Consider the following 144,179-nt stretch of genomic DNA (forward strand, 5'->3'; position numbering starts at 1 on the left):
TGGTCCAGGTGAAGGTGGTTGAGGCTCAGTAGGGTGGGTGGAGTAAGGCTTGGCAGGAGGGTCTGGGTATGAGGGGGTCTGGATGCACGGGGGTTGGGCGGATGTGGGAACAGCTCCCTGTACAGTGATCCCTTCTCCTGCAGCTGAGGAGCGATGGGTGCAGGGGGGGGGAGGGCGGTTGGCAGAGCTTGCAGCCAGGGGAGAAATCTGGGGGTGGGTCTGACACAGATGCTGTGCAGGGGGAAAAGGAAGTCCCATCCTCTCTAGCCCAGTCGGGACTATCAGCCGAGCCCAGTGCAGGGTCAGAGCCACCAGCCGGGTCTTCCCCAGTCCCACCCCCTGTCCACAGTGATTTACCTCTCTGACGGCTGCCCTGGGCACCCAAAACATACTGCTGGGGAGGGTTGCATGACCGCTCTTATGGCTTCCCTTTTCTTCCCCCATCAGAAAGTCATTTTTCTGCAGGGAAGCAAAGAAATCTGTGGGGTACACAAATTCTACGCATGCGCAGTGGCACAGAATTCCCCAGGAGTAGCACATAGAGCTCATTGCAATTTCAGGTTACACAATTCAGAAACCAGAGTTTAATACAACTGTAAACAATGGGGTTATAAATATGCACTATGATTTCATGTAAGAGTCTCCAAAAATAAATGTAATCAAAATAAATGCTTTCATAAGCAGGATGTGCAGTAATTTTTCTTTAAAAAACAATATTTTTGTATTACAAACATAATGGAATAAAAATATGAAGTTGCAATAAATGGAAGAAACATTCTTAATTAGAATATATTATTGTATTTCTGTTCTATTATCAATACTTATTTCCATTGACAATTTATATACAAGTTGTCATCCCAAGTGTAAAAATACAGTTATAATTAGGCTAATTTATTGCATGTACAAAGTAAATTCTTAGTTTTTTTTTTTTTTCAAAATATTGTGCAAAGAAAATAATTGCTCTTACAGGGGCACCATCAATTTAAAAATTACACTGCTTTCTGAACATGGTCTTATCTACTATTGCAACAATTACCACCTAAAATTACTATAATTGAAAAAAAGTAGAGATTTTTTTGTTTATTTTGTCCACTTAACAGCACTTTCAGTTTCCCATTGTTTGTCTGAGTCTTTTACACAGCAACAGGGGAAAGAATTTTTTTTTTAAACGTGTGAAAATGTCATTGCAAAACTACAAAAATAGACAGGGAGATTCAGATGCAGTAACAAACTACTTAACCACATCTTAAAAGCTGTTTAGATTGCAACTTGATATTTGTCCCTTTTGTATAGATTTATAAAACTATGTACAAACTTAGATATGGCAAGAAGCATGTCTAGAAATCAATTACCAGCTGGTGAAAAATGTATTTCACAGCTACTGCTATATCAACAAAAAGCCGTTTCATGAGACCATTGCACAACTGCGTGGTAAATTGTTAAATATCCAAACACCTGTTTTCTAATCTTTACATTTGCTGTAGGTCTCCTCCATCTGCCCCCCCCCATCCTCTACACATCATTCCAGGTGGGATTTCCTTTTCAGAAATAAGTTTTTAATAGTTTCAACAGCTTAGTTTCTGTTGTTAAAATCTTATTTGAGCAGTTAGAGTTTTTTTCTCTAGTAGACATAGGGACATTAACCGCTTTAGCATTTAAAATGTCAGTTTGTAGTATTATTTGAATATAAAGTCCATAGGAGAAGAAAATGATGACAAAGATATACAAGACATCTCAAACTTCTGATGACTTCATAAACCATTGTTATACTTGCCAACATTTGAAATCCACAAACAGGGACATTTGGGAAGAAAAAATAGGTTTACTTTATGGGAAAAAAAAACAGGATTAAAAATTCTGGAGGTAGCCAGTGGTAACCAATTTTTGCAAAATATAGGGACTGTACCTTCTAAACAGGGATAGTTACCATGCACACACAGTCAGACCTGCCAGCAGTCCCATTTTGGGCAGAACTTTTTGCCTGTCCCACATGCTGGGATTCCTCCACACCATCAAGTTCCTGCAGCTGGCCAGCAAAGGAGTTGCTCAGTGGCCATTACTTGCTTCTCTATCTTCTCAGGCCTTTCTGCAACCCATATTGCATTCCACAGAAAGGCAGTATGAGTAGCAGGTCTGTAAGTTGAGCACCCTATCAAAGGCTCCAGTAGATCAAGAAATTTGGATGGTAGTGAGAAGAGATAAAAGAGGGGTGACTGACAGACAAATTCCAGAGGCTGAGAGAACAGCAGGAATAACCAAAAGTAGGGGTAAGGAAGGGAAACATTGGTGTCAGAGTGAGAGGAGGAGGAGGAGGAGACATCGCAAGGAGGAATGGGAAAGGGTAAGATGGGACAGATGGAAGAGGACTGTTCCCCTACAAAGACTGCAGAGGAATCCTGCCCCGGACAACACCAGGTGCAGTAGCAGGCTATATTACCTCTTGTATCTGCAAGAATATAACACTAAGGCATAGTTATGATCTACCCTTGAAAGTTTGGTTACATGGAGGAGGACCATAGGCCCCGGAGGGAGACTTAATTATTTTGGAAAAGTATATAGGTGCAGGAACTTGGGGTGCAGAAGCACCCCTTGGCTTGAAGTAGTAATAACCCAAATACATGGTTTCTGCCTTCAGAACCCCCCACTATAAAAATTGTTCTAGGATGCTTATCCAAATGCTGAATCTTTGGGGGCTTTGAAAATGCATCAGTTGCAACCTCATGAGACAGCACAAAGTGGTAGGTAGGAAAAGGCAGGAGCATATTCACACTAGCCTAACTAACATGCAACAGAATGCACATAGAATCCTGAGGCAGCTGGAGGAACCTAGTAGCTCCCAGATTATCCAGTTTATCTGAAAAAAATGTCCTTAGAAAAATGTTTCAAATCTTAGCAAGTATGGGATACTACGTGACTAGAACCTTTGGAAGTCTGTGTCATCTTCTCTCTCAATTCCTGATGCAGAACGTGTATAGCTGTGGAGCTATTAATAGACTTTTGTTTGGAGTAAGACACAGAGTAAGGTTTACTGTGGGAAAACTATTGCCCTAAGTAGTTAAAAAGTTACTGAAGGAGGCATAAGGCTTGAAGTCTGTGGCTTCAGTCTGTGGTCTCATTTTACCAAAACAATTCTCCATATAAAGCTATAAATCCATTGCAGAGTATGTTTTCTGAAGTTTCAAGTTAATTTTTGCTCCATATTTGCTGTAGCTTCCGCCACACACTGCTAGTGTTTTTTGTGTTTTAGCTCATGTCGCTTTTACCGCCAATACCAGAACTCCAGCAGGGAGAGTAATAAGCATCTTGGATAGATGTACTACTTATAATATTAGGATTAGATTCTGTTTTCACATCATTTCACTTTATTTTTTTTTTTGCATCTTTCTTGCTGACAAGCCTATAAAGCAGCATAAAAGCAAGGAAATGTGTGCCTGAGCCCGAATGGGCAAGTTGTCCCTCTTCTGCCACGGCTGCAGCAGGATCGCTGGCAGAAGAACCCAGGCATTTCTACTGCCTTGGGGGCAGAATTTAGACAGGCCACCCAGTGGGTGCAAACTGATTGGAGAGGAGCAGAGGCCAGCTCTGTGAGGACTCCATGACCTCATGCAAAGTGATCTCCTTGGGGCTGACTGGGGCCAAGAAAATCTCTGCTGTTGGATCCTTCAGTCTTGCATCCCACAGAGTAGTGCTAGGCTGAACATCTGGCCAGTTAACAGAGATTTATGTACGTAAATTCAGTCGTTCTAATACTGGACCATTGGTGTTCTGTGGAGCAGATTCTGTCACAGTGGTGAAACTTCTCTGTCAGCATTCCGGTGACGTGTTTTGTTTGTTGGGAGTCCCATCCACATTAATCTTATGAGTTTCAACTAACTATATAGAAACAGAAGGAAAAAATAAAAAAAAAAAAGAGAGAGAGAGAGAGAAAAGAACACCTCTCTGCACCCTGTGTGGCTTCATCTAGATTAGGAAAAGAGGTCAAGGTAACTAATATGTTAGTTAACTCCAACCTCCCCATGACCTTTTCCCTAGTGTATACCAAGGTCAAGACTTTTTACCTCACTTAGGTAGTTAAGGTTGACCCTTAGGCTCCCACAAGGGTTGACCGAGACCAGCTAAACTGAGGTAAGAGGCATTAATTTGAATCTACTCTGGGGGAAATGTCTGGGTTAGCCAACATATATTAGCTAACCCTGCTGTAACCTCAACTTCTTCTAAGCAAAGGTATGACCAACTAGCTGCAACTAGCCATTAGCTCCCCTGTATCTGCTATAGAGCCCACAGGCTCTAAGACATTTATACTTGCTTACCTCCTGCCCTCCCACATTGGAGTTTTGCCAGGTGGAGCTACATGGCAGCATGTGCTGCCATGGAACACTGTGCTGCAGCATGTGGAATATGGAGTCCCCCTGTGCAGCCTCTGCTCCTTACTTCTGAGCTAGGTAACTATGGTAGCTCCTGCCGCTTTTCACACCTTGAATCCCTGGGGTAAGAGGTGGGATTTGGCTATCAGTAAGCTGCAGGCTGCTTTAATTGCAGCACTGGAAGTTCAGAGTTCTGCAGTAGGGAATGCTGGGGTGAGGAGGACTGGCACTTAATTTTCACCATGAAACTAAATGTTTCTACTGTTGAAACAGTAAACAGAAACAAACACAAAGCTTTTTATTTACCAAATAAATCGGCAGTTGTGACAGATGGGTTGCAAGCTAAACAGAAATTAGTTATGAGTTAGCTAACTTCAATAAATTATCAGATTACCTAAAAATTAAAATAGCCCGTTTAATTATAAGGCCGAAGACTGACAGAAATGATAGTCTACTACATTTTGGACAGAAATAATGGGGCTGCCAAGAAAAATAAGTGCTGACATTATGGCAGACACAATACCCTAGGCAGCTACAGTATTAGGGACAAATTCTGCCAATGGACCTCCTCACCTTCTCCACTGACTTCAAAGGTTGTTGCTTGTACCTATTTGAGGGCAGAATTTGTCATCTACTGTCCAACTCTCACACACTGCAAAAATAATTTGTCATTTATTACTTCTGTGAGAAAAGTAATCAGCAACAGATGAACAAATTTGTTTTTAGAACCAATAATTAGTAATAGAATTACCCAGTTGTGCTTGAATAACTCTGTATGTATATACACAAGCTCACTATGTACTGTACATGTGTAATCACAACCAATGTATAGCAGTTTTGAGTTTTTCTAAAATACAGAACTATTTGAATAAATACAATGGCTATATATTAAATCAGTAGACTTACAGCAAGATTATTCCACAGGTACTAAGAGGGTAGAAAATTCCTATAATAATGCCATTCAGAGATGGCTCAGAGCAAATGTATCAAACCTAACTGGGTTTTTGAGAGAATCCAAACCCTAAATATTCTATTTGCCATCAGGAAGCATGAACTGGTAGATGCTATATTTTTAAGTTTTCCCAGTAGTACATCAGGAAATGACACTGCAGCATTAGCCAATCAATGTTGTCCAATGTCATCATTCCATTCCGAAAGCACTGCTTTCCAGATAAGAAGTCTGGAAATATACTATGATGCAAATTTGTTTGTAGAAATCTTACGACAAAATATCTAACCCAGCAATTTGTATGATCTGAACTAAATCCCACAGAAGATGAGTAATTTTGCATTATTACTGTCCATCGGGATTCCAGGCACTTAACATTACCAATGTCATTTTCATTCTTAACTGGTTTAAAATCATGGGTGAGATCCTGGCTCCACTGAATTCAATGGCAAAACTCCCATTGACTTCAACAGGGCCAGGATTTCATCCTGTGTGTCATTTACTCTCTCTTTCGCTGATACAGGGAGTTCAGGAATTTTAATGTTTGGCAAAATGTACATTTTTAAGCTAGTGTTGGGGTGTTGATAATCAGCTTGATTGAAGTTCAGGGTCAAAGTATGGTATGTTTTCTATTAAAGGGCAGATTAAGGCACAATATTTACAGGTACTGCAACCACTGCAGCATTTAAGTAAGATAGACTAAATAACCATTTTTCAAATTAAACCAGTAAACACTCTTACAATATTCTTTCATAAAACAGCAGATAAGCTTGTGAATTTAGTACTCTTGATTCTGGAACCATCTGTACATGGACATCACTAACATACACCCACTGTCCTGCTGATGCTCCCACAGTTTCCTTTAAACCTGAAATGCAAATGCAAAGAGTTACTATTCACCGGCTTATACCTTTACTATCAAATGACACACTGGTGCTTCACAGAAGAGGTGGGAAAATACCTTTGAACACATCAGTTATTCATGATTTATAAACAAATATTACATATGTTTCTATCTTAAATTTACACTGAATAAGTTGAAGTTTTTTGTTTTGTTTTTTACTTTGTAACCAAATAAATGTGTATTGGAAAAATGTCATAATGGGAGGAGCAGATAAAAGGTAATATTTATATAGAATATGACCATTGTTTTATGCCATTCACAAAAATCGTATTTACACTGGATAACCGTCATATCTTTTTTTTTTTTGCCCTGGCTTTTCTCAAAAAGCAGCTTGTCCTCCGTTGCGGTTTTTCTGAATTACATTGATAATGTCTAGTACACAGGATCAATTCTGAGACGGAAAAAGGAATATTTCAGCAGTTATTTAATAGCAATTTAAAAACACTACAAGGATCCACTGGTCTCCCGTGAACTTTCAAAGAGAACCAAGTGACTAGTGGAGACTTAAGTTTTTTAGATGGGCTTCTAATATAAAATGATCGCTAGCAAGGACTGGCAGTTTTTTTTCTAAAATGAAAAAAGGTACAGACTGACACCCCACACCCCCCATCAGCCCAATTCTCCTACCCAATAATCACTCAGCCATTATTTGGCACAGCTCCTGGCATCTTCTACTTCCCTCCATTATTTCATAGGATGCCACTTCGAACTCCAGTAGAGTAGCCAGGAGAAATTTTCAATCCTCCATAAAATAGTATTTCTTACTTTTCACACTAAACCAGAGTATTTGGTATTTTTTGCATACTGACACTGTGCCTAGCATAGTATAAGACTCAAAATGGAACAGCTTCTGTTTCAAATAACTTTCAATCTAAGAGACACAGAAGAGACAAGAACCCCAGAGAAGGAAATAACTTGTTTTAAAAACTGTTACTGACTCACTTCTTGAAGGCACTGGGAAAGAAGTGAGCCTTTAGGAGAGACTTCAGTGAAGACAGGAAGATGACTTGGTATTCCACAGGTAGAGAGTAGGTGGCATAGAAATTAGTGTTTATATATTGGGTTTACTAAAACAAAAATTAACAACTTGTGTGGCACTGCAAATTATGAGAAGATTCAAGGCCAAAGTGTTTACTCAATATAAGTACAGTGACTGGATGAGTGGTACCAATGATCAATTTTGTTTCCTTACAAAGGGAGAAGTGTTTGTCGGACATACCTTGAACATTTTTATTGCTAGCAATGTGCTCCAATAATTTCTTGGAAGGTATTCTGACTTTCACATATGCTGCATAGTGACCGCCTCGCATTGAGCCACTGTGCTCCACTATTCCATAAAGAGTGTACAGAACTCTTGCTCCATCTGTAACATTCTTATTCACAAAATCACAGAAAATAAAGATGAATTGTATCATTTCATAGTGGATTTTTACAATATATATGTTAACACATTTCAAATATTACAACAATAAAGGGAGCAAATAGGTGATAAGTACTGTAGTTTGTTAAGTATGTTTTGCAATGCTGAAGTAACTTGAGAAAGAAGTGAAGACTATGTTATTCAGAGTTCAATAACTAAATCCAGTTTTGTTGGAAGCACTGATAATTAGCTGTAATGCTACTGTGTTCATTTTAAAACATTAAGTAGGACAGATCCTCCTCAACTGATTTCAATGGAGCTATGCCAGTTTACACCAGTTAAAGAACTGATCCTTGATTACTGCTTGAACACATTCATTTGTAATTTCTTTGGGGGTGAAAATCAGAGTTTAACTTGTATCCATAGCTGCAAAAGTTACACTACAATAAATTAATGCTTTAAAATAAAGACTCTAAAATGTATTCTTAATATACTGTACCTTGCAGGAAGCGGAACAAAATGGTGCTAAGTCTAAAATCAGTGGGAAATCCACATGTCTGTTTACTTTCCGTAGACTCAAACCAGCCTTCAAGAGAAAATAAGAGTATGAAAGAAACATTTTTACATAGCTGCCTTTTAAATCTAACTGTATTGCTTCAGTACTAAAATAACCTAAGACAAAACAGAATACAAAATCTGTAATGAATGTGGATAAAACACATTTTCTATTCATCTCTTCAACATTACATACAAAAAAAAAAAAAAAAAAAACCTATGGTACAGAAACGTTATTTTGGTTTCCTGTGCAACCTGAATTCTGCCCCTTTGTGTGACCATTTTGTGCAATGGAGACAGGGTACCACAGAAAAAGTAGAATGTGAATAAATGGTATTTATTCTTAAACACCATCATACTGCATATACACAAGGGGACAGAATTAAGGTCGCACAGGAAACAATAAATCTGGAATTTCCTAACTTTTAACTGTTAATTTGGTTGCAAAGTCAAGCATTCTATTAACATTTTAATGCAATTTCCTACGTTTTTTATTTTTAAAAGTTAAAAAGAAATAACATTGTATTATATACAATTGTACCAACTCTCTATCACACATCAGCCAGCGTTCAGTTATTTTTGCATATTGCCAAAATTTTCCTGAAGAATGACAATTTTCAAGAATTTCTCTCTCAGCAACACTTGAACAGAATTTCACTGGACGAAGAAAAGGCACTACATTCCCTTGGATCCAGAGCTTTTGAGGTAAAATTTGAAATATGATGGGATGGCAAAAATGTGACATGGGAATATCTAAAGCCAAAAGATTTGGAAGAGCAATGGAAGTATTTGTACATACTAAGGGGAGGAAAGTCAGCTAATGTTTAGATTTAGTTATGATGGGAACAATCTGAATATGAGTACTCTGAACTGTATCTTTTGGAGTTTGGGATTTGATGTAATCACCCTGGATGTGACTAATGAACAAGAATTGGCTAATACTCATGTGGGATGGAATGAGTCAATGGCTCTTAAATTATGAGAATATGGTGTAACGGCAAATCCTTCCATAATGATAAGATTGAGCTGCTTTAGGAAAATTAATGGGGGAATATATTTTCGGGGATATGGTTGTTTATTTATGTTTATTAATCAGATACCAGTAAACAAGATTGCACCAAGAATCAAGGCAGACAAGCACCCATATAGGAGGGGAGAAGTAATCGAAGCCCCAACTATTGTGGATCAAACAATCTGGTTGGAAGGAGCGCAAGTAAACGTAAGTGCACAACATTCGGAGTGTATGCCATATGCCTTGCTTCTATTACAAGTGTGGCAACAACAATAGGGAGACGGGACTATACAAAATGAGAGGTATAGGGGACTATATTGTAGGTAGTATTGGTGCTGGAGCTTTAAAAACTCATTTGATATTGAGACGTTACAAGGGAAAATGTCAGCTTTGAGTAAGATTTTGGGGGTTATACAGACACGACACAAAATTTTGGTGCATTATCAGAACAAGTAATAAGAACTGTGGAACTCCAATTGAAACAAGCCCAAGCCTTGAAAACGTCTCTAAATGTAAATCTGTTTGGTGTGTCTGAGATTGACAATAAAACTGTACTAGCAATACGATGTGTACAGATGCAAACTTATGGGATACAATACATAGAGAGAATGGTTAATCTGTTAAGTAATGGGCAATGGCCTTTTGAGTGGTTCAAAGAGCCTCATATATGGAATCAACGAATTGCAGGATGGAAGAAATATATGGAGTTTAATTGGAATCAAGCTACTCTGAGGGGAGACTGGAAAAGCAGAATGCTGTTACACAACACAGGGAAGCAAAGAAAAGCACCAATGGCCTGGGTGTGGCCAAAAATTATTAATGAAGAGTTATGGTCATCCCGTAGGGAGACCTCTATTGCGAGTCTAATATTTCCGAAACAAAATTTGTGGGATTTGCAAGAGATTTTGATAAAATTTGGTTTTGTTCTAATTTGTAATGAAACCAAATTCCAAAATACCGATACTTCTCAAGAACTGAGAATCCTGAGTTTTGGCCAGCTCTGCCTCCCCTTAACCCAGTTTCCATCTTTCAGACATGGGGCTCCCCCAACATCTCCAACCTGGCTCTTCCTGTGGTCTACTGAGGGAAGTGAGGCATCTCCCAAAACTGTCTCCCCCATTCATTGAATGAACCAACAATATGCCCCAAGTGGGGTCTGAATTAATAGATGCAGTATTAGCAGCTAGTGCTCAAACCCACAGCCCTATGCTGCAGACTGCTGTCTCTCTTCAGCAGTCAACTAACATGGCCAGAATAACATGGCAGTAGCCAGGAGGCTGCTGCCACTGTACCTTCTTTCTTAAAGAAGAGGGAAAAAACCAGCAGTCCTACGAAAAACCCTTAGCATACCCCCGTGTGAAAGCCACTTCTGTACATCTCTACTAGGTACAGACAGTCTGTTACAACAAGTTCTTTCAATGAGTGAATTTTAAAAGAACAGATTTTTTTACTTTTACCTGGTGGAATCTTTTCAGATGGAGAACAAGAATGGCAGGAACCGCAGAAATCAGCAGTTGCTTCCGGGCATTAGTGTATAAGCCATCGGTTTTCTTTTCTGTGCAGCGCATAGTAGAAGAATTATAAAACAATTCAATAATTTATAAATATCAAAGTGATCACACAGAATATTTAAAACTATTGAAAGGCACGTGCACAGAGAGAAATCTAGTTTCTAATGTTCTTTTTTTAAACAGTGAAACATGTTTCACTGTTTACAGCCAGCAAAAATACTTTCTGTATGTGATACTCACTTAGTGAATTTAGGAACATAACACCAAGAAAACAAGTGGAATTTCTGGTGGGAATGGCAGTGAAAGGAAGAACATTTTCTGTTTTGTATTATTTTAATACATGACCTTACCCACTATTATGATCTCTCATCACACAAGTTAGCAAAGAAACACCATTCACCTCTGTTCTATAGATCAGCAATCAATGGCTCAGACACTTGCTCAGAAGAGACACTGACATGTCAGTGGTAAAAGCTGAGCATTTTAATACTGGTCTTGAATTTAGTTCTTATATTCATAAATACTGGTGTTGACAAGACTAAGGTTCTGATTCTACAGCAGGATCAAAATGGTTGGACTCTTATGTGCCTATTCAGCAGGATGCTGGGAGGGACAAAGGTCCACATGTCCAAGTCTAAGTTTATAATCTGAGATACTGTAACCTTCCCTTGATTCATCCCAATCTTCTCACTTGAGAATTACTTAAAACTATTTTACCAGTTCTGAAAGTGTAAATCACACTTAAAATAACAAGCTGTGTGAAGATCCTGTTTGATTACACCAATGTAAAATTCCGGGGTGCAATCCAGAAACAGTGAGAGGTTGTGCAACTACCTGCCCGGTAACCCAGAGTGCCTTAAATGCCCTGTTGCTGTGGTTCACTGCCCAACAGGGTGCTGGAACAATTTGTATAGTGGGGGTGCTGTTAGCCATTGAACCAAACTGTAAACCCTGTATATGATGGAAACTACTTCAAGCAAGGGCTGCAGCAAGACCCCTAGCAACTATGCTGCCCAGACAACAAAAGCCAGCATACAAGCCACACAAGCCAGCACTGAGTGTCTGTGCACTCTGCAGCTCTGGTTCAGTGCTCTGACCCCAGCAGCCTACCTACAGCACAACAGTTTCACCCTGAGCTCCAACACAGCAAGCAGATGGTAACCAAGGGTGGTGGAGACCAGGGTAAAACTGTTGTGCTATAGGCAGGCTGCTGGGGTCAGAGCATTGAACCAGAACTCCATAGCACACAAACACTCAGTGCAGACTTGTACGCTGGCTGTTGGTATCTGGGCAGTGAACCACAACAGCAGACCATTTAAGGCACTCAGGGTTACCGGGCAGGCTGTGACATAACTTCTCTCTGGTCTGGATTGCACCCCAAAATGTCACAGTCTTACATAGAACAGTCCTGTTAATATACCCAGAAAGATATTAGCTTTTTCCTGAACCCCTAGATCCTTTTCAGTAGCAATACTGCCGAGTCAGTTATTCCCCATTTGGTCGTTGTACATTTGTTTTTTTCCCTTCCTAAGTGAAGCATTTTACACTTTTTATTGAATTTTATCTTGTTGATTTCAGACTTCATTCTACAATTTTCAAGGTTGTTTTGAATTCTAATCCTGACCAAAGTGCTAGCAACCCCTCCTCACTTCATGTCATCCACAATTTTATAAGCATACTCTCCACTCCATTATCCAAGTCATTACTGAAAATATTGCATAGTACTGGACCCAGGGCAGACCCCCTGAGCGTGTTAAAGAGAGTTGTTTAAATGAATAACACATATACACAACATTAGCACATTACCTGTGCTGTGAGTTTTCTTTTGATACTTCTGTTTCCTTTCTGTACAATTCTCACATAAAAGCTTGTTGTTCCCCATTAACAGCTCCACAGATGTAAACTGGTAGAGGCAGGATTGAACAGAACATTCTTTAGAGCTAGTTATATAACTTTGAGAAAGAGTCTGAAAAGCATTTTGAGGGCTTTGGGACAAAGGGGACTTTTCCACTGAAAACATGGAATTGTTTGACAAACTTAATGATGGATCCCCACTGATGGGTTCTTCGCTTTCATTGACAATACTGTTGAAGCTGAGCTTGGATATGGCACTGGTGATCATCTCATTATTACTGTCACTTGGTTTGTTGTGTGGCAGTCTAATGTTTACCAAGTGGTTAAGCCCGTCAACGTGTAAACCAGATGCGTTACTGGATCTACCAGTAACTGCTTGCTTAGCAGCACTTTCACCTTCTGAGGCTTCACTGTCTGCATCAACGCTACTTTCTGAACGGCTGACTTCTTTTTCACTGCCTTCAGTCTGACTTCCATTTGCTGTGGATACAGTAGCTGTATTTATGGCCTCAGAATACAAAACTCCAGAACCACCTTCTACTTCAAGCTTTCTTTTTTCATGCATGATAACTGGACTTCTCTCCTCTTCCCCAGAGGAGGATTTCCTGGCAAGACTTCTTTCATGATTTAACTGATTCTGGAAATTGCCACATTATTATTTCAAAGGGGCATGGGAGAGAAACAGAAAAAATATACTAGTGAATCTAAAGACAGTCAGATATCATTAAGTAGCAGTAAATATAACTTATGACACTTTCAAAACAAAATAAAACCCAATATTTTAATTTATCATCTAGCTATGCAATTATTAATTAATTTATTTGTTTGTATTGTGTTAGCACCTAGGAGCCCCATTCATAAATCAGGACCCCACTGTACTAGGCACTGTACAAACACAAAAGAAAACAATAGTCCCCTGCCTCGAAGAACTTATAATGTATAGACTTGATCTCCTAAATTCTTTAGATAATCTGGTTCTTAAATGTAGATCTGTACACTGGGCAGAAAGAGATGTTACATAATTAGTGAGATCAATGCTTCTTGAGACAAATCATATCAAATTTGTGACACTATAGCTTCCGCTGTGGATGGTAAAGATTCTACATTCTGCTTGTAAACTTGGACTGTTAGTTTAGTTGGACTGATTATACATTTTGCTGCTAACAAAGAAATAGCACTCCCAGATCTATAACAAGATTTCTAATCATTGTAATTTTCATGGGACCTAGGCTGTCTTGTTCATACAAGAATTCTGATTTAAGATTTTGAAATATATTGAATTTTTTTTTATAACTGAGAAATACTATTATATTAAAAAAAATCCTTAATAAAAATGAACAAGAAAAAGGTATCAAAAAAGGTCATTTCAACAAACTTTTTATTACTTCAAAATTAGTAAAAAGGATTCACAGACTTTCTCCAGCCAGCACTACTGCATGTACTTCTTCCCTTACTATCGCAACCATGCAGACAACTGTCTCCAACCCAACAACAGAGGTGTGGACTACGCCCTCTCTCATGCGCTTCATATTAATGTAGAGTGAATGGCAATGCCAAAGTTTTTCTATTTTCTTTAATATTCTCTTGCCCTGAAACACCCAGTATAATAATAAATCATTGTGGTAGCTTAGTTTGAATTCTTGTCATTACCCTACTCTCACAATCTTTTGTGGTTGCAAAGGAACGCATGATAGTGGTCACAGGAAGAAATCAGGGCTGATTTTGGTTGAGACAAGTTCCAGTGCTGGGTGTTGCTTGTGCAGGCCTGGGAACTGCTGGAAGTAAGCTGAACTATGTTTTCTAGATGGCGATTTAGGCAATTACAGGGATGGGTGCTGTGGATGGGAGTTCAAGGGGTGGCACTTCGGTTCTTCCAGTCCCACCTGCACCATACTTAGCATGTTTTAAGTACCGAAGTTTGAAAATGTTGCCATCCATTAGATTCACCTTTTCTGTATTGACAACTCTACTACTGCAGCACCATAAATGAATGTAAAGGATGGTCTATGTATCTTTATTATATATTTTTATACCAATTCTACTTTTATATTGACCTTGTATGTATAGTTATATTATCTGTAGTTGGATTATTTCAAATTTAAGAAGAGGAAAACTTGCAATCCCAGAAAAATACTATCATAGATAAAAATCTAATCAAAACTGGCATATGGTTAAGAAATGTCTATTTATATTCTCAGCTCTTTTTTCCTTTCTGTCTACCTCCTTGTAGCTAAGTTTCAATGAAAAACTTCTAGTCCATCTATTTTTATCTTTATACTTAATTTCATTTTCCTTTATATATATATATTCGGGGTGTGTCCAAAGTCCAGTTAAGTCAATGGAAATCCTTTCATTCACTTCAATGGGTTATTGATCAGACTCTAATTTTCCCATTACTATGGATGTCTGTGCTTTTATCTTTCTATCTTTTTGCCTTGTTTCCACTATACCTAGGGCCCTACCAAATTCATGGTCCATTTTGGTCAATTTCACAGTCATAGGATTTCGGCTATTTAAATATGAAATGTCACAGTGTTGTAATTGTAGGGGTCCTGAGCTAAAACGGAGTTGTGGGGGATTGCAAGGTTATTGTAGAAGGGGTTGAGGTACTGCTACCCTTATTTCTGCGCTGCTGCTGGTGGCAGCATTGCCTTCAGAGCTTGGCAGCTGGAGAGCAGCAGCTGCTGGCCGGGAGCCCAGCTTTGAAGGCCAGCAGCAGCGCAGAAGTAAGGATAGCATGCTATGGTACTGCCACCCTTACTTCTGAAGGCAGTGCCTTACTTCTGCACTGCTCCTTGCAGAGCTGGGCCCTCCACTCTCCAGCTACCCAGCTCTGAAGGCAGCACAGAAGGGTGGCAATGCCACAACTCACTTTTGAGTCAGGACCCTCAAGTTGAGAAACACTGCTCTCTCCTGTGAAATCTGTATAGTATAGGGTAAATGCACACAAAAGACCACATTTCATGGGGGGAGATAATATTTCACGGTCTGTGATGCATTTTTTATGGCCGTGAGTTTGGTAGGGCCCTAACTATACCACTCTTCTCACTAGTTTTGTCTCATGTGTCTTCTTTGGTCCTTCTCCACTGCTCTTCTTTTCATTCTAAATGTTCATTTTCTGTGTTTACGCCCTGATTTACCAGAACCCTTAAGCATGTGCTGAAGGCTCCAATTCAGGAAAACATTCCTGCTCCGGAAGGGTGTTTAAGCACGTGTTCAATTTTAAGCACATGCTTAAGTCCCATTGAAGTCAATGAAACTTAAACATGTTCCTAAATGTTTTATTTCATAGGGATGGACTTGTGTTTTCATAATTCGGGGCCTCAGACTGGAAAGTCATGGTGCAATTTAGCAAAGAAGAAATAAAAATTACAAAGACAAAACAACCACAAGTGAGAAAAACGTCTTGCCCCACTGAGGTTTGTTTAATTTCTACAAGTTGTTAAAAGGAACTAATTCACTATTGTTACTAATTCCTACTAGAATTCAGGATACAGTATTATGAAAACAGAGCTCATTAAGTCCTTAACACTAGGAAGTTTAGTTTGCTGAATAAAAGCATTAGGACTGGCAACTAGTGCTTGGATGTCTTCCTGCTGAAAGTGGATTTTTTCCAAGTGCCCTTGGAGCTCCAGATATAGGCTTCTCAAATCCTGCGCTAGAGAGACAGAATACAAACAGACTTGGAATTGGCAATTGCCTGTTAGATAGATTCAGTGCAGAGAAAGGATATTTAACATCTCTTAATCAAGTTATTCAGAAAGACAAAGTGATGTATGGTCCAAAAGGGAAAAAAAGCACAAGGATTTTTGAATCACGGAACCACACAAATTAGAGATGGGACAGATTTATTCGGTTATTTTGTGTATACCTGGGAAAACAAAGTTGCTTCCTATAATCTATTAGAGGGTTTTGTCTAGACTTGGAATACTAATTTTAAATGAATCCTGTATTTAAAAAAGGTTTTAAAAATCAGATTTATAGTTTGATTCATAATTCACTGACTGAAACTACCTACAGAGTTTTATGCTTCTGTCAATATTATTAGTAGTTTCATATACATTCAGGAATTGTTTAAGTCATTCAGCATTGGTATTCTGACATATTCTAATATTCTGCTGGATGCTACATACAATAAGGAGACTTACAAAAAGGATATTCTAAATAGAGAACATGAATACCAAACCAAAGCCTCTGTCACACATTATTAGCAATAATGCATATACAGAACATGGATTACAGATTTCCTTTCCTCTGCAGAGCTCTGACATGTTTAAAAAGAAAATGCTTTCTTGTGAAATACTATAGAACAGAGCATGACAAAGGAAGGAGCTTCAGTGTTAATGAACATTTTTGTTAGTTTGGCAGGTCTTCAGAATGTTGTGCCACCATCAAGAAGGACCATGTTAAGGGGCTGAACTGTGACTCCCAAGCCTTTGGGCAACTGGAGGCTGAGTGCATCATAGAAGCCATATTCTCAGTCTCCAGGGGGACTGTGTTGGCTGTACTACTCTTGTAGCACACCCTGCCAACTGATCCACCAAATGGCACTAATGCTGACTTGCCTGCTCTCTTTGCCAGCATTACCACGCCTGTGATTTCAGCCAGAAGCAAACTTGGAGGATAGCACGAGGCGGGAGGCCAACAAAACGAAGTCATATGAATTAAAAACTAAATCTAGAGAAAAGATTTCACTTTTACAAACGAAGCCATAATTTTCAAACCACATGGCATCCCAGTCACTGATTTTTTCATGCATATAATGTTCTCTATATTTTTATAAATCTGTAATTTAGCTATTTAAAAATATGAACTTCAAAAATTCCAACATCTATAAATCTAGAAGTAAATATGCAGCAGATCAATTTGAAGTTGATTTTTTTAAGCCTCCCATTCATTGCACACTAGAATTCTACTTTGTTACCTGAAACATTCTAACAGGGTTTGAATATAAAGTTGGCCAGCAATGCTATTACATTCTAACCTTATCTTTTGTTAAAGAGTGTCTCCTGGTGATTTTTGGTTGTTGATTATTTGGCGCAGTAATAGCAGAGCAGTTGAACTGACCAAGATCTGCTTCTTGTATGTTTTTACATTTACTTGTCCTTCCCAAAGGCATGGGTTTTGAGACCTGAGAAATAAAATATTGTGATTTAAGAAAGAAATTATATAAAATCCCATTTTCCTTGTATCCATAAAATAACTAAATGCAGTTTGCAGTGCATAGCCATGTTGGTCCCATGAAACTGAGAGAGATCTCATATCTTAGTTGCACTTTTATTTAGTACTAGTCTAAATAAAGCCACATTCTTTGGTTAACTGGCCTCTGACTTGTGATACACAACTGCTTTCTAAGTTTATAGAACATAACCTGCTATACCTGGGAAAACTGCATTGACACCCAAGGGTCTGCAGATATAAAAATGGGAACTTCCATTCCCAGGAAAACAATATGATCAAAGAGGCACCAATTCCACTCATTCTCAATAATCCTCAAACACAAGTTAAAACTGCCTTTCCCTAATAGAACCACTGGGGAAGAGTGGTGGTGAAAAAACTGCCTGTCTTTCCCCCAGAGAGAATTCTCTTGGAAGACCACTTACTCCACAGATGCAGAAGGGTGAAATTTGCAACAACAAGGATCAAACAAACAAATAAATAATTGTGTTCCAGCCTCCAACCATCAGTTCCTTTTTTACGTAAGTTATTAAATGCTCTCCTCAGCCTACATGTGAATCTACAGTGGAGCTGCTAAGAAGGATACTTAAAACAAAAACAAAAACCCAAGACTTTCTTCCAATTAATGAAGAGAGCTTATAAAACTCTGTGCTAATCATTACATTCAAAATAATGTTCTAAAATAAATTGGAACAATGATATTCACAGTGAACCAATTTTTACATTACCTCATCACTTGTTAGCCTTCAGTGAGAGTTGCAGGTAAATCTCTGAGCATTTAAATACTACTTTAGTCATTTCTTTAGATACAGAAAGCAACAGATTAGGAATTGACTTTTCAAAAGCTTCTAAGTACCCTGAAATTGGTTTGCATTTAGACTAATTTAACAATAATCCGTTTGAACGTGTATGGGTATATGTACACAAAGTATTATAAAACTAAACATATGACTATTTATGAATTGTTCTACATTTAGGCTAATTTAATATACAGATACAGACACTGTACATATTTTTTGTATATACATATACAAATTACATAATATATTACATACATACACACACTAAGGTTATTAAAGCAAAACAATGTGTATCTATACATTTCTATACACACATTTTTATACAGATGTGTAAAAAACATACTCCAGCAGAAGCTGTGATTATTTATTAAATATTTGATTGGTTTCTTACCCTCTCCTCTATTATAGGGAGTGAAAGATCAATGAAAGGTTCCTTTACTGTGGAAATCTTGGAGGAAAAGACAATTAAATACAAAGAACTGTATTAGAGTTCTAGCATGAAGTCTCCATGTTTCTATTATAGTAGGAAAAAAACTATACAAAAGCTAATTGTCAGGTGCAAGATCTTTCTAATTAGAATGAAGAACTTTCTACAATCCTTGTACTAAATATTTACTTAAAGTTAACTGTGATTTTATTTTGGGTCAGTAAGTATTGGAGAATGCAATGTCAAATTTCAGTGTATAAAAACACTGGACAAGGTCATATATATCCCTGTGATCCATACACAGAAGAGACCTTCCCTTCCCACTCAAAGAGTGTCATAAGAACGGCCCTACTGCGTCAGCCCAATGGTCCATCTAACCCAAGCCACTATCTTCTGACAGTGGCTGGTGCCAGATGCTCCAGAGGGAATGAACAGAACAGGGCAATTATCAAGTGATCCATCTCGTCGTCCAGTCCTACAGGCTTAGGGATACCCAGAGCATGGGGTTGCATCCTTGACCATCCTGGCTAATAGCCATTGATGGACCTATCCTCCATGTCAGTTGCCACTAAGTATTCCCTTACCTGCACAGGCTCTCTAAGGGTGTAGCAATACATGAGAGGACAGGAGGTAAGCAGGGGAGCTGCATACTGTCCCCATCCCAGAACCTAGAGCAAACTAAAAAGATAGGGAAACCCTTTGAAAGGGAAGTCCCAGAGACAGATGCTGGATGGGGAGTCACTGGCAGCATGGCTTGAACAGCAACATGGCACAAGGGAACAGGCAGTGAGCCACAGGAATCACGTGATAGCTGGCGGATCTCAGATCTATGCAGATGTTGGAGGACGTGGTGTTTGTGGTTGGATTACCAATTTCTTCTGCAGGCAGAGGGTGCAAACCCAATGGAAAACTGCAGAGTAAACGTTGAAGGGAAACTTGGAATCTTTGACCCTATGCAGAAATGTTTGAGCTTTTGCACTGCTCATGAATACAATTATTGATATAATTGTCATTTACTCAACAAGTGGGTAAAATGACAGGATTCTGCCTAGTCATATCTGAAGTGATGTACCCCAAAATGGGTTAAATCATGAAACTGGTTCATTCGCTAAAGCTAAAAAGCTATTATATGAATTTCTTGGGTCACACATCTACATTTAGAGTAGCACTAGTAGTTAAATTAAAGCCAATCTATGGAAAAAGTTTATAGGGTGTTTAAAAATACCCTAATTTATTCCAAAATTATGTTTTGCTTCCTGAAAACCATAATAAAAAGGTATGCTAGAATTAGAGAGAGTTGGACTTTATCTACATATGCAGTGTAGTTGTAGCTGTATCAGTCCCAGGATATTAGAGAGACAAGGTAGTTTAGGTAATATCTTTTACTGGACCAACTTCTGTTGGTGAAAGAGACAAGCTTTCAAGCTACACAGAGCTCTTCTTCAGGCTCTGTGTAGTTCAAAAGCTTGTCTCTCTCACCAACAGAAGTTGATCCAATAAAAGATATTACGTCACCCACCTTTATCTACATTTTCTCTCACATTTTCTCTTCGTGCCCTCTTCCATGCTGACCTTATGCCCGAAATATCCTGCCAAAACCTGTTTACTAAGCTTCCTTTCTCGCCACATTCAAATCCCTTCTAAAAAAAATTTTGCCACCTTGCTTATGAGAAGTTAGTGGAAGGTAAACAAACAAAAAATACCAAGATGTATATACAACCCAGTGACTAACCATGTTTTCTTATTACTGTCATCCTTGCCATTCTTTTCCCCTTGTATGTTTATGACCCTCACTTGTGGGTATTATGTTAAATTTAGCTAGGAAAACATTTTTACTTGTTTTGTGATGCATCCAACATATCATTGGATGCTAGAAAAATAAATAATCAGGATTAGCGCTCCGTGTTTAAATTTAAGTGGTGTTTGTTTGTTTGTGTGTTTATTTTTTGGGGTCAGCAGGATTTCGGCAAGGCTTCTGTGGAGAGGGATTTTGCAAGAACCAGTGCTAGAAAAAAAATCCCTACCAACGCTGATAAAGGAAACTGAACTGGAACCTTGTTTTAAAGTGGTTGTAGCCAGCAAATTCCTGATTCCTGTGCAGACTAAGCAACAGTAATATGGTACATATAACTTCTAACCTTTCTAAGTTGTATGCAGATAAAGTTCTTCATTGATACCAGTGACATATTAAAATTATATTCTGCACTTTACACAAGGGGAAGATTACCTGGCACTGCAGAACTGTGATTAATTATTCAGACTGAAAGGGTTTATTATATGTCTATAATATGAAATATAATATTGTAAACCAAATATACATGCAACATTCAATAATTCATGAAAATTGATCAAAATAATAAGCTTTTCATCCTTGTGACTCTAAAGGAAATTCTAACGATTATGGAAATTACTTATTTTTGATAAAATGTTGATCAATACTAAGTTACTAAAGTTATATATTGTTTAATAAAAATATCAAGTTAACTACTAAAAGTATTTCAAGAAGAGACCATTTCGATCAATATCAATTCCATAATCTGATTAAATATATTTTTCCCACTCCCTTTAATCAAATCAAAATTTCCCAAAGTGTGGTCCATGTCCCAAAGGACTACCCATGGGGGCAAGAAAAATGGATACATTAAGATAGGGAGGACTTTAACAACACATGACAGAGTTGCAGGGGCAGGGAGGGTGGACTGGTTTCATTTTCCCAAAGCGGGGCTCAGTTTTCAAAAATCTGGGAAATGCTGCATTAAATACATGATCAGTATTTCCCAAACTATTGTAGAATTTGGAACCTCCAGCCCAAGATCAGCTAGACACAAACAAATTAAAGCATCTAAATCTTTTCCGAGTCACATGACTCCTTTGTATGAGTGGAAAGGATAATATTTTAAGGACAAAATAGTCCTTTTTAATAAGCAGCCTTCAATAAAATCTTTTTACAAATAAATAGTATAAAATTGACAATACATTTCTATTCCACATCGAGCTGAATTCCAAAATACCTACATTTTCACATTCCTCACACATGACAGTGCTAGTCAATTCACCAACAAAGATCCTATCTATGAAGTTCATCTTCACACCCTCTCTTCCATATGCTGAAAAAACATTACCTTTTTTAATGTGAAAAAAACAGATCCAATGCCACTATATAAGTACAATGTAATTCTTTCTATGATTTATTCGGAACACATATAGTACAATGTAGGAATATGCTCAAAATATTTCCTACCACTAAAGAAATTAATTCAATAAAAGATATCATTTACTTTAATATTTGTCAATGCTTAGAAATACAGAATTCAGTTTCTCCCTCCCCCTCCTCCTTCAGTAACAGAATAATGCTGCATCTCCTTTTAAGAAAGGTTTTTTATTTTAATACACAATGCAAGTCATAAGTCCTATTGATATAATATTCTATTGCACTGTAGCAGGCATTTAGGCAGGAGACCTGCTGGTTGATTTTCTAAATGACAAATAGCTTCTAAAAAACTGTACAACTCAAAACCAAAACCTGTTCAATAGATTTGTAATACATTATCAAGATCAAATTACTACAGGTTTGGCAAGGATTAACTTAATTTTTCAGAACAATTACAATACCATTGGAATTTTAATTAAGCTTTAAGTATTATGCAAATAAAAGACTGAGGTTTAGAAAATACTGCCCTGATTCAAATAATTCATCTTATTTTTGTGTTGTTATTCTCAACACACTTATGTCGTCAGCAACCTTGTGGCAATTTAATCAATAACGCATTTAAGGTGGTCTCTTTATGAGTGATGCAATAGTTGTGGCCTTAATGAAAGATCTGAAGATGCAGCAGAATACTTAAGTAAAAGTAAAACTAAGTTTTACACGCCTATATGACAGTAATTAACAAAAGAAAGCCTTTATTCTAGATACTGGAAACAGATTAGTACATAACACTTCGATACTTTACATGTGCACTAGATGGCACCAGAATAACACATAATAAAAGTCTTATAAAACCATCTGCAATACTTCAAGGCAGTCAATTTTGAAAATTGTATTTTAAAACTTGTACATTTATTTATTTTTTTAAATAGTGATTGATTCATTTGCTAAAAAGAACTTAAAAATAAATCACTATAAATAACAAGACAATATTGTATTAAAGAATAACATACCTTTAACTTTTCTTTTAGTTTCCTCATCTGCAGTTTTAGTTGTTGGATTGTTGAATGCTTTTAAGATACCAGCTTGTATACGCTATAAATATAAACACAAATATTTAATAAGTATTTTCAGTGGGTGATAGGCACTCTAAAAACACTGACAGACTGTTAGAAACAATTTTTGGTTATTTCCAGAAAACTACACAAAAGTTTATATAACTCTAGCTTTAACTACATCAAGCATTTTTCCTCACAAAAAGGGCAAATTTTAGGTAGGTCGTGAATTTATCAAGAAATTGTGGATTATGAAGTGAACATTGCTAGGAAAGGAAATAATAAATTGCTTTGTAGTGCAGTGACTGGCTGGAATATAAATGTGTAAAATTTGCTAAATATCTTTAACCATGCTTCAATTACTCTATTTAGAGAGTAATAGGTTTAAATTTTATTTGCTAGTCAATACAACCTTTAGTCACACATCAATGTGTGTACAGAAAACTCCCATTAACCCATATAAGGATTATCTGAATGTACTGAAGAGAATGTAGAACCCTACAAATATATTTTTGGAGGAGGCGAACTGCATCTAAATAGCATCCAACAGAATTATATTACCTGTACCTATAGCTTGCACATAAAAATAGCAAGTTTTGCCCACTTCTCAGCAAAAAATTAACAGCAGTTACCATAGTGAGGTCCCATATTAATAAGGCTTCAATATTTCTACAGAATATATAACTAACTTTTCCCCAGTATGCTGTGGAATAGCATAAATAATTAAACTAAACGATACTCTCAAATACAGGACCAGAGTACATTTTTGAATGCATTATCCATATGTCCCTGTTTTTATTTTCCTCCCTTTTTAAAAGTACTTATTCACAGTCTTCAGTAATGTGTAATGGGTTTCCATTTCATTAGTGAAAAGTAGCGAAGTTCTACTGTATTACTATATTTGTTAAATGGCACATGGAAGTCACAAACAGAAATGAGCTGTGATGCTACAAAAGTCTTGTATGTAGTCCATAGCAGCCCTACTAACAAATAATCATCACTTTTACAACATAGTTCTAAAGTATAAAATATATATTAAAATTTGAGATGGTTATAAGTTGTCATGTCATGTCATGTTCCACTCAAACCATATGTACTGGGAAATGCTATGATGAAGGATAGCTTTCGAGGTTCGATTTCCAGTTCATCTATCTACCCACAGATTAGTCATACTTCTACCTTATGAGTATGTGACCTGGCTTGTGAATTAAGTCCGGACGCCCCAAGCTCTGCTTTGTTCATCTTAAAGCCAACAATATACTAAAAGGTCTAATCAATACGTAATTCACCAAGTTGAATACCATAAATGGGTTTAGGGCCATAAGCAACCCCTTTTGTTGGGATTAGTGCGTTGAACCATTTATTTAGGTCAAAGAAAGACATAGTCTTTGAATGGTCAGGGTGCTACTAACAATGGCAGCAGACATTAATCAATTAGCAGCAGGGTTCAGCTACTTCAAACCCTGGTGTGAAACAATCTCCAGCACACATCGCTGGAAACAGCAGACAGTGTGTAATTTGGATTGTGGTATTGACAGACTTATTTTAAAGGTCCACTTTTATAGATTAATGTATTTTCAGAAGGATGCAGAAAAAAATAAAAACAGGATTCCAAATAATGCAATATTGTTTCAGAAAGCCCAGAAATTGGAGACAAAACCTCAAGGCACTGTAGAAGAACTGTTTTATAGGCTGTAAAAACAAATTAAGAGCATAGTGAAACGGTAATTTATGTAGCGCTATAAAAGCATTTTGAGATTGCACTCACCTATTGGAATACAGTAGATATACTTTAAAGGACCAAATAGCTTTGATTGAAAAAATTAATCAGAATTTGTAAGAGAAGTGCCAATTAGACTGCTCAACTAAACAGAAGGTTTATCACAGGTACACTGAAGTGGTTAGCTGCTATTTTATCAGGGCTGTTACCGAAACTTTACACTCAAAAGCAAACATTTAAAAGCAGCATGAAAGAGGAAGGTTAGTGGCTATAATCATTTCTAAAGGATTCTGGTGGCAGACATATTGCTGTAGGCTTTCTTCAATCAAAAAACACATGGTAGTGACACTCCATAACAATAGCACGATTAACAGCTGTGCAGTTCCCATGACAGACAATGCTGCTACTGCTTGTATCTGACTGGCACAACTGTCATTGCTCACAAGATTGAATAGATCCACAGATCTGACATTCTCAGTTTGTCATACCATTTATAGACCCGAAAAAGAAAGGGGGAGAAAAAAAGAGCTTTTACTAGTAATGTCCCTTACTGCACAGCCTGAGGTGATAAAGTCACTGTTAATAGTAATGCACCATTATGGCAAAACAGGGGTTTAAGTGCTGTAAAAGGTGGGACCAACCTTCACTTACCCAATGACAGAGATGGCAGAAATACTGTACAACCTAATGTATAAAGAAAATATTCCTCAACATGTTCTATTATGGTGATAACAGCAGCCACCATTGCTCTCTAATGAAACTATTAATAGGACAAATAAAAAATACACGCTAAGACCTAATGACGCTGCCATGTTCACTGATGGCACTGGAGTTTATGCTGTCATTTGTGTTAATCTGTTCATTATGGGGAGAGGGAGGAGTGTCAGAATATTAGTTTAAGTAAGCATTCCCTTGCTTTTACTGTTAAACCTATATTCTTATAGGTTGTACAGTAAATAGGGTTTAAACCACTCTACCCCATTAAAGTCAACAAGAACAGCACAGTAGTGCCATCACTACAACATTCTGAAAACTCTTTTTCCCCCTTAAATTAAAAGAAATAAAAACAGCTATCCTTATACTTTTGCTCAATGGGTCATTTTATGACATTATAATGTCAGGACTGAGAAAAGCTTCTCCATAGTTCACTATTTTTATGATGCAGCCTATTGTTTACATGAACTAAGTTTTCAGGTTTGCAAAAAGGAGCTTCTTATTATTAAACTGGGTTTGAGTTGCATGTTAGCAATGCATTTCCACAATTCATGCTAACCACTTTTGCAGCTTATTTATAGATACTGTCACTGCATAATCTTGTTGTACATTACAAGCTATAATAGTAATGTCTATAGACTTTATTCAGTCAATTAAAATATGGACTGACTGATGACCAGATGTGCCATTTGTCAAAAAAATAGTTCCATGAAGTCCAAAATACATAAAAATACTGCATCATAGAGCTGTTATGTGGCGATGGCTCAATGGCTCTATTGTGCCAGAGACCCGGGTACAGGAGTGGCTTCAGATCTCATGTCCATGATAATTCAGTATAGGTACATTACAGATACTAGACAAGTAAACTTTGCTTGGGATGGAAGAAGGGCTATATTGAATGATCACTACTACAGTAAAGTGCCTCCTTTGGGAAAAGGCTATTTTCTATTACACCTGAAGAAAGACCTTTTCCTCTGAGTCAGAAAGAGGCAAAACAGTGATGAACCTGAGATGTCAAACAAATCAGATCAGGTGTATTATGGTTCAAAACTGCACTTCTGGAAACAGGGAAGTAAGGGGCAGAAATGAAGAAAATAAATACTAAATGTGTATAGATATCTTTTTTATATAAAAAGCTTTCTTTATGTATATATATTTAGTACTTGATCTAGATTTGTTAAGTAATGGGAAGTACAATTTCATCTGTAAAACAAGCAATTTTTCTTCATTTAGAACATTGCTAAAAGACATTAGAAACTTGGATAATATTTTTGCTTTAATTTTTTTCCAGTCAAATTGGTTTTAGTGAAGTTTTATAACAAACTAATTGCTCCCTGGATGTGGGGCAGTATATGAAGTTTTATCCTGAAGCAGATTTTACCAAATGAGTTAGGGACATGACTTTTACCCTACCACTTAAAAAGTATATTTTTTAATAACTACAGATGAATCGGTCTCCTAAAATGGTGCTTCCAAAGTCACTGGAAAATTATAACAACCACCATTTATGATATCCCCTTCAACAGTCAACTGAAATCTGTATCCAGATCAACAAATTTAAAATACCAAAATGAAAATGTAATCAAGTTGCTTTTTTGAAAAATAGTGGAAACAAGCCTTAGTAGTCATTTCATTATTTTAAACAGAGAAAACAAAGTGTGTGAAAAGGTGACATCTGATCTACAGTCAATTCGAGCTAGTTCACTGAAAATATACAAAGATTTTACCTTTGTTTCTTCTATTCTCATTGCATCCAACAAATAGTGGAGAAGCTCTTGGCTATCCTGCTGTTGAAACCCTTTAAACCGAGGGGCCCTATAGAAGAAGCGAGAAAGAAGTTCAGAATAACTCCTATGGCTTCCACTTAGGATCTCTGGGGAAGCATTTTCAAAACACTATGCCCCCTCCCCCTACCGTGCCCCTCCTCTACCCTTCCAAAATAATAATAAATCATCATCATCATCATAAAAAAGACAAAAACCTCAGGCTGACGTATAGAATACAAGACTCAGTGTTATAATACGTACAATATTTGGAAAAAATATATTTAGAGACTGAAGGAACATCTTGAGTCTTGGACCAAATGGTAACATACTCCAGGTCAGAAAGAACTGTACACAAGTACAGTTACTTAGAAAGTAACAGTAAAATAAGAACTCATCCTCATTTATATTTCAATAATCTACCTATGACAGCTTCAAGCCTACTTGCTCAACCTTTTGATCTGTAACTTACTGAATGTAGTGAAAGGCATCTGAATGGGTAAGATGGTGAATATATTAAAAAAATAAATGCCATGCACCATATGAATTTTAGTTTTTACTGGGGTAGGGGTTCTCAAACTTGGTTCACGGCTTGTTCAGGGTAAGCCCCCGGCGGGCTGCGAGACGCTTTGTTTACCTGAGTGTTCGGAGGTACGGCCGCTCGTGTTTCCCGCAGTTCCCATTGGCTGGGAACAGCGAACCGCGGCCACTGGGAGCTGCGAGTGGCAGTACCCGTGGACGCTCAGATAAACAAAGTGTCTCGCAGCCCGCCAGGGGCGTACCCTGAACAAGCCGTGAACCAAGTTTGGGAACAAATTCTCTCATGCTTTGCTGATGTACATAATTTCTACTAAACCCCAGTACTCTTTTATTTATGCAAAATTTCTTTAAATCATGCTGTTACTAATAGAGATGGGTGTTCTTAAATAAACATTCCCATTCTGGAAAACCAGGTAATCTTCTTAAACACTAATATGAGTCAAATAATTTTTGGTTATATAATCAGTTATTCAGTGTTATATAATGAATAACAGTGATTAATCGCAGTTAACTCATGCAATTAAATTTTAAAAATTTTTAATTAAAAACATTAATCGCATAAATCACAGTTTTAACCGCACTGTTAAACAATAGAATACCAATTGACATTTTAAAAATATTTTTGGAAGTTTTTCTACATTTTCAAATATATTGATTTCAATTACAACACAGAATACAAAGTGCTCCGTTTATATTTCTTTTGATTACAAATATTTGCATTGTAAAAACGACAAACAAAAGAAATAGTTTCCCTCCCCCACAGCCACGCCGGCAGCACTCAGGGCCGCGGGGTTGTGCGCTCCTGCCAAGCAGCGCGGCAGCATGTCTGGCTCCGACTGGGCAGCACAGTGACCGGACATGCTGCTCTGAGCAGCATGGTAAGGGGGCTGGGGCTGGGGGGGGTTGCATAAGGGGTGGGAGGTCCCAAGGGACAGGGAGCGGTTGGATGGGGTGGAGGTTCTGGGGGGCAATCAAGGGACGGGGGGTGGGGTTGGATAAGCATGGGAGCAGGGCTGGCTCTAGGCACCAGCAAAACAAGCTGGTACTTGGGGCGGCACATTTTTAGGGGCGGCATGGCCGGCGCCAGAATGCTGCCTCTAAAGAGGTGCCCCGGCCACCCTAGCTCACCTCCGCTGTTGCTGCCATGGCGCACGAAACAGCTGATTCGCGCGCCGCTACTCGCCCTCCCTCCCAGGCTCTCAAACAGCTGTTTCGCGCACCGCGGCGGCTCGGGGTCTCCCCCTCCCTCCCAGGCTCTCAAACCTGGGAGGGAGGGGGAGATCCCGAGCGGCCGTTTCGCGCGCCGCTGCTCCCCCTCCCTCCCAGACTTGAGAGCCTGGGAGGGAGTGGGAGAAGCGGCGCCCGCGCCGCGGCCTCTCAGAGTCTCCCTCTCCCTCCCAGGCTCTCAAACCTGGGAGGGGGGGAGTCTCCAGGTGGCCGCGGCGCGGCGCCGCGCCGCTTCTCCCCCTCCCTCCCTCCTAGGCTTGAGAGCCTGGGGGGGAGGAGGCAGGGCTGGGGATTTGGGGAAGGGGCGGAGTTGAGGCGGGGCCAGGAGTGGGGTAATTAAATAAGGGGGGGGGGGGGCGGCCAAAATTGTTTTTGCTTTGGGCGGCAAAAATCCTAGAGCCGACCCTGCATGGGAGTCCCGGGGGGCCTGTCAAGGGGTGAGGGTGTGGATAGGGGTCAGGGCAGTCAGGGGACAGGGAGCAGAGGGGTTTGTCTAGGGGGTGGGATTCCAGGTGACATTGTAAACAAGCAGGCAGCATTATCTCCTGCAAATGTAAACAAATTTGTTTGTCTGAGCGATTGGCTGAACAAGAAGTAGGACTGAGTGGACTTGTAGGCTCTAAAGTTTTACATTGTTTTATGTTTCAATGCATTTATTTTTTTGTACATAATTCTACATTTGTAAGTTCAACTTTCATGATAAAAATATTGCATTACAGTATTTGTATTAGGTGAATTGAAAAATACTATCTTTTGTTTTTTATTGTGCAAATATTTGTAATCAAAAATATAAAGTGAGCACTGTACACATTGAAATTAACATATTTGAAAATGTAGAAAACATCCAAAAATATTTTTAAAAATGGTATTCTATTAACAGCGCGATTAATCGCGATTAATTTTTTTCATCACGCGATTAATCACAATTAATTTTTTTCAATCACTTGACAGGCCTAATAATCATACAATATTAACTCTTGTCATCTCTTTAATAGGCAGCAGGTTTAAAAAACAAAAACAAAAGGAAGTATATCTTCACACAGTGTGCAGTCAATCTGTGGAACCCAAGACTATAACAGTGTTCAAAAAAGAACTAGATAAGTTCATGAAGGATAAGCCCATCAATGGCTATTAGCCAGGATGGACAGGGACACAAAACCATGCTCTGAAGTGTCCCTAGCCTCTGTTTGGCAGAAGCTGTGAATGGGAGACAGGGGATGGATCACTTGATGATTACCTGTTCTGCTCATTCCCTCTGAAGCACCTGGCATTGGCCATTGTTGAAAGACAGGATACTGGACCACTGGTCTGACCCAGTATGGCCGTTCTTAGGTTCTCTTCGTATACAGTTTTACAAGGCCATGTGCAGCACCATGAATTCCCAACTCACAGCACACCCACGTCTGACTTTGTTCTTAAATTTAGCGAACTACAATACCTTATTCCACTTCTGAAAAATATTAATGCTATATTACTGCAAGCCAAAAGGATTCTTTCATTTCTAGAATACATAAAAAGCCTCAGACTGACAACAAAATATTTTAAGCATCTTTTTGACCTAGCCAATCCACTCCATAAAGCTAGGTCTCGAACAGCAGGGTAATAAGTTGGTGTATGTGACCGCTGACATTTTTCGAAGTGGCCTAGGGGATTTGGATGCCCAATTGTAGTTTTGAAAAATCACAGCTGAAGGAGCCAGCTCATGTCTCACTGTAGTAATTCAAGTAACTCCATCCTCAGTTATATAAAATATTATGATCCCACAGCATGGCTAAATACCAAAAGTTACACATTCCATCTTGTGTGTGGCTACTGAATATAGCAATAAGTTATCTAGATATGTCATCAAAATCCAAGGAGGATCACATAAAATTATTCATTCATATCAAAGGCGATTTTGATCTTGCTGTGTTCTACAGCATGTTCGGCTCATCCGACTAAATCACCTAGGCTGTATCAAAAAGGGTCTTGATATAAATGGCACCTTTTCTAATTCTGATCATATCATCAAGAAATCTGGTGGGGAGGGGGGGAAGGGAGGTAACAGAATTCCAAGAGTCAGACACTTCTATACCCAAAAAAGCATTGTGTTAGTCCTATCAAGCTTAGCTAATGCTATGCTTAGCACAGTAGATCCAGTCTCCTCAGAAATTTTTACCCACTACATGGCCCAAGGTACACAAAGCAATGTATGAATACTTGGTAACATTCTTTGCTGTTACCTGGTAGCAAGAGAATACAAAGAAACCTCAGTAGTAATAGATAATTCTTGATAAAATAGTTTAACACCCAAAAGTTATTCACCACAGATTTTTATCTGCTATCATAACTTGCAAATCATTTTGGAAATCTTTCCCAATTCCACTAGTAACTCCTGACATGTAATAGTATTTGATGAGTTTTCAACCAAAAAACAAAAAAAGGCATCTAACTATTGGAGGAATGATTTTGCTGGTCCTCTGCTTCAACACCCATTCCAGAATGTATTGAACTTAAAAACAACAAACATGAAACTGCACAAGCTCTAGGTATACTCTGATCAAGAAAAATATTGTCTTCCAAATATAGAAAAGATAATTTGTGTGTTTAAGCAACAGGCAAAATGCTGATTCTAGGTCAGTTTCTGCCATGAGTTGAGCTGTTATTGCAAGTCCTAATTATCTGTATCACTTGATCAAAAGCAGCATATAATACTGAGCACAGCAAAGGGTCTATATAATCATTAACTGATTGCCTTCTGGATGGAACAAATTATGTACAAGTCTAAAGTTGCCAAGAGCTTTCTTCCTGACCACTGCCAGAAGGAAAATCTGTATATGCCTAAATAGCATATTCTTAAATGGCCCTGCCATCCTTCCTCATGCTAATTCTTTTAACCACTTATTACACCCTCTGGCATCAAAACTATAACTACAGAATATGTCTGAAGCATAGAGATTGTCTAATTGTTTTTCAGAAAAACAGTATTTTCCTCCTCTCCTCCTGCATGCTCATGGCTACACAGGGAGTTACTCTGCCACACACAAATAACTGTTCTACTGCAAACATTTACCTCTATAAGCATTGTAACCATGATCTGAGAACAGCGTGTAAAAGGAGCAGGAATTCAGCTCCAGGACCCTTTCCCCAAGGAAAGCTCCAACCGGCATCTCTTTAGAATTATCTCCCACCCAAAACAAACAAACAAACAAAAACAATGAGAAAATCAGGCAGAAACTAAAGTACATCTCTACCCTGATATAACACAACCCGATATAACAGGAATTCTGATATAACGCAGTAAAGAGGTGCTCCAGGGGGGCAGGGCTGCGCATTCCAGCGGATCAAAGCAAGTTCGATATAACACGGTTTCACCTATAACGCAGTAAGATTTTTTGGCTCCCGAGGACAGTGTTATATTGGGGTAGAGGTGTAGTTAAATATAAGGAGAAAAAAGAAAAGTCATCAGTTAATTCCAGGATTTTATTGGACCTATTCTGCATGGCTCACTGTACCTCATGTCTGTGCCTAGAATCAGTCTCTAAAGCCCTCAGTTTGCCTGGTCACTCCATCTATGGGAAAACTTTCTGCAATGCATCCTGATACCTAAGCCAACACAAATTTCTTTTTAGTGCCCTTTAGCCTGTTACCCAAAATTCTTCAAACTGGCAACCATCTTTGCTTTATTATTATTTATATTTTTTAAGGGCTGACCCTATGACTGACCTATACAAGACACAAAACTCCATCCCAAAAGAGTTTACAGTGTAAGGGCCAGATTCTAATATCCTTACCCAGGCTCAATAGTACCAGCATAAGGATATCAGAATCTGGTCCTTCTAGATTAAGACAGGATGACCTGAGAAGCCCTGAAAACAATTATAACTCAAAGTTAATCTTCTTTGTTCCCTTCTTGTATGCATATACTAGATGCAAATGCTTTCCATGGGAGAGAAAGCTGCATTCTACTTGTCATCCTAGTTCCCTTTAATAACCTTCCATCTCCACAACTGGCAAGGAGGAAGGAAGATTTGGTCTTATCAATGCAAACTGATGATGTGTGGAAAGACCAATTTTTCATGGGCAGCTGGACTCACCCTGCAGCCACCCTGAGCTCGCCAAGTGATAAGACAAAATGCAACTGGAAATTACGCCACCTCCAGTTAGAACTCAAATCAGGATTGGCTTCTACAGAGAAAGTAAGATCAAAATCTTCCTTTCTGTGAGAGAACCTCCTGCTTAGCAGTACCTATCTTGACACCAAGCAGGCTAGCTATGGAGGAAAGCAGGGAATACCATCTAAGACCCTGGCTCCCAGAATTCCAAAGACTGCACGTGCAGACATTCTTACAGTCACTCTGTAATGATAAGTAAAGGGACGAATCAAGCTTTACACTGATACCGCGCTGATCTCATCCACCAAAGCAGACTCCCTTGTCAGCACAAGAGGAAGCCATCCTCTAAGAAGAGTGGGCCTTACAATATCCAGAGTATGCCTAAAGGCCTCCCTTGGACAGACAGAAAGGAGGATAATGATCTGATTCCTGTGAATTAGATTTGGGAACAAAACAGGGTACTGTAATGTTCTATGCCCTTATGAAAAACTGAAAAAAGGTATTTACAGGAAAAGGCATCAATTTACCAATGTTTTCGGCAGAGGTAAATACCTTTAAACAGGCTACTTCCACGGACAGTCAGAAGGGAGGGAAAAGACAATGGCTGAAAGTTTACACAGAGAAAAGTGGCGTCTGAGGAGTTCTAATCTGGAATTTGGCAGAGCTTTAATCACCCTTAATAATCCATAACACTAGAGGATGAGACCCTACCTGGAACCCTTATAAGGCTTCCTGATTGCTCCCAATAATGAAGCTTGACCATTTAGAGTGTGAAAGGCTCCCGTACTTGTACAATGGAATAGAATTATGTAACAAAGGTATATGTAAACAATCTTACAAGACCTAGAAACAAAAAACAAACCACACAAAATGACAGTAAAATTAAAAGACAAACAGATGGATCCAGAATAGTCTTTGAATTCCTAAATGCTTCATGGAAGCGGTGTTATTTTCATCTAGAAAGACAGAAGTAGCCAAGTAGTGTTTGAAAGGAGAAGGAGAAGTTAATAATAGTGGTGATTGGTACAATAACAGCCTCCTATGAATGTAGTTGGCATTATGGTAAAAAAGAATGGTAGAGACCCAGGATTCTAAAAAATATATAGATGCTGAATTTAAAATTGTTAGATTATCTACACTTTAAGATATAGAAATACACAGTTCAGACACCCAAACAACCTTAACTCTGCCCTGTAATATCTTGAGAGGTGTGAAAAAAAAATCATGAGTCTTTAAAAGCCAATCTATTCTGGGACCAAAAACAGTAAAATGCCTTCATTATAATCATCCAGTTTTTGCATGGTGCCACTGCAGAGCACAGTTAAAGTTGTTTGTACATTTCCATATCTTAACATGTTTGGATTTCTTTTAAGTTTAACCTTAACTCTGAATTTCCTAGGTTTGTAATGCTTGCTTTTGGTATAATTACAATATCCCTGTAATCATTAATCTATTACTGATATGTATTATCTACCATAACTCCATCTTAGTTTTTGTTTGCAAATTTAAAAAAAAATCCGTAAAAATTTCATACATGAACACTAAAAAGAAGCCCAAAGAGAATGCTACCATATGATATCTTTAACGGTTGTACAGAAATGTTGATACGTAATATCAATCTTAAATTATTTTAACTTTTAAGGCCAGTTTCACCAGTCTTCTCTGGTAGCTTTATGACACCCTGGAAGAGCACAAAGCATACAGAATATATTGGCCAGTTAAGCTAGATTTACAGCTGCATTGCATCATCAGAGCAGCACAAAGCAGTCAGAGTACACTATCCTATTTTTCCTTTCCTGCCTGTCCTCCATATTCCCTTATACATATAGGCCCCAAGTTCCCCATTTCTCCGGTCTTCTGTCCTCTGCATTTTGCCATGCACACACAATAGTTTCCCTTGCATCCAGCCCTCCACCTCTACATCCTCCTACACCACTCCGTTCAGTATATCTGGTGCAAAGTAAAGAAATGAGTTTCTAAAAATAAATTTAGAGTTAATGGTAGGGATGGGGGTTTGCTGTTATTTTTCATAACTAAAAGTTTCTCCGTCTGCAGAGGCTGAAGAACAAAACCAGCTTCCTCAGAGAAACTCACTGAGAATTGCCTTCTTTTGAAATTGCTACCACCTTCCTTGGTTCCCAATAGGAGTGAAGCCAAGCTGCCCTCAGAGAAAATAATAACCCCCTTAGCCCCCTATGCAGTCAGAAGACAGAGAGGAACACAATGAGGAGCAGGGGAATGGAAGCAGTGCCCATATTAACTTGAAGGAAGTTTGTGGTCTCAGTCCCAATGAGAACAATAAAAGATGGCAGCAATTTTGAGATCAGTTCTTCAAGGAATTTGCTACAGAACATTTTTCCTCAGCCTCTACTGAAGAAGAAATTTTCTGTGATGAAAAATAATAGCAAAGACAGAATTTCACTGTCGAGAAAACAGGGGTTTTCTCAGTGCTCCAAACAACATCTATTCTTATTTACAGCTATTTTTTGGTAGATTATTTTATTTAGCATCTTACTATCAAGTGATATGGAGTATGCATGCATGGATAGGCAAAAAGCCAAAAATGAGTAAGGAAGGAAAATTTTACTCAAACCGTGTACATGAATTCCCCAAGTCAACAAAATAACTGTCACATGGTCTGTCGCATCCAATACCATCTTCTGCAATTAATACCAGCCAGGAGAACTCAGAATTTCTGGAATATATGCACTTGGACAAACACATATCCTGTCACACTGTTAGAGGGAAAGCTGGGGAATATGAATTCCAAATGCCCCAATGAATATAGATATAGAATTGAATGCTATTTGGAGAGCACTGAATCTACAATGAAGTTCTTTGAAAGCACTGCAAAGGGAAAGAGATTATCTAACTGCATGCTGAACATTTTCAAGTACATGGGAGAGAAAACAGGAAGTTGTTGAAATAAATAAATGGGGGAGTTTTAATCAGCCAAAATTCACTATTCTTGCTCCTATGAGGCTCCTCGTCCACAGGAAGTTATTTTTTTTAATGCATCCATGATACTAGATACAAGAACAGGGCTAGGGGAGTAACAAGAGGTAAATGAGTAAAAAACACAAACTCAGTGTGTCACATTTTCAATGAGGTATACACACACACACACACACACACACACACACTCATTTTGTATGCTTCATTTGGGAACAACAAACAGGAGAATATGCCAAAAAAATCCAGTATCTTTTAGATGTGCAATATCAAATGCTTGCTTACAATTCCTAGTATACACTTCCCTCCCTACCACTACCACACCTAAATACTTCCCACATTAAACAATGATCTAAACTACCACGTTTCAGAAACACCATAATTATTGTAGTCTATTCCTACAAAATTTCTGGTCCCTATGAATTAGAAATCTGTCAAACAAGGAATCCAAACATATGTCTGGTGTTGTCCTTGTCCTCTCACAGTGCGTCCTTCGAGCTGTCCTCTTTTATGGTGTCTGGCATCAGCAGCAAAAGAAACGAGCCAGCTTGGGAGTCAGGGCAAGGACACAGAAGGAACACTGGCAGTTGCTGATTTTACAGTTATTACCCAAGACAAATGAAAAAAAACTGAAATGACCACTAGCAAAATTATTATTTGAAGAGAGAGTCAGAGGCCTCTCAAACCCAAATGAAGCAAAATTATTTCAGGCTGGGCCAACAGTTTCTACAAATGACATGTTTGTAAGCTACATGGGTAGCTATCTATTTATAAAACAAACACTGTATTGCATGGTAGACAGATGATAGCCTAAATCATGGCTCCCATCAAAACCCTGTGAGTCCCCTTTATACTAACAGTCCAATATAACATATAATCCATACTTTAACAAATATTCATCAAGCAAAAATTAATTTCTAATGCAAAGTTAAGTAAAGATCTCTATGAATATTTTCATACATCCTTTGGTGCCAGGAGTGTAGAATCCTTGTTAGACAACTTTTCACAGTACTACACAGATCTATAGTTTTGGTGTCTCCAAACTTATAATCTAAATGAGACTATATTTAAGTATTTATTCTTAACATAATTTTACTGTACATTGAAGATGCTTATAGATAGATACCATCCCCTCTGTCACAATATTGTATGCCCTGTTTTCCAGAACAAGCTGCTGATCTGACTTCAATTAAAATCCCGGGCCAATGCATCTAACCTGAGATTTAAACGGAAGTTTCCTTGTAAATGTCACCATACAGTAGGTATAACTCCTACTGCACTTTGGGAACAGCACATGCATAGTTAGCCACATTCACCCTCCCCAAAATGTAGCATGGGGCAAAACTGGTTGAGCAGAGCCCAAGTAAAAATTTCATCAAACTAGCAGACTTGCCGGAAAAAAAACTTTCTTCCACTGCTCAGTTATATTTAAAATTAAATCAACGCAAGAGGGAGAATTTTCATTTTCAGGCTCAGGTTACATACTCTGGCTAGTCATGCATTTACTTTTAAATGCATGTCATCACCTTGTCCAGTACACAGTAATTTCACTTGTCCAGACAAGGTCTTGAGCTATAAGACAATATGATTTTTTCTAGTCTTGTAACAAAACTGGTCAGCTTTGCTTTGGAAATATCATACCAATAGCCTGTGAGAGGAACACTGAAGGGATGTGAAATATGGGGCTCCTAGATGCTACAACAAAAATAATAAATAATAATGAGCATTAATAATTACACAAATGCACAGTATATGTGCAGATCAAACACTCATATTTGTAAATATAGTACCTTATAATTTGCATTCTGTGCCTGTTTGTCATACACTACGGAGGTCTTCTAGGTTAACATAGGGCAAGAGAAGTGACATCTATAAAGTCATTCTTCACTCTGAAATTTATTTAAGTAACAAGCTGTAAAATCAACTCACTTTTGGAAAAACAAGTTAGTTGGAGAACTGCTGGGTTTCACCACATATATGTGACTTTCAGTATTACTGTATATATCTTGCTGTTTTAAAACACCCAAAATTTGTCAATATATTCAACAGATATCATCCCATATCTGTACATACATAACTCCCACACCTGGGAGAGAAATGGGGGAGGGAGGGAGAACTGATGAGGATGAAACCTGACATTTTCTAGAGTCAAAACAATGAGCAAGGATATAAAGTCCTTTTTTATACAGGATAAGTACAACTCACTTAAACCTAGGGTGACCAGATGTCCCGATTTTATAGGGACAGTCCCGATTTTTGGGTCTTTTCCTTATATAGGCTCCTATTACCCCCCACCCCCGTCCCGATTTTTCACACTTGCTGTCTGGTCACCCTACTTAAACCAGAGACAGATTAGTAATGCAATTCAAGGAAATTGCATACATCTTTCATTATCATTAATGGATGTATAGTATAGTTTCCCATTAATTAACAATATATACTATTATTCAGAATTAATTTAGTAAAAAAATTCCAAGGGAGAACATTTTCATTTGATATTCTACATATTAACTTTATTGTCTTAAATGGGAAAGGACACGTATGACCGACAAGATGTGGTAGTTCCGATTAAACAGAAATCATTAAGACACCTTTTGTTTTAGAGTTTTATTGTAGCATGAGGGGCATTTAACAGGGCTAGAAGTGGTTGTTTTTAAAAATTTTCTTTAGACTTTGCTCTATTTTTAAGACCTTCACTATAGCTAAAATGGATTAACTGAAAGAACTAACAATTATCACATGCTATTATATGGAATGAAATGAGGATTGGAGTATAACAATTAAAATTTTAAAGGTGAAGTGACAGGAAAACGTTTTTTAAAAGATGGTAAGTAAGGTTTGGCTGGTTCACTTTGACTGACAAGTGATGTCATTGTTAACACACTGATTAATATATGAACAATTGGGCACCCATGCCTGTAACGTGCTATATAATGCCACAGTTAATTCTAAATCTCTACAATGCTGTGGAAAAATGTTCAGGATTAGTGGGTCTGCTTTTTGTTTATGTTGGGAGGATGTGGGGGGAGAAGAATATAAAAAGGTGAACCAGTACAATGCAGGGTAATTACAGGAAGATTCCTGTCCTTATTAACAAAAAATTGAGAGTAAAAGAATTAATCAACACTGATTCATAGAAATCTGACAACTAAAAGATGTGCTCTGGTCTCCTTGAAAATATGCTTCAAGCAAGATCCTTGGCAAAAGTGGAGGACTCTAAGATGGTTGGTTGAGTTGACCGCTCACAGATGTGCCGACATATGGAAGCCAGTGCCAATGCGCTACAACCTGTTGTACAGTGTCAGCAGTATAATGACAGAACAGGTTGAACTCCTGTTAATGGTCATAAGAAGTGAAGGACAACTGTGACAGCCATGTACTTATTACTTAAGCCTATCATTTCATTGCTGATCGTGGGGTCAAGCATTTATATCTTGTACATCAACTAAAAAGATGTTTCTAATCATTATCTACCAGTTAGAATGTAGCTATTTTTACAATGAAAATTATGCAGTACTAATTAAATATGCGCACCACAAATACTATTTTTGTTAAAGTAACCCAGTTCTTTTAAAGTATAATACTCTTCATATGTATTCTACATTAAGTCACCCTTTATTTTTCAGAATTAAGCAACACACTAAAAAAAATTCACAATTGTAATAAAGTAGTCACAAAGGCAATACATTATCCTGATTTTTAAAAAATAAAATAAAATAAAATAAATAAAAAACCTTCTCTCCTGTGCTTTCTTCACAGGTCATGGGAAAATTAATGACAAAATACTTAAAGATCCTCTCCTCATATGGAAGTGTGTCTGTGCCTCTAAATATTTGTTGTTGCCTCTCTCTGGATCCTTTCTATTTTTGCTGTATCTTCCACCCTCCCCCCCCCCGCCGCCGCCCATATGCAGTGTTGTTGTGGTCCTGTCAGTCCCAGGATACTAGAGAGGCAAGTGGGTGAGGTAATATCTTATACACAGAGTTCTTCTTCAGGTCTGGGAAATGTACTCGGAGTGTCACAGTTAAACACTAGGTGGAACAAATTAAATTACTGATCATAACTTTGCTAGACACTAAAAATCATTGACTGAATAGAGACACTGGATTTACAGTTTATTACAAAAATCAATAACTCACTGACAAACCTCACCCAGGTGCCTCTCCCCCACCCTCTGCTTCCTTTCCCCCCTATGACTGGAAGGGTGTTATCAGGTCACTTCACCTTGAATGGTCCCTTGAAATATGTATTAATTACTTATACTAAACAATCTGTTGCATCTTTTATTTAGCTGTGACATTCTGAATAGGTTTCCCAGACCTGAAGATCTCCGTGTAGCTTGAAAGCTTGTCTCTCTCACCCATAGAAGTTGGTCCAATAAAAGACATTATCTCACCCACCTTGCCTCTCTAGTATCTTTTTTGAGACAGACTGTCCAGAACTGAACGGTATTCCAGGTTAGAGCATTTATATTATGGCATTAAAATATTTTCAGTATTATTTTCTATCCTGGTCTTTATACATCTGAATAAACATTCTGTTTGCTTTGTTTACCACCTCTACAGACAAAGCAAATATTTTCACTGAGCTGTTCAAAATGATGTACAGGTCTTCCTTCCGAGTGGTTATAGTTAATTTAGAATCCAGGAACATATACGAGTAGTACAAATTATTCCAGACATCGTGCAACACCTTGCACTTGCCAGCAATTAATTTCATCCAAGTTTGTGCTGCCATTCACCTAGCTTTGTTAGGTTTTTCTGAAGTTCCTTACAGTGTTCTTTAGTCTAATTTAAAGAACGGTGTGTCACCAACTTATTTTTGCAGTGATGGAAAGGGGTCCACAACACCAACATATGTGGTTTTATGTCAGCAGCACAAGAGGGAAAGGTCAGCCTGATAGGTCCACTTTTCTCTGCTACAGAGCTACAGAAGTGGAGCAAGTACATTTATGCGAGTCACAGAGACCCTCATAAAAATTCTCTATGGTCACTCAGGAAAGAAGCATCCCTTACAGTCTGATGCTGGGGGAGGGGTTTTGTTTGTTTTAATGAAGTAAGGTGTGCAGTGAAACCTGGGAACTTTTTCAATTAAAAAACAAAGAAAATTGTGGAAAATCCTCAATCCTCCTTCTACAAAAACGTGTCCTAGCAAACTAACAAATAAAGAAAAATGATTTCTCTTGCCTTCATTCCATGAATCACCTGTAGCATTATCTCAACTTTCCATAAACATTATTTCTCTCAGCAGCCATGATGATGGTGGAATGTTCCAAGCATTCTGTAAGATGTCTCTCCAAAAAGCTCAGTACACATAAGTGCTTGTAACCTCAATTCACTATATCCCCAGTGAATCCTTCCCTATGCTTTACAATACATCAGGAAAGAGAGAGAGAAAGAGAGATCTCTTCTTCACCAGAAGTAACTTGTTCCACGTCATCCTGGAGACCAGCAATAAAATCTTATTTAGCAACATTCATGCAGCAAAACAATTAGTTGTATTATGGGGGAAGTACAGAGCAGTTTTTCTGATACCTGAAAATACACTCATTGACACTAACCACTCAAGTACGGTAATATTAACTCGGTGCACAAATCTAAAAAAAGTAACTGAAGTTTCTTCCACTGATAAAATTATTCAGCCATAACAAATATAGGAAATATTTAGGTCCTCTTAATACATAAATGTTGTGTCAGTCACTAAGTCTCTAGATAAGTCAAAAGTCTGCAGTCCTAATATTCAGAATAGTGGAAAACAAACAGAAGGGCCCTGTAGCTATGCACACAATCTGTCCTAGCAAAACGTCTGACAGCTGCAACACTAACAAAATTAACAGTGGATGAATTAGTACCAGACGCTAAACAGTTGCTATGGAAAGAATCATCCATTTCTTTCTTTTCCCCCCCTTCCTCAACTGATCGACCCACCACCACCATTCCCCCCAAATTAACGCTATTGTTTTACATTGTTTTATTATAAATGATCACAAATTACCCCTTTATACACTTAATATACATAAAAGGGTGAAGGTATTCAATAGCCCATCTAGAACTTTAAGACAGGGCTCATAGTTTTGAAGGGTCACGCCCCAATTTTTTTTTAACCTTTAGTCAGCCAATTTGCACCTCCCCTTCAGGTTCCTTTCACTCCTGGCTTCCTGGATAACATTTAGCTTTATTTTTAGAATCAGGGCTTCTTGCCATGGACTGGTAAATGGTACCAGCTCTTTATTTCATCTCTCTACATGTCCTGTTTCCATCCTCACCTGTGTATTCCTGACTCTTCTCCCCCTCAACTCCTTCCTTATTGTTCTTCTTTCCCCCTTAGCCTCTTGAATTCTCTTTCACTAAACACTTCTAGCCTTAGATGGTAGCAAGAGTTCAGAAGTGTTATTTTCAAACAGTTAAGGTATCTAGCTCTGTATTTGGGTATTTAAAGTGGCACTTGGCATTTAAGCAAGTATTTGGTTGCCTCACATCCTACAGGAACATGAAAAAAGCAAAACTAAGCATTCACGTTTGAAAACTGAGTCTCTAGTACCAAACTCTAAAAGGACTGCTAGCATCAGATGTTCAATTATAGCAATGCCGCTCACATCTTACACTAATAGTGTTGTTAATTCTCCCAGATAAGAGTGTATCACACACTCTTCTAGAGTATAAAAATTACATTAATACCAATTTTATCCAGATCTACACTTCCCATATGACCTATATCAACACTAAGGAAGAATATCTATTTTTGAAGAACCAACCTTACATCACACATGAAAACAATATTATTAGGAGTACAGCATGTTTTCTAGTCAAAAAAGTAGCAGACTTGTATTATTCCTGCCAAGCAGGTGCTGTAGCTGTAAACATGAAGAATAAGGAAAATGTATCATGCGTTGCGGAAAGCTTCAGTATTTCACCAACTTAGACTTAAAAATTGCCATTTCACCATACATTCATAGATTCCAAGGCTGCAGGGAACAATGTGATCATCTAATCTGACCTCCTGTATAACACAGACCAAAATAATTCCTGGAGCACATCTTTTAGAAAAATATCCTATCTTGTTTTAAAGTTACCAGTGATAAAGAATCCACTACAACCCTTGGTAAATTGTTCCAGTGGTTTGTAAATGACCATTATGTAAAGTATATTTACATTCTGGAGGGTCATGACAAACAGATCACAACTCCCCACCTTCACAATCATCATGCAACTCAGAAGGAACTAGTCAAGTGAAATCCAGTTAGGGTCATCACTGTAGGCACAGTATGCTTCTCTTACTGAAGAAAGATCCATTACTAGACCAACAAATTGTGGACTGAGACACTGGCCTCCGGTGCAGGGACAGGGACAGGGGACATCACATTTAAAAATCTTTGCTGAAGCACTCCAAGTCCTCATACTCCTATATATGCATCCATATAAGAACTAACAGGTAATCTCATCCCACACAGCTACAAGACTATACCTCCTGTGGCTGTAATTCTTCTCTTACTTCCCGAGAGGAGAATGCACTGGGTTCACCAGACCACAAACCCAGAGTAATTTTTCAATGTAGTGTTTCTTCTTCTTCTTGTCCCCCCCCCCGCCCACTAGAAGTTATTCGGACTTTTACCTTCTTGAAACCGTTCACGTTTCAGCTACTTCAAATTCAACAAACTTTCTTTTCCCAAATTAAAGATGAATAGATCTACTCTTCTTTCTAATTTGCAGTTACTGACGGGGGGAAAAGGGATTTCAAAATAAAGAAAGCTTCTGAAATCGATTTAGCAATCCATACATAACAGAATAGAGTATGTTAGGTTGTTTATTTTCAGTAAAAAATATTTTGTGGATGATTCCATCTGTTTTTCTTATAGATGAGGTAAAATTATCTAAAAGGAAAAACTGCATTTTTGTTAATTCATCCTGTTTTAAGTTATTTCAAGTAGCATTGGCTATAAATTTAAAACAAATCTTCACAATAGTTAGTTTCAATTACAGCTTCTTCTTCCATTCTCGTACGCTGACTAATATTTCAGAGCACCAGCCAGTTAATACTAGCTTCAAAATACTGTTACCATGCTCCAAATAAAGTAGGCTGACATCTGGTTTCCAGTTTATAGCCAGCCATTCTCTAACCAGGCAATCTGATCTAGAACGAACTAGTAGGCCACTAATTAGCTTTGGCAAATCACTACTGCTATATTTCCAGTGTTTTAAAGTAGACTTCAATAAACAAGCCTACCACCATTTGATGTAGTGACATCTTACAACATTAAAAACAAAATGTATGGTCTTAATAAAAATCCAATATTTTCTTCTTTATAAATTTTTGCTAACAGACTCAGGGAGCAAATTTTTAGTAGGTTAACAATTTTTTTCTATTAAAAGTAACTGTTGAGCCCCAAAAAGTGTATAATTAAAAAATATCTTACAGATTATATATTTTTAGAAATATCAGGGCTTTCTTTTTTCTTTGTTGGAGGTCCTTAGTAATAATTTTGGAGGACCTACAGAGTGATGTCACACACAAGGTTGTCAAATTTGCTTTCTAAATGCAACTTTACCTCCATCAAACTGAGGGAGGGGGGATGATGATTCTATAACAATCTTAGCTGAATCCTACACTAAGAGAGAATTTAGCTTCCTCTTCATCTCAGTTTTGTGGTAGGGGAGAGATTAAGCTCAAATAATAACCATTTCTATTCAGACCTTCTTTTGCCAAGGACCTCCAGCTGAGAGGAAGTGAGGACTGGATAGTCTTCATATTTCAAAATGTAAAAAAACAAACAAAAAAGGAGAACTTCTTAAAGAAAGAAAGCTTGAAGACCCATTCATATATAATAAAGGAGCAAAAAAAGGACAAAATCCAACATTTTGTTTTAGCTTCATAACTTTCCTTTAATATACTGTAAAATATAACAAAGAGTAAGGGCTCTTTGATATTAATTACATTTAATGAAACATTAAAATATATTAGTAATTTCTGAAATGTAAATTACTAAAAATGTTCTAAATTCCAAATACTAAGCATATTAACAATCTTTTCAGAAAGAATTAACTGATTCTAGTTCTAATTAAGAGTTATACCAAAATTAAGGTATAATTAGAACCTGAAACATAATTCAATTTTTTAAAAAATAACCTGCAATATTTCTCAGCCCATAAATTAAATGGATTTGTTTTAATTGCAAGTCAAAAGAATGCAAAAAATAAAAAAAAGTGTGGCCATTTGGAGCCAGCATAGTTGAGTGGTAAAGCAATGTGTTATCTTGTGGGGTCTGAGTGTTTGGAATGAATTCCTTCGTGCCTGGGTAAACATGGGCTGATGTTCTGAAAAAAGCATATTCCACTTTTGAGCCAAAGTATCACCCTACACTTATCTCTAATGATATTTTCCAGATGGGGCCCAAAGGAGGCATATGTTCATCATCTTCATTACAGAAGCAAGAGGAGTAAGGACGATGGAAATAAGACTCCATACCGATTTACAAAAGGTACAAATGGGAGTGTACTTTTCTTATGCACTACTATACAACCTCCAAGCCAACTTTGAAAAAGTAATTCCAGGCCTTTAATTTATACTGTGATTTAAGCTTCTTTTATTATTGTGGTCTAATATTGACTGCTGCCCACTAACTTTTTTCATAAGATTTTTGCTGCCCGTTGACATTGAAGTTGAGAAGCTCCATTGTGCAGAGTGAAATTAAACATAATGTTATATAACAGACAGAAACCGCTCCCAAGCCATTCTTATTTATTAGCTTAATAAGAGTGCCTTTCATTCATTTGGCTATCCTTTTATCCTTTTAAAACTTCAGAAATCAAATAGTTTATTTTGCCAACATCACATTTTCTGACCTTGATTGTTTTTAATCATTTTCAGTAAATATTACTAGATAATTTTAATCACTAGCTATAGAACGTTGCCATATAATGAGATAATTTCCTAGCTAACTATTAAAATGTCTCTCTGATGAAGGTTCAATATCTCAATGAGATCAAAGAATCAGCTTATTGGTAGACCTGTGACAATAATCTCTACTAAACTGACAGTAGTCAGGTTACTAAAACTAAAAGACTGCACTGTTCAGACTATTTTATTGACATTATTTGAAGTGGGCGTGGTATATAAAAATCACTGCACCTTCTGTTGGTCAGATAGATATACCCAGTCAACCCCAGTTTTAAATGGCTTTCTAAAATATAAGAATTTGAAGAGGGGACTGAACTGTTGTTGTAACACATCAATGATGATAGCTTACTGTATTAAGCAATTTCTGTGTTTTTTGATCAGTCTTAACTAGGAATGCTATGATCTTGTTCACTAAAATCTTTTAACGAAGCAAAGCATTATCTTTAATAATAATGCCTGTATGAGACTAAGCTCTTATTCTATGTTTGCAATATAGATGTTCGGTTTTCTAAAATGTAGGACACTTTTGTTCTAGAGCAGGAACTGCAGAATTACACTAAATAAATTAATGTACATTCATCTGAATCAAATGAAGTAGACTTTTTTTAGTTGGAGAATTTATTCCAGTTTATCTAGAATTTAACCTGTGAGGACCAGACAATAGTAATGCAACATATTTGTGGATACAAGGCTCTATTACTCCAATTCCCTCTTTGCCAGGCTCATAAGTAGCTAGATGTCTATTTCGTAGCTTACTGAGAATGTGCAGCAACAAGGAATTCTCACTGGTTAGGGCCATCACAATCACATAAATAAATAAAAATGCTAGGGTGGAACTCAGTGTTTATACTTTTAAAACAGAACAATTTTTTTATGGAACCATTTAAACAAAATAAATATTTTTTTCTAGGTTCCAGACTTGCAAACTCAGTTGAGTTTGCTGAATGTCAGCCTGTTTTCTTTCTGGCTCATGCATCACCATCAGTAACAAAGGATTCTGCAAGCCAAATGCTGCCCTCTGTTATACCTGTGCAGCCGTCTGTTGACTTCAGTGGGGTTGCACAAGTGTAACTGAACACACAATTTCCTGCTAATGGGGACTTGGCTAACAGTTCTAGTATTGATGCATGAGCCAGAAAAGAATCAGAATCTCTCTTGGAGCTGTGTTTGTTCTACAGGGCAACAGGTGTAAAAAGTAGTGATAAGAGTAAGATTTTACTAAAGTCAGCAGCTATAATTCTAAATAACAAAAAGCTGATCAGGTGATTAAGGTAACATTTTTACACAATCACTGTAAAGTGCAGGCCTGATCTAAAATTCAGCACTGCTGGTTTTAACATTTTTTAACACTATTGGATGTGTTACACTGCTTAAAGCCTTGAATTATCCGTTATCTGTGTGCGCGCGCACACGCGCACACACACAAGCTGTCATTTAAGAATACCTCCATCTTGTCTGAAGTTCACAGGTGATCATACTTTTGCTGAGGCAGGCCCCACAATATGAAATTTGCTTCCTCCAAAATGTTCTATTTCATCCCTCACCACTTTATAAAAGCATGCTATTGTTTCCCTCTCACCCCTCAGATATATACAGAATAGTTGTTGGCCCCATATTTAGTAATTTTCCTTCCAATCCCTTTGCTGAAAAAAAAAAAAAAAAAATAATAATAATCCTCTTCTGTTTCCAGAAATTTCTGTGAAGTGTTGTATTTTTATATTATTATATCACATTTTGTTTTTATAAAGTGGGAAAGTATCCCTTATGCTTTTTAGAGGGTAAAGAATGCTATATACGCAAGATGGTTGTTTTTCTTTAAATCCAGTAAATATGCATTTGATATTCTCTTCTACAGTACAAACACGAAATGAAAATCAAGTACAATAAAAAGTGCACCAGGCACCTTTGCTGGCAAATTTTGAGAGCAAAATAATGCCCGGCGAGGGGGGGGGGAGAGAGAGAGAGAGAAAGAACAGGAAAATAATGCAGGGCTGCTTACCTGAAATGGTCAATACTGCTTCAGTTTAAAAGCTACGTGTGGCTGTACAAGATACTAGAAGTTTAGGGCAAAGTGAGCCACTCACCATGGTCAACTGTATGTCACTACCCAAAAGAGTTTTTTTAGCTCACAACTATTTCATACCAGTGCTGGTTTCTGATCAAAATAAAAAGCTTTGGGGTACTAGAGGATTTCACAGAGTTCTTTTTTTGTGCACGGGTGCAAGCAAGAACTGTAGAGGGCTCTTTACAACTTGTTACTATAATAATAGGTGTTCCCACACAAAGGCATTGAGTGGTGTACAATAATTTCACAGCAAATAAAATTACCACCACATTATAATATTTCATACTTTTTAAAACGTGAATTGCAACTATATTGCTCTACACTGCTCTATCATAACCTACAGATTATTTTACTTACAGTGCAGTCCTTTAAACATTTAATTTTTAAATATTTGATCCAGTTATAGCACTTCTACAGGTGTTTTAAAAAATAAATTTGTCTGTCCACAATTAAACACACCCATAAAGCAACACTGGGAACATTTTCCACCTTAAGAAACATGCATTTCTTTAGGGCTTGCAAGTTCTTCTCAATCTGGAGCCATATGCCATCTCAATAGTGCTTCAAGTCCTTGCTTGCTAGGCCCTTTTAGTTTTGGATCAAAGCCAAAGCAAAACATCATAGCACAGGATTCACATTTAAAAGCTTAAACACTTAAAAAAAAACAAAAAAACCCACACATACATACATTTGACACAGGGTAGCCACTATCCATGTATTTTATTCCTATCATATTACCTTCCCAGAAGCCTGAAAATAAAATCTTTTTAATGACTTTTTTCTTAGCTTCTACCCACCACCTGTTCTTTAAAAAGCCCATTGCAATTAATTAGAGTTCAAGCCAAAATACTGAATGTATAAGGATAAATGCCAACTAAGTGTGTAAGTTATGCACAAATAGTTTAAGTGTTTTAACATCCAGGAAGGAAAGTAATTGTTTAGAGTGGTCAAAAGAGGTTTAACTAGAATGAATGGGATTAAATTTAACAAAGAAAAATTGTGCTAAATATTAGAAAAATGTCCAAAGTGTGAAATCTATTAGATTGTAAGGGGCAAAGTCACACAGACAGATGCAACTCCCACTGGCTTCAATATGAGTGATACACCTAAATGAGGGATACCACCATCCAAGTGTCTCCCAAGTAGCAACAGTCCCATCACTTGAGTTATTTAAAACTGCGTGGAGAATATACTACTGCACTGAAAGGAAGGAGTAGTGACTTAGCATATCTTGAAATATTATTAATAATGTCAGATTATGGGCTTATATTTTAGTCTGACCCACATTAATCAATAAATTAATATTTTTTAAATACTAGAGATTGCACCCTTTGTAACTTCATTAAAAACAAAACTATTGATTCCACTTACTTTTGACAGAGCTGGCTGAACAAAACTTTGGGAGAAAGAGGGCCTTTGCCAGCTTCCCTCATACTGTGAAGGAACAAGAACATGGCTGAAGTCAATGGTCCAGGGCTTGAGAGGTTCACCACCAAAGGATCCTTTGGAACAAAAGTTGAATTATGTATCAGTAACATGGATGCCATTAGCTGATATAACCGATGCACAAGACTTGTTTTGTAATTAATACATTTACACTAAAGATCAACGTAACTGATAGTAAGGCTTAAAAAATTTAACTCAATGGTTAGTAATTTATACATTAATTTCAGAAGTTTAGTTTATCCTGATTGAATCTAAGGCCTGGTCTACACTAACCCCCCAATTCAAACTAAGGTACGCAACTTCAGCTACGTAAATAACGTAGCTGAAGTTCGAAGTACCTTAGTTAGAACTTACCTCGGTCCAGACGCGGCAGGCAGGCTCCCCTGTCGACTTCGCGGTACTCCTCTCGCCAAGCTAGAGTACCCCAGTCGACAGCAAGCACTTCCGGGTTCGACTTATCTCGTCCAGACAAGACGCGATAAGTCGAACCCAGAAGTTCGATTTGCCTGCCGCCGAACTACCGGGTAGTGTAGACCTACCCTTAGTCAAAGAAAAAATCCCATATACACCTTTGTTTCTTAAAAGAATAGCTTCAGAATCAAGCATCTTTTCATACGGACATATAAATTGATGGTTAGTATTAATTCGGGAGGGTGGGAGGAGGAAGTGGCTTACTAACTGAAGACTGAAGTGAAATTTAATATAACCTAGTGAAACATATAGTAATGAATTCATTAGCTTGGTTTTCACATACAGATATATTCCTCATTAAATGTTTAGAAGGTCTAGATCTGTCCCATTTTATTTTTTCTCTTTTTTATGTCAATTGCATTTATAGGGTGGGTTTGTAATGTTGGAATAATCCTGTCAGGTACTTTAGCACCTCAAGTATTGTCAGCACAGCATCTATGCACATTTCTCACTTCTTTCATCTAAGACTGGCTTCCCAAATTCAAATCTTGAGTAAGAAACCACACGAAGATGAAGTCAAAGGAAGCAAACAATATAGCTCAGTTCTAATTTCTCTTCCCTGGGTTTTGTACATTCTTGTGCTATAGTATTTCAGTAGACATCAGATTTTGTAATTTGTAATTTTTCCTCACCTTCTGTCTCCTATTTGCAAAGCAATAGCTATTAAGAAGGAAGGGAAGTAATCTAAAATTATATGACCACCCACCAAACACATTACTGTAACAGATGAATTATTTGGTAGCAGTACAATTAACTATATCTTTCCTATAAAATTAACTATTTCCTTTATTTTAGACTTCTGGAACATCAAAGTTGGCTATTACGGGCCCCTCCCCATTTTCACCAAAACTAGTTGTCAAGCATATACGAGTCTTCTTCTAGCCTTAGTCTCATTTTTATCGGGTTAGCTCTTGGAGTTCTCCTTCTCCATTCCAGTCTGTCTTGAAACAGTCCCTCAGAAACTCCACAGCTAATCAAATCCTTTTGTATGACATCCATCCATCCATCCATCCATCCAACTGGGGTCTTCTTTGACCCTTCACTTAGAAGTTTAACACCCGGTTTTCTATGCATTCTTCCAGTCTTCTTTTCACATGTCGAAACCATCTAGGACTGGATTCCCTCCACTTTCCTATAATGGGTATCATCTTTATTCTTTCCCTAATTTGTTTGTTCCAAACATGGTTCATCCTTGTAACTCCAAGGATCCATCTTAACATTTTCATTTCCACTATATTCAAGATATGCGCCAGTCTCTTCCTCAGTGCCCAGCAGTCAGATCCATTCAAAAGTACAGGCATAATTACCATCTTGTAGAACTTAGGAGAATGTCTGTCAAATTGAAAACTATCACAGATCACTCTGCTCATTTCTCTCCATTTAGACAATGCCTTTTCTGTTCTTAAAAGTTAATAAATGCATAAATAAATGCAAAGTAATGCACATCAGAAAGCATAATCCATCTATACATACAAAAAGATGAGCTCTAAATTAGCTGTTACCACTCAAGAAAGAGTGCTTGGAGTCACTGTGGATAGTTCTCTGAAAACAAATGTTCAATGTACAGCAGCAGTCAAAAAAAAGCTAACAATGTTAGGAATCACTAGGAAAGGGACAGATAATAAAACAGTAAATATCATAATGCCACTATATAAATCCATGGTACATACACACCTTGAATTCTGCATGCAGTTCTGGTTGCCCCATCTCAAAAAAAGATATATTAGAATTGAAAAAGACAGAGAGACGGGCAACAAAAATTATTAAAGCTATGAAACAGCTTCCATATGAAAAGAGATTAAAAAGACTGGGACTTTTCAGCTTGGAAGAGAGACATTTAAGAGGGGATATGATAGAGGTCTATAAAATCATGAATGGTGTAGAGAAAGCAGATAAGGACGTGTTATTTACTCCTTCGTGTAACACAAGAATGAAAATCTCAAACCAATGAAATTAATAGACAGATTTAAAACAAACAAAAGGAAATACTTCTTCACACAATAGACAGTCAACCTGTGGAACTCACTGCCTTGGGATGCTGTGAAGGCCAAAAGTATAACTGGGTTAAAAAAAGAATTAGATAAATTCATGGAGGATAAGTCCATCAATGAGTGTTAGCCAAGATGGTCAGGGATGCAATCCCATGCTCCGGGTGTCCCCAGCCTCTGAACGCCAGAAGCTGGGAGTGGATCACAGAGGATGGATCACTCAATAATTGTCCTTTTCTGTTCATTCCCTCTGAAGAACCTGGCATTGGCCCCGTCAGAAGACAGGATACTGGGCTAGATGGAGCATTGATCTGACCCAGTATGGCCGCTCTTATGTTGTTGAGTTCACTATTATCTTATATTATTGCATCTAGGTCCTTAAATTCTGTACCTTTGGTAGTGGCTGGCCTTCAGACTTACAGTCTTGTTATCTTTCTGCAAGGTATCATAGAATCTATAGACCATACATTCTTATGGTCTTGCTCAGGAAGGACAGACAGGGAAAAAAGGGAGGAGGTGTTGCCTTATATATTAAAAATGTATACACTTGGACTGAGGTTGAGATGGAAATAGGAGATAGACTTGTTGAACATGTCTGGGTAAGGATAAAAGGGGTAAAAAACAAGGGTGATGTCATGGTAGGGGTCTACTATAGACCACCGAACAAGGAAGAAGAGGTCGATGAGGCTTTTTTTTTAAAAACAACTAACATCATCCAAAGCACAGGACTTGGTGATGATAGGGGAAGGAATGCCAGTGAAAATGAGGTAGGATCAGAGGCTGAAATAGGGAAAGAACAAGTTAAAAATTACTTAGACAAGTTAGATGTCTTCAAGTCAAGAATGCCTAATGAAATACGTCCTAGAATACTCAAGGAGTTGACTGAGGAGATATATGAGCCATAAATTAAATAAATTAATGGAGATATCCTATCTCCTAGAACTGGAAGAGACCTTGAAAGGTCATCGAGTCCAGCCCCCTGCCTTCACTAGCAGGTCCAAGTACTGATTTTGCCCCAGATCCCTAAGTTGCCCCCTCAAGGATTGAACTCATAACCCTGGGTTTAGCAGGCCAATGCTCAAATCACTGAGCTATCCCTCCCCCCCATTAGTGATTATCTTTGAAAAGTCATGGAAGACAGGAGAGATTCCAGAAGACTGGAAAAGGGCAAATATAGTGCCAATAGGAAAATGAGGACAACCCAGGGAATTACAGACCAATCAGCTTAATTTCTGTACCTGGAAAGATAATGGAGCAATTAATTAAGCAATCAATTTACAACCATCTAGACGATAATAAGGTGATAAGTAAATCCATGCTGACTGTTGTGAAGAACAAATCATGTCAAACCAAACTGATAGCTTTCTTTGACAGGGTAACAAGCCTTGTGAATAGGGTGGAAGTGGTAGATGTGGTATATCTTGACTTTAGCAAAGCTTTGAATACTGTCTCAGATGACCTTCTCATTAAAAAAAAAACAAAAAAACAGAGAAATGCAACCTAGATGGAGCTACCATAAGGTGGGTGCATAACTGGTTGGAAAATCATTCCCAGAGAGTAGTTATCAGTGGTCCACAGTCATGCTGGAAGGGCGTAACAAGTGGGGTCCCGCAGGGATCAGTTTTGGGTCTGGTTCTGTTCAATATCTTCATCAATATCTTTAGATAATGGCATAGAAAGTACACTTATAAAATCTGCGGACAATACCATGCTGGGAGGGGTTGCAAGTGCTTTGGAGGATAGGATTATAACTCAAAATGATCTGGACAAACTGGAGAAATGGTCTGAAGTAAATAGGATGAAATTCAATAAAGACAAATGCAAAGTACTCCACTTAGAAAGGACCAATCAGTTGCACACATACACAATGGGAAATGACTGCCTAGGAAGGAGTACTGCGGAAAGAGATCTGGGGGTCATGGTGGACAACAAGCTAAATGAGAGTCAACAGTGTAACACTGTTGCCAAAAAAAAAAGCAAATATCATTCTGGGATGTATTAGCAGGAGTGTTGTAAGCAAGACACAAGAAGTAATTCTTCCTCTCTACTCTGCACTGATTAGGCCTCAACTGGAGTATTCTGTCCAGTTCTGGGTGCCACATTTCAGGAAAGATGTGGACAAATCGTAGAAAGTCCAGAGAAGAGCAACAAAAATGATTAAAAGTCTAGAAAATATGCAGCAGCAGAGGCAGGCAATGGAGTAGGAGTGTTCCAAAGCAGAGAAGCAATGTGTACGGTAGAATAAAGTCCCAACACCAACCCCACCCTTCTCCCACCAACCAGGAGGCAGCCGGGGTGGCATAGGGAAGAGGAGAGAATGTTTCCACTCTGTTCCAATGCATGCAGCAAATGGATTGAGAAAAACGGTTGTCAAATTTATTAGATATCCACTAACCAGAGATGGGAGACCCTAAAAAAGGTCCAGGAATAGCAGCCCAATAAAAACCTCAGCAACTTGAGGAACAGGAGTTTGATTTTTGACTTGGGGGCTGCCCTGAGTAGTGGGGCCCCTTATACTGGTTTAGTGCTTTGGCTATTCAGTGTTTGGTAAATTTCACAAATTTTACACAAAGGGCTGGGGTAGATTGGAATGAATTTTTTTACACATTTAATGAAGCACAAACATACTGTTTCTTGTATTGTGCATGTTAAAAACCAGATTTAATGAGAACTGAAAAAAAATCCACTACATCACACTCCTTTCTTTCGCTCCTTCTTCAGGTCAGGCATTATTTGCATTCACTTATGCTCCTTCTTTAGTTCAGCAGAATGTTAGATGGTGATCATTCTTCCTCTTTTAATGTTGATTTTACAACATTAACTCTACAAAGTAAGTGAGGTCATATGTATTGTAGACTAACTGAGAACTAAAAGACAAAAGAAATTTTAGGCCAAAGGCGTGATCATCATCCTACTCTCAGCCTACTTTATCTTTTATAGACGTTATTCTGACCGAGTTTCTCCCATTGCACATTTCACACAAACTGGACCTCTTACTACACACCTACCAATTGTGCATCTTCAGCTTGACTGATTTTTAACTTTATTCCCTTTTCCTTCATCTCATACATTAGTTCATTTAACATGTGAGTCTGTGCCAGATTCTTAAAGAGACAAAAAAAAAAAAAAAAAAGTTAGACACACTGATCTCAACTAGAACATAACTTCTTCAGACACAAATTCTAACCGTTGGCATATACAAAAATATATTTAACGGAAAGACTGCAGTGGGTATTGAATCAGGCCCCAGGAAAAAAGTATCTCCTATAGGAAATAGGTCTCACTGTTATAAAAGGTGTAGTTATTGCTGGTAGGTCTCCAAATAAAAATAACAGAAGTAGTTGGAACAGCAATAACACTCTCTCGGTGACTGATTTGTTTATTATTTTCATTGTAGAACAAATAATTTATTATTTTTAACTTTGAGTTTTCCTGTTTGTCTAAGGCCTGGTCTACACTTAAAAGTTAGGTCAACATAGAAAAATTAGTCAGGGGAGTGGAAAATCCATACCACTGACCAACGTAGCTATGCCAACCTAACCCCCAGTGTAGACACAGCTATGCTGATGGAAGAATGCTTCTGTTGATGTAGCTACTGACGTTCAGAGGAGGTGTTCCTATATTGATGGGAAAACCCCTTTCATAGGTATAGCAACGTAGCTATGACAGTATAGACTCTGTAGTGTTAACATATGCTTCAGAGGGCACTGTGACTTAGCGTAACAGCTTTTGGTCATATCCCTGAAAAATATAAATAAATAAATAAATAAATAAATGAAAAAAAGTAATTAATAATTCAACATACCTGACCTTTACTAAAAATATAGTCAGAGAAACAATGTTGGGTTAATGTGACTCGGGCTATTCTACACATAGATTTTTGTACTGGTATAACTATTTCCACTAGAGGTGTACTGTTTTTCAAAATGAATTAGGCCTGGTCTACACATAAATGTTAGGTAAACATAGCTATATCGGGGGGGGAGGGAGGGCGAACACATCCTTGATCAACATAGCTATGCTGACACCCAATGGAGACACAGCTGTGTTGACAGAAGAATGTGTCTGTCAACATAGCTACTGTCGTTCAGGGAGGTAGCGTTCCCACACCGATAGAAAAACCCCTTCCGCTGGTATAGGCTGCATCTACACTATAGGGTTATGCCAGCATAGCTATGTCACAATAGCTATGCCAGCGTAGTCTCCGTAGTATAGCCAAACGCTTAGTTATTCCAGTACAACTCTAGTGTGGATGCAATGATATTGGTATAAAAGTGCGTATGCCAGTATAGCTCATGCAGTATAGCTCTTCCCATTAGGGAAGAAACTATATCAATTACTATAAGTACTTTTATACCGGAATACATGTATTCATGCTGGGACGGGGGAGGTTATAGTAAAAGCAATACAATTCTTATGTGTAGACAATGCCTAGGTGCTCAATATCCTAACTCACGCGTAAAACACCCTTTTCACTCCTGCAGGTAGGACAAGTTCAGTGCATTACTCATGGCTACCTAATATGGAATTGCAAAGATCACACACTGAATTGCAACTGAATACAGCTACAACCCACACACAAACATGATGTGTAACACCTGACATTTTCTTCTGTCTCATTCATTTGTAAAGCACTGCTGACATAGGGTTTGTTACTGAAGAAAATATTTTGGGGGGGAAGGGGAGGCAAGGAAGAAGAAGGAAAGGGTTGGGAAAAAGTTATTAGAATGAAATGTCAAAAAGCAATAATTGAAGTGATAACATACAAATATCCTTTATAAAATTCACATTTGTAATGATTAAATGAAATATTTCTAAAATGCTATCAACAAGGAAAGCGGGTGTCATTTTTGCATCTTACCTGCATGACAGCATTAAAAAAACATGTATTTCCTAAATTATTTATTCCCTTAACTGGAATTGAAGCGCCATTTGCAGAACTTTTTCCTTTCAATATTTCACTTCCTTCATTATTTTCTTCGCGAAGTCGTATAATTTTTGACGATGAACCTATAAATAAAACTATAGATTAACATTAAGTGACCAAAAGATCAGATTTTATGATTCGGATATTTAGCATGAAATATTGATTCCCTTTACTTAAAAGTGATACCAGTTTGCTTGATTGAACAGTTGGATTTAAAGTTATTAGAGGGAAAAAAAGGAAAGGTTGCAAACAAGCTAGTTTTTACATAAAAGCTATTTCCAGTACCCAATACGAGATTGTTAAATATGTCTGATATGGAATATTATATTCAATTGCTGAGATGTCTACTTACCAAAAATAATAGCTTAACATTATAGATTATGAGTTCTTTAGGGCAGGATCTGTCTTTTTTACTATACGAATGCACCATGCCTACCACAGAAAGTACTGATACTCACACAGAAAGTACTGATACAGGCCCTAATCCTGAAAACTTTTACAGACATGGTTCACTTAATGCAGAAGAAGTAGTTCCATCGACTTTAGTGCTTAACTAAAGCTAGCATGTGCGTTTAAGTGTTTGCAGAAATGGGATCTTACTTATACCCTGTTTTTCCCAGTTCACTCTTTCCACTGATTTATTTATTTATTGCAACGTATAACATATAAAATCTTTGCTACTGTGGGTACTTTTGACTTTCTTTAAAATAACAATACAACAAAAACAAAATCAGCAGTAAATCTCCCAGACAAATTCTACCACCAACACAACCAATAGGTGATACTTTTTCCACCAAACTTCTATCCACCATAAAAAGACAAAGAAAAAAAAAACCACCCCACGCATCCCCAGGCTCCACCCTCTTCTACCATCCACACAAAGAGATGGGTCTTGCAGCATGCCCTTTTAGTCACTAAGAACAGTTAAGACTTCAGATTTATGTGCACTATACACATACTAGAAAGACCAGGCAGTAGTTATTACTTTACTTTTAGGTGCTGTTGAAGGGAGGTGTGCAAAAGCTCCCACCTGAGTACAGTGAATCTCTCTCAATTACTGTACTTTGTTCAATTTGGCTTGCACAACCCATTCAACAGCTGGATACGAACTGTCATCTGTTTTCCCAGATGACACATTTACTTCTCCTGCCCCTTGTCACTGGCACTGGATCTGTTAAGCTACACCCAGCTGCATAAGATACTGCTATTTGTTTAAAATTTAACAAAAAACAGATTTAATAAGCTTCAATAGAATGTACTACCAGTAGTTTCCTTGTATTTTCCTATTTGCCTTATTACTTAAATAGACAAGGGGCAGTGAAGTTAGGCAGTCATTAACTTGTAGCCTAGAGGTAATGTAAAGACTTGAGATACACTATTTAGCCTAGAATTCTACTAGCAACTTTCATATTGTCATGATTGCTCTACTAAATATGAACATTACTGACATCTACAGCGTTTTAAGTATTGATTAATAATGCATGTCAATGTAAACGAGTTATGGACTTAATGGATGCCAAGCACTGTGATGCTGCAATCTACATCATGACATATGAATTCATATATTTGTTCTAATGAGTTACACAGTGAAGTCTCATTAAAGTGTTCTTGAGAAATAACTAACAGACCTATTTACGTTAATGAAATGCTCATGACAAAAGGTTATTTTATGTATACTCCTAGGTACTTACTTCCTTAGAATATGGAAAAATATAATTAAATGCAGAAAAAAAAGTAGATGCAATTTAAAAATATCTATTGTGGCTGACAACAAACCTTTGATGCAATTTGCATGCACTCCTTAAGGATACCAAGGCATAATTATTTTTCAAGTTACGTATTTTTCAAGTTTGTCAAAATGCAGTTAGAAGCACTTGCCATTTAATTTTTTTTTTTTTAATGCTCTCAATGACACAGGCTACGCAGCTTACAAATATTCTCTATTCCACTGGTGTGGAAACTGAAGACAGTACAAGGACACAGCAAGAGAGTAAATTCTCTTTGAAAAAGTAGACACAGCAAATGACAAACAGCTTGGGAACCCTTCATAATTTAAATAGGCTCCCACAAACTAGGATACATGCAGTAATATCCTTTCACTGACATGCTTACAAGCTGCATGCTACAGTGTCTTGCAGCAGCGCCATCACATAAAACTCCTAAGGCGACAAAAGTGAGAGAGCTTGGGGGGGGGAGGAGAAAAATCTCCAAATATCTGCCACCTGAAGGTACTGTTCAGCACTGGAAAATAAATAAAAATCACTCCCCTCCCCCCGTCACACACACTAAAACAGTTCTGTATGTGGAGAAAATTGATGGTTAAACAAAAAAAGCCAAAACTGTGTAAATAATTTGTGTATTGGTATACCACAGTTGTTGCATTTATCCATCGGCATCCAAAAACATCTGGGACAGCATCTTAAAGTAAACAATGTTCACAAGGCCATCTGGACAAAACTGCGGGCAAAAATTAAAGCATAAGCATATGGAAAAGCAGATTTTTCTCTTCCCTTTAGCAGTACAGGATGACAAATGTCAAACCTAGATCTGTCTACGCTTCACTGTGCTATGCTTTGCAGCACCACCTGGCTCTCCTTGCACAGCCACCAAATATGGACAGCACTGCCACAGCAGACCATATCTGCAGGGCAAACTCAATAAAAGCATTTCACTTCATGGTTAAATGGCAGCTTCACACAAGTAGCAAGGTTCCATTTGCTAAGTCTCATATGTAAATAATTTAAGAAAAAAACAAAATCAAAACAACGATGACCAATTTTGTTATTAGACCTGAATGCTCATGTAATTACAAAACACAGTAAACCAGAATTATAGATCTGACTGTCACGTTAGCTAGATAAAACTTATAAGGATAAAAAATAGAACTAAATAAACAAAAGCTGTATACATTTTATTAGTGATTCCTAGGAACCTTCTTTCCTCCACAGAGATTTTAAATATTGCCTTCCCCCCCCCACCCCCCACCCATCTTTAATAGTTTTTCCCAAATGACATTTTCCAAGAAGAATAGGTATTTTTGTCTGGAAAAACTCTAAACAGACACTGCTGTAAACTGGTCCCAGTACAGACATTATTGCGTAACTAGTTCATTTTGTACAGTGACTTGTAAGCACATTTATACATCTACAGGATCTCTAATTCAAAAGGTACAGCATCTATTGATTCCATACTGGAAAGCCCTAAGTTCAGTGATAAATGGCAGTTGGGCCTTGGGCTGGTAAGGCTGAATATGTTTGGTGGGCATGTATAGAGCTGGTCAGGCAGCCTCCAGCCAACTTAATAAGTGACAGTGGTAATAACGGTAATTGCTATTTGTTAACAGTTCTACAGACTTAAATTTCAGGGCTCTACTGAAAAATAACCCAAGGCTAAAAGCATGCTAGAGCCTAACCTTTAAAAAAAATGGACAGTGCTTGTGTACAAAAACATTTTTATAGACTCTTTTTGATTCAATGTGGCGCATATTCAAATATTGTATCATTCCTCTTTTAGTAACAGAAGGAGACTTTTCAAGCCAATACAGACACAACAAAGGCTCTATAAAAAAAAAGTTACACTCTTCTATCAAAGCAGCTGTATGCTACTACAAACACATACCAGGATAGATTCACAGTTTCAAGGACTAAAAGAAAAAAAGTATCTTCCTTCTATAAAACCAAACCAATTCCCAAGAAGCAAAATTACAAAGGAGTTATGATAAAGAGAAGCTGTATGTAAAACTATTCATACTGACTTTCAAACTATGGGAAACAGTCTACAAATTAGTGATGGCGTAAATAGAGATTTTAAACAGAACAAGGTAATACCTTTACATGGGACTCAAAACACTTCACAAAAATGTATCTTACATAAAAAAATTGCAGTGGGCACCAAATAGCAATAGTAGCTTGGCCAAAAGTTTTTTTTTTTTTTTTTACTGACTGGGACTACTAAATACTACTGCAATACAAATAATAAAAGTTCCAATTCCCAGCTAACCAAATGAGAAATAATGTATTTCCCTGAGTGCAAAATAAATGTAAATAGAATAGTTAAAATATATGTTCCTAATTCTGTTATACAATACTTTATTTAGAATTAATTATCTTGTGAACCTACACATCCATGCTGTCAGATTTGTACATGGGGGATGATATTTCAAAAAGTCATAAACGCACTGTAAACTAATCATCCGCCTCAGTGAGCATAAACTGCTTACAAACAGAGATCTTCTTTATGAAGACAGGTATCTAGCAGAGTTATTCCCATCTTGCTTCCAGTTCCTTGGCTTTAGTCCCATGATCAATAATAATGTGAATCATACAGTGCAATCCATTTGAACAGAATGAGCTTAATTGGGAGATTGCCTATGCAACTGATTTAGGCAAACAATATTGAACTATAATGACTGCTACTTAGCCTGAGCAAAATTATGACCGTATATGGGAACACATTTAGTCAATGTCAATTAAACTGTATTTAGCCAGGTGCTAAAATATGTATGAAATTCTAAATTCAGATCTTTAAAGGCAAAAGTTACTAAGTACAAATTCATATTAAGAAAAAAAATAAGTTAAAATAAAAGTGAAGTACAATGAATTTTTTTTTAATACAGTATATTAGGTGCATCATATAAAGTATTTCCAGACCTTTAAAAAAAAAAAAAAAAAAAAAAAAAGATCTCTGAATTGGGACAATAGTCTTGTACTATGTTGCTTTGGCGTTGGGGTGTTTCAGCATTAAAGGTGATTTGCAAATGGGGGTAAAAAGTGTTTGAATGTTAAAAAGCAGAATAGAACAAATGAGAATGCAGAGTGTGAGGTGGGTTTTCTTGTACTTTTTTATTTTTGTTTTATATTAGAAATATCAGGCCTCATCTACTCCAGGTCTGAGACCTGATTTTGCCACCTCTTTGGACAGGGTTCACTATTCCACACCCATTACTGTTGCACTGTTTGTGGGAGTTCATAGAGTATTAGAACTTGGCCCTGCAAGGGGCTGAGCACTGCTATCAATGAGAGCTATGAGCGTGCAGCACCTTGAAGAAACTGACTCTTAGGCTAGGTCTATACTACCCGCCTGAATCGGCGGGTAGAAATCGACCTCTCGGGGACAATCGATCCCCGAATCGGCGCTCTAACTCCACCAGCAGAGGTGGTAGTAAGCGCCGCCGACAAAAAGCCGCAGAAGTCGATTTTGCCGCCGTCCTCACAACGGGGTAAGTCGGCTGCGATACGTCGAATTCAGCTACGCTATTCACGTAGCTGAATTTGCGTATCTTAAAATCGACTCCCCCCTGTAGTGTAGATGTACCCTTAGGAAGGGTAGGAGAAACGATAGAGAGTTGTCTAGCTAATTTGGTAGTGCTTACAAATAAAGGGCCTGATCCTGAAATTCCTCCACTTGCAGAACACTCACTGAAGTCAATAGGAGTTGGGAAGGTGAAGGGCTTAAGGACTGAGCCCAAAGTAACTAAAAACCACATAATTCATAAAAACTGGAGATTTTAAGTTTAGTTTCTCTTTACAATTCAGTGGAACATTTAACAGGTTCACAATAAATCTTGTTAGCAAAAACTCCTCAATTCAGATTATGCACTGGGTTAAAAATTACCAGTCCGAAGTTTAAACAACAATGCAACTCTGAAGTATGCAACTCTGACTTGCACAAGAAACTCTAAAGACTTATTGTAGGTTTTGTATCAATTTATTTTGATTGTATTTCAAATATGTGCAGCGTGTGCATGCTTCAGAAATATTTTTGCTGAAACAGAAATGTATCTGGGGATACAGATGGTATGCAAACAAAAACGTAAATGACAATCAATTTTTCCTTCAGCTGGGGGATTAAACATCTTTGTTTATTTTTTCAATGCAACTTTTTTTAAAAAATTAAAAATGAGAGTTCCAGGAATATGCACCCTTATTCCAAGGTCAAGCCTTTTCTATTGAGTATATCTCTGGTACTTCAGCTGAAGGCCTTCATGGAAAAAAGCAAGGTTAATAGATTTCCTTTCTTTTTTAGTAAATTCTCATCATGCTGCATTATGAAATGCTACTAAGTCGCCTAGCACTCCTTTTTTATTTAAAAAAAAAAAAAAAAGGAACTAAACTAAAACTAGTTTTCTCAATATTCTACAATCATGAAAACCTAACCCTTAGAAAAAAGAAATATTCTCTTCTTAAATGGCTGCTAATTTTATGTTTTAAAAGCCTAATTTTTTCTTTCAGTGCTAAAATAATGCCAGGATTAGAGAAAGCAAACTAGAGTTTTATTTCTATGCATCTGCCAGAATATAATAAACTGAAAATTATGTCTGGTTCTTTCACAATTGTGCAGCTATTCAATCACTAATTTTGAGTTTCTTCTTTCAGACTACTTGTACTTTTGTTCACTACTAAATAGATGAGGGGGAAAGACTTGGGAGAGAGAAAAAGAATCAAAATAATTCTTCAGTGAGGCAAATTATTTTGTTATAGCAGCACTAGGAAAGAACAATTTGTCACTGAGTTGTCATCTCATTTTTTCCCAAAAAGTAATTTGTTTTCTTAATTAACAGCATCTCCCAAGGAAAAGTCTGTATTTGTCAAACTGAATTTCATGCCAACAACAGAGGAATTTTTTTTTTTTTTGGATGTGTATCCTCTTATTTTGGTAAGGGGCACATTTAGTATTATTTTGCTTGTTAATTTTGTTTCTAAACATAAGGGCTGGTCTATACAGCTTCAGCAAAGCACACTAGGAGGGTGGGATTTGTAAAGCACTCTGACTGCCTGATGTAGATCCTACTAAAAGAAGAACAGGAGTACTTGTGGCACCTTAGAGACTAACAAATTTATTAGAGCATTAGCTTTCGTGGACTACAGCCCACTTCTTCGGATGCATATAGCTATATGTTCTTCTTTTTGCAGATACAGACTAACACGGCTGCTACTCTGAAGTAGATCCTACTGGCATTCTCTAAAGGATACCTGGTTTGTATTAACTTTTAGGCACCTTTTAGAGTGTGCCAGCAAGACCTAAACAGGACAAATACAGGTTAGACAAGTTTACAAATCAGCCCTCTCTAGCATGCTCTGCCAGAGCAGTGTAGGCAACCCCTAAATCATGGGTGGCCAAACTTACTGGCCCTCCGAGCCGCATACGATAATCTTCAGAAGTTTGAGAGCTGCAAGACACTCACAACCTGGCCCGTGGGGCAGCGCCTGCCATGGCACGCACCTGGCTGAAGCCCCGAGGCCTGCCCTCCCCCCTGCGAGGGGTTAAAGCCCCGAGACTCCCCTCCCTGCAGAGAAGAAGCCCCTAGCCCACCACCCTACCGCAGGGCAGAAGCCCAAGCTCCCTCCCTCCGTCTGGTAGGTGGAGAATGGGGGAGGGAGGGAGAAGAGAGTGGTGGGGGCTTTGTGAACACCACTTTAACTGTAAAAGAGCTGCATGTGGCTTGCGAGCCACAGTTTGGCCACGCCTGCCCTAAATCAATGCAACTGGTTAATCTTGCTCCTTAAATTTTGAATTATATGTACTACAAATTAGTTAAGAAAAAGCTACAATTTTTAATTAAGTGTAAAACACGGTCAACTCATAAATATTCACCCACAAATGTGGAATGGGGTAATTATTCAGAATATTTATTTTTCCCCGATACATTTCTAAGACTGGTAATTTGTGTGAAATTGTATTACTTTCCTAGCTATTACAGAAACTGTACTATATCAATTACATCTATGAAAATACAAATCAAGTTCCCCGTTTTCAACTACTGTCAGCTACTTCAGCAGAGCAGCACAGCCGAACTTAAAACAGCAAAAATCCATTCTGCTACTTGCCTCCCCAGCAGGGGTTGTGACTGCAAAGCCTGAGAACTAATACTAGCTCTTCTCCTTTCTCTTCAAAAACCACACTGGGAACAATCATCTGTGACAGATTTAACTTAAACTTTTTTTAAAATCAATCTTCAAACATTTATATCTCTGCACTTCTATTAGGGCAAATATACATAACAATTTTCAAGACTGCAAAATCATTTCTTCTTCCCCAGAAAACAATCAGACACTCAAATAGTAGTATCTCAGCATGGTTCCTGTGTAGTACACGTGCATTATGTTCCTGTGAAGTTCACAAGTGTGCCATCCTGACAATACTGCACCTGCCTTCCTGGGAAAACCATCATGGCCTGCTAACCTTTTCTACAAAACAAATTTCTGGGTGGTACTCCCTAGAAAGCAATCTTGCTTTATTCTTCCATCTTGTGCCCAACATGACCTCTTAACCAAACAGACTTTAAAAAAAATAAATAAAGACATTGCTGGGTACAGCAAACCATAGGATCAGATGCGAAAACCACACAGCTGCAAGCATTCTTTTGGGAACCCAGCATTGGAGTTCATCTCAATCGCTTAATGTAATTACAAAAGTCAGTCATGTAGTAGTAATGTAATTTGCACATTTCTGCAGCTGAAGTGAAGTTCAATCTTTATGAGAGACTGAGTAAAAGGCAGGGGTCCTGCTGCCACACTATTCCACCACATTAGTACCAAATGACAAGCATTTTGCTTTTGTTTATCCTCCAAGATGCATTAATTAGGAAATCTATATAACCCACCCTCTCTTTCCAGTTTTAAAATGTTTTACTTTATCTTTATATGGATTCTTGATTATCAAGAACTTGACAAGTATAATAGCCAACATCTAATATTCATGTGCATAATGTATTTGTACAGAGGCTTGCACATATTTGTATGCTATGAAGTGTCATACCAATCAGTTGTCAGAGAACAAAACACACAGATATTAGACTGTACATTTTATTATAGATGCCACAATTTCTTCAATGACAAATAAGTAGCAATTTTCCCACTTCAGTATGCTTACTCACAGATCAGAAGAAATGGGGGAGTAAGAGGAGAAAATACAACAAAGCACAAGATTTATTTTAAAATATTTAATAGCAGGTTGTTGGTAGCAAGTATTGCAAGCTGGTAGTCAATACTTTCAGATTTATCATTTTAAAAAAAATCACATTTATTACGATTTTTCTTAACCTCATTACCTGACCATTACAAAAATCAAAATCTTCTATACTGTATTAAAAATCAAAAGGGAAAAAGAAACATCAACAGAACTATGAAACAAGCATTTAAATGAAATTAAGAATTATGGTGAAAATAACTATTTAACAAGAAATAAAGGCCTCAGATCTATCCACAAAAGACAAGAAGATTCAAAATTCATATATGTAATTCAGACTATTATATTTTATCCCCTTTTCTGTTTGTACACTAATGTGAGTTAAGTTTGGGTCTCAGTCAAGATTTTCGGTATGTTGTCTGTTTTTTCTACCCTCCAAGATCTAAGAAGGGCCCAAGTTAAATTCTTTTAGTGGAAAAACAATTTTTTTAAATTTTGAATTTAATAATCATTTAGTGAAGAGCAATCGCTGCAACTAAATTTATCGAACTGGAACAAGACAGTCAACCTTGTTCAGAAGTGTCCCCGCTCACCAGTGATTTATCAATAGATCAACAATTCCCAGATTCTTCTGGCAGCTGTACCAATTCACCAGACTAAGACCTCAGCTGTACCAGTCAAAATCCTCTCCTCTTCCTCTAACCTGTGACCTCTTTTCCTTGCTTCTTTAGTGATAAAGATACAACCTTTGAGCTCAGTCTTTCTAAATGTTGCAGGCACTGGCCCTGATCTGAACCACTTAAGCATGGGATTGAGTGCTTTGTTGAATAAGGGTCAGAAAGCTGGTCACTGTACAGGATCCAGTCTTCTGCATTAAGCTTTCTGGTTCTTCAAGCTCCAAATCCTGCAAACACTTAAATGCATTTGACTTTACGCATGTGAATAATTGCACTGAAGTCAATGCAACTACTCACATATTCAAAAGTTGTGCATAAGTGTTTGTGGGATTAGTCTAATTTTGCCCTCACAATTATATGGACATAGACAACTGGGGACTTCAGGGAGAAGGGGGGGGGGGCTTTAGCCCACAGGCCTCTCCCCAGAAAAATTTTAGGGACTCCGTTGATAAAGGAAACACTGAGTTTGGAACAGAAGCTAGTTTATCTCACTTTATTAATAGTGGGCAAATTTAGTTCTGGTACTAAACTACTCATTGAAGTGACAGTCAACTGCTATTATTTTATTATGTTTTAACTCTAGCCCCCACTCCCAAATAAATAAAAAAATTGTCTATGGCTCTGAATTAAACTAGAGGAACTCAAAAATCCAGCAACACATCAGACAGTGCAAAGACATTATTTAGTGCAGCACCAGTTGCACTGTACATAAGCTAGAATGAATGAGACGGCAGCAGCAACATACTGAAGCTCACCAAAAAAGCTGAGCTTAGTACATCACTGATTTTAAATTTCATTCTCTATAATTCAGTATTTTGTGACATTACTCCTTCATTCAGAAAATGTCTTCACAAACATGTTCATCTGAGTAAAATCTTCAAGAGTTTTCTGTCTTTTTCGTATCTCACTTTTAATGCCTGCATTCTCAGACAGCGTTAATAAAATTTGATTTTCTAACTCTTGGATTAAATAAATAGGACATACTCAATGTGCTTCTATTAAAAAAAACAAACCACATATAAAATGCTGTTCCTTTGCATGAGCATTGGGCCCAACATGACTTGACAATGATTAAGATTTAAGATTAAGCTGGCTGGTAATTTTGGGTGTCCCATTTTCAGAAAGTGATGAGCAAAAATCAAGACACCTTAAAAGCATCTCAAACTGGCACCTAAAATTTGAGGCATCCCATATCACTATGCACTTCTGAAAATCTTAGCCAGAATCTTTTTTATTTTTTGTAAAAACAAGCTTTTATTAATCAAATTTAAATATTTTACATTCGATTATTTGAAACAATTACCACAGTATTTAAGTGGTTGCAAACGGAAATATCACAGCCTTTTTTTTTTTTTTTTTACTTGTGCATGAGAACCAGACATTAAAAATAGGACTATAAAGGAAAGTGAAATTGAATATTGTATTTTCATTGTCCAAAATGAGAGAAACACGTACAGTAAAAACAGCATAATGAAGAACTCTATTTTTAAAAGTCAATATGCCATTATTTGTAACTGAGGTGAGAAAATCTGATTTTTTTAAATATGACAACTTGAAAGGGTCTCATTGTGAGATGATCACCTGGAAAACAATTTCCATTAAAACTAACAAGAGTTATGCACATTCACTAAGGGGCATATAAAGACCTACCCATAAGGCTATATAATTCTGATCCTATCCCTAAGCAGCTGATGCAACTATGCTCTTCTGGGAATGTGCAATCAAAAGTCTTTTCCAAGTCTGTTCCCCTTCCCCCCCCAATTACGTCTAAATAATGTGAAATCTGCCCAGTCCCAGTAAAATTTTAGGTCTGAAATGCTGCAGCAAGACTTGTCTCAGTGCTTATATCATCCATCTCAATCTTCAAAAGTGCAAAGGTGAGCAGCAAGTATACCTAATTATCTCCAGTATATAGGTACAAGAAGAAAGACACATTAGTTGATGCTTTATGAGCCTGATACCGCTAAAACTTACTACTACATATAGTACTAACTTGTGCAATTAATTTCATAAAGTCAAGTGATTGAAAGCACTAAAGCTTATTGCTGGACGTAGAGAACTGCTGTGCAAACGTCATCAATGAAATAAGTAAGCAATTGTGCAGTTTAAAAATGTGACTGGTACAAAAACTCAACCAATTAATTTTTTTAAAATGCAGTTTGTATGCGTGAATGTAAATGAGATAACGAATGCTTTATCATCAAGTACTTGCCTTTATTTCTGGGGACCTAACCAAGGTTTTATCATCTACCATAAACTGATGTAATAAAATACAGATGCAGAAGGTGAAATTCTGGGAGAATTATATTACAGTGCCCAACATATTAGTTCTACTACCACAGTAGAAGGCAGTGTTTCTGGAAACAACTGTGAAAAACATTTGTATCAGCACCATCCATAGTTTTTGGATTGTATTATTAATACAATCCAAAATCTGAGATGCCGTTTCTAGAAACATGAGATACGTAATTGGTGCATTAAATAAAATTATTACTGTAACTTACTTGGTTCAGTCCTAGAAACATGTTTCTGAAGAAAGTCAACTATCTGAGCCAAAACCTTCTTGTTGCAGTGTGTTGACAGCTCTTCATCACATTCATAACACCTAAACAATACACAGAATTTAAACAGAGAGAAATAGATTGGAATTCAGGAGAAACAGGTTCACTTCCCAGATCTGACAGACTTCCTGTGTACTTGGGCAAGTCACTTAAGGCCACATCCACAAAGGGACTTAAGCACCTAATTTTCAGCTTTAGGAACCATTGACATCCACAAAACCCCTGTGTGGCTGCCACCAAACCATGTAGATGTCTAAACTCACTTGCTGCCTAAATTTTCTCTGTAAAGGTACCTTAGGTGCCTAAGTTTCTGCCCCTGTGCATGCTCAATGCTGTTTCGCTGTAGGCATCCAGACGCCTAAGTTCCACCACTATCCACAAACCAGGAAAAGATAAGCATTCCTCTGCCTATCTTGCCTATGTGGACTGATCCATTAGGTGTCCACAGGGTTCCCCTGCTTCTCGAAACTTCAAAGCGCTGCTGTGGGAGCGCTCCCGCGGCAGCGCTTTGAAGTGCGAGTGTGGTCGCGCACCAGCACTGGGAGAGAGCTCTTCCAGCGCTGCAGGTACTCCACCTCCACGAGGGGATTAGCTTACAGCACTGGGAGCACGGCACCCAGCGCTAGGGCATTGTTTACACTGGCGCTTTACAGCGCTGTTAACTTGCTGCGCTCAGGGGGGTGTTTTTTCACACCCCTGAGCGAGAAAGTTGCAGCGTTGTAAAGTGCCAGTGTAGCCATAGGCTCAGGCAAATGCCCTACCCACTGGACTATAGAATATTCTGATATGGGTCTCTCTCAATTTCATTTAATTCAAGTAGAACAGAATCAACAAATGAATAATTAAATATTGATTGGGCATAAATAATAAATAAAATAAATCATGCAAATATATACTAAGGGTTTTACATTTTTACAAACAATATATATGTAACAAGGCTTTGCTGTACACATACAGTATACAAAAAAGGTAGTTTTGCAGAAGAAGGAGTAGCAAAATCGAAAAAACTCAGTCCAGACTTCCATTTACCTTGCTTTTCTGTCCAAACTTAAAAAATGAAGGAAACAAAATAATTTTGGGTTGATTTTACCTTCTTTAAATTCTACTACAGTGAACTGCTCATGCAAAACTCCGTTACTAGTAGCTTTATATTTAAACTCAAGGGAGAAAAAGTGTTCCTGATTTTTTAATCTGAAAAGGCTATATCCATAAATCTTAGGTCAGAGGTTTTCATTTTTTCCATTATATGAACCACACTGTCGTGGCAAAATAGTCTAAGGCACTATTTCTCTCCCTCTCATTTGTGACCACATAACATACATGGGACCACCAAAGCAATTACTTATGTAGACAATTTATATTATGAAATTAATTTATTTTTTGTTTCTTTTAATTTTATCTTTTTTTTACAGTGCAAATATTTGTAATAAAAAATTATAAAGTGAGCACTCTACACTTTGTATTTTGCATTGTAATTGAAATCAATATATTTGAAAATGTAGAAAGTTATCCAAAATATCTATAATAAATTTAAATTGGTATTCTATTGTTTAATAACTGCGATTAACCACGATTAATTTTTTTAATTGACTTAATTTGTTTTGAGTTAATTGCTTGAGTTAACTGTGATTCATTGATAGCCCCAGTAGAAACATTACTGGCACTAAGCTTGAGCTATTCTGTGCTGAAGATGTGTGCAGAGGTGTGACGAACTGGGACTGTTCTTACTGTGGTGTGTGAATGCTGACAGGGGAGTGTGGCTAGGATAGTCTGCATTGGGGGATGGGAGTCTGCCCGAAGGCGAATACCTGAGCGTGTAACATGAGAACCCAGGAAGGGGTTGGAGGCCAGGTGACACCTTGGCCCGGGAATCTGAACAAAGGGTGTGGGAGGGGTCGCTGAAGGCAGAGTCTTGGAAGCTGGGTGGTGAGATGGCTGGGAGGCAGAGATTGCTCTGACCTCCCAAGGGGGGCTGGGATGCCCTGGGACCCCGAGATGGACCTAACTGAGGGGGGCCCTGTTATCTGTGCCTGCAAGACCTGTCTTGGACTGTATTCCTGTCATCCAAATAAACCTTCTGCTTTACTGGCTGGCTGAAAGTCATGGTGAATCGCGGGAAGCCGGGGGTGCAGGGCCCTGAGTTCCCCAATACTCCGTGACAAGAGGACAGAGGGAAAATGGGCACTAAGGCTTACTGCATACTGGGAAGAGGTCTTTTTTTCAGTAGTTTGTGGGAAGCCATGGAGAAGACAAAGGAAGTGGGATAGGTCTCATTCATGTGAGCAGCGAGACTGGAGTGGAGTTTATTTAGCTTTTGACAAAGACAGCACTTTATTTAAGTTAAAAGTAGGGCTGTCAAGTGATTAAAAAAATTAATCGTGATTAATCGCACTGCTAAACAATACTAGAATACCATTTATTTAAATATTTTTGGGTCTTTTCTACATTTTAAAATATATTGATTTCAATTACAACACAGAATACACTGTGTACAGTGCTCACTTTATATTAATTTTATTACAAGTATTTGCACTGTAAAAAAACAAAATAGTATTTTTCAATTCACCTAATACAAGTACTGTAGTGCAATCTCTTTATCATGAAAGTTGAACTTACAAATGTAGACTTACGTACAAAAAAACCTGCCTTCAAGAATAAAACAATGTAAAATTTTAGAGCCTGCAAGTCCACTCAGTCCTACTTCTTGTTCAGCCAACAGCTCAGACAAACAAGTTTGTTTACAGTTGCAGGAGATAATGCTGCCTGCCTCTTGTTTACAATGTCATCTGAAAGTGAGAACAGGTGTTCGCATGGCACTCTTGTAGCCAGCGTCACAAGATAATTTACATGCAAGATGCGCTAAAGATTCATTTGTCTCTTCATGCTTCAACCACTATTCCAGGGAACTTTCATCCATACTGATGACGGGTTCTGCTCGATAACAATCCAAAGCAGTGCAGACCGACACATGCTCATTTTCATCATCTGAGTCAGATGCCACCAGCAGAAGGCTGATTTTCTTTTTTGGTGCTTCGGGTTCTGTAGTTTCTGCATCAAAGTGTTGCTCTTTTAAGACTTCTGAAAGCATGCTCCACACCTCGTCCCTCTCAGATTTTGGAAGGCACTTCAGATTCTTAAACCTTGGGTCGAGTGCTGTAGTTATCTTTAGAAATCTCACATTGGGACCTTCTTTGTGTTTTGTCAGATTTGCAGTGAAAGTGTTCTTAAAATGAACAACATGTGCTGGGTCACCATCCGAGACTGCTATAAAATGAAATATATGGCAGAATGTGGGTAAAACAGACAGGGTACACATAAAATTCTCCCCCAAGGAGTTCAGTCACAAATTTAATTAACACATTTTTTTTAAATGAGCATCATCAGCATGTCCTCTGGAATGGTGGCCGAAGCATGGAGGGGCATATGAATATTTAGCATATCTGGCACATGTCTGTTCTCACTTTCTGGTGACATTGTAAATGAGAAGAGGGCAGCATTATCTCCTGTAAATGTAAACAAACTTGTTTGTTTTAGCGATTGCCTGAACAAAAAGTAGGACTGAGTGGACTTGTAGGCTGTGAAGTTTTACATTGTTTTGTTTTTGAGTGTAGTTATGTAACAATAAAAATTTAAATTTCTAAGTTGCACTTTCACGACAAAGAGATTGCACTGCAGTACTTATATGAGGTGAATTGAAAAATACTATTTCTTGTGTTTATCATTTTTACAGTGCAAGTATGTGTAATTAAAAATAATATGCACTTTGATTTCAATTACAACACAGAATACAATATATATGAAAATGTAGAAAAACATCCAAAATATTTAATAAATTTCAATTGGTCTTCTATTGTTTAACAGTGCAATTAAAACTGTGATTAATTACAATTTATTTTTTTAATTGTGATTGATTTTTTTGAGTTATCACATGTGTTAACTGCGATTAACCGACTGCCCTAGTTTAAAAAAAAGAGTCTTTTTAATAGTGTGTGTGTGTGTGTGTGTATACATACATACACACACACACACACACACACTCTACATGAATACTCCTATACACAATCTTACCATATGATCCATGTGCTGAGATTGATTACAATGCAATGAGGTTCTGTGCGAGCAGTTTGGAAATGTTTCAGAGAATGCTGGCCTTCTGAGTTTTGACTACAACCCTGAAAATGAGATCATTAAGAAAAGGTTATACATATTATATTTCAACAAATCACTACAATATTTTACTTTACAAAACAGAACTGAAGATCATTTTCTTGAAAAAGAGGTAAAATCATCTAGAACTCCAAAAAGCAGGATTTTTATTGATTTACTTTACTAGTGCTTGCTCGCAGGAATGGAGTTTGTATGCTAGAGAATATCCTGCAGGAGAGCATAAATTTTTTCTTAGAAAAACATTGTTAAAGCACTCATGTGAGAAGTGTATATCTATATCTATACACACACACACACACACATCCCTACCTCTACCTCGATATAACGCTGTCCTCGGGAGCCAAAAAATCTTACCACGTTATAGGTGAAACAGCGTTATATCGAATTTGCTTTGATCTGCCGGAGTGCGTAGCCCCGCCCCCCCCCCCAAACACTGCTTTACCGTGTTATATCAGAATTCGTGTTATATCGGGTCGCTTTATATCGAGGTAGAGGTGTGTATATGCACACACACACACAAATGGAATTTCATGAGTAAGAATATACTTTTTATCTAAAGGGACACTGTCGACTTCAAATCCCGTAATTAAAAAAAAAAAATTATAATTAAAACTAGTTTCAGGCACTATACCAACCCTAAAAGCATTAAAAACTGTTTTACAATTGTATTTTCCTATATTTAGAGTCTCTCCCCTGTTGCTGCATGAGAGTTACACAGTGACAGAGAGAACAGTGAAACTGACTACACAAAGCGAGCTGCCCAAATGCACAAAAAGAACATAAAAGAAATACAGAGAAAATTATTTTTTTTAATCTTTCAATTATAATGATCTTGGGCATTACTTGTAACAATGTAAATATAGGTAGAAGTGTGATTTTTTTTTTTTTTTTTTTTAGAACACCCAGTATCTGTCAGAGATCCATAAGTTGTGCTATGCCAACAACCTTTATACAGTGTTCCTGGGGGTGTAACCTTCTTAGTGTTAAGCCCTGAGCCTCTGCTTTTTACAAGGGGGAGCCCCATGCCTGCTATACATACTTCAGTAACTATTTCTCACCATGCTCCTGGCAGCTCTACCTCTTTGTCTTGCCAAATGTCCAGGATTAAGGTCAGGTCTACACTACAGACTTTTATCAGTATAACTACGTCACTCAGGGGTGGGAAAAATCCACTCTCGAGCGACATTGTTATACTGACCTAAACCCTGGTGTAGACAGCGTTATGTCGGCAGGAGAGCTTCTCCTGTTGACACAGCTACCAGCTCTTGTGGAGGTGAATTAACTACACCACTGGAAGAAACTCTCCCATCAGCATAGGAATGTCTTCACTTAAGCATCGCAGCTGTGCCGATGCAGGGTGTTTAATGTAGACCTGCCCTGAACCTCGCAGCACTGGGCAGCAGCATTCTTACTGCCAACTCCTAACACCTGCGTTATTTGTATCCAACTCCTGTCACGGTGTTTTCACATGTCCTGCCCCCCTTGACTGGAGTCATTACAAGTTTGTGTCCAACTGGTGACCTTCCATTGTATCCGTAAGGTAGCTTCATTCACACGTTGACAGTTCTCGATAAAACTATTCATACCAATTTGCCTACATCACTTTCACCTAGTCCCCGCATTGCTTATCCTCTATTTCAGGAAAGAAATCAACCCCTTCACACCCCATGGATAACAATACAAAGGTGAGTGGATCATACTTTTCAAAAAATAATACAGGAATTTCCCCCGTTCTCATTGATTTTAGGGCCAGAAAGGATCGTAGTGATCACATAGTCCCACCTCTAGTATAACACAGGCAAAGGACTTCTCTGAATTAATTCCATTTTAAACCAGAGCATATCTTTCAGAAAAACATTCAATCGTGATTTAAACATTTTCATTGATGGAGAATCCACCACAGCCAATGGTGAGGTGTTCCAGTAGTTAATTGCCCTCACTGTTAAAAACATATGCCTTTTTGCCAGTCTGAATTTGTCTACTTTCCCTGCTTTAAGCTCTTTCTCTGAATCAGGTAAAGCAGGGACTTGACCTGGGATATGGGAGAGACAGGTTGAGTCCCCTAATCGCTAGGCTATTGGCTTTTCTGGGGTGGGTCTTGCTCTAGTTTTTCACAATAAACGTCAAAAGGTCTCAGTTTCATCCCAATACGGAGCAGGAAAAAATTGTGAAATCTTTAAAATTTACATGGGACAAAACATTTTTTTCCTGCCCAACTGTACTTACTATTACAAGCACTCCAAAATTTAGTTCTCTCTTGAAACGTTACTCACCTATGACTAGAATTCACTGAGTAGATTGTCAGTACAGAGCAACACTCTTAGGAAGCCCCAGAGCAATTCACTAAAGGCCAAACCTCTCTGGAAAGCTTTGATCATAGGGTGCCAAGTAGACTTCTCCTGTAGCCATGGAATGCTCAATGAGAAGTTATACAAGAATAGATGGCCACCAATATACCCTCAATTCCTTCCATTTCCCAAGAATTCAGAGTAGACTCTGGAAAGTGAGGATAAGTTTGGGAGAACATGCATCTGTACTGACAAGCTACTCCGTTACAGTGGAATAACTTCTCCTTTAGTGCTGTCATTCAGTACAGATCTCCACTCTTGGGAGAGTAATAAGCAGTAATAATCATCTAAAGAGATAGGATTAAGGAGATGAATTGAACAGTGACTGTTGTTTTCCTTTCTGAACTACAATATCAGATTTAGAGGCCAGATCAAGAGTAATGTTATATAAACACATGGATTGGGCTCCTGGTAACAGTTCTACATATTTTAACAATAAGAATGTTATGCATATAAGCCATGGAGTCCTCCTTAGACCTTGTCAATTGTGTCCCAATATCTGCTAACTAATAGTATGCTTTATAACTAAGGATACAGTTTAGTCACGGAGGTTACGGATTCCGTGACTTTACCAGACCTCCATGATTTCGGCTTCAGCTGTCAGAGGCGGGGACTGAGCCAGGACTGTGCGCCCTCGTGCCCTCCCGCGGCTGCGGCAGGACCCGAGACTGCGCGCTCCCCTGCCCTCTGCAGCTTCAGCTGGAGCTAGGGCCGGAGCCGCTGCTGTGAAAGACAGCCCCTGCGCCCCGAGCAACACAAGTTACAGTGACCTAAGCGCTATTCACAGTGGCGCTATGTTGGCAGGAGACACTCTCCCGTCAGCATAGATTGTCTTCACCAGATGCACTGCATCTGCACCAACGTACTGCTTCTAGGCTAGACCTGCCCATAGTCTGCCTGGAAAACAATAAGGACTTCCTCCATAAGCAAGGATGAGGCATAAGACAAGCATTTGTTAAATCTAAGTTTTGGGTTAGATCTGTCATCGTTCAGGAAGGGCAGTTCCTGGCACTGAAGAGTCAACACAAGGGGGGGAGGGGGGGGGAAGAGCAGGGGGGCCAACAATATACACAGTTAGCAAGTTCATAAATTCCAAGGCCAGAAGGAACCACTGTGATCATCTAGTCTGACCGCCTGAATAACACAGGACATAGAATTTCGCCGAAATAATTCCTAGAGCATATATTTTAAAAAAACATCCAATTTTGATTTTTAACATTCTCTATGATGGAAAATCCACCACGACCCTTGGTGAATGGTTCATTACTCTCACTGTTAAAAATTATTTCTAGTCTCAAAGTCAAGAGACCAGGGGGAGTTCTGAACTGCTATTCCATTGTCTAGAAAGAACAGTGGGTGTACCACGGGTAGCGTGGCATGCACACATCCTTGTATAGGCTTGCATGGAAAGTTTGTATAGCTCGAAGAGAAATCAACACCATCCCCAAGAGTCAGAGCTTTCCAGAGGTTTCAAACTCTAGTGCAGTGCAGAGGCTTATCCCAAAAGCAGGGATCTGTGGTGATAACACTTCCCCTTTGGGCAGAATCCAATTGCTCCTGCCCAGAGTTCCACTGAAGCCAGTGAGACTCCATGCAGAAATAAAATCTGCACTTGCAACTCCTTTCAGAGGATCAGGGTCTATATTTGTCCGTAAATTTACAGTGCAAGTTTCTTTACCTGAGAGCCACATTTGAGGCACAGCCATATGTCAGAAGGAATCACTGGGTCGCCATCATTTATTCGCCTTTCTTTTAAACATTCTGAACATATTGACCAAACATTCTGTGCTACTGCCCTCTTCACATGATGCACATCCACTGCTTGGCTTACATGTTGGCAGGTTAAACCTACAGAATAAAAGGCACTCAGTCATTAGCCACAAAACTAAATATGAAACAGGAAATGTTCACTTCTTTCACAAAAGCCAGATTCAATCTTCGAAGTGCATTTACAAGGATTCAAGTCGTCTTTTTTTTTTTTTTTTTAAAGTGCTGTAATAACACATCACATTCCATTTTACACTAATCAGGTAGCACTCGTTACTGTAAAAATATGTTTAATACTTGGGAGATATAGCGAGCTTGCACACCATGCTTATTCAAGTTACAACTTAAGGGCTTTCAGATACAGCAGTTCTTTCCAGAACCCTGCTCCAACACAAAAGCTGATTATAGAGATTACTTTGAAGGTAACTATCAAAACTGACAGATCTAAATTGTAGCCTACCCTCAACTTGTTTAACAAAATTTTGTAATTGTAAAACATATTAGTTGTCTACTATTTACATAAATTACACTTTATCAGTTTTTAAAGGCAGGACATATTAGCTCCAAGGACACGATAGCGTCCATTTTCTGATGCATCTAAAGGATTTTATTTCCATCTTTTTTAAAAGTACTATTTTTCCTACCAAATAGAACACCCAAAAAGCTACAAGCTGGTGACACAACCCAACAAATCCAAGATAAACCAAAGGACAAAATTACTAAACATTCATTTTCTTAATTTTTGTCAACACTGTTAACATTACTGAAATCCGTGTGAGTGTGTGTGTGAGTGTGAGAGAGAGAGAGAATGAATATAGGTAGTTTGGACAACCTTTCCTACCCTTACGGAAGGCCTTCCCTGTGTTTCAACTACATCACTGCACCACTGCCCTTACACCTGCCTCCTTAAAATGTTAATATGGCCAAACTATCCTGTTCATTAATTTTTGCACCAATTCCCTGAGTGCAATGTAATGACAATTCATCACGCCATAGATGTTTGATTGTAAGCATCTCTGTTGCTGCATTCAACCAACACGCAGTTCACGGTTCCCACATGTGTCTTCTGCTTTGTTGACTAATGAAAACCATATGGACACTGTTTTCCCTCCCTCACTCTGATTGCCAAATGTCACATAATTTATTTACCTGCAATGTCATCTGAAGAGTCTTCATCCTGAGGCCTATTAGGCCTTTTGTTTCTCTTGTTTTTTTCAGGGTTAGCCCTCGATGGATCTTTTACCCGCATCTGTTACTTACTGGGAAAGGAAGGGAAAAACACACATTACTTCATCTCCTATATATTTCATCAAATCTAAGGATTTATATTCTCAAAGCATGAAAGTAGCAAATCAAGTACTCAGAAAAACCACAGTCCACAAAATACATATTTTATATAATAGATAAGGTTTCATCCAACTTCAGCTATTTTGTAGTGAGGAATACACACCGAGCAATGTTGTTAGATAAGCTACTGCAACATGTAGAAACAAGAGGTAGCTGATTTCACAAATTGGAAAATTTGTGATTTAGCTGGTAGTGTTACATATTGTTAGTCATAAAAAGACAAGATGCTATAGTGCACCCATCATAGTTTACCACAGCCGTTTTGTTAAAGTGAGAAATATCTCCTTTTTCAAACACCAAATTGTCCATTTTGCACTTTTTATAAAAACGGTACAATATTTATAGTCCATCTATTCCTTATCTTAAAATTAGAAGAATAAATGTACACCTCTACCTCAATATAACACTGTCCTCGGGAGCCAAAAAAATCTTACCGCATTATAGGTGAAACCACGTTATATCAAACTTGTTTTGATCTACCGGAGTGCGCAGCCCCCGCCCCAGAGCACTGCTTTACCGTGTTATATCGGAATTCGTGTTATATCGGGTCGCGTTATATCGGGGTAGAGGCGTATTTGATATAGTATTTGATAAATACTTAATACCCATCTTAATTTAGACATCTTTAAGTCAAAATCAGGTAGTCCTTTACACCCTATTTTGAGAAACACTGGTGTCCATCTTCATAATATGATACTCCCTTTCCTGTTTTACTTGCTTTGGTGAGCTGTGAAATAGTTAACAATGTTGATATTTAAAGATATCCTCACAGACATCCAAGTTAGTACTCACTGAAATTTATGGGGCACTTCACATCTCAGAGCTATTGGTTCAGGCTCTCTGCATACCCAAGCAAACATCTCTGCATCAGTCACACTCACTTCATGCTTTGATGGCTTTCTTCAGAACCATAGCTAGTAGAGGTTGTTGTTTTTTTTAAGTAAAAGGCTGAGACTCTGGAAAATAACTCAGGCCTGGTCTGCACTACAAAGTTATGTCAACCTAAGGCCTGGTCTACACCTAAAATTTAGGTTGATCTAGCTACATCGCTCAGGACTGTGAAAAACGTCCACAGTTAGGTTGACCCAACCCCCCCTGCAGACGCAGCTAGATCGACAGATGAATTCTACCTCTACTAATGGGGTGGATTTACTACTGCAATGTGAAAGCAACTTCTGTTGCTATAAGTATCTATACTACAGCGGCATAGCTGCAACATTGATGCTGTGCCACTGCAGCACATGTACTGTAGACATATCCTAAGTCGACCTGTTTCAACCTACCTGTGCATGTGTCTACACCCAAATTTGTCTCCTGCTGATGTAAGCACTCCATTACAGTGATTCATTAAGACCACTTTCCCCAACACAGAGGCATGGTCGACTTACTTTTGTCCTTGCAAAAGTAATTAAAAAGTATTTTTGGCTTGCATCTGAAGAAGTGAGGTTCTTACCCACGAAAGCTTATGCTCCCAATACTTCTGTTAGTCTTAAAGGTGCCACAGGACCCTCTGTTGCTTTTTACAGATTCAGACTAACACTGCTACCCCTCTGATACTTTACTTTTGTCCATGCAGCGTGAGAGCAGACGCTGCATTACCTGTATCAACCCTAACAGTCATCCAGTTGTTGTTCCACAATACCCCTGTTTTGTACCAGTGGTTGCTCTAATCACAATTTTGAACTCCACCTCCCAGGGGGGGGTCACATACACAGGATACTTGCCCCCTTCCCAGCTCTAACACCTGCACTGTGTTTTTGAAATGCCCTTTTCTGATTGACCACATTGGTGAGAGCGCCTATGAGACCAATTTTGTGAGCATCCAACCATGCTGGGCTCCATGCACATAGATAGCTACTAGACATGCTCCTGTGTGGAGCAGGAAAGAAGTCGTGGGTCTCCTTGGCCTATGGGGAGAAGAAATTATGCAAATCCAGCTAAGCAACAGCCAAAGAAATACAGACATCTGTGTGCAGATTGCACAGGGGATACTGAACCAGGGGCATGACAGTGATGAGCAGGAGTGCCTCCTGAAAGCAGAGGAACGTCAGCAGGCATATCAGAAGGCGAGGGATGCCAACACCAAATCTGGGGCTGTTCTGCAGTCCCATTGCTTCTACAATGAACCATATGCCATATTTGGCATGGACCCCAGCAGTATCCAACATACAACTGTGGATATGTTGCAAGAGTCTAACATGGAGACCACTTCAGGGTACAAGGAGGAGGAGGAACGGGAGGGAGGAGCAAACCATATGATAAGCCAGGAGTTATCTGAAACTCTGCTATAGTCAAATCAGTCCCTCCTGGGAAGCGCACATGAGCCTGGTGATAAACAGTAAGGAAGCTCAGGTGAGTGTACATATCCATTATTCCTCTTATAAGCATTTTTAACTTTTTATTGCTCAAAACTTCTTCCCTCCCATCCACTCCTCCTTCCTTAGTCCCCATTTAAGAATGGTACCCATCCCATCCCCACCTTTACAGAACAAGGGCATTGTTTTTTGATTGCTCACTTCACTTATAAAACGTTGAAAAATAAATTCAAAAAAATTAGTACGGCAGTCTGAATTACACAGTCTTTGGCCTGGTCTACACTTAAAAATTAGATCGACCTAACTATGTCACTCAGATCATTACAGTTAGTTTGACCTCACACCCAACACAGACTTGGCTATGTCCCCTACTCTACTTGCGCTACATTGATGACATCTTCATCATCATCTGGACCCATGGAAAAGAAGCCCCTGAGGAATTCCACCATGATTTCAACAATTTCCATCCCACCATCCACCTCAGCCTGGACCAGTCCACACAAGAGATCCACTTCCTGGACACTACAGTGCTAATAAGCGATAGTCACATAAACACCACCCTATACCGGAAACCTACTGACCACTATATTTACCTACATGCCTCCAGCTTTCATCCAGACCACACCACATGATCAATTGTCTACAGCCAAGCTCTAAGATACAACCACATTTGCTCCAACCCCTCAGACAGAGACAAACACCTACAAGATCTCTATCAAGCGTTCTTACAACTACAATACCCACCTGCTGAAGTGAAGAAACAGATTGACAGAGCCAGAAGAGTACCCAGAAGTCACCTACTACAGGACAGGCCAACAAAGAAAGTAACAGAATGCCACTAGCCATCACCTTCATCCCCCAACTAAAACCTCTCCAGCGCATCATCAAGGATCTACAACCTATCCTGAAGGACGATCCCTCACACTCACAGATCTTGGGAGACAGGCCAGTCCTCGCTTACAGACAGCCCCCCAACCTGAAGCAAATACTCACCAGCAACCACGCACCACACAACAAAAACACTAACCCAGGAACCTATCCTTGCAACAAAGCCCATTGCCAACTCTGTCCACATATCTATTCAGGGGATACTATCATAGGACCTAATCACATCAGCCACACTATTAGAGGCTCGTTCACCTGCACATCTACCAATGTGATATATGCCATCATGTGCCAGCAATGCTCCTCTGCCATGTACATTGGCCAGACCGGACAGTCTCTATGCAAAAGAATAAATGGACACAAATCAGATGTCAAGAATTATAACATTCAAAAACTAGTCAGAGAACACTTCAACCTCCCTGGTCACTCGATTACAGACCTAAAAGTCACAATTATTCAACAACAAAAACTTCAAAAACAGACTAACAAGGAACTGCAGAACTAGAATTAATTTGCAAACTGGACACCATTAAATTAGGCTTGAATAAAGACTGGGAGTGGATGAGTCATTACAGAAACTAAGAACTATTTCCCCATGTTAATTTCCCCCCTACTATTACTCACATCTTCTTGTCAACTGTTTGAAATGGGCCATCCTGATTATCACTACAAAAGTTTTTTTTCTCCTGCTGATAATAGCCCACCTTAATCAATTAGAGTTGGTATGGCAACACCCATTTTTTCATGTTCTCTGTGTATATATCTTCCTACTGTATTTTCCACTGCATGCATCTGATGAAGTGGGCTTTAGCCCACGAAAGCTTATGCTCAAATAAATTTTTTAGTCTCTAAGGTACCACAAGTACTCCTCATACTTTTCACAAAGCAATCACTCTGTCTGACCTATCTGTCCTTATCCTCAAATGAAACCTGCACAACACTTTCAAAAGATAAGCCCGGGATCTTAGATTCATAACTCTGCTAGACACTAAAAATCACAGATTGACCAGACACCGGATTTATGGATTATTATAATAATCTGTAACCCACTAATCCCTTCTTTTTGTCCTATGACTGCAGGTGTTAATTGGCCATTCTACCTTGAAGGATACTATTAAGTAATGGCAACTACTAAACAATCTCTTCCACCTTCAATTTAGCTCTAATGCTCAGAGTATGTTTCCCAGATCTGAAGAAGAGCTCTGTGTGGCTCGAAAGCCCTCACCAAGAGAAGTAGGTCCAATAAAAGATATTACCTCATCCACCTTATCTCTTTAATATCCTGGGACCGACATGGCCACAATTACACTGCATATTTCACTACTGTGCATTTTAGATTATATGTTTATCCCAAATTGATTTCTCTCTCTCCCCACAGGCACCATAAGCACCAACTGCTCCCTAGCCAGCTGCCAAAAACTTCAACAACTATGATGCAGTTTTACATTGCCAATACTGTAAAGAAATCATCGCAACACACTGAAAAGGTGGAGGCAGCATTGTGAAGAGAAACTGAATATAAAAACAAGTAACACAGGGCTACTGTACTGATTAAATGAAGCTCCTGCAGAACTTCCAGCACCAGGTTGCCACAGAAACCACAGGTCCTTGCCAAAGAATTTAGGTACAACTTGGCTCAGATCACATGGAGCCTTTATTATATAGCATCTAGAGACCAAGATGTTCTGTAGCTGTATTTGGAGGAAAGGCCCTAATGCATTTCTTCAAATCTGGCAAAGTACAAAAGGAATATATTCCTGTGGGCTGGTAGTGCCAAATCAACACATCTTCTGCAAGTACTGCAGAACTGCTGCACGTTCTGATGTAAGCAGCAAGTAGAAATGTTTGGGTGACTTTTCATAGCTACCTGTGGCATTTTGGCTGGTTCATTGCTGGATCAAATGTTATCCAATCAGAGCAAGAACAGCATTCATCATGGCTAGCAACTGGACAAGGTCATCAATCAGTAGTTCAGGACTTTCACGGCTGTGACAGCCATGAAAGCCTTTTGAGCAAACAAGTACTCACTGACTGCTAGAGCAATAAAAGGACCAGAACTACTGACTGGTAGTGGCAGCAACACTTCTTTCATTGGAACCTGTCATTTGAAATTCTGGTAGTGTCATATCCATGATCTTCTGGCCCAAAGACACATCGCACATCATGATTTGAGCTCATAGTCCACTACTGACATTACATTACAGTCCTAGAAGAGTAACTGTATTTTGGACGAGAAAGGCAGCCATGCCTGTTTAACTTCTCTCACAGCTTTCCACATAACAGTTAAAGACTCGATAGCACTTTTCACTTTCATCTACCACTATTTGCCCATTCTCATGGTTTGCAACCTATGTGATTCTCCTCAGATTCCTCACCCTGTTCTTTATTTTGTAATTTCTTATGTTTCACAGAAATCGGGTTCGCCTGCCCAGTGACAGTATTCACAAGCTATTTTTTGACTGAAATATAATATGCCAAAAGTTGCCAAAATCTTTGTTACTGAGTGTAGACAAGTATTTTTAGACTAATGGCTAGGGTATTTTATGTCAGACTAACACCACTGTCAACATACAGTTTCACGAAGCAAAAGTAAATTAACCTACCTCTCACCCACCACCCAAAAAAAGAAAAGGAAAACACTAAGATAATAGAGGGTAAAACTAGTTCGCTGGATGTGTATTGTGGTCTAATTTGGATTTTGCTAGAGTAGTCATAGAACATATAAACTCCTGAGATAACAGGGCAAGGGCATATCTTCACTAGCAACGGTAAAGCTCTTGCCGCGGCAGCGCTTTAACGTGGCTGTGTAGTCGCGGCATAGCGCTGGGAGAGAAAAAAAAAAAAAAGGAACATCTCCATGAGGGGAATAGCTCTGGTGCACTGTCTACACTGGCACTTTATAGCACTGAAACTTGCAGCACTCAGGGGTATGTTTTTCACACCCTTGAGCAAGAAAGTTGCAATGCTGTAAAGTGCCAGTGTAGACAAACCCTTAGAATTGTGGTTGTGGAATTACTATTCTGTGACCCACAAGAGGTCGCACATCAAGCTGAAGGACTGAGAGCCAGAAATTCACGAATGCTAACATCTGCTATGACACTTGAACTCACTGTGTGGCCCTGAGCAAGTCATTTAACTAACCACTGTTTTCCTATTTGTAGAGAGAATATTTACTATCATTAACTGATCCTTGTCAGGTAGGTAACGAATTCAGAAATGCGAAGTGCTATGAAAAGTCTATGTATTAGTGCTATTTCTCAGAAAGTCAAAGACTAGTTGCCGAGAGCCTAAGATTACATCCAATTTTCTTTTTTACATACAGGAATGCCCCAATTTGTTTTTATGACACATGTCAATCCCAGATCAAGGAAAACTTGTTCTGCTTTAGACATTACCAGCAAAACCCAAAAAACAGATGCTGTACTGCCATAGAACTCAAGGGGAAACAAATCTACAGAATACCAGTTTTACAATATTTCCTGAAGAAATCTGACAAAATATTTACAAATGGAGTAAATTACAGAGTAACTTCATAAGGCATACTGTGCAACTAGCCTAGCATATATGTGCCTCCACTTTAAGAGCTAAAAAGAACTTTTTTGAAGGACTGCATTTCAGCACCTCATGTGAAATTATATGATACTTGTAGAAAAGCTGAGCAATGCAATGGATACAGTTTAAACTGCTCATCCTTGCTAGTCAAATTATTTTGCACAAAATTACTTTAATTTTAGGAAGTTGCTTATTATGTGAATCAGCCTTCCGAGGGAAACAGTGGGGGCGAAAGACCTCTCTGGCTTTAAGATTAAGCTTGATAAGTTTATGGAGGGGACGGTTTGATGGGATAAAGTGACTTTAGTCAATAGGTCAATAACATGCCATCGCTGGTAATTAGTAACAATGGTCAATGATGGGATATTAAAAGTTACTACAGAGAACTTTTTCCGGAGGGTCTGGCTGGAGAATCTTGCCTGCATGCTCAGGGTTTAGCTGATCGCCATATTTGGGGTCGGGAAGGATTTTTCCTCCAGGGTAGATTGGCAGAGGCCCTGGAAGTTTTTCGCCTTCCTCCGCAGCATGGGGTAGGGGTCACTTGCTGGAGGATTCTCTGTGACTTGAAGTCTTTAAATCATGATTTGGGGACTTCAACAGCTGATTCAAGGAAGAGAATTATTCCAGGAGTGGGTGGGTCAGCTTTTGTGGCCTGCATCATGCGGGAGGTCAGACTAGATGATCATAATGGTCCCTTCTGACCTTAAAGTCTATGAGTCTATGTTTATTGGTCTGATGTAGAGTTAATTGCAAGATAAAGTGGATGCTGCTCTAAAACCTGGAACCAAAATTAAAACAATTTTTGCTGAAAAACAGCATTTAGAGCTGCACTGGTGATTCTAATATACTAAGTATCAAACTAATTAACAGTCTCTTTGGATTTTCCTCCAATCACCACCATCAGCTCTCAGAATTCAAATATAAGATAAAAAATTCATGCACTTCAGGAATTTGTGTTGAGTGGTTTTAACAGGTTACAAGAGGCATGCTGAACACTATTACTTAACCCTTCCCTCCCTCCCAGAAGAATGGCTCCAGAGCAATTCCATGGAGGCTATGGGATCGCAAGCTTGGCAAATGCTAGGATGTCAGAGAAGTGTGTGAATCAGCTCTGACAGCAATGAGCATCATGGACCATGAAAAAAAAAATCAATTTTTAAATAAGTGCATTGACTTTCTGTTAACTTGACTAACAAAGTGAATGGAATTTTCTTAGTTAAATCTGTCGTCCACGTTTTAATCCAACAAATTGTGACACTAATGTTCCATTATTATTCGACAATTAACTGAGAAATTACTTCAAGGTCAAGTACATTTTCCCATTTTGCTATTTTTGTTGTACTTTATTTCTTAAATAACAAACCTCAATTAAGTCATCTTAGACAATTTGAAAAAAACAAAAACAAAACACAAACACACAAAAGTTACACTCTTCCAAATATTATTACAAATCAAAAGTGTTAAAACAAGAAACTGAGTTTCATAGGGCCTTTCTTAAAACACATCTAAGGTAACTTTTTTTCCACAGGGGACTGGGAAGGGTCCAAATTCTCACATCATGAAACCTACTTCTTCATCCTTCTCCCAACCCTACCAGTGCCAGTGTGGCAATGAGACAATACGCAACATCAGAATGATCAGTTAAAAATAACAAGCAATTTGGTTTCTTTATGTGAAGAAAGTTTCCTGTAACTTCATTCCTGGGATTTGACATTTTTGAAGATGGGACCCTCCTTGGGACACAGAGCCATGTGAAAAACCCACACCCTTGAGAGAGACATAGCTGTACTGATCTAGAGCAGTGGTTCTCAAACTTTTGTACTGGTGACCCCTTTCACATAGAAAGCCTCAGAGTGTGAGCCCTCCTTATAAATTAAAAACACTTTTTATATATTTAACACCATTATAAATATTGGAGGCAAAGCAGGGCTCGGGGTGGAGGCTGACAGCTTGCAACCCCCCCCCCCCCCAAGAACCCTGTGACTCCCTGAGGGGTCCCAACCCCCAGTTTGAGAACCCCTGATCTAGAGGACAGAGCAGACAACGCTAGGTGGAGGGAAGCGGTCTCCCCACCTAACTACCACCTCTCAGCGAGGTGGATTAACTACGCCCGAATGTCTGCGCTGCAGTGCAAATGTGCAGCTGTAGCGTTTCTAGCACAGCCATGTCACTGGTACAAACCCAGCCCAGTTTGGTAGCCGGACAAGTCACCATCTGATGGCGGCTCAGGTGAAATACCATGAACTACGTCTGATGGGCTCCAAGCACCCAGTGTGGCCAAGTGCCCAGCCCACAAAAGGGTCAGCCCCCGGCCCGGGCCCCAGGGCTGAATAACCCGCCCTATTGCTCTAGCGCGAAGGAGCCGGGCGGGTCGAGCGGGCCCCCGAAGGCAGCCAGCACCTGGGCCCCAGCCCAAATGTGTGTAGGGACAGGAGGGGGCCATGACGCCTGCGGGCAGGCAGGAGCAGCGGCCTGGGCGAGCCCCTGGCCCGGAGAACGCAGCCCGAGAGCCGGGCCCCGAGGCGGCCGCCTCCCTCTCGTGGCTTCCCCCCCGCAGGCGCCGCGCTGCGCTCGGATCGCAGCTACCCCCGGCGTGGCCCGGCCGCGGCCCCTCACTCACGGGCTTCTCCCCGACACGCAGGCAGCGGCGACAGCAGCAGAAAGCGGCGGAAGAAGCTGGGCCTCGGCCAGGGCCGCGCCTTCCCGTCCCGCCCCCGGCCGCGCCGCTCACACCCACCTTCCCTCCCCCCGGCTCGGGCCGATCCCCGGCCCCTGCGCCGCAGTGCGGGAGAGAAGCCGGGAGCTGCTGCCGGCCCAGGGGCAAGCCCAGTGCAGCGGCGGCAAAGAGCCCTTGGGCTCTTCTGGCTGGGCACAACTGAGTGCAGGCCCCCCTCAAGCCAGGCGGCAGCGAGGCCCAGCCACATATAAACCTATCCCTGAACCAGATAAAATCTCCCTGTGCAATGACACTTAGCCACATATAAACCTATCCCTGAACCAGATAAAATCTCCCTGTGCAATGACACTTAGCCACATATAAACCTATCCCTGAACCAGATAAAATCTCCCTGTGCAATGACACTTAGCCACATATAAACCTATCCCGGAGTCACGCTAAAGTCCCCCCATACAATTAGACTCAGCCACCTATTATTAACATGTCATCATAAAATCCCTCTGTTTAATGAGACCAAGGCAGTATAAACCTATCCTTCAATCATGATAAAATCCCCATGCAATGAGGTTGACGCACATATAAACCTATCCCTAAATCAATAAAATTCCCCACAAAATGAGACCAAGTCACATATAAACCTATTCCTGAACAAGGATTAAAAATTTCCCCCACCCCTACATATTAACCTATCCCTGAATCACGATCTCCAGCAATGACCAAGCCACTTATTAACCTATCCCTGAACCACACCGAAGCCCTGGTGCTGCAAGGGGAACTTCTGAACCACATAGCAAAGCAGCACTGCTACTGCAAGAGCACTTTTTTAGGCATCTCTCTGCTCCCAAATCCCTAAAGAGCAGCTGCAGCTCCCTGTGAACTTCTCCTGGCCTGGGTCTCCACAAGGCACTGCTACTCCTCCTGGTTCTCCTCCATTTAACCAGGCTTCAGTCCTTCCTGGCTGCGCAGAGGGGTGCCTGCATGTATTGCAAGAACCCAAGACCAACTCTTCTTAAAAACTCTTGAGTTTTCATTCTGCTTTTACCACTGACTTGCTGGGGGTCCTTGGGTAAACCTTCCTTACCACAAGTGCTAAGTCAACCCTGGCATAACTCTATTAATTAAAGTCAATGGCATTACACCAGAGTTAGCCTCATGTCTTAGTTATGTCCGTTCTCTGGAAAATGGGGATAATACATAAGTAACTACTTCACATCAGTATTAAAAGGACCACACTTTTGAAGTAGGGTGAAGTCTGCTTACGCCAGTGTTGAATTTGGCCGGGAAAGGACGATATTGTAAGGCCCCAATTTTGTAAGTCGTTCTGTTTGGCTATGTCTACACTACGGACCGTACAGCGGCACAGCTGCGCCGCAGTAAGGTCTCCTGTGTAGCCTAATTATGCCAGCAGGAGAGAGCTCTCCCACCGGCATAATTAAACTACCCCCAATGAGTGGCAGTAGCTATGCCAGCAGGAGATGCTTTCCAGCAGACATAGTGCTGTCCACACTGGCACTTTTGTCAGTGAAACTTGTCTGTCGGGGTTTTTTTCACACCCCTGACAAACAAAAGTTTTGCAGACAAAAGTAATAGTGTAGACAAAGCCTTCATGAAGACTCCTAAATGGAACAAATTGCAGGATCTGTGGCTTAGACTGTAAGCTTTTGTCTTTGTATGTGTTTGTACAGGGTTAGCACAACCTGGCCCTAATTCTGATTGAGGCCTTTAAGTGCTACTGTATTAGAAATATTAAATAATGGTAACAGTAAGTGCTAAGTGTTATGGGGGGGGAGAGCTGCTCCCCTCTCCCACTGAGGAGACTAGCTGTGGCTTCATCTCCTCTGACTCTCTACCTTGAGCCCTTTGGAAAAGCTGCTAGTTCCATCAGTCCTATTTCTGCCAGTGTTTTGTTTATATATGGTCCTGTCGTTATCTGTAAAATGAAGACAATAAATGAATCAGTCAGAATATCTTTCATATGCATATGCATTCCATATCATAAATACGCTCTCATATTTTATTATTTTAAAGTCTGAATTTTATCAGCATAGAATTGTACATTGTTTGGGTTATTTTACTATTATAACGAGGAATTATAGAAATATTTTATTCTTATCCATATCATGTTAAAGCCAAAAACACAGAAAACTGCAACCGATCTTTATATTTTTATTCCTTGCCTCTAAAAGACAAATTTGCAAATGTCTGTGAAAAAGGATGCCATATGGAAAGGCTAGCAGAAGGGCAACTAGTGAACCAGCTATATGTGCCAGTTTCAATTTGTCACACTTTTCGTTTCTGGGAAATGCTTTATCCTTGTTTTGAGCAAGAAAACTCTCATAAGGAACAAGTTAACAATACATTTCTCAAAATACATCCTTTGTGAATGGAAAAGAAACAATATGCCTCTATATGCATAACTCCATGTATGGAGGGGAAAAGGCAAACACCCATAAATTATTTAAAAGGATTGGTAATTTTAGCAATAATCCAACACTAGGATTCCCCAATAACAACATCATGGGTTACAAAAAACATACTGAAATATCTTGAAGCTACAGATGCATCAAAATCATCTTTTCCTTAATACAAGTAATTATAGAAAATGTTGGTTATATAAGCCCCAGTCCTAAAAAGATTTACACACACACTTAACTTTACACACCAGTACTCACATGCATAAAGTTAAGCACATGAATAAAGGCTTGCCACTAGAGAATTTGGGCCTTAGGTATGAAATACTGGTTTGAAACAGACATTGTTTAGATTGCCACTCCCTCCCCCACTCCAAATGGCAGCCTTATCTTTAAAGTGAATCCCTATAATACACCTCTACCCCGATATAACGCTGTCCTCGGGAGCCAAAAAATCTTACCACGTTATAGGTGAAACCGCGTTATATTGAACTTGCTTTGATCCACCGGAGCGTGCAGCCCTGCTTTACCGCGTTATATCCTAATTCATGTTATATCGGGTCGTGTTATATTGGGGTAGAGGTGTACAAGGCAGATAATAGACTAAAAATATTATTATTAGAGCACAACAAGTGGTAGACACATAAATGACATTATTTCTACCTGAGGAACATACAATCAAATTAAAATGCACAGAGTCTTCAGACATAAATAGTAGATATTGACTGTGAGATAACCGCCAGAAGCCAGATACTGCCCTCAGTTACACCAGTACAATCCCACTTACATATATAGTTGTAAATTTTCAGGGATAGCTTTTCTGAGTGCTAGGTTTGGTTCCTAAGTTACATTTACTTTTGTATTTATCAGATTTTTTAAAAATTACTATTTAAAGTATTTGATGCTTTTGGAGTATTTGAGACATTTGTGGAAGCTTCCTTTGCTTAATTATGTAGCAAAAACTGTACAGTATATACTGACTCGCCTGAGACTGAAGACAGTGGTTGAGTTCGCAAATTTCATAAATAAACTTGATGGTCCTACATATGCAGTGATAAATCTTGTGTGTAATTCACCTACCTCGGCTGCTGAACTCAGATATCTGGGGTGAAAAATGTCCGTTGATTTCAATGAGTCTAGGATTTCACCCCTGATTTTCAGTAAGAGCCTGCTTTTTACCTAATTTTACAAATAGATTTCCTGGGAATAGGAGGTCAAGTGAAATTTGCCCAAGATCACACACAGAATGAGTAACTTAGACCTGTTATGCTTGTGTTTAACCACACAAGTAGTCTCATTAAGGTTAATACGCTGGATATCAGGAAAAACTATTTCACTAGGAGGGTGGTGAAACACTGGAATGCGTTACCTAGGGAGGTGGTGGAGTCTCCTTCCTTGGAGGTTTTTAAGGCCCGGCTTGACAAAGCCCTGGCTGGGATGATTTAGCTGGGAATTGGTCCTGCTTTGAGCAGGGGGTTGGACTAGATGACCTCTTGAGGTCCCTTCCAACTCTGATATTCTATGATTCTATGATACTCACACGTGTAAAGTTAAGCACATGTGCAAGTTTTTGTAGGATTAGTTTTAACAGATTTTGATCCTGAGAGCTTTGTAAAGATTTACCATGTTTAATTTTGCAGGATCAAGGCCAGTCAGAAAAATTCTGCAATTTGGTGCATAGTTGGTAATAAGGGACTTTGATAATATTCTGTGATGGTCATTTATCAGTATAACTATTTTGATTTTCCTTGTTAATTTTCAGGTCATTCAAAATAACAGGGTTATGGAACTTTTCTGGGTTAGCAGGTATTAGAACTCTCCATAACAGCAAACACTGTAGCATTTTACAGCAAGGACCATATCTTTGTTGTATGTTTCTGCACAATGATGCTGCAGCTTCTGAGCACTACCACACTACAAATACATAATAATACTTAACAATTATTCCATGTGGGCTATAAAGAGGGTGGTATAGCTCCCTCTAAAGAAAGAACTAGAAAGTTGGCTGGGTACCTTACAAAAACAAATATATGTTCCCCGCCCCAAAAAGCTTACAATTGAATGCCCCAATCATATAACTGGATCTGTGTTGGTGGACCCTTGTGTCCACGCAGAGCCCTATTGAAACCAGTGAGACTTCCTGCAGGCACAAGACTTTTGTGCAGATCCAATCATAGGAAGATCAGGTACTAAGTTCATATGATACAAGTGGGAGTCCTAGATAGCTGAAAGAGAGATTGGTAGAAGAAAGACAAAGGTATGATAACATTGTTATTTAGCCATAAGTAATAATCACTATTAAGAAAAATTAGATGTAAAATATATATTAAATGTAGGAGGTAGAGTGCTTTGTTAACCCAGTCTCTAATAAGTAGCATGTGACAGAATTACATCAATGAGAAAGAAAAAAAAAACAGATGGTTCTAAACTTTTAGAGATGATTTTCTGGAGGCATCCTAAATTGTGCCTGCCATTACTGGTAGTAATGGTGATTACTGTGATAGAAGTGAAACTGCTCTGTAATAATTTATGAACATTGTATATTGACCAGATTATGGGAATGTTTACTGTATGAATACATTGGTTTAGTTTAATGGGGGGTTATCAGGAAAAACAAGCAGGAAGGAAAACAGTGGCTCAGGATAAGCCACTTCTCAGCAAACACTTAAGGGTGGATGAGAGACTGGAAAAGGGTGGATGAGAACTGGAAAAGGTCTGGGAACCAGAGGAACAAAAACAAAACAAAACCTGTGGCAGGGTTAAAAAGGTAGACCCTGTCAAAGAAGGGGTAGATGTTGGGGAGTTCTTTGGGGTAACTAGACTGATACACAGGACTGTCAGGGGTGTCTGGAGAAACTAGGCTTACCTAGGTCACCATTACTAGATGGTAGGACTTTAGGTAAAATAGAAGTGTGTAGACTGTCCTAAAATCCTTTTTCTCTAAGTGCTTTGTTCCCACTATTAAAGCAAACAATACTTTGGTTTTAAGACAGCTGTCTGGCCTCAGAATCGTGAAGAGAAGAACTGCAGGGTCCAAACCCAACTGGAACTGCTTGGTAAGCATCATTGATATGTAGCGTACTGTAGCTCAGAGTCTGGTCCAAGAGTAGAATTCTACCTCAGGAGAAGTAAGACACAAGGCCTGACACTGGAGGAGGTGCACTCTGTGAGACCGGAAAAGGGACAGAGGTGCAGTTACCCTGTATTCACGAAAAACCTATTCACCTAATTGTAGATTGCTTAAAAATGTAATGATGTAGTATACTTCTCTTTAATTCTGGTTTCAAGCAAATTCAATTAAATTATGATTTACTTTTTCTTTACTGTGATTAGAAGTCTTACTGTTTATGTAAATTACATGTTTAAAATTATACAAGACTTTAGTCACGGAACTACAATGCAACCCTGCTTTTTCAACAGCTGCTGCTGATGGGCCAGATTCTGATCTCAGTTGCAGCAGTGCAAATCTGGTGTACTCCCACTGAACTAAAAAACTAATTGGGATTTACACAGGTGTAAATAAAATCAGAATATGGTAATTTTTTGTACTCATGCTAAATACAGAACTTAAAATCTCCATGGAGATGGTGGTGGCAGCTCTGTTTTATTACTATATAGCTATCTCATAGAGCTAAAAGGTCATTGAGTCCAGCCCTCTACCTTCACTAGCAGGACCAAGTACTGATTTTTGCCCCAGATCCCTAAGTGGCCACCTTGAGGGCTGAACTCATAACCCTGGGTTTAATAGGCCACTGCTCATACCACTGAGCTATTCCTCCCCCCTACATGGTATTAGGTTTAAGCCATTTTAACATTGAAAAGAAGAAACTGAATATAGAGTTACTATTAGCAAGCAAAACTATGTTTAGTCACAGTTAAGATTACTGCAGGACACATCCCATCCCACCCAAAACCTTAAAAGTATGGAAATAAAAAATTAGGGGGGAAAACTTGTGCCTTCTCTTCCACTTTTATATTAACACACTCCAGTGCTCCATAATGCTCTGACTTCCATCTCCAACAGATATCCAAAAACAATACATCCCCCAACTTCATCAGACTTGCACTGTAAGGCAAAACCTTAACAGTTACTTCATATGCTCAGTGCTTTTATATCAAGAGATCAGCACATCTGACTGTCACATTCCATCCATTTAAGAAGTTTATTTGCCTTAATTCTGCCGAGGTTTAAGAGATTTTAATTCATAGTCCATTTTCCCAGCTCAGGGAACTTTCCCTTAGGTTATACGGTTATGTGATAAGAGAAAATGTCTCTTCTATGTTTTTTTAAGCTCCCCAGGGAGTGATTGGCAGCATTCATATCACACCAGATTTGTTCTGAAGAAGAGCTCTGTGTAGCTCAAAAGCTTGTCTCTCAAATCAACAGAAGTTGGTCCAATAACTTACCTACTTTGTTTCTCTAGTATCCTGAGACCAGCATGGCTCAACAACACTGTATACTGCAGATTTGTTGTCAAACTAAAATTTGGTAAGTTTGCCTTCACACACACATTATCCATCATGGCCAAGAAGTTATAAAATTCTTCACAGACAAACAGTACTGATCTGTAACTGATCTTATAGAAATCAGCATGCATTTGAGGAGGCACCAATGTGGCCAATGGGCTGGTTCCAGAATGCTTTAGATTTCTTGCAAAAGAGCTACAAAGTGAGACAATCCAGTTAAAAATCACCAAAATGGGCAATTTTCAACTCATTCTTTCTGAATCAATTAATTTTTAATCAAACCACCATGAAATATTTCAATAGTATTCAAAGTTTATATTCTGTGTTGTGGTTTTTACCATTTAGTTTTTGTTTGTTGTAAACAAACTAAAAGTTAAAAGGTCCTGTTAAATTTTAACTCTGTAATGCAACCTTAACTGTGGTGCAGATACTTCAGTGCCATAAAAATGAAAACTTGGCATATCTATTTTAAAAGTGCAGTCCTACTTTGCCAGTGATGTCCTTTTTTTAAAGATTGCAAAATATACGTATTTGCTGAAACAGTAAAAAGTCTATATATTAGAAGGGATAGCTCAGTGGTTTGAGCATTGGCCTGCTAAACCCAGGGTTGTGAGCTCAATCCTTGAGGGGGCCACTTAGGGATCTGGGGCAAAATCAGTACTTGGTCCTGCTAGTGAAGGCAGGGGGCTGGACTTGATGAGCTTTCAAGGTCCCTTCCAGTTCTAGAAGATAGGATATTGCCATTATTTTTTTTTAATTTTATTTTTATATAGTTATGGTAATATGAAATAGTCAGTGTAGAGTTAAGAGTATGTTGTGTAATCTGTAATACTACATACATGAAACTGATATAGTGAATCCACTGATTCAGCTGCAAAGCAAAAAAGATTTATGATTTAATCCAGCAAATTATTACTATCAGCCTAATGACTGCTACTATTTATAAACTCATTGAGTTCTACCTAGCCCTTAACAGCCCAATGGGTCTTCTTATGATAGTAAGCACTATGCCAGTAACAAATGTTTGCAAGATTGAACCGTTAGGTCCCCATCTAACTCTCTGAAGTCAATTAAGACTGCCATTGACTTCAATGAAAGTTGACCTTAATCAGCAAAGTCTCTTCCTGACAATTTCATACATCTTCATACATTTTATGAAGGTAAGAATGGAGTAGGTACAATAAGAAAACGAAATGGTTGATCGTAACAAGACAACCTCACTAGTTTAGAATACAACCCAGCGCTGAATGTTGTCCTTGGCACTCTAAGTACTTTCACCAGCTTGACCTCTAATTACCTAGCCATGTGAAATTCTGGCCCAATTGAAATAAATGGCAAAACTCTCATTGAATTCAATTGGGAGCAGTATTTGATTTTTTTGTGTACCTTCTGAGAGTCTGTTTGGACTTCTAGTCCCCAGCCCTACTTACTCCTGGGGGAATTCTGTGCCACTGTACAGAATTAATTAGCTGTGCATACTTTTAATTTTTTGCGCAGAAAAAAACCTTCTGCTGGAAAGTTGCTGCAATTCTGCCTTTTGCCCTCCAGAGGGCGCTGAGGCAATAGACCAGAGCAGCAGCTTCTGGCCAGCTAGGGAAGAGAAAGAGCCTGTACATTAGTGCCTTCTTCACAGCCCATGTCGGGCTAGATCAGGAGACCGGAAATATGGGGAGATAGAAAGTGTGGGACTGCTGGGGGGTCAGACAGTGGCTCGTAAGGACTAGTGGGGGAGGACAGACTGGGGCAGGAGCTGAATGGACATGGAGGCACGGAGGCACAGGGCCACAGGGAGGAGGGAGGTGCAGGGTCACATGGTGATGGGGGAAGGGGTGCAGGGCCACATAGGTACAGGGGTGGCTGAGTGGGGCACAGAGACACTTGGGAATGAGGGAGGAGGTGCAAGGCCACATGGGAATGGGGGAGGTGGTGTCTGAGTGGGGGTGGAAGGACACATGGATGGGGGTGAAGGACACATGGGGGTGCAGAGACACATGGAGACAAGGGCAGATGTGCCTGACTGAATGGGAGAGGCTAGGGGTCAGCCAGGGTCTGCATGGGGGAAGTTCCCTAACAATCCCTCCCTACCACCCCAAAAAACCTGTTTCTTACTTTTCCCACCCATACCCAACAACCCTCCAAATTCACACCCAGGCTCCACAGAATTTTTAATTTTTGTTGCATAATTTTAAATGTTTTGATGCAGAATTCCCCCAGGAGTACTTATTGTGCACTTGTGTCAGAGCCAAGACAGGAGTTAACCCTCTACTTGCTGAAACAAAAGGTGGGCCTTTAAACCAGGGGTCGGCAACCTTTCAGAAGTGTTGTGCCGAGTCTTCATTTATTCACTCTAATTTAAGGTTTCGCGTGCCAGTAATACATTTTAACATTTTTAGAAGGTCTCTTTCTATAAGTCTATAATATATAACTAAACTATTGTTGTATGTAAACTAAATAAGGTTTTTAAAATGTTTAAGAAGCTTCATTTAAAATTAAATTAAAATGCAGAGCCCCCCAGATCAGTGGCCAGGACCCAGGCAGTGTGAGTACCACTGAAAATCAGCTCGTGTGCCGCTTTCGGCACGCGTGCCATAGGTTGCCTACCCCTGCTTTAAACCCTTTTTCAGTGAGAAATGGGCTGTGAAGCCAAAAATAATGGAAAAATTAAAAGGGCCTGATCCTGCAAGTCTTTTGCACAGAACACTTCTTTAAGTCAATGAAACCTGTGCAGATGGAGGCATTGCAAGATAAGGACCTAAATTATGTTTTATTTAATTACATAAAATGATCATTATGGGCCAAATTTTCTCCTTAATTACATCTGTGTAACCCAAATGAGTCCAATGGGAATTACACACATGTACTTGAGGGCAAAAGCTTTCATATGAAGTGAAAAATGTGAGTTGCTAATGGGGGATCTCACTACAAATATCCAGGATAACCACAGGTAGCAATTTAATTAAAAATTACCCCAATTTAATTAAAAATTATTACAGAAATAATAATCTCAGAAGGTAGGTATACTGTGTAAGCTTTGCAGGTGGTTGCCTTCAAGATCATTCCTTTCAGGGTACAGAATTGATGCTAATCAAATGATAATGTGTTGACCAGATGCTGTCACTTCATCTTGCAGCTGACACTTTGGTTCTACACCTCTAGCCTTCATCTATATTCTCAGCTCCTTCTCACCTCAGACTAACCGCTCACTTTGTATCCTTCTCTGTGCCTTCTTCCATCTTGCCCTTTATGTCTAAAATGCTATGACTCCCCCCCCGCCACAAATCCAGGTCTGCCATCTTTGCATCCATTCCCCTTTCATCCAACTTCAAAATTGCTGCGAGGCCTACCAGTGCCAACCCACCATCTAAAGAATTGCTTTTATTTATCTACTTTTAAAATCACTACTGCACAGTTGTGTGATTGAATCTCCTGTTCAACTGATCCTTTGTGCCTGAATTGCTCTTTACTGATAGTTCCTTTAGATCAGGGGTGGCCAACCTGTGGTTCCAGAGCCACAAGCGGCTCTTCAGAAGTTAATATGTTGCTCCTTGTATAGGCACAGACTCTGGGGCTGGAGCTACAGGTGCCAACTTTCCAATGTGCCAGGGGGTGCTCGCTGCTCAACCCCTGGCTCTGCCACAGGCCCTGCCCCCACTCCACCCCTTCCCGCCCCCTCCCCTGAGCCTGCCTGCCCTCGCTCCTTTCCCCTTCCCCTCCCCCCAGCCTCCTGCATGCCACAAAACAGCTGATCGGGAGGTGCGGGGCGGGAGAGGGAGACACTGATTGGTGGGGCTGCCGGTGGGTGGGGGGTGCTGGGACTGGGGGGGGGGAGCTGATGGGGGGCTGCTGGCATATTACGGTGGCTCTTTGGCAATATACATTGGTAAATTCTGGCTCCTTCTTAGGCTCAGGTTGGCCACTCCTGCTTTAGATAATAAGCTCCTGGGAGCTGAAACAGGGTCTTCTCCATTTTTCTGTAGAGTGTTGAGAGTTGTGTCAATTCTCAACAAATAATGAATAATAATTTTGGATTTCATCATCACAAGTAACGAGTCCCTGCCACCATTTCTTCATTTTTTTTTCTTTTTCATTTAAATCTGTTTTCATTTGTAAATATGACTTTACAATTTAAAGCAAAGCCTGTCAAACTGCTGTGGAAATTAATTCTTAGTAAGAAATTAATCAAAAAATGATACATTCACATGGAACAAGATCTGCCATACTTCTATAGGGACAGCAGCCAGATCCAGAGTTGTTGATATTCTACAAAAAGAAGAACAGGAGGACTTGTGGCACCTTAGAGACTAACAAATTTATTAGAGCATAAGCTTAAGCTCTCTAAGGTGCCACAAGTCCTCCTGTTCTTCTTTTTGCGGATACAGACTAACACGGCTGCTACTCTGAAACCGTTGATATTCTAGTTTACAAATGACTGAAGTGCAAATACATACATATTTACTTTCCACGGAAGTCTGGAATAGGGCTATAAAGACACAGGTGCTATTGTGTTAGTGTATTGACAACCTGGAGACTGCAGTTAGTTCAAATCAAAGCTGCCCATGAGTTAGGTGGGGCAGTTTAATGTGAAACTATTACATTAAAAAAATCTATATCTGACTGCATAGTCGGTAATGGGGCCATTTCAATGTCCAGGCTCTTATCTACTACAAAGGGAACTCTCACTCCATGCCCAATTCCAGCAGATGTATTTGATAGGTACAGAGTGAATGAGAGTATGTTCAAATTGGCAAGGTCAGGATGTCCTCAGTGGACAATCCTGAGCAGTGGATTTCACTTCTGCTGGAGGTCAGAGCGAGTCCAAGTGTTACCACCTTTACTGCACTAAGTAAGGCCTGAATCCTGCAAACGCTTATGCATGTGCTTGACTTTACTACCATGAGTAGTCCCATTGATTTCAGTAGAACTATTTACAATAGTCATGTTAAGCATTCATATAAGTGTTTTTGGGATCAGAGCTTAACTCGTTTTCCAGTAAGCTTCCTTAAGCACTGAGTGCCAAAGGGTATGTCTACACTGCATCTGGGAGTGAGCCACCCAGCCCAGGTAGACAGACATGCACTAGCCCTGCTTGAGCTAGCATGCTAAAAATAGCAAGGTGGACATAGCAGCATGGGTGGTGGCTCAGGCTAGTCACCTGTGTCCAAACCTGCCTCATTCCCAGGGTCTGAGCTCAGATAGCTAGCGTGAGCTACTGCCCATGTTGCAATGTCCACAGTGTTATTTTTAAAGCACTAGCTCAAGCTGAACTAGTGAGAGTCTGTCTACCTGGGCTGGAACTCGGGAGGCACTCTCCCAGCTGCAGTGTAGACATACCCAAAATGGCTGTGGCTACATGCTCAAGGAAATTGCTCTTTTCCCCCTCAGTCTTGGAATCAGATTTGTGCAGATTTGATTGTAGCACTAGTGACTTAAATTTGAGTTGTCTTAAATAAGTTGTTTTAGTCTTTTAGGGAGAGGAGCTGTGTACATTTTCCTTGAGAAAATTGATGTTCTGAATTAGCATACAGGCATCTAGATAGCATGATAATGAGATTTTTAGAAATACTATTATGTTATTATTTTGGTACATGTATTTATAAGGTCTGTAGTCAAGGGGGAGGCTTGCATTTTTGTGTGGACATTTAAGGTTGAATTTTGACCCTGTGAGGATAGGGTGACAAGATGTCTCAATTTTATAGGGACAGTCCTGATTTTTGGGTCTTTTTCTTATATAGGCTCCTATTACCCCCGACCCCTGTGCCGATTTTTCACACTTGCTGTCTGGTCACCCTATGTGATGATCACACACAAACTGATTGTGAGCAGCTTCCCCCAAAGGATAAAAAATAATAAGACAGGTGAAAAACTATTATTTTACAAAACTTCACTATTTTAAGCCAATTTCATGAAGGGGGGGGGTCTGACTCATGGCTTTTGAACCTTTGGAGATCCCTTGGGCCAATGCATTGATCACTGTAGGGTCGAGGGCCTAGTTTCTTGACTCCTAGTCCCTACTTGCACCTCTAAACTATGCTACCTCCTCTTTTACGCTGAAGGTTGGAAAACAGTTTATTATATGACATGACTGGTTTGCACCAGTGACAGGTCTTCCATGTGGAAATGTACAGCCACCATATGCCACTAGGCTGGCTGCTAGAGTCTTTTCAAAAGCATTATAAAATACTCATCTTTTCAATAATCCACATTATCTTATATATGTATAGAAACACACTTTTTAAAATCATACACCCAATTGCTTGACAGAAAAACCCGGCGCTGATCAACGTCTAATGTGAGTTTCTCAACCTGTACACCAAAGGCTTTTCTGTTCTTTGAAGGGACATGGTTTGTAAGATTGCTAGATGGGAGCGGTGCCCATAATGCTACCGGCTGAATCACCAGCCTGTAGCCTCAGCTGGTAGCACTACCCTTGCCATGTGGGAGTCCCAAGTTTGGAGCAATCTTTGCTCCCTGCGCTAGCTGAAGGGTAAACACAAAAGCTTGCACTTGTTAGCTTAAGTCTGTTAAATTCCACATTAATTTTCAAACGTTGGGACTCCACAACAAAGTTTTTTTTTGGTTTAAAATAGAAAAATCAAATACTTGCGCGGGCCTCCACTTGTCCATTGCACGGGACACCCCGGCTACGAGCCCACACTGTGCAGGCTCCATCACACGCCTCACGCCCTGAATGGGACGCAGCCCAGCTGTCACGCGCGCAGGCCCTTGAAAGGGCCTGGCTCAGCGGGCCAGGCAGGAGCGAGCTCCGCCTGCTGTGCGCTGCCTAGTGGGGTGGCCCCCAGGGCAAACAGAGACGCACGCAGACGCCGCTGCTTGGGGCCCGGTCATGTGGGGCTACCGCGGGCTGAGCTGCGCAGGCCGGGTTCTGCTTGGTGTCCCGCGGGCGGCCGGGGGCTGGACCAGCGGCCGCCGCCCGCTGCAGCCCGGTGAGTAGGCGCCGTGCAGCCGGCTGTCCCGCTGGGAAGAGTGCCGGGCTTAGGTCGGAGAATGTTTTTGGAGGAGCGCCGGCCGGCAGGAAGCCGAGGCCATGGTGTGCGGCAGGCGAGGCTCCATTCTTAGCGCGCAAGGCTTGGCGCATTGCTGCGCGTGAAAGTGGCAGTGCTGGGCCTGGGGGGCGTGTGTCTGGAAGCGGCGGTGTGATGTTAAAAAATATGGCACGGCTGGGACTGAGCAGGCTCATGCGAAGTGAGGTTACTCAGTAGCATCTGCTGAAGCTGCTGCCCCGCCCCTGACTCTGGTATTACAAGTTCATAGATTTTGTTTGCAGTGTAGTTGTAGCCTTAGGTGCCAGGACATTAGAGATCCATGGTGGGTGTGGTGATATGGTAGAAGTTATGAACTGACTGATCAACCACACATCTCATTTGGAACCGGAAGTATGTGATCAGGCAGCAACAGAAACAAAAAAAGGCAAATACGGTGCTATGTTAAATGTAAAGTACTTAAAATTTCTTTTGATAAGATAAGGAAACTGTTTCTGTCCTTGTTTCATTTAAATTAAGATGGTTTAAAAGCAGCATTTTTCTTTGGCATAGTAAAATTCCAAAACTGTATTAAGTCAATGTTCAGTTGTAAAATTTTGACAGAACAGCCATAATGTTTGCTCAGAGTTATGGACATTCCCTTATCTGTAATCGCTAAGGAAGGTCTAAGAAGTGTGTTGGCTTTCTATAATCAGGCACACAAGGCCTGAAGACTATAGCATAGAGGTAGTGAATAGGCAGACCATGAGCCAAATCCAGACCATCAGATGCTTTTGAATGGGCTCAGAAATCTTTTTATTTTATTATTATTATTAGCATCATTGTTTGTTTGTTTTGTTTTTTCCTCTCTCTCTCTTTCTAGAATCTGGACCTTGACTATACTAGGTTCAAGAAACTTGGACCTTGACACAAAATAATTGACTACCCTGGCTCTAGGATGACTGTAAAGGTAGACAAGTGGTATCTGGAAAGTCAAGAGAATTTTAGCAATTAAAAAGGAAAGTGACTCTTAATCACTGTTGAAGTATTCACATAAAATTTTCTAATTTAAAATGACTATGGCCCAGATTTTTTTTTAAAGGTGTTTAGGTGTTGCTGAACTCAGTCCAATTGACTGTCAATGGGATTTTGGCTCCTAAGTGATTAAACTGCTTTTGAAATGACACAGGCTCCTAAATCAGTTAGGTGTTGGAATGCTGAGCGCAGCAATGCCAAAATACTTAGACTCAGATTTTTAAGGTATCAGTCCTTTATCCAAAGTGTTAATTTCAGAAAATTTGTTCCTTCAGTTATTAACACTCCCAGTCAATATGCATCATACCTTCAAGATGTCTTCCAGCAAAAATAAAACAAAGACACACAACCAAAATAAGTATCTTTTCAGGCCTATTTCTTATACATCAAATTGCTTTTTAAAGAAGATTTCTGTTTTTATTAACCTGATGTTAGCAATAAAAATGACTATAAGTGGAATGGATCTGTGACCAGCCAGTAGGAAACCAAGGATTTAAAATACATTTTAAATAAAAATCCATGTTATAGTGCTGAAGAGTGTATTTAACCCTTTCCTGCTAAGAGTTTTATTAAAATACAAATGAACCTGAGGGACAGGCACAATCCTTAACATAAATACTAGTAGAAAATATCAGGGCTTTGGAGCTGTGCTCCAGCTCCGCTCCAGCTCCAGGCAAAAACCTGCAGCTCCGAAACTGCTCCAGTTCCAGGCTCCACTCCAAAGCCCTGGAAAATACAGCCTACATTTCTGTGGTTAAGGCCTGCACCTGTGTTGCTAGTAGGTTTCCCTCATAATTCTCAAGTTGCAAAAAGAAACAATTTCATTGTCAGTATTGATCAAAGCTAGGAAGCAATTCCCACTTCTTTGATTGAACCATCTTACAATGCCTTTTAAAATCCACTTTAGAACCTCATCAGAAAAAACAGCCCAGTCCTTCCTGACTCTTGGGAAGAGAGAGAAACGTATATACACTTTATTTCTAATTTTGGGAGGCACTAGGATAACCATGGTGACAGTGGAATAACTCAGGCTCACCTTAACATCTGTAAACTTGCCATTTAGTGAATTTTCAGTGGGAAACTCTCTCAGATTGGAGCATCTTAATTTTTTTTAGCATGATTACTGGTAACCACCTTTTCCAAGATTTCTTTGATTTTTTTTTTTTTTTTTTTTTCCCCCTCCTGCTTCTTGTGGGATAACAGTCCTTTTTCTTTTCCCAGGTCTGAGAACTGTAAATGTGATCTTTCGTAATCTTGACACTGCTGCTGATTGTAGTGTTTCCTATAAAGAACTCAAAGGCTTGCTAAAATCCCAAACAACTCTTATTGATGTTCGAGAGAAGTGGGAAATTGGACAGTTTGGAAAAATTCCTGGATCCGTCAACATACCATGTAAGTTATATGTATCACTGCATAGCAACAAGATCAGAAACCTTTAAGGATAAACTTGCAAGTGAACCCTGGTGACTTGACAAAAACAAGCTGCAATACATATGGCAAACTCTTCTGGGAAACTAACTAGTGTAAATCTTCACCAACAAAACTCCTTCATTAATTACACATAAAAGAGGCTTTGCATCTATTCTTGCAGTGGGTGAGGTTGTGGAAGCTCTACAGATGAACCCAAAAGACTTTAAAGAACGGTACAATCAAGATATGCCTGCTAAATCCGACCATCTAGTCTTTTCCTGCATGGCAGGAGTGCGAAGCAAGAAGGCATTGGATATTGCTATGTCTTTGGGCTTCAGCAGGTAAGCAATTGAGGTGCTGGCTGGGTAAGCTCCTGTATGGAGAACAGGATTAATGGGGAAAAGTCACTTTCTGAAAAGTAGACCCCTTCCCTGGTGGGCTCAGAGATTAGAGAGGCTGAAATCCCCCACTATTATTATTATTATTATTGACTGGGTACATATCACCTCAGGAAGAAATGCAAATAAAACTTCTAGAACCCATGAATGATTGCCTCTTCCCTTATGGGTGCCAGGACAAACTGCTCCAAGAAGCAATCTTTTATTTCAGGGGTGGGCAAACTTTTTGGCCCGAGGGCCACATCGGGGTTGCCCAATTGTATGGAGGGCCAGGTAGGGAAGGCTGTGCCTCCCCAAACAGCCTGGCCCCTGCCCCCTGACTGACTGCTCCCCCTCAGAGCCCCCCAACCCATCCAACCCCCCCTGCTCCTTGTCCCCTGACCACCCCCTATCCAAATCCCCCTGTCCCCTAACTGCCCTCCAGGATTCCACCCCCTTATCCAATCCTCCCTGTCCCCTGACTGCCCTCCCAACCCCTATCCACATCCTGCCCTCTGAGAGGCCCCCCGGGACTCCCACTCCCAATTCTCCCTTTTCCCCATCCCCTGACTGCCCCCCCAGAACCCCCTGCTCCCTTACCTAACCCCTCCCCACTTACCAGCAGCAGGAGTTTGCAGCCACGACGCCCGGCCAGGGCTAGCTGCGCTCCCCACGCTGCCTAGTGGGAGTGGCGGGTCAGAGTGCGGCCCGCGCGGTGGCGTGGCTGCGGGGGAAGGGGGACAGCGGCCGGGAACTAAGCTCCCCGGCCGGGAGCTCAGGGGCCAGGCAGGATGGTCCGGCAGGCCATAGTTTGCCCACGTCTGTTTTATTTAGTCCTAAGTGGGAGCACAGCCTCTGGTCCAGGAGGGAAATATAGCTGGACCGTTTGGTAATAGTGAGCATAATGTAATTGAACTTAACGTCCTTGTGGGGGGCAAATACCAAAGAAACCTACCCCAGTAGCATTTAACTTCAAAAGGAGGAGTTACACAAAAATGAGGAATCTAGTTAAACAGAAATTACGAGGAACAGTCACAAGGGTGAAATGTCTGAAAACTGTACGGAGTCTAATTTTAAAAACCCCATAATATAGGCTCAAACTAAATGTATACCCCAAATCAAAAACAAACAGTAAAGGAACAAACATAAGCTAAACAGCAGTGTAAACGGAAATTACAGGCAAAAAGTCATCTTCTAAAAATTGGAAGTCAGATCCTAGTGAGGAAAATAGAAAGGAGCATAAACTCTGGCAAATCAAGTGTAAAAGTATATAATTCACTGTTTCTCAAACTGGGATCGCCGCCTGTGTAAGGAAAGCCCCTGGTAGGCCGGGCCGGTTCGTTTACCTGCCCCATCCGCAGGTCCGGACGATCATGGCTCCCACTGGCCGTGGTTCGCCACTGCAGGCCAATGGGAGCTGCTGGAAGCAGCAGCCAGTACGTCCCTCGGCCCGTGCCGCTTCCAGCAGCTCCCATTGGCCCGGAGCAGCAAACCGCAGTCAGTGGGAGCCGCAATCAGCCGGACGTGTGGATGGGGCAGGTAAACAAACTGGCCCGGCCCGACGGGCTTTTCCCTACACAAGCGGCGACCCCAGTTTGAGAAACACTGGTATAATTAGATGGGCCAAGAAGAAAACTGGAAGATCAACTTGCAAAAGATACGAAAACTAAGAGTAAGAAAAATTAAGTATATCAGAAGAAGGATGTGCCAAAGGATGATCAAGGTGCTAAAGGAGCACCTAAGGAAGACTGTTGCAGAGAAGCTAAATTAATTCTTTTCATCGGTTTTCACTGCAGAGAATTTGGTGGGATGCAATCCCATACTCAAGATGTCCCCTACACCTCCAACTGCCAGAAGTATTTGGCACTAGCCACTGTCAGAGACCAGATATTGGGCTAGATGGACCGTAGGTCTGACCTAGTATGGACGTTATCATCTTCAGGGTACAGGTGAAAACAAATAGAATAACTAGTACCTAAATTGTAGCTTTTCTTCTTTAAATTAAAGATGGGCTATATGAAAATGGTACTTTGCAGATATGCTCCCAGAATCTATTCGGAGACATCTCTGGTCAATCAGTAACAAGACTTTTCCCGCTGCTGTCAACTCTGCAAAACTAGAACAGCTCTGGGAGACTGAACTGAATTCTCTTGTTATATCAACAAAACTATTGGCTGACTTGCAATTGCAGTGCCATCTGTGCAATGCTTTGTCTTCAAACCATGCCCTCAATTATATAATCCTTTGCTAGATTGCTCAGGTATATGGTAATTAACGGCATAACATGATTGCACAGGTGTAAGATGAAAGCAGCACTTAACTGCAGAATTCTTATTACTCAGGTTCCTCTTATCTAGCCATCAATCTGACTTTCAGGCTGTAGGCTGAGTTTGGACTGCTGGCAGTCTTTGTTTTTGTAAACTGCGCAAATATTGAAATGGAAATAGTCCATACCAAAATGGAATCCCACAATTCCAATCTTGTATTCTACTCTTCTGAGAAGAACCATACTAAACCATCTACGACCCCACACTTGTTATGTGTGTGTTTCTCTTCCCCCTCCCCCAGTGGAGTTTCAACATCTGTTTTCATATTGCTTCACAGTGAAGGCTCTTGTATTTTTTCCTTTTTAAATTTGGTTACTTTGTAGATTGGAAAAACCTCCTTAGTTAATGTCAGCACACAGTTCTTTTTAAACTGTCATTCTGGCCCTAAATGCTCCACTACCCACCTACCTGCCCCTTTATGGTATCTTCTAGATCAGTAAAAAGAACAGGAGTACTTGTGGCACCTTAGAGACTAACAAATTTATTAGAGCATAAGCTTTCATGGACTACAGCCCACTTCTTCGGAGATCAGTGGATCTCAAAGCCAGTCCGCCGCTTGTTCAGGGAAAGCCCCTGGTGGGCTGGGCCGGTTTGTTTACGTGCCGTGGCTGCAGTTCCCACAGCCCCCATTGGCCTGGAGCAATGAACCGTGGCTAGTGGGAGCCGCGATCGGCCGAATCTGCAGACGCGGCAGGTAAACAAACCGGCCTGGCCCGCCAGCAGCTTTCCCTGAACAAGCGGCAGACCGGCTTTGAGAACCACTGTTCTCGATAGTATAGCTTCTGGGAAGGTGTCGGAGACCAGTCAGATATTGAACCTTCTCTCCCTCATCTATGTTAATATAGGGAATCTCCTTAACAATCTGAAATCCATATTGCAAACATAACAGGTTTTTCATTAGCTAACCCGGGGTAGGCAACCTATGGCACGTGCGCCGAAGGCGGCACGCGAGCTGATTTTTTTTTTTTTCAGTGGCACTCTCACTGCCCGGGTCCTGGCTACCGGTCCAGGGGCTCTGCATTTTAATTTAATTTTAAATGAAGCTTATTAATCACCTTAAACCTTTTTTTAAACACCTTTTTAAAAACCTTCTTTACTTTACATACAACAATAGTTTAGTTATATATTATAGACTTATAGAAAGAGACCTTCTAAAAACGTTAAAATGTATTACTGGCACCCAAAACCTTAAATCAGAGTGAATAAATGAAGACTCAGCACAGCACTTCTGAAAGGTTGCTGACCCCTGAGCTAACGTATCAAACAAGTATGCAGGGAAAACGTAAGTGGTGGATTTAAAACAAAAATTCCAACTCTCTTAAACTGGTGCAAATATGATGCCAAAATGGTCTTCTCTGTAATGGTTTGAAATGTTAGCGCTCTATTACCAAGGCATTCAAGATGTTTATAAACATCTCCTTAGAGAATGTATAGCTCAGTGGTTTGAGCATTGGCCTGCTAAACCCAGGGTTGTGAGTTCAATCCTTGAGGGGGCCATTTAGGGTTCTGGGGAAAAAATCTGTCTGGGGATTGGTTCTGCTTTGAGCAGTGGGGGTTGGACTAGATAACCTTCTATGAATCTGGTCTCTGAAAGTGAGGTTTGGACAGATGAAATATTAAGTACTAACTTGATACCACTTAAATCTCCCAAAGTAAAGTGAATCTACTCCTATAACACAACTACTTGTTCAAACTTTATTTAAACATGGCCAGTGCTTTCATTTTTTTTCCCCTCTGAATGTAATGTGCATTGACATATGCCACCACTTGCTTGATATTTAATCCATGTTGTTCATTTTCTCTAATTGAAATAGGATCACTTAGTGATCCTAAGGCATAAAAACTACTGCAAAATACTTGCATTTTGCTCTGTGAAACCAGGAGCAATTACATTGTTTTGCAATAGTGAACACTGCCACTATTATGCAGTGTCTCTTAGAGAAACTAATTTTTTTTTTAATATAAAAGCAACTAGGCTTTAATCTTTTTTCACAAGATTACCAGCAGTAGTATCTCTAACACTGACAATCTTCTGTATACTTTCAGAGTTCAGCACTATGCTGGTGGCTTGGAGGAGTGGGCAAAGTATGAACCACCAGAGAAAAAACAATGATGATGAATTTTGGAATATGCCTTGTTACATAATGTCCTGAAATTTACACAAGCCTAGTAATATCTTGTATGAAATAAGATTGAGAATGTAGTGTGAAGGGGAATGATTGTTTATATATGTAAAGTTAATACACACTTTTAAATGTAGCTGATTATTCTGAATTTAAATTGATTGAGAGTTGAAGATTACACGAGTAGACTGTTCATTCTCCTTTGGTCATATGTTAAAATTACTGTGGAACTACTCCATGAAGAAAACTTAAAGCTATGGACTTCAATGTAAAAACTGAACTGTACATACTGTACCAATATGATATATACAACAGGGGATCATGATTAAACTTATGGTGAGGCGTAACAGACTTTTTATATAAGTAATTTTGTTATATATTCCTCTTGGTACAGTTATTTTAATTGGGTTGGAATGATACTTTGCAGATAAGTACTAATTTACTCTGAGTATAGCAGCTGTTCTTAACCTGTCTGTCTTGTCAGGAGGGCAAATAGGAAGGGAGGAACAAATCCTGCAAACACAAAATGTGACACTCTCAAATTTGACTGCAAAATGTAATGAGTCTGGCTACAGAAGCTATGCTTGACTACAGAAGTTTAGTAACATTTCTTTAAAAGCAAATGTAGAGTTTTGGACAGAAAACTACAGACAATTCATATACCTCCCTTATGAGCCTAATGTGAAATAAGAATTTAGGCGTATGACTTGATAGAATAGATGTGATTGATTTAGGTTAGGATTCTTCAGAGCCCAACAGAGTTAGACACTGAGTAGATCTACAGCGAGAAACATAAATCAACAGTTATTAGCAACCCTGCTCAAATAAAGTACATTTGCTATTGTATTATAGTAGAATCCCTATTTATAAACTAATTTGGCATTGAGTTCATAAAATTGAACATTATGAAGTTATAATAGGTATGGTGCACAAGTTGTAGTATGATGCACTGCATCATTTTCTTGTCCTTCATACTACTGCAAAGTGACTTCCAATGCACTGAAGGAATCAGAATATGAAGGGATGTCTACTTGTTGCTCTGACATTTTCATTATGTAACACTTTCCCCATCAGGAAAAATGGTTTGTATAACTTGTAGCTTATAAAACTGAAATTCTATTGTGCTAAAATTTGCAATTTGTTGCAGGTTAGATCACAAGCTACTCAATGAGCAGCTTTGCCCCATAACTTTCCATGTGCATATGGGAAGAAATGTGGATTTTTCTTTTAGATATGGGTCTTACTGGTTACTTGTGCCTGACTAGACAACTGTAATGCTCTCTAATGGGGCAACAACTATTGAACCGTGGGTTCAGTGTGGGGTATACACCTATTTATTGTATATTGCTAAATGAGGGAGGGGAGAACTACCAGGATAGATTCTTGCTAAATAGGAATAGAGGGGTTACTGTATAGGGAAATGTTGAGAACCACTGCTTAAGTCCATTTGCAAGTTATTGAAACATGATTTAGCAGTGCTTCATATGATAAGTGAACTACACATGTCCTCTAATCTGTACAAATAGCTTACCTGTGGAGTTGGAGTTTTGACTTAGCTGAAGTTGCATAGACCAGGGCTATGTGAATAACGTAGCTGAAGTCGATGTACTTAAATCAACTCACCGTGATTTCTTCACTGCGGTGAGTTGACTGCTGCCGCTCCCCCATTGACGCTGCTTGCGCGTCTTGCAGCGCTGAAGTACAGGAGTTGACGGGAGAGCACTCGGGGGGTCGATTTAGCACGCCTAGACTAGATGAGAAATCGATTCTCCGCTGGATCGATCACTACCTGCCAATCTGAGGGGTAGTGAAGACATACCCTTAGCCTTCTTTGGCATACTACTTGACTATCTGATAGACCACCTCTTTATGTGCAACCCCCAAAGGTGGGACTCACAGAAGCACTAAGCTAGCCATCCCCTCCTTTTAAAGCAAGAGGGTGCTTTGGAAGGGCACTTTCCAACAATCGAACTCTTCCACCTCTCCACCCAAGTTGTTTTGACAGAACCTTGATTTGTTGGTGAAAAGGACACACTTAAAAGTTCTCTCTCTTGCAGGTTTTTATTAAGGGTGTTAACATAGATTTACCTTAGAGGGACAATTGGGGTGTTTTTATGTGTATCTTAAATGTTGTACAAATGAGGAGGGACAAGTACTTTAAAAAAATCTAATTAAAAGGTGTAGACATCCTACTAAAGGGTACCAGAAACCAGTGTGTGTGTGTAGACACAGTTCTTTTTAGAGGTCAGTCTACAGTATCTTAAGTCAGAACTATTTTAGGTCTATAACCTGTTAAACTGTTTCTCCTCCTGCCCCCCAATCTCGCCTTCCGGTGGGGATTCTCTAGTCACCATTTTCTTGTATCTGCTGCACCAGTGTAATGGCATTTTAGCTCTGAGGACCAGAGAAGTGATACTTGTCTAATGCAATCAGTGAACTCTTTAGAACTACATGGAAAAAATACTTTCACCACTACAATCATGAAAACATATTTACATGCAGAAGCAAGAAGTTTTGAAAACAAATGGTTAACTTTCTAGTCTAAAACATTGTATTAAAACTGTAGATTGTGTAAAATACTTATTTTGCTAGTACAGCTACTACTGAGGAATACTACTTCAATCAAGCTTTAGTTCAGGAATAATCAGTGTTAAGAACTACGCACAATCATTGTCCTTTACATTGATTTAATCCTACTCATCATATCCACATTACAAACAATACACTGTTTAAGTTTCAAGGGATAAAACCAACAAGCCACTTTCCAGGAGTAGGAGGACCAACTGTCTTTACCAACAAAACTAATTTAATATAAGGCTAAAATGCCTGTTTTCTTACTATAAAGCAGGTTTTAATTTGCATTAAATGTTTTATAAGTGCAAGTAGCCTCATTGATTGCATACAAAACCACGTTTTGGTTGCACTTCATTGAATGAGAGTCCAGTAGAAGACTACAAAAAAGTAAGGTGGTTTTTAAATGGTCAAGTTTTAGAATTAACAAGGTCCATCTGGCTAGGTTTTTCAAGCACTTATTGTCTATATTTTAGACCTGTGTAATGTGTTACTATGCTTTGGAAAAAAATTAGATTGGACAAAAGCTATTGGACTTCAGTTTTTATCATTCAGCTTTTATTTGTGAGCAAATCAGCATTTTCAGTTGAGAATTAAATAGTACACAAGTTGTTAGGCAAGGGGGACAAAACATTAAAATCTTCAGGGCCAAATCCTGACTTGTGTGGGAGGTTCTGCATGACTCAGGAATGTAGGCTACAACTGGTGGGTTAAAGGAAACTTGTTTTGTCCAGGAAGTAGGTAACAAAAGAATCCCATTGCAGTAATTCTTAAGAGCTACTCGTAGACACATTTTAAAACAGCCAAGATGAAGCTTGTTCCTTTCAGTAAACTTCTACAAAATATCAAATTCATAACATGAAGGCAGACTAACAGTATATAACTTTTTGTACCAAAAAATCCACAATAAAAAAGATAATCATATCTGGATAATATTGCTATGTGCTTCTAAAACATTTGAGGATTGCACAGTATAGTACTTGCAAATAATTTATAAACTTTTAAAAATTCCTAATATGTGAAAGGGTGAAGAAAATTGAGGTTCTTTTCAAATGTCCACTATACATATTGCACTTTTCTGGTAAGCTGGGCTACTAGGTTTTGTGGAAAAATATCCAAGCTACATGTACTGAGTAAAACAGCATCACTTCAGTCCAGAAGAGGAACTTAATTTCTTTCCTGCACTGTTTTCATTGAAACTCAACATTTTTTACAGGTTTTTGCAGCCTTTGTTGCTGAAAGATTAGTTGTTGTTTTTTTTATAATATTCCTTAGCTATAAAACAAACTAGGTAAATGACAAGATTTATACACTGTCCTCCTTCAGTAACAAACAAAATGATAAAAGACACAGGGTTATTAATATGGTTACAATCAACAAGCTTCGATACTGTAGTTTAAAAAATAATCTTCACTTTAATGACAATCTACATTTTTCTGAAAGCAAACAAACAAAACAGTATTCAGCTGTTAATACTGAAGTGGATGTGTGAATCTTTTGAAGCTCTGTTCAAAACTTTTGAATGCCTTACATTGAGAAATCTTGCTAATACGGTTGTTCCAGTGTTACAGGGGTTCATGCAGTTTTAAAGAAAAAGCTTTCAACATGCTTGATAGAAACAAGCCATTTATTCTTCAAGTTCTTTGTCAAAGACATTATTAAAACCTTCTGTCCATTTCATGAACACAATTAAGTTCCCAATATGTCTTGATCCAAAGTGGTCCATAATAAAGTTCTTTGGAATGTCTTAAGACTGGTTATAGCTGGAATTCTGACTTCCATTTGGACCCTGTTCTCCTTCACTGTTTGGAGGGAGAAATACATATTTCAGATACAAAATGTATATTAATTACATTGCTAGCTTTTAAGAAAGGAAGAACTATTGTGCACTAGAAGATGAAGCACTAAAAGCCTCTTGAAATGAAGAATCTTTAGACACAAAATTCAGAGCATTTTTTTTTGCCTCTCCCAACTCTATGCAATTAAAAACTCACTGTTTTGATAACTAGGTCTACATAAATTAATTCCACTAGAAAGCATGCAAAACAACCAGCACTTGAAGGACCTGATTTTCAAAACTGCACATGCAAAAACACTGTGTCCAATTGCGCAACCAATTTACCTCTGCAGTTACCATAATTAAGCTCACATATTTGCACCTTAGTTTTGATTTGCATGTGCAGATTGTCAATTTATACAACACCTAATCACAGTACCTACACGAGCACATTTTTTTTAAATTAAAAATTCACCATTTTTAAATAAATTTAATGAGAACATCTAACATTTTTTTAATGTTTAAAACTACTCTCTTATCAACCAGAAGCAACTCTTCTTCGTGGCTCCCAAACTAATAAATAGGAGTGAGTCTATCATGGAAAGATCTGCACTGTAAATATATTTACTATGCCCGAATGAAATATTCACTTGTGTTTTAAGAGGAAGTGTCTAGTTTAAGACATTTGTACAATATATGAAGTGGTATGAAAAAAGAAAATTAAAAACATTATAGTACCTGTTTGGAGGTGGTTTCGGTTTAGGCATCTTACTAAGAATAGTAGCCATTTCTTTCCTCTCATCAAAGTTCTTCCACTGTTCGTACAGTTTTAGAATGACCCTGATTATTTCCAAAATCTAATTAGAAAGAGAGATTTGAGATCAGATACTGTAGTGGTTCTGTGTTCATCACTACCCATACAAATGTGAAGCCACCAACCAACCAAAATGTAAGTATGATGCTTTCTCTATATCAGAGTGGCTTTCACATCAGTCTCAACAATTTAGCAATCTTAACTATTTCCACAGATAGCTGAGAGCATCTTGGTCTAGCTCAGGGGTTCTAAAGCTTTCCCTTAAGGTAAATTACATCATAACACTTGTCAGAGATGGTCTAGATTCACTTGGTCCTGCCTCAGGCACAGAGGGCAGGACTTGATGTCTCGAGATCCCTTCCAGCCCTGCATTTCTATGATACTGCAAACAGAAAGTCTCTCTTGGGCCACTTTGCCTCCCATTAAGAATTACGCAAACCACGTTTTTTTCTCCCCATCAAAAACTGAACATCCTACCTGTTACATGGAAAAATAGTATTAGGAATGTATTTTTAGCTTCTTTTAAGGCTATTTAGCAGCTGGTAACCAGGAGTAGCATCCTCCTCCTCCCCCATGGTTTACCGCTCCAGGCCAATGGAGGCTGCGGGAAGCGGCGCAGGCGGAGGGATGTGCTGGCCACCACTTCCCACAGCCCCCATTGGCCTGGAGCGTCAAACCGCAGCCAGTGGGAGCCGCGATCGGCCGAACCTGCGGACGCGGCAGGTAAAGATACCAGCCCGGCCCGCCAGGGGGCTTACCCTGGCGGACCGTGTGCCAAAGGTTGCCGATCCCTGATCTAAATGATAGGCATGCAAAATATCAATTTATAATATTAATGACATATCTTTCTGGTCAGTATGTATCAAGAAAGAAAAAAAAAATACCTTCTCCATATCAACAGACAACTCAGCAAACCACTGCCTTGCATCCTTCTGCTGGACAACACAGGCCACATGTAGGCAAGCTGCAAAGTAAAATAAGTGTAGAGACATGTCTACTGAACAAAGATTAGTTTGTTTATTGTAACAAGAACAGATGTTTGTAAATGAAAATAATTTTCAGAATACGTTTTCTACTATTATTTCCTTCTTTATAATTATGAGTGTTTCTGCCTCCCTTTACCACTGTCTTGGAAGTGTTGTAGAATAGTCATAGTTTTCAAGGATTAAGCTCAGAATCAAGCTTTCCGGTTTCTTGCTAGAGTTTCAAGCCATATGACTGCACGGTCAATAACATCTGATGTGCTAATTGAACGAGATGGTGGGGGTAACAAATCAACATCCTTTAATACAGTGGATTTGCTAAGAAATGCCCATTCATGGAACCATTCAGATACAGTGAAATAGTTGAACTTGTTACCTACCTAGGGCTATCATGAAGGGAGGGTACAGTAGACAAAGATCAGTTCTATATGTGTCATTCACTATCCTCCTGTGCAAACAAAAGTAGTAGATAAACACCCTGTTGTTCACCTTTATTCTCATTTTACTTCAGAAGTTACCATCCGTTTTTATTTTAAAAGTTAGGAGGACTTTTTTTTTTTTTTTTTTTTTTTACATTAAGGCACTCAGAAATAAAGGTGGGGGAAATCATGAATATCTGTATCCATGTACACACACTTCTCATCTTGAATCTTTTGATTCATTCCCAGGTGACCACAGTAATGGTTTGCTTCTAAGCACTACTTAGAAGAATATTTTGCTTCCTAATAAAACGTTGCTTTGCAAAGTGTTTTGAAGATTCATCATAAAATTGTTAACATCAACCAATCCTCACAGCTCTCCTGTGAAGCATTATAATCCTCATTTTATGGAGGAGGAAACAAGGGCAAAAAAGCTACAGAGGGAGTCCATGTCTGAGTTTAAGTTATAATTCAGGAGCTCTTGGCTTCTACTAGACAGTCCAGAGTGGCATAGGCTACATTTTTTATTGCATATTTTTATTTTAAAAACAAAGCTTTGTTAATCTAAACAGTGGTTTTCAAACTGGGGTATGCATATCTCTAGGGGTACGCAAGCTCTCATCAGGGGGTATGCGAGAAAAATCCTGTAATGGTGCACAATGCATTTTATTTAATACGGAAGTTTTCAAACTATGGGGATCGTACCCCTAATGGGGGACACTGAGGAAAGTTCTCGGGGAGGGCGAGTGGCAACACCAGGCGACTTGGGCCAGCGCCTCATGGATGGGCTTGAGGAGGGAGTGCCACCTCCACCCCTGACTCATCTCAGCGGGCCACCCAGCCTGTCTGGGGCAGGGGGAGGTTGCAAGGAGTTGAGCCCCGCTTTTGAGTTACCATTTTTAGGTGCATCCCCCCCCCAACCCAGACAGGTGGGTGGCCTGCTGAGGTGAGGCAGGGGTGGAGGTGGCATTCCCTCCCCGAGCCCCACCGCACAGGGCTGGCCCAAGCCACCTGGCATCATTACTCACCCCCTGAATGTTCCTCCAGGCCTCTGTGTGTGTGTGGGGGGGGGGGGGGGGGAGGGGGGTGTGTGCACACACCTCAGTTGGAAATCCTCTAGAAGCTATTGCTAAATGGAGTGCCATTCCAGATTTCTGCCCGTGACCCACCCACCCACACATAGGCAGATTCTATGTGTGTATCTCAGATGGGGGCATTTTGTGTAGACGACATTATTTGGAAAGGGGTACGCAGCCTAAAAAGTTTGAAAATCACTGATCTAAAAGAACAGATCAACTGTATACTACTTCTGATGTTCTACTATGACAAGTTTCAGAGTAGCAGCCGTGTTAGTCTGTATCCGCAAAAAGAAGAACAGGAGTACTTGTGGCACCTTAGAGACTAACAAATTTATTAGAGCATAAGCTTTCGTGGACTACAGCCCACTTCTTCGGATGCATATGCATGGGCTGTAGTCCACGAAAGCTTATGCTCTAATAAATTTGTTAGTCTCTAAGGTGCCACAAGTACTCCTGTTCTTCTTTTTACTATGACAAGGTACAACAAAAAGCTCTCACATTAGCAGGGAAAGAGCATCTCTATTCAATGTTCATTATTTAGCAGGGCAGGCACTGTGCTACTAGTTCTGGTCTACACACAAATTTAAAATCAGTTTAAAAACAGAATATTTACACCATTGTCAGCCCCTATGTAGACACATTTACATCAATAAATTGCTGCCACTTTGTGTTTAGACCTGGCCAAACCAACTTGTACTTGACCATCTCTGAAGTTTCTTATTTTTTCAAGTTAGCTTTCCTACTGAAAGGATGCACTAGTATTAACCTTTGTCTTCATTACCATGCGAGGGGTAGCAGCATGTCTTCTTGGCCCATATCCTGCACATATTGGAGCAAAGGTCTATAAGGATGATACACTATCAAACAGCAATCCTAGAAACAAGTTTAAAAAAATCAAATTATAATTATAATAGAGAATACACGGTCATCAGTTTGCATTATAAATGTTGATTTAACGATCAGGGTTTTTTTCCTTTATTTTCCCTTTTAGTTTCATATATTTTAGCATCATGACACCCTAATTCTGGGATAATGAGGGAAGCACTCTCCTAAAATACCATTATATAGACTGATTGCCAGTCTGTCAATGTCCTTTTCTTTTCCCTTAGAGAGGCAAAGTGCCACATCTGCAGCACACTGAAACCTTATTTGCCTACAAACCCGTAATTCCCAACTGAAAATTCAAAACGCTGCCAGAAAACAGTCTGTCACTAAATAATACCATACATGAGAAGCTTGCCAGAATAACTGACACTGGTTTTAAAAGTCTACACAGCTCTGAATTTTCTTCCTTACTCTTAAGGTTGGAGTGTACAAGGAAGAACAAAGACCCCCCTCGCCTCCCAACAATAGTTAGTTATAGGAATGCAACCCTGGAGGGCTGTGTCAGTGAATGTGCGCTACACACAAAGCTGAAATCAAATATTACCTGTACATTGTTTCAGGGGGGAAATGTTAATTGTCACAAAAAGTAACTTTCTGTAAATAAAGTCAGTTGCAATTGATGTCTGATTAATTCTCAAGATCAGAGACTGTTCCTAAGCACAGCACAGGACACCGATATTCAAAACACCTTTCTCAACAAAAGAAATATTACTCCTTTTACAAAACACCGAAAGTCAAATACAGGGAATTTGGGACATTTCGTTGCTGCAGTACCTTCAACTATTTGTTCTTTCATATTTACAAAAATTAACTTATGTTTTATATCCTTATCATGCATTTAAAAAGGCTCCTCTTTCTGGTACTAGTTATGTGAAGTGTAGTCTAGTTATCTGAGCTGACTCCCTCTGCAGCCTGGGACAAGTCACTTAACCTCCCTGCCTCCGTTTCACTTCCTCCACTATAAAGATTAAGATAATCCCAACAACAACCCTAACAAAGAGTCAAGTTAACTAAATATTGGTGTGATGCTCTGAAGATGTAGACACTAAATAAATTATTTAGTATTTGGGCAATTCCAAGAACTGCACACCTGTATTTGGTACATTTAAGTGCTTTATAGTACTGGATACAGGTAGTGGCAACATTACAAATGTATACAATTACATATTTAAAAACCTATGTTAAAATAACATTATTTAGGTTGTAGAGTTAGGCATTCAAAAGTTAGGAAATGTCAGATTTTAGGTTCCCCTTGCAACCTTAATTCGGCCTCCTGCACTGCATCATACTACAGTCTCTAGTTACATGATCACATACTATTTGAACGCTAAATATTTAACTACATGATTGTACTGTTCCACAGGACCTCTGCCTCATTCAGTGCACAAGATGGACAATGTTCAGGGAATGAGGCAGATGTTCGATATTTATTTTTATCTTCATTATCAACGTGTGGCCCTGTCTTAAAAGGACACCATCCAACCCCTGCAATGAATACAGAATTATTAATTTCCTTGTAGTATTTTCTAGAGCACTAATCATTCTAATATCTGAATGCTTCACAAATATTAATGATTTTATCTTCAGATTTGAACTGTGAGAATTTGAATGTTCACATTCAGTTATTATTTTGGCATGCTGCCAAAGTTTCGCTGAAAGGAAAATAGTGACTTTCAAAAGTTTCTCTCTGCCAAACCTGAACAGAATTTCTTGGTACAAAAGATACATCTCCATTTTTGACCCTATGGTCTTCAGCCTGTTAAATTTCAGAGTCCTTCTGCACATAATGGAAGTACTGTATTCGAGTTTTTCAAAAATGATCACTAGAATCTTTACAGTGCAAAATGGTAGGCAACCTAAATACAGGGGGTCGCTAACCTCCATATATTCGAAAACACAAGTTAATTGAGAAAAGGGGACAATAAGAACCTCAACAATGAAACTCAGGTTGAAAAAACAAATGGCAGCTCCATACATATTATTTCGTATGTGCAGAATCCAGAACATTCTTGCTAGGTAAAAATAAACTAATGTGGTAGTAAGAGAAAGAAAGACACCTACCATTAATTCTAAAAGATAGAATTCACATTCTAATATCTGCAAAGAATTAAAATATAATTAAGCAACAATTTTCTCATAACAGGAAAGAGAGTAAAGGGTTAATCAGTATCCAGACCAATACGTTTTTCTACATATAAGCATTTCCATATACTACAAATTGCACAAGAAACCCCAATCATTCCCAAGAGCTTTCACCAATTCCAAAATTTCTTTTACAGAAATACTACAAACCAATTAAGAAATAGCTCAACAGAAAACATCTTTAGTCAGTCAACTGTCTCGTCATTTTAATAACCACTCCACTTCAAAGGACAGTTTTTTTTCTGTCACTGCTATGTTCATAAGTATTTTCATTTAACTGTTATATGAATATGTTCTGTAGACTATTTCATTTACAGTACTTATGCTGCTTTGTTCATGTGGGGCCGGATCTTTCAAGGGGTTGAGTGCCCCCAACTTCATTGGAGGTTAAAAACAGTTGAGGGCATTTGCGCCTTTGTAGGTTTAGTTTCTCTACTGTTACAGCAAAGACTTAAATGAAATGGAAGGGATATCTGGCATATTGACAGATGCATAGGATATTAGAGTATAAAATGTTACTAAAATATTCTGTCAAATTATAGACATCAAGACAAGATATCTCATATTCAAGACTCAGGATGATGGTTTAGCACCACAAGAAGGGGACTAGACTGCATTTGTTCAGTTAAAGCAAGCAATATTTTCCTTTATATTAAGAAAGTCTATGAACTACAATGATGGCATTAACTGTGTTACACTAAACTAGAAGACATTTAACATTTCTAATACAATTATGTGGCGAGTAGGAATTTCAGTTACCAGCCTCCAATCACATATTTCATTACCAATAAGTAATTTCAGAGGTATCTACTAAGAGATTGGGTATGCTGAAGTTTCCTGTGGTATCGGTTCCATGTAACCACACCTTGATGTATCATACAATTCTATAAACTGAATGCTGAATCAACAAGAACCAGAATAGCAGTGCTGTTCAATATTATACTTTTATGTGGCTTTGAGTTTCACCCTAAAATAGCAGCACAGCATTGCCCCAGGGATCTATATCAAGATTTAAAGAAGAATTAAATCCTTGAGGGGGCCACTTAGGGATCTGGGGCAAAATCAGTACTTGGTCCTGCTAGTGAAGGCAGGGAGCTGGACTCGATGACCTTTCAAGGTCCCTTCCAGTTCTAGGAGATGGGATATCTCCATTAATTTAATTTAATTTAATAAAATTGGGCTGGCCAGCTCTTTTGGAGAACCGTACAAATGAAAATGAAAAAAATATATTGAGATTAGAATTTAGTAGTATCTTATTATATATCACAGTTACCAAGAGTGTATGGAGACATGCTTGGCCTTTGGGAATATAATAGTACAAGCTAAAAGGAAGTAAATTTGAAAAAAATATATTGCATTAATAAAATCTGCACCAATCCCCTCATCATTGTGAGGCTGCATTACCAAAGATCTTGCCTTCAAAACACTTGGAAATTTCTTAACTCTAAATAAGAGTTGTAGAAAAATGGACAGATTTTTACTACAGATTAAATATCGGGGACAAAAATAAAAAAACCCTTAACATGAGCCAACTGTTCCCATGTGTAGGCCTGCTGAGTATCCCAGGAACTGGAATTGATCTACCCTGGAGCAGTGTACTTGGTAACCAACTGCTGTATAATTACTGCTATTTTATTCAGTCCCACTTTATTTCTCTATTCCCTTTATAATATTTCTTTCTACTAATTTAAGGAAAGTAGGTGATACAACAAGTAACTCTTTCATAAAGAAACTGGATGTGGGTTACCCAAAGAAAATTTCCCTACAACCAATCCAAAGTTAATTGTGAATACTTTGAAATAACAGTGAAACTATATTGCTGAGAAATTGTTTAGCAAAGAAGAAGACTTATTTTTCCATGGAAGACTTGAAAAAAAACTTGTTTCCAAAGAATTGCCTGGTGCAATTTTTGTTCAGTTGGGCCCCAAATTGAGATTTAATTGCCTCTTATTACAAAATAGTACAATGTATTAAATTTATAAAACAGTCACAGTGTTGTAGCCATATGAATTAAATAAAAAGGCAAAGGAGCTAAATATTCATGCAGAGCCAGAATGGCACAAGTCAGGTCACTAAATTAATGACTAAGGTCCTACCAAATTCATGGTCCATTTTGGTCAATTTCACGGTCATAGGATTTAAAAAAATTTAAATTTAATGATTTCAGCTATTGAAATCTGAAATTTCACAGTGTTGCAATTGTTGGGGTCCTGACCCAAAAAGGAGTTGAAGGGGGGGAGGGGGGAGGAAAGGCTATTGTGGGGGAGGGGGAGGGTTGCGGTACCGCTACCCCTATTTCTGCATTGCTGCTGGCGGCAGCGCTGCCTTCAGAGCTGGGCAGCTGGAGAGCGATGGCTGTTCGGTGAGAGCCCAGCTCTGAAGGCAGAGCCACCACCAGCAGCAGCGCAGAAGTTGTGGTATGGTAGTGCCATCCTTACTTCTGCACTGCTGCCTGCAGAACTGCGCCCACAGTAAGCAGCCACCACTCTCTGGCCACCCAGCTCTGAAGGAAGCAGAGCAGAAGTAAAGGTGGCATGGTATGGTATTGCCACCCTGACTTCTGCGCTGCTGCTGGGGTGAGGGCGCCGCCTTCAGAGCTGGGCACCCAGTCAACAACTGCCACTCTCTGGCCACCCAGTTCTGAAGGCAGTGCAGAAGTAAGGGTGGCAATACCACAACCTCCCTAAAATAACCTTGCGACCCCCCCTGCAATGCCCCTTTGGGTCAGGACCCCCAATTTGAGAAATGCTGGTCTTTCCCATGAAACCTGTATAGTAGAGGGTAAAAACACACAAAAGACCAGATTTCACGGTCTGTGACGCGCTTTTCATGGCCTTGAATTTGGTAGAACCCTATTAATGATACAGAGCTGTTCCACCTGTAAGAAAAGACAGTTACCTTTTCCATAACTGGTGTTCTTCAAGATGTGTTGCTCATGCCCTTTCAACTTAGGTGTGTGTGCTCGCCACATGAACCAGTGCTGGAAGTTTTTCCCTCAGCAGTATCCGGATACTGCTGAGGGAAAAACTTCCAGCACCAGTGCATGTGGCAAGCACACACACCTAAGTTGAATGGACATGAGCAAGCACTCGAAGAAGAACATACAATTTATTCCTGCTCACACATGCTTGTCTATGTATTTATTTGTTAAAGTTATATCATACTTACATGATTCATCCTATAAGGAAACTCCTTCGGAAAGGCATAAGAAAACCTAGTTTTCACTGTAGTAAAAAGAGATAGATATATTAAAAATAATGACAAAATTAAATCAAATATTCTTCTTTACTTATTTCTATTAGTTCATCAGTATGTAGAGCCTCAAACCCTCTTATTTGACCGCTAACCATCTACTGCTACACATAAAGAACAATCCTACTTGGAAAAGGAGAATTAACTCAATTGTATAACTCAGTTGTTTAATTCCTGAAAGGTGAAGTATTATTTGAATAAAGACTGTCAGTTCTGTCAGATCATGCATTTTTAAAGCTATTTTAGAAGCTCCCCCTCTGGACACAATGGACAACATTTAACATTTTCTGAGCAGACAGTGTTCCCTGTAATACTGAGAGAGAGTAATTTAGGGCTTGATTCTGGCTGAAGTCACTACACCATTGACATCAATGGGAGGAGGATCTAGCCCTCTGAACAACTAAAGGATTGAACCTGAAGTCCTTAGGTATGTATGCATATTCCATATGCTTTTATATGAATTTTGTCTGCAGGATCACGCCACTAGATGGAAATTTTAGTTATTTCAAATTAAGAGAGTAATTTTAATTTTGAGTTGTTCGATAGATTAAAAACAATAATGAACTGCTCAATGATTATGTGGACTATTTATTCAGAAAACTACTACAACTTCATTTACTGGTTTTTAATTTACACCAGAAACAACATACAATGCAAAGAAGCCAAAAAATAATGTAAACAATACAATTCTATAATAATTTTAAAAAGAGAACCCTGTGTATACTACTACCTCAAAGGAAAACAGCATTAGAAGTGGAGGAGACTATAGCTTGACCAAGCCAAGTTTTAGGAATAGACTCGGTTGCAGGTCAATTTTACTGCTCTGTGTCAAACAGAAGCAAGACTACGGTTCACCATCAGTGGACAGTCCTTTCATCATGGCTCTTTAATTGACTCTGAAGTTGAGCAGAAAAGGTCTCCTCACCACACTTTTTCAGGCAAGTCGGGGTAAAAGAATCTCAATTTTTTGGAAGAGTTGTGGGGAAAAGATATGATTTTCAAAGCATGCTGGAGCCACCTCTCCATTGAGCTCTTCCTGCACTCAACTGCAGGGGTAGAGTGAAGAGGTTGCTAGAGATCAATTTAAGGTGCCTTCTCCCCAAGGAGAAGTGTACACTGCCTCCTCGGTGCTTCTAGCCACTGCGCAACATGCAAAGGACCAAACTGCCTCAATTAACTAGCAGGTCTTCCTTTTTGTTAATTTCCTTTTATGCATCTCCTATTTCTTCCACTCATTCTTTTTCCCCCTCCTCTCCAAAGTCCTCTACCAACCAGCTGAACCTGTGCTGCTGAAGAAGCTTTGCTAACAGAGGCACAGGCAGAAGACAGACATACAAAAGTGGTGTTAAAAAAAAAGCCACCTGTGCATTGTCCTCACACTCAATGTGTGCTCCCAAGTGCAGTGGAGTATTCTGTTTTTAGAGCACTACAGAGGACATTTCTCTATGGGATTCTGATGCAGGGGAATTTCTAAAAAAAGCAAGATTCCTGCAAACTAACATCAAATTTAGACTCCTGTAGGTTTATCCAATACATATCTGCTTTCCTCATTGATGCACAAAGTTATCACACAAATCTGCATTCTTGATAAGATTTTAATGTAAAATGGCAAACCTACTACTAACTGCAGTACTGATGTATTTCTAGTCACAGAATTCTACATAAATATTTTTCCCATTAACTTAAGTCAGTACTTACAAGATCATATCATATACAACCTTAGTCTTTTTCCAAATGTCAAAATATAGGATTCTACAAACTTTAGGATTCTAATCTGAAGATCTTTTATTTTTAAAATGAAAACAAAATCTCAAACAGAGCAGTAGTTCTACGAAAGCTAATCATGATAAAAAGGACAAATAAGGCCCAACAGTTCTGATTTACACCGTTGCTTGAATTGAAATCTAGAGCTGATTTTCAGGGTTTCTTTATTTAGGATAATCATCATGGCGCCTTATTTTCAGTTGTGATTTGACTGATAGGTTCCCACCAGAATTGATACCAGTGTAGCATGGTACACAGAAAGGACCTTTTCTTCCACATACACACTTAAAACAGGTGTCTTTTCCCCTAAAAGCACAGATGATGTAAATGAATTGCCCTTATGCAGCAAGGTTAAAAATCCCTCATGATTTGATAAGAAACTATTTCTTAACAAAGTGAACATCTCTCCCCTGAAAATAGCCTCCTTAATATAGTATAAAAAATACATCATTTACACTTACATACAGAAGTAGCAGCAGAAATCAACCTTGTGTTTGAGACCACACCAAATTCCTGAGCAAAGAAGAGCGGTAAATGAGGTGACCCAGTTAGTATTGAACTAGCTGAAATATCATTTGATCACACTATTTAATCAGTTTAAAAGCACTGGGCTTTCTTCCTAGAGGTTTTTTTTTTTTACATTGTATTTTAACTAAATATTTTCTTCCCTATGAAATTTCTGTTTAGGTGATCAGAATGAGTTAATTATGTAAGTAAAGCTACACCACGACAGAGGTTACTTTTTCATTTAATTACTCCACGTTCTCATTAAAAATTAATAGAAACAAACATTTAATACTCAGAAATGTCAGATTCCCAAAACTGAATTTATTTACAGTACCCATACAGAATAGGCAGTCATACTGCAAGCTCCAACATCCCACTACCAATATATCTCAATCTTGTTTGAGAGGAAACCCTGTTCTAGAAAGCCACTGCTAATGTTTCAAGGGTAGCTCAGTCTCCATGCATTATTGTTGGCAGTATTAGCCGAGAAGACAGGGCCTTATTTACATCAGGTAATTTTACAGAAAAATTCCCACCAGTGCGAACACCAGTTCAGCTGCCCTCTTAACACCAGTGGGAGTCCAAGTATAGACAAGGCTTTGGTGGCACTCAGTGTTTTCAATACTGTGTAAATTAAAACTGTGTATCTATTATTTCTGTCTGCCATTTTCAGCAGATTAAATTACCACAATGATAAAAAGAAATTGCACACACACAGGATGCTGCCAAAGCTTCATCTACACCAAAACTTCCACTAGTGCTAACAAGGGTTCAGCTGAACCAGTTGTAACATCAGCAGATTTTGTGTGTGTGTAAAATTCCCTTGTATGGACACAGTACAAACCTGTCAGTTGCAGGTATGTTTTCTGGTGGTGCGGACACCTATCAAAGAATTACCTCAGGCCATTTTATTTCACACAGGGCCATGGACAGCCTCTAGATTATAACAAATCTCAGGCATTGCTGACCCTAGCCATACTCAAGTCAGTGAGCTTCAGCTGGAAAGATTTGTTCCTCCTTACCAATATCCTTTGCCATCCAACTATGCACACTTTTGAAATTAAAAAAGCAAGTGTGGTAAATTTTGAAGATCCCTTCCCATTCCACTCTGTTTTTCACTGTATATATCAGTTATATTTGAAAATTGGAGTAAACTTTTAACCAGTTTCTAGACATAAAAGACAAAACTGAACCACATAAAAATGGAGATTTTACGGAACAGCAGCACAATTTAAGATATATAAATAACTACATTAAAATATCATCTAAACACTCTGTCAAAGTCTCCAAGATCCTTTAGGGTTGAGAAGACAGGTCAGTAACTCAGGCAACATTGTGAAAGGTGAAGTACTACTTAATAGCAGCTATTGGGTCTTTTCTCTCTGATGCTAAAGCAATATTGAAATCCATAGAAAAATAGGTCTGAACCCCCAAATCATGGAAACAACAAAAAATACCTTAAGAACCCTAAATGTTTCATCTCCCCGATATATCATATACTTTTACATTAGAAAATTATAATACATCATACCTCTACTTTGGATGCCAAAAACACACACGTAGGAGCCATTAATACTGGATCTATACTTTTTAGGGAATATCTGAAATGTTATAACAAAATTATATGTCATTTTACACATGTAGAAAGATTAATCTATCAAGAGCATCACACTTCCTTTGGAAAAGTAAAAACTGTTTAAGTTAACATTATCAACATAAAAGCTTTACACCATTCACAAATAAAAATGGTATTTTTATTTTATTATTGCACTTTTAAAGGGCTATCAAAATCTGCCTAACAAACGCTTTATTCTTGTACCATCATAGTAAACAGTCCTACCTGGCATAGAATCTCTTGAAGTAGACTGTAGCAGTGGCAATAACTTGTTGTCTTAATTTAAGATGTTCACCTAAAGCCTGGATGACTTAAAAAAAATGAACAAAATATTTAAGTTGCGTTTTAATATGATTTGGTACCATTTATTGGGCACTCTGTGTGGGGCCCATGGGAGAAACTGAATTGAAAGCGTTCTAAAGTGTGGTCAGACAGCCATCATTTTTAATTCATCATTTTGATAGCAGTGGATGCATGCTGCAGCCAGTGGTGTATGTGGCCTGGACCTTTTCTTAAAGATGAGGATGACTATTTGCTCCATTATGTACAAATTATGCATGTCCCTTGGGAAGCTGACCACATACTACACAGCCCTCCACTGGGTAAAATGTGGGTGTCCACTTTACAGTCTAAAATGTTTTAAATTCAAATGTTTTAAATTAAAACCTATGACTTTTAAACACATTGTAAATTGAATAAAGCTGCCAACATAAACATGGTCACTGGATTTGGCAGAGGCAGCAGGTGTTGGAGAAGTGACATGTTTAATCTAGGGAAAGGGGGTGGGAGACCAGAGGAAGTAGTCAGCTGCTCCATCACAAGTGTTCTCTGCCAGTTGGCCAAGAAGCAGCCCTGGTGTCAGCTGTGCAGGTAACTCATTTGGCCTCCCAGGCAAAGGAAAGGTGCCAAGCACATTAGATGCATCAGTCTGGGATACAGAGCAGAGGTGGGATTAGAGAATGATGGAATGAAACATTACATTTTGTTACATGCTATTTTTCCTGTATTTCCCCCTCTGCTGTTAGTTTGAGCATGGCAATGCCATATCAGTATCGTGCCTTTTATACAGAGGTCTCAAGTTATGTCATTTAGTTTACACATAATATATTTTAAGTATGTACAACAAAAACCAGACAGTGGTATATTAGATGGGGAAAGCAAGCAGTTTAAATTATTAAAAATTGCCAGAATCTTACACTGTATTAGAACCATATAAGCACTTGTAATTGTCTAGTTTGCTCATGCACCATTGTCCGCTGTCTCCCACAGACAACAGAAGCTCTCTCCCCACATTCAAGGACACAAACGCCTCCCAGTTGAGTCATGTGAAGTTACTGGGGGCATGGCTGGCTGGAGGTGGGATGAACCTGAGAGAAAGTCACTCTTAATAGCCTTATTCCTTGGCCACCCAGCAGATTTTCCAGAGAAAAAAATTATGTCATGTGTTAACATTACTCGAAGCAAGACTAAGTCCTTATCTCTGACTTGTGACCTCCTCACCCCTTCAGGGAGAGAGCCCGCATACTGCACAGCTAAGGCCAGGCTGCCAATGGCATCAAGACTCATAAATAAGCAATGCTGCCAGGGAAGGGGCCAAGCTGCAACATGAAATGTCTCTGCACAAATGCCTCAATATCCACAAGCTTCCCAATGAATCTTGGGACATTTGCACAATTACAGTATTGTGTCCCCTGATCTGACTATATGCTGCTGTCCTCACACTGGGGATGATGCATCAGAAAAACCCACACAGTAAACCACACAGAATTTTACAAGTTCATTTTCCCTTCCCATGCGGTTTTTCTGCAGGAGGGAATGGTTGGGCCATCTGTGACCAGAGAGAGAAATCAAGTGAGATTTAAAAAAGGAAAAAAGGGGAAGGATAGCTCAGTGGTTTGAGCATTGGCCTGCTAAACCCAGGGTTGTGAGTTCAATCCTTGAGGGGGCCACTTAGGGATCTGGGGCAAAAATCAGTACTTGGTCCTGCTAGTGAAGGCAGGGGGCTGGACTCAATGACCTTTCAAGGTCCCTTCCAGTTCTAGGAGATGGGATATCTCCATAAATAAATAAATAAATAAAAAGTTAACTGATAAGTGCCTAAAGAGACCTTATAAATGGAAGCTTTCAAATGAAGTATTTTAAATAAAATTATTAGGTTGTTTAGCTCCAGTGTTTCACAAAAATCTAATACTAACAAGTATTTTCACAACCATTTCAAAAACTTGATTTAAAAATGAAAACATTTCTGTTTAAAGTTGAAATATTTTTCTTAATAGCTTGTAACCCAAACATAGCTTTTGTGCTAGTGCATGAAAACCAGAAAAGGAAACTAGTCTACTCCAAGGGGAGCATAAATTCTAGTAAACATCCACAATCTTACAAATGAGAGTGGTCACAAACGTCCTTCTTTGGACAATGGTAAGAGCTGATTAAAAAAACCTAACTTAAAAAGTATGTAACAAAACAAGTGACTGTGTCATTCATTTAATCAGCTGGTAATCTTCACCAGAACATTAAACTAACTAGTCTGCTGTTTTCTTTGTCCAAGAGGAGTGAAGAACTAAAAGCAACATCAATGGAAAAAGTTAGATTTTTAAAATATTTTAGTGTTCATAAATCTAAAGTAATCTGAGTAACATAAATAAGGAAATATGTGATTGTTAATTTATCAGTATCCTTTCAAATCTTGTTGCATTACAAAATCAGAATATTATTTTACTTTGTCCTCAAGGAACTTTAGGATAGTTAATCCATTAGATAAACACGAGTACTCACTCAGTTATTTTGTACTATATATAAGTGTTAATACAGCCTAATTATTTGTGATCAGATTTTGCAGAGTACTTTAAACTTGGTAATTGTAAATAAGAATAGCTATGCCAAAGAGAAATGCATCTGAGCATAGAAGTGGGGGATGGCAAACTAGAGTGAACTCTGTAAGTGCCCTCAAAAAAGTCACTAACCTTTCTGCCTCGGTTTCTCCTCCCAGACAACTGAGAAAATACTACGTCACCTACTTTACAGGATGGTTTCGAGAGAGTATTTAAATCGCTCTTTGCACAAAGTGCTAGTTTAAGAGTCTTTTCTCCCTTAGGGTTTGGTCCTGCAAGATACTTAAATGTTTCGATCCTTATGACACAAAGCACTTAAGCGCAGATTTTTAAAGCTATTTAGGCATTGCTGTGCTCAGCATTGCAATGCCTAACTGATTTAGGAGCCTAGTTTCATTTTCAAAAGTGACTTAGGGTACATTAATGCTGGGAGTGGGGGGGGAACTCTGCAGCAGCAAGCCTCAGAGCCTGGGTCAACTGACTTGGTGACGGGGTGGATCTCAGAGCCCGGGCTCCAACCTGAGCGGGAATATCGACACTGCTACTGTCAGCCCCATAGCACAAGCCCAAATCGGTTGACTCGGGTCTGAGACTCACTGCTACATTTTTTTTTTCTGCAGTGTGGATGTGCCCTAAATCACTTCTAAAAATGAGACTTAAGCATTGCAGTGCTGAGTACAGCAACACCTACATTACTCAGATTTTTAAAGGTATCTCATTGCTCCAGCAGGACTATTCCGGTGCCTAAATGTCAGGACCAGAGTGTTCAGCACCTTGCAGGATCAAGCCCCAAATAACTCCACATTCTAACCTTTAAACCTCTACATATAAATTTACTTCTTTTTTTTGCCCTCCCTCCTTTTGTCTTTACAGAAACCTCCTGAAAATAAGGAGGAAGCCTATTGAAATTTCATAACATAACTGAGAAATACATATGCAGCTAGTTTATCTTATACAAACCCCTTATACAACTAAGAATACAGCTAATCTGAATAATATATAAAAGATTACTTAAAGTTACATGTTAAACAGATTGACAGAATGTATATAAGATGTTAATGAGATATTCTAAGCAACTGAAACGTGAATTCAGACATGGTAAATACAGTATGGGTTAAACAGCTAAGCTAAAAATAAAACCATTTTACCATTAGTAAAGAATATCTGCAGTTTCCAATATTCTTCTTCTGTCAGAAATTTCAAGTCCTTTTGGCGTTCCTTCAACAAATCCTGTTTATCCAAAATCCATTGTAAACTAGGCGGGGGGGAAAAGCAATTTTTAAAAACTATGCACAAACATTATATAGTGTCTCTAGCACAACTAGATTGCAGATTACATTTGGGGACCAAAAAGGGTGACAGTTCCCTTTAATAAAGTCTTGCAATACTAGAGGCACGCTTGTGAAATTAATATTCATTAGGGTCATTAAAGTCAGGCTTTTAGAAAAATACTCACAAAAAGTAAGAGGATTTCTTTTAATATTGTTGCTGAAATGTTTATAAAAATGAATAACTGACAATTTATCAGATGTTTTATTCTATATTTTTATCAAATATGCTTTTTAAAATTCGGTATACTCAAATCTAGACTGATCTGCAGTCTTCATTCTTGTATAATAATGAGATACTCTATCAGTTCTTCTTGGCTACCTTACATATTTAGTTCAAGGGGCCTTTCCTTCCAGGAAAGGCTTTTCAATTCCTCTCTCTCTTTCTCCTTGGTGCAGATTATTATTAGACATGAAGGGAGTATTTACACAGCCATTCCTGGAGCATTTGTGACTTTTCTTCTGCAACCCCAATATACAACTGCTTAAAAAAAATGTTTAAAACATTGGCCTTCCACTGACTGATGCTACGATTACCTTTTTTAATTAGTTGCGAACATTTTTAATCTGACTACTTCAATTGGGATTACTCAAATGCTTCATACAAATATTTGCACATATGCTTAACCTGTGTGAGTCTAACTGAACCACTTCCACTTCCTACGTATAATCATACTTCTTGAGCTTGTCCAGTCATGAGTTTTGCATGCTTATCCTATGTATAAATATGAAAAGTTCACCTATGTATACATACACTGGAATGGGATGGAAAGTTGGGGATTTACTGGTAAATAGTTTGCGTGTACATGAACATTCCCCATTATTATAATCAGGGTAGCCAAGTGAGCAAGGAACAAAATAGAAGAGAAAGGAAATGGCTAAACTGCAGGTGTCATGAAAATTGCTACTAGGCCAGAGAAACTGATCAGCTGTTTTAAATATTTAGATACCAATATGCTCTAGCTACTAAAACATGTTTATTTTTGTTTATAAATATTTCCATTTGAGTCATTTTAATTAGCAATGAATCATCTATCATAAGTCCCTTATGAACCCTATTTTATATGGTCACATCCCTGATTTTGCTAAAAGATATTTTCCTCCCATCACACTATTCTTCCTTCGGTCACCAGTCTTAATTTCATGCTCTAGATTTCCTTCTCAACTGCTTGGAAAATGTTCTTATTTTTTAATTTTGTTTTGTCTGTTTAAAAAAAAATTCAGTCTTCCAGAACACATTCTCTGGCCCACAATTTGGATGTGTCAAAAACCGGGGGGGGGGGGAGGGGGAGGAACGAACAGGTATTTTAATTATTATTCATAAATTATTGGCATTGTCCAAATCGAGTAAAGCGCTCCCCCACCCCCACCTTACATCTTTCCACACAAGTTTAATAAGTTTTCTATGGCCTTCACTTTAAAAAAATAATGCGGTGGAAACAGGGGGGGGGGCAGTCAGGAGCAAACTGAAGTGACTGGGCAAAGGACCGGGTTAAAGAGCGTCTGGGTGGATTTAAAAGCCCGAGGTCACACTGTTGTGTCTCCACAACCCCGAGCCCAAGCCCAACTCTCCCAGATGCACCCTGACCACACGGACAGCTGCGCTCAGCCTTGCCCAAGCCCCTGCACACATCACCCCCCAGCACTGAGCCCCAGCGCCACCCCTCCTCCCCAGGCAGCCCGGGCCGGGCGGGGGCCACTCACTAGTGCGAGCTCTGCCAGAAGTTCCCTGCCATGAAGAGGACACCGGAGCCGATCGCTTTGTGTCACGCTGCCGAGGACCCCGCCGCTCAGCCCGGCAGCAGGAGGAAGAAGGAGGCGGCGGCGGCAGGAGCCCGGTGGTGTCCTCGCTCCGCCGACCGGCAGCGCACACTGCCGAGCGCGCCAGTTCCCGCGCAGGCGGGTTCCGCCTGGAAACCACCGCGCCGCCGGGCGGGGGAAGCGAGAGCTGGGCTGGCCGGGGGCGCGTCTGGGTCAGGCTGCTGCGGCTGGGCTGCTGGCGAGGGCCAGGCCGGGTGCGCTGGGTGCAAAAATGTACCCCCAGGAACCCTTGTGCACACAGCTGGGCGGGCTCGGGGGTGCCTGTGGAGCGCTGCGTGCTGGGGCAGCACCTTGCACCGGGGACAGCGGCTTTTCCCTGCTCTCTGCTGCACTTTGTATCCCACTGATGTCTGAGAGCAGACATAGATGGGCTAAGGAAAATATTCCCTGTAGCCATCCGAATGGAATCGTAGGACTGGAAGGGACCTCGAGATAGTGTGACCAGACCACAAGAGTGAAATATCAGGACACAGGGCGAGCGGGGGGGAAGAGAGCCACAGCTGCCCAGCCTCCCACACAGAACCCCACACACAGAGTTCTCCTCCCTCCCTGTGCCCTTCCCTACAGCCCCACCACCACAACTAAATAATGCCCCATACAGACCCCCAGTGCCCTGACACACACAGATCTCCCCCACTGCCCAGCATCCCAAAACACACAAACCTCCCCCACTGCTCAGCGCCCGCCACACACCTCCCAGGCACTCACGCCATCACACCCTTCCCCCTTCCCTGGCCGCACTCACCAGCCCTGCTGGGAGGTCTCTGGCTCCTAAGGTCAGAGCGGCAAGGGGGGTCTCCAGACTCTCCACGTGCCCACCACAAGTGGGAGCTCCGTCGCTCCCGTTGGCTGGGAAAAGTGCCAATGGGAGCTGCCAGAGCCGCGGAGCAGGACTTGCAGGTGGGAGCAGCCCGCAGAGCCCTGTACCCCCCACACACCCTAAGAGCCAGAGGGACTTGCCTGGGGTGGGGGGTCCCAGCAATGCCTACCTGGGGCGGCTGCTCCTGGGAAGGATATGGCAGGTCCCTCTGGCTCCTAGGATCAGGGGCGGCCGAGGGGTCTCCATGTGCTACGCCCGCCACAAGCACGAGCTCCCTGGTTCCCATTGGCCGGGAAAAGCACCAATGGGAGCTGCCGGAACCATGGAGCAGGGCTTGCAGGAGCAGGCAGCGCACAGAGAGCCCCTTACCCCGCACCCTGACCCTAAGAGCCAGAGGGACCTGCTGGGGGGCAAGGTGGGGAGTCACGGCGGTGCTTACCTGGGGCGGCTCCCAGGAAGCATCCAGCAGGTCCCTCTGGCTCCTAGGGTTGGGGCGGAGGGCTCTCTGCCCGCTGCTGGCACCTGCAAGCCCCGCCCCGCAGCTCTGATTGGGCAGGAGGGAGCCGGTGCAGCACGCGGAGACCCCCTCCGCCTCTGTGCCTAGGGGCTGCACTGCAGGCTCCTGCCGGCGGGCGGGCGCCAGGAGCTGCCCCACCAGGAAGTGCCACCAGCCCCAGGACTTCAGGTGCGTGCGGTGAGCTGTCCCCGATATCGGGACAAAGACAAATGTCTTAAAACCGGGACTGTCCCGATAATATCGGGATGTCTGGTCACCCTACCTCGAGAGGTCATCTAGTCCAGTCCCCTGCACTCATGGCAGGACTAATGATTATCCAGAGCAGTGGTTCCCAAAGCAGGGTTCACAAACCCCCGGGGGTTCCCAGAACCTTTCAGGGGGTTCACCAGAAAAATGTCACTAATGGTGATCAGAGGACCCTGGGCATTGGAGGCAACAGGTGGGACCCGATTGCAGGGCAGACAGCCCGAGCCCTGCCCCGTCAGCAGGGGAGCCAGCAGCCCGAACCCCAGGGAGAGTGGTGCCGGATGCTGAATCAGACCTGAGATTTTATCTTTCTCCAGTGGTTCCGGACTTCCAAGAGCTATACAGAGCAAAGCAAGCGCATCCATCACACTGAGGAAATTTAAACTTAAATCCCTGAAAATATTCATTTTTAGGAGAGGGTTCACGAGATTTCACAATTTAGTGAACGGGGTTCGCGGGCTGTTAAAGTTTGGGAACCACTGATCTAGAGCATCCTTGACAGGTGTTTGTCCAACCTGCTCTTAAAAATCCCCAATGATGGAGATTCCACAACCTCCATAGGCAATTTATTCCAGTGCTTAACCACCCTGACAACAGTTAGGAAGTTTTTCCTAATGTCCAACCTAAACCACCCTTGCTGCAATTTCAGCCCACTGCTTCTTGCCCTATCCTCAGAGGTTAAGGAGAACCATTTCTCGCCTTCCTCCTTATAACAACCTTTTATGTACCTGAATGCAGACATTCACTTTCTTGTTGCAATTGGTTTATCTATCTATCTACCACAAATGGCAAGCAAGGACTTGAATTTTGCTGCCAAGTTCTATTCATTTTCTTACCTCATCATCCCTTCCTGCCTCCTCTCACCCTAGTTGTCTCTTTAGCCCACCTGTTACAACCATCTGACACCTAGTGTCTGACAGGACAGGAGTTATACAGTGTTATTGTAGCCCTGTGGGGTCCCAGGATATTAGAGAGACAAGGAAGATGAGATAATGTCTTTAATAGATCAACTTCTGTTGGTAAGAGATACAAGCTGTTGAGCCACATAGAGCTCTGCTTCAGGATGGGAATTGCCTTTTTTATTTGCCTGCATAGTGCCTTGCTTAATGGCAGGCAAATAAGTTCCTTGACTGAGGTTCCTAGGCGTGACAACAATAATAATAGTTAATAATAATTTCTATTATATAAAGTATTCAGAGTAGACACCATGTTTACTTCTGTGACTGTGATGCACATAGCCCATTGTGGATGCTATTAAAAACAAATAAGAATAATAATTAGCTTTCTAGCTAGCATCCAATATCAAGATATCTGGACAGTGATCTATAGATGTGAGAAGTGGCTTTCTTCTTTCAGATTCACTGACTGGCACAACTCACGGACCATGCAAAATACTGACTGAAAGAATAGTTTGTTTTCTTCACAAGGAATTCACATGAGCTTAATTTTCCTTAGATATCGTGAAAGTGCTCTATAGCAAGTGGAGCTTCCTTTTTATGCCCTTATTCAATTTTCTTCTTTTGCAGGCAAATAATTTGATTTTATCACAGTTACTGTGAACTAAGAACAATAAGTCTTAAATCAGCACTAAAGAGGTGTAAAAGGGCCACAAGAAAAACATACAGACACTAACAGCCAGACACTAACCTGCAGAAAATGTAGCAACATGCAGAATAAGAACAGCAGGCACATGGACCTTATTGATTACACTATGTGTTATGCTTGCTATCAGGTAGTGTAAAATATCTAATTTGTGTTTGCTGTAGGTATAACAGTAACTGTTACTTTTCTCAAACTGATCAGAGAAACAATTAACTAATCCTGACACAGGCCAAGATTTTGCAATGTGGTTTTGCCTGAGTGGGAGTGTCCAGCCACATGGGTCGAATTTCAGGGTCAGGGCCATAAAATTTCTAGATTACATCAATGGAAATCTGTGTTAATTAATTCTGGTGTAAGTAAATTTGATCTAAGTAAATTGTGGGGGTTGGGAGGTTTTGTCTGTCTGTTTGTTTGTTCGTTTGTTTGTTTGTTTGTTTGGGGGGAAGAGGGTCAAAGTGTTGTAGATTGTGGACCTAAGAGAACACTGTAGTAGTTATTACAAGTAGTTTCATAATATACTGTTTTAAATTTTGGTTATATGAGAAAAGTATTCATTTGCCTACAAAGTGACTGACTGTTATTTTTGTAGTGTTTGTTAACACCAAAATAAACCAATTATGTTAAAATATACCTAAAACAATACTATTAACATTAGAGTTTATGGTGCATCACTTACATATACAATAAAACCAATTCACTGCACCATGTAATTTTCTGGAAGGTGATTTTCACTATATTATTATTTTTCACTTATTTTTTGTATTATTTTAGCATCTAGAAGCTCTGGTCATTGTGCTAGGGCTGTACAAGCAATGAACAGAAAGACACGCCCTGCCCCCAAAAGCTTACAATCTAACTAAACACAATATGCTAGGACATGCTATGGTACTTCATCTAGTTAAAAACATACAATGCTACATGGTAGATGTTATATTCAGAAGAAAAATGAAGTAAATAAAATAAAAAATCCCACCAATATAGAGAGGGTTTTTTTATATATGAAATCAAATGTGTTATATGCAGATAATAAGCAGGAAAACTTTTGCAAGGTACTAACAAAATTAAGGGGCCTTATTTTGACCCAAGCTGTGGCTCTTTACATCGAGTGTCAGAAAATGGCCACAAAGCTACCCTTAGCAGGCATCTGAGGATTCCCCCAGCATAGCTGACTATACCCCATGTCCTCTTGGCCCCCTGACAATAGTGGGTGTGGAGATGCTGGATCCTTTCTAGAGGGTGTTGCTCTCCAGAGATCTGAGACCTGCGAAACCTTGGGAGCCATTAAAAGCCAGTGGCAATTACAACAATCTTGGCAGCCCTGGAGATTAAGGGAGAGCAAAAGTAAACCTTTTGTGCTCCCTTTCTCCTCAGCTGCTTTGAACAGAGCTTGGCACAGCTGACTGTCTAGTCACTATGTACAATTATGTGGCAGGGTTGGAAGACAGCATTATAGTTTACTGCAGTGGTTCCCAAACTTGTTCTGCTGCTTGTGCAGGGAAAGCCCCTGGCAGCCGGGCAGGTTTGTTTATCTGCCGCGTCCGCAGGTTCGGCCAATCACGGCTCCCAGTGGCTGCAGTTTGCTGCTCCAGGCCAATGGGAGCTGCTGGAAGCGAACAGCGGCCACTGGGAGCCGCGATCAGCCAAACCTGCGGACACGGCAGGTAAACAAACTGGCTCAGCCCACCAGGGGCTTTCCCTGTACAAGCGGTGGAACAAGTTTGGGAACCAATGGTTTACTGCAAAAAAACCCGTAAAGCAAATGGCATTATGCTGTGTCAGTAACTTGAGCCTCTTAAGAAGGCAGTAAATAATAATAGAGAATGCAGAAAAATAACTGCTGCATTAAAGAAAAATCAGTGTCCATCCTATAGAAAACAGCACTTTATGAAGAAACGTGAGAATATTACACATGACATGTTGATTTGCTTATTCTTGTTTCATGGGTTGTGGTATAATTCTAGTTAAGAAATTGGGTGATACTCCAAGTCAAATGAGAGAATATTCCCCCATATCTGTATTATTTTCTGGTTGTTTAGGACTTGATCCTTTGTCCTTCCATGGCCAAACTTCCATTATGTTTTAAGTAGATCAGGCCCTACTCCCATTTCTCCAAGTTCGCACTCTGGTGTCTGTCCATTACACAATACTACACAGGTAATTTTTCCATTATAACTGGTTCACAGTCATCAGTGCTTGTGTTAACACATGATTCTGCTCTGAAAAGAGATTCTGTAAAAATGACATTGTAGTGGTCTATATTTATTGTCTCTCAATAACTCCCAGATCCTGGGACTGTTCTCAGTTATGTTAAGGCCCTTGAATGCTGCCTTAGCAGTTGAAAAGGGTGCTTTAAAAGGGTGGAAACAACCCCTTGAGATGAGAATAACCCTCTGCAAAGGGCCCTTTGTGATGTTATCTGATTAAAATGGGACCATGTATATCATTGTTGCTACCACTGTTAAACAATTGCAACAAATCTTGTACAACGTGTATCATGTAAGGTGTCAATGGAAAAGTTATGATTTGCTGAACATGATTATCCTATTTGTATGCATGTGTCATTTTAGTATCTGAAGCTATGAATATTGACTATGTATCTGTATTTCAAATGTGTTTGGTCCTGTGGTAACATTCACAAGGTAGTTTACATCCAGTCTAGCCACACATTGTGAAGGGACTATTCAAGTTGAAGGCCCATCAATGAACTCTATGGGCCATGGAAGAAGCTTATCCCCACCTGATGAACTTGCTTGTTGACATTCTAGCTAGAATATGGGTAATGGCCCTATTATGACTCATTGAAGCATGCAAGGGCATGTGACCAGCTCGTGAGACACTAGACTACTCCAACTTGTGCCTGTACTTTTCCATAAACTGTGCTGACTGCTGAGGGCTTTGCCTGGAACAATGAGTTTCCCTCCACATGGCAGAAGCTATAAGAGGCCCTGGAAACATCTCCATTTTGCCTCTTTCCTGCTCTGATCTCTGGACTATGGACTAATACTAATGGGAGCATTCTAACCAAAGGACTGAGGACCTTCCAATCATTTGGAAGCAACCAGCAACTTAACAAGCCAGCAGTTTATACTATCACTGCTTCAAACCTGATCCAAGAATGCTGCATTTATTGTATTTGATTCCTTTAACCAATTTTAACTCTCACCTCTTTCTTTTTTCTTATAAATAAACCTGGAAATATTAGATACTAAAGGACTGGCAACAGTGTTATTATTGGTTAAGATCTGAGTTATATATTGACCTGGCTATGTGGCTGGTCTTTTGGGATCAGAAGAACCCTTTTGTTGATTAAATTGGTTTTAAATAACCACTCTTCATTAAGTCTAGTGTCTGGGTGTTGAAACAAGGACTGGAATACCTAAGAAGGCTGCATTTCTGACTTCTTGTTAGCCAGTGTGGTGAGACAGAAGTTTACTTTTGTTGCAGGTTTGGTATATCATAGAAGAATAACCACCAGTTTGGGGGAAGAGGGGTGTCTGCCCTATTGCCCACTAGTTTGTCCTGAATTTGGTATTCTTGGTTGTGACCCATTGAGGCACGTTGACACCCTTCCTGGCTGATGTAAAGCTGGTGTGAGAATTCTATATTGGCCCATAGTAGGTGGGGCTTGGGACACGTCAAGGGTGTGGCTGAACTATATTATTACTTCAGTTTTTCTCTGCTTTCAGGGACTCATAAGGGCCTTGTTGATGCAACATCCTGACAAAAATAATCTCATCACAATATCTGGACATTTCTCTGTGATTATTTCAGAAGTCAAACATACAGTTGTGTTAATAAATATAAATAAATAGGATATGTACTAGGTAATTTACTCCTCATGCATGAAAAGTCAATTAATAAATTTCCTTCTGGCATCATGATAAAGTTAGGTCTTCAGGAGTGACATACAGATGGAAAAGTTGGGGGCTTTTGAGGATGAGCTCCTGGAGGTCTTTCTGTGCATATGAGATAGCATAGAAAAAAAGCACAGAACAATATTGTGGGGTTCTGACAGGTGTGCAGTCATGGGGGGAGTGGACCCAGAATAAAGTTATGAAACAAGGGAAGATAAGTAAGGGCGGGGAGGCGGGAGAGTCATGCAGGGTTTTGAAGGTGGTAACAAGAAGTTTAAATCTAATGAGTTGGAAAGAGAGCCAGTAGTGGGACTAAAAGAGTATGGTGGTCTGATCAAAGCAGGGGGCAATAAAGGATTATTTTAGTAGCAGTGTTTTGTATGGATTGGAGGGGGCAATGAAAGTGATAGGGGAACTAAAAACTGGGATGTTACAAAAGTCAAGGCAGGAGATGATGAGAGTCTAGGTGAGAGATTTCATGGTGTGGGTAGGAAAAGAACAGATCTTAGAGAAGTGGAGGAGGAAGAAGCATCAGGATTTGCTCACCTATTAGACATGAGGGGCAAGGGAGAAAGAGGAGACAAATATGATCCCCAGGTTTCAGGGTTGAGTGACAGAGAGGAAATAGCTTCCTATTGTCACTAAACAAAGGATGGAGACAGATATTATAGTCAAAAGAGACAAATGCTTTTTCTGCTTTGGTCATCATCATTATCACTATTTATTTGTTTTGCGGCAGTGCCTAGAAACCCCAATCACGGAAGAGGGCCCCTTGTACTAGGTGCTATCCAAACATATAAGAAGGCATGTTCCCACTTGAAGAGTTTGCAGTCTAAAAAGATGGATAACTGACAAAGAATGGGAAAAAAGGATACAACATCCAAGCACAATAATCAAGTTGATGATAGGCACAAGTCATGTTAGTTCCCTTTTCCCCCAATTTTAACTGTTGCACATAACCTAATATCTAGGTAACTTTTATTAAAAAATTGAATTTATTTTGCCAACGTTATGCATCTTGCTACTGGTTAACTATTTAAAAAGAAAAGTACAAAATTCTCCTCTCATGCAAAGCCCTACAACAGTGCTGAAATAAAACCTACTCAATAGTAACATCCCTCCAAATCTCTCTTTTAGGGTCAGTCTTCTAGCCACCTACTTTTCAACAATCATTCCTATCTGTAAACAGAAATGAACACCATACTCAAGACATCACTGGGGCATGCTTCCAGTTTGAAGTTGCATCAGTCCTCTGAGTGTTTTTGACCTGCTGGGGGTTCCTGCCTTACATGGTTGCTCCTAGAAGGGGATGGGGTGGCTGCTGGGGTGTAGTCCTACCTCCAGGTTTTAGGCCAAGATGAGAGAATACTCAACCTGAATCACTCCCTCCCACAGTGCTGCTGCTGCTAGCTCCTCTCGTTCTTAATTTAATTAACTCATTGCATGACCACTTCTGATCTAGATTAAAGCAAAAGATCACATTATTTTAATATTATTTTGGAATTCATTAATGATTTCTTCAGGTGTGTTTTTGTTGTTTCTGTGGGTTTTTCATTACATTAGTGGTAGAGTGGACTGGCTTTTCGGCCTCTGGATGTGTAATAGAGCCCTTGGACCTTATTCATCACTGTGTTTTGCCAAATATATGTTGCCATAGCACCGCTGAAATCTATGGCATTACACCAGTGTAAAACTGGAGCAATGCAGTGACCAATCTGACTCTTTATCTGAGGTTCAAAGCTGTATCTAATCCAGTTGGTAATGCAGACCCCATCTCCTCTGTTTATACCTACTGTATGAAGCCACAATCATTGCTGGCACAACTTCATTGATGTCAGAGGAATTATAGCATGGATGTATCTGGCATAGTCTGTCAGAATGACAAATGGCTGATACAGGGGGAGGTGTGATTAACCACTGCTTGCCTGATAATGAAGATCCTGGGTCTGATTCTCTTCTTACTTACAACAGTTTGTACAGCTGTAACTCAATTAACCTCTGTGGAATAACTTCTCATTCACACTGGTATAAATCAAAGGAAACTCAAGCTCCAGTCTCAATACTAGCAAAGGAGGCAATACATAATAATTTTACTGAAACTTTGGCTTAGTATGACCCAATGTTCTTTCACAATGTCTATAGTTTAATTGTTAAGGATACTTGCTACTCTCTCAGTGACTATGGCTTCTGGAGAGCATTCTTTTTTTCTCTCTTGCATACCTGAAAAAGTAATAATGTACTACCATTCCTGAACAATATTTTAATCTTCATCAAGAGCTGACAGAAGACATAAGTAGACTAAAAGAAAACACAGCTGACCATTTTCTAAAACAGTCAAGATCTTGGAAAAGTTTTGCTTTTTAGAAATCAGCTATTTCACTGTTGTTCATAAATATGCAGCTTATTTACATACTAATTTGCATACAAGTTCCATTCATCCACACCCCATAGTGAAATTCTGTAATCATGACTGTGAGTAAATATCTAAGGCAGTGATCACCCACCATGGCATTGCCCATCAGCATTTTCACAAATTTCTTCAGAGTTGGCATAGTATTTGTTCAATTCTGCAATGACATTTGTTTTTTCTACTAATTTAGGGTGGTTTTGCCACCATTTTAGAGCTGATCATCTTCAGTGCTAGATGTAATCTTGTGGTAGACAGAAATGTTCATGTCTTTCTGGCCATTCACTTCTAAATGGATAACTGCATTATAGGTGTAATGCAATGACTTTACACAGTGGCATAATGCAGTAAACCATCAGTAAAACATTTGAATCAAGAACATGTAGTTTTTCCTTGTTAGAAGATTCCGTGATGTGTGAAGAGAACTCTCAGCTACCCCATTTGTTTGTGATCATATGAACTTGATGAAACATATTTAAACAGATGCTTTCTAGACAATTGGTGAACTGAGTTATTTATATATTTTAGTCCACAATCAGTTATTAACCCATCAGGAATTACATGGCATGCAGGTTATTATATGCAATAGGTTAGAACATATATATGTATCATAGTACTCATAGAATTCAAAAGAATAAGAGTAGTGGAGATAATACTTTGTTAGGCTTAAACAGATATGCTTCCATTTGGACTGTGAGTACTACAGAATTTCTTGTGACTTGTGTATTTATTCTATATTATGGTAAATTTTGTTTTATTTATTTTAATATAGACTATAACCTGATTGCTCATTTATATCACTGTAAATCTTTTGTTGTTATACTGTCTTGTTGGTACAACTAATGTGAGATCACAATTGGATCCTATATATTGTTATTCCTAAATCTTCTGAGAATTGATTCTCCTTACTACACCAAACCCTGAGTAGAAGGCTGATCCAAACTGGGTTCTTGAATTCCCTATGCCCTTTCCTGGAGTTAAAACTTTTCCTGTTTACCCCAATACATTCCCACCCTTTGCAAAATGTAACATTGTGAACACTTTTGGGGGTCAAAATGATAAGTAAGCAACTATTTTGTATAAGAGACACACCCTAATGTTAATGTGTGAATTGGTTGATGTCAAACATCACTCTTCCTTCCCCTCAGAACTCTGGAAGGTCACCTCCACAAAGCACCGAACTCCGGTAAATATTGAGAATACTTAGGTCACTGCTGCTCCAGCTCCCCCATATGATACGGTGAGATGCTGTTCGGTACACCCAAAACTGTAAGCCACCTCTCTGCTTCAGCAAGAGTGAGCTTTGCTGCAGATAAGGCTGTGTGTCAGCTCTCTGCCACACCAGCCTGTCTTTCTTATGAGCAAACTCCTCAAGACTTAACCTTGCTTTGCAGGTAACTTACAGCACACTCCAGTTTACGAGTTCCCCGGAGACATCTCTTTGCAGTGTCCAGCCCTCTCCTGGAACACTCACAGACATTATTAAGGTATCAGAGGGGTAGCCGTGTTAGTCTGAATCTGTAAAAAGCAACAGAGGGTCCTGTGGCACCTTTGAGACTAACAGAAGTATTGGGAGCATAAGCTTTCGTGGGTAAGAACCTCACTTCTTCAGATGCAAGTAATGGAAATCTCCAGAGGCAGGTATAAATCAGTATGGAGATAAGGTTAGTTCAATCAGGGAGGGTGAGGTGCTC

General features: G+C 39.5%; 3 protein-coding genes across 27 annotated transcripts; 1 reads left to right on the forward strand and 2 right to left on the reverse strand.

Annotated features, from left to right (window-relative positions):
• Positions 1-3,278: 3,278 nt before the first annotated feature.
• On the reverse strand, positions 3,279-101,740 carry USP45 (ubiquitin specific peptidase 45). 24 transcript variants are annotated; one of them, XM_065588231.1, is made up of 18 exons: positions 101,600-101,740; positions 78,495-78,604; positions 77,257-77,426; positions 73,132-73,235; positions 69,007-69,107; positions 56,853-57,001; positions 55,000-55,095; positions 49,458-49,588; positions 27,279-27,366; positions 23,076-23,157; positions 21,930-22,036; positions 18,879-18,935; positions 17,494-17,640; positions 12,462-13,146; positions 10,602-10,699; positions 8,077-8,163; positions 7,437-7,590; positions 3,279-6,181 (listed from the first exon to the last, which is right to left on the reverse strand). In XM_065588231.1, exons 2-18 carry the CDS (start codon positions 78,592-78,594, stop codon positions 6,051-6,053), a joined length of 2,487 nt encoding a protein of 828 aa, XP_065444303.1. In that variant the 5' UTR covers positions 78,595-78,604; positions 101,600-101,740; the 3' UTR covers positions 3,279-6,050. The 24 variants fall into 24 exon arrangements, 21 of the variants coding, with proteins under 21 accessions (XP_065444303.1, XP_065444304.1, XP_008163103.2 ...); XM_065588232.1 differs by lacking the exon at positions 101,600-101,740 and adding an exon at positions 88,182-88,307; XM_008164881.4 differs by lacking the exon at positions 101,600-101,740 and adding an exon at positions 88,065-88,199 and having other exon boundaries at positions 21,930-22,021.
• TSTD3 (thiosulfate sulfurtransferase like domain containing 3) lies at positions 101,715-109,598 on the forward strand. 2 transcript variants are annotated; one of them, XR_006176207.2, is made up of 5 exons: positions 101,715-101,943; positions 104,236-104,406; positions 104,606-104,765; positions 106,598-106,750; positions 109,175-109,312. XR_006176207.2 is itself a non-coding variant. In XM_005287718.5 (4 exons), the coding sequence occupies exons 1-4, from the start codon at positions 101,844-101,846 to the stop codon at positions 109,239-109,241; spliced, it is 498 nt and encodes a 165-aa protein (XP_005287775.1). In that variant the 5' UTR covers positions 101,719-101,843; the 3' UTR covers positions 109,242-109,598. The 2 variants fall into 2 exon arrangements, 1 of the variants encoding a protein (XP_005287775.1); XM_005287718.5 differs by lacking the exon at positions 106,598-106,750 and having other exon boundaries at positions 101,719-101,943; positions 109,175-109,598.
• A 2,323-nt stretch (positions 109,599-111,921) lies between these two features.
• On the reverse strand, positions 111,922-133,140 carry CCNC (cyclin C). Its single transcript, XM_005287716.4, has 12 exons — positions 132,923-133,140; positions 131,039-131,145; positions 127,285-127,369; positions 126,976-127,045; positions 125,399-125,450; positions 123,090-123,145; positions 119,841-119,876; positions 117,676-117,767; positions 115,777-115,844; positions 115,298-115,377; positions 114,338-114,456; positions 111,922-113,624 (listed from the first exon to the last, which is right to left on the reverse strand). Exons 1-12 carry the CDS (start codon positions 132,952-132,954, stop codon positions 113,570-113,572), a joined length of 852 nt encoding a protein of 283 aa, XP_005287773.1. The 5' UTR covers positions 132,955-133,140; the 3' UTR covers positions 111,922-113,569.
• Positions 133,141-144,179: the final 11,039 nt, after the last annotated feature.

The sequence above is a fragment of the Chrysemys picta genome, chromosome 3 (genome assembly GCF_011386835.1).
Source record: "Chrysemys picta bellii isolate R12L10 chromosome 3, ASM1138683v2, whole genome shotgun sequence".
In the NCBI taxonomy this organism is placed as follows: domain Eukaryota; kingdom Metazoa; phylum Chordata; order Testudines; family Emydidae; genus Chrysemys; species Chrysemys picta.

What these genes read in the sequence shown, in the direction of transcription:
- USP45 (XM_065588231.1), bottom strand. Translation starts at nt 78,594, where the DNA reads ATGCGGGTAAAAGATCCATCGAGGGCTAACCCTGAAAAAAACAAGAGA. An exon ending in GCCTCAAATGTGGCTCTCAG is followed by an intron (nt 73,236 to 77,256) that starts GTAAAGAAACTT and finishes TCTCATTTTCAG; the next exon opens with GGTTGTAGTCAAAACTCAGA. An exon ending in TAGCAATAAAAATGTTCAAG is followed by an intron (nt 6,182 to 7,436) that starts GTATGTCCGACA and finishes TTTGCATTTCAG; the next exon opens with GTTTAAAGGAAACTGTGGGA.
- TSTD3 (XM_005287718.5), top strand. Translation starts at nt 101,844, where the DNA reads ATGTGGGGCTACCGCGGGCTGAGCTGCGCAGGCCGGGTTCTGCTTGGT. An exon ending in CCGCCGCCCGCTGCAGCCCG is followed by an intron (nt 101,944 to 104,235) that starts GTGAGTAGGCGC and finishes TTCTTTTCCCAG; the next exon opens with GTCTGAGAACTGTAAATGTG. An exon ending in TGGATCCGTCAACATACCAT is followed by an intron (nt 104,407 to 104,605) that starts GTAAGTTATATG and finishes CTATTCTTGCAG; the next exon opens with TGGGTGAGGTTGTGGAAGCT.
- CCNC (XM_005287716.4), bottom strand. Translation starts at nt 132,954, where the DNA reads ATGGCAGGGAACTTCTGGCAGAGCTCGCACTA. An exon ending in TCTATCTTTTAGAATTAATG is followed by an intron (nt 117,768 to 119,840) that starts GTAGGTGTCTTT and finishes ACTTGTTTCTAG; the next exon opens with GATTGCTGTTTGATAGTGTA. An exon ending in TGTCTGTTGATATGGAGAAG is followed by an intron (nt 114,457 to 115,297) that starts GTATTTTTTTTT and finishes CTTTCTAATTAG; the next exon opens with ATTTTGGAAATAATCAGGGT.